The sequence below is a fragment of the Protomyctophum parallelum genome (genome assembly GCF_964188405.1).
Source record: "Protomyctophum parallelum genome assembly, chromosome: 4".
In the NCBI taxonomy this organism is placed as follows: Eukaryota; Metazoa; Chordata; class Actinopteri; order Myctophiformes; family Myctophidae; genus Protomyctophum; species Protomyctophum parallelum.
Window position 1 is genome coordinate 11,576,682 of NC_139700.1, and position 144,179 is coordinate 11,720,860.

The 144,179-nt window shown below is 43.2% G+C and overlaps 5 protein-coding genes across 10 annotated transcripts; 3 read left to right on the top strand and 2 right to left on the bottom strand.

Annotated features, from left to right (window-relative positions):
- Window positions 1-34,502: 34,502 nt before the first annotated feature.
- LOC310857349 (arg8-vasotocin receptor-like) lies at window positions 34,503-41,208 on the bottom strand. The gene is made up of 3 exons (XM_083762983.1): window positions 40,714-41,208; window positions 38,733-39,306; window positions 34,503-34,884 (listed from the first exon to the last, which is right to left on the bottom strand). Exons 1-3 carry the CDS (start codon window positions 41,134-41,136, stop codon window positions 34,583-34,585), a joined length of 1,299 nt encoding a protein of 432 aa, XP_083619109.1. The 5' UTR covers window positions 41,137-41,208; the 3' UTR covers window positions 34,503-34,582.
- Window positions 41,209-51,151: 9,943 nt separating this feature from the next.
- On the bottom strand, window positions 51,152-52,279 carry LOC310857062 (DNA-directed RNA polymerase III subunit RPC4-like; the record flags this gene model as incomplete). The annotated part of the gene is made up of 1 exon (XM_083762672.1): window positions 51,152-52,279. One exon carries the CDS (start codon window positions 52,277-52,279, stop codon window positions 51,152-51,154), a length of 1,128 nt encoding a protein of 375 aa, XP_083618798.1.
- A 3,163-nt stretch (window positions 52,280-55,442) lies between these two features.
- LOC310857813 (eukaryotic translation initiation factor 4 gamma 2-like) lies at window positions 55,443-83,554 on the top strand. The gene is made up of 20 exons (XM_083763731.1): window positions 55,443-55,458; window positions 57,927-58,036; window positions 63,698-63,841; window positions 65,172-65,274; window positions 65,496-65,627; window positions 65,891-65,957; window positions 67,384-67,535; window positions 67,871-67,981; window positions 68,415-68,597; window positions 69,356-69,497; window positions 70,090-70,253; window positions 70,457-70,570; window positions 71,314-71,439; window positions 72,155-72,259; window positions 72,848-73,063; window positions 73,364-73,622; window positions 75,851-76,055; window positions 77,769-77,977; window positions 80,486-80,607; window positions 81,400-83,554. The coding sequence occupies exons 7-20, from the start codon at window positions 67,452-67,454 to the stop codon at window positions 81,463-81,465; spliced, it is 2,106 nt and encodes a 701-aa protein (XP_083619857.1). The 5' UTR covers window positions 55,443-55,458; window positions 57,927-58,036; window positions 63,698-63,841; window positions 65,172-65,274; window positions 65,496-65,627; window positions 65,891-65,957; window positions 67,384-67,451; the 3' UTR covers window positions 81,466-83,554.
- Window positions 83,555-86,240: 2,686 nt separating this feature from the next.
- Window positions 86,241-103,951, top strand: nr2c1 (nuclear receptor subfamily 2, group C, member 1). 6 transcript variants are annotated; one of them, XM_083762989.1, is made up of 15 exons: window positions 86,241-86,582; window positions 88,288-88,415; window positions 89,692-89,931; window positions 90,289-90,364; window positions 90,471-90,650; window positions 91,100-91,250; window positions 92,869-92,965; window positions 93,756-93,940; window positions 94,697-94,850; window positions 97,140-97,261; window positions 98,032-98,174; window positions 101,388-101,525; window positions 102,277-102,382; window positions 102,683-102,892; window positions 102,936-103,951. In XM_083762989.1, the coding sequence occupies exons 2-14, from the start codon at window positions 88,338-88,340 to the stop codon at window positions 102,852-102,854; spliced, it is 1,842 nt and encodes a 613-aa protein (XP_083619115.1). In that variant the 5' UTR covers window positions 86,241-86,582; window positions 88,288-88,337; the 3' UTR covers window positions 102,855-102,892; window positions 102,936-103,951. The 6 variants fall into 6 exon arrangements, with proteins under 6 accessions (XP_083619115.1, XP_083619116.1, XP_083619118.1 ...); XM_083762990.1 differs by having other exon boundaries at window positions 102,943-103,951; XM_083762992.1 differs by having other exon boundaries at window positions 102,683-102,848; window positions 102,943-103,951.
- Window positions 103,952-108,388: 4,437 nt separating this feature from the next.
- Window positions 108,389-132,905, top strand: LOC310856855 (transmembrane and coiled-coil domain protein 3-like). Its single transcript, XM_083762359.1, has 6 exons — window positions 108,389-108,644; window positions 122,601-122,894; window positions 127,524-127,717; window positions 128,080-128,655; window positions 130,419-130,554; window positions 131,695-132,905. The coding sequence occupies exons 1-6, from the start codon at window positions 108,579-108,581 to the stop codon at window positions 131,995-131,997; spliced, it is 1,569 nt and encodes a 522-aa protein (XP_083618485.1). The 5' UTR covers window positions 108,389-108,578; the 3' UTR covers window positions 131,998-132,905.
- Window positions 132,906-144,179: the final 11,274 nt, after the last annotated feature.

A 144,179-nucleotide genomic window follows, 5' to 3' on the forward strand; every position in this document is an offset into this window, starting at 1 on the left:
TAGAAAAATAATCACCTGCACATCATTTCTGTCTACGGTGGATTTTTAGGAAACACACCCTTTGGATAATTCAAGCTTTCCCTACAGCTGCAATGTTGGTGAGTTTAACATTGTTTAACACAAGCAGATCAGAAATGCAATTTGGATCAATGGGATGTCAATTGAGGGTATTGCAACTCTAGATTAATCCCATTATTTAAACACAAAAAATGAAGTGTTGCAATGCAGCTACTGCACAAGCAACAGGATTCACATCTGAGGTACAAGAGGAAAGTGCATAGATTAGAGTAGCAGCTTTAAGGCTCTGTTCATTTAGTGTGTAGCACAACAACTACTGTACCAAGGACCCCAACATGTACAAATAGACCCATAAACCGAAATTAACATAAAGGGTCCATTTGTACAATCAAGAAGTGTTACACCCATGAAGGGTCCATTTGGAACCCCCTCAAAGAACCACCAGGGTACCTGGAGTGAGAAAACATGCACAATATCAGCACCCTGAGGCCTCATTCACACGTATCAAAAACCGATCAAATGTTTGGTCATTCTTTTAGGCCACCACAATGCTTTTCCAATGGGAGTCACATGGTTTGACCAGCATTGAGGTGGCCTAAAAAACAAACAAAATGACCAAACATCTGGGTCCACAGAACAGTCTGAGGTAGAGTCAAGTCTGCCATGTTTTGATGACATTTAAGTCGACCTGAGTGTTTTTAAATTTTGGTGAAACGAGCCAGACGTAATCGGCAAGCAGGGTGATCTTGCTTTTGGCAGGACAAAAGGTTTTGCCAGGACGAAAGCAAGTGCGAGATCACTTTGCTTTGCCAATTGCGTCCGACTCGTTTCACCAAAATTAAAAAAAACACTCGGGGTAATGGGAGAGGACAAGTGTATCTTGTTCACAAAAAAGTTTGGTTACTTGAAATGAATTAATCTCTGTGCAGGGAGGGAATTAGTCAAATGCACGTCAACCGACCTGGCTCTCCCCTACTGAACTTGCAAAGCGTGCAAAAACACAAAAGGGTCTGACCCCGCTCTCCCCTACCATGGTCCGGGCACATCTGGCAGCACGCTCCGTCGGGGATGATGGGGTCGGCGCAGTCGGACGGGTCCTCGCAGATCACCATGTCGCACGTAGCGTTTCCGCTGTCGCACACGCAGATCTGGCAGGGCACGGGTTTCCATACATCCCCGTCGTTGTACTGCTGTCCGTCTAACATACAGCTGCCGAATGTGCCTGGAAGGTGGAAGAGAGAGAGAGAGAGAGAGAGAGAGAGAGAGAGAATCAGTGAGATGATAATACAAAAACAAAACTTCAGTTTCACATTGAAAAAAAACGTCAATTATTGGGCTTCAACTTTGATTGACTGAATATTTAGACATAAATGTAAACAGCACCAGACATTTGGCACAAAATATACTAATATAGTCCTACTAGACGCCATCAAATTTACATCTGGCTACAAAAGATCACAGGATCTATTGCATGTGAAGGTGACAAACTGACATATTGAGCCTATGCCACACAGTATGGCATCCCCTTAGTATCCCCTTCACATTCTGCTTGTATATTAAACAACGTTAAACTCACCAACATTGCAGCTCTAGGCCAAGCTTGAATTATCCTCTTTCAATCTGCCAAGCTTTTGTGTCATAAAAATGCACCGTAGACATGTTATGAGATACTTTCTGTCAAGAAATTCTGTGCAGGTGATTTTTTCTAAGAGCTGGAGTTTGGAAGCACTCGTCGTAAGTCACTGAACGGCCCTGCGTACCACCTGTTCCGAATTTGCACATATGCAGGAGGCAGCAGTGCGCCCCATTAAAAGATATGAGCGCTTCCAAACTCCAACACATAAAAATAATCACCTGCACAGAATGTCTTGACAGAAAGTAACATGTCTATGGTGGATTTTTATGAGACAAAAGCTCAGATTGAAAGGATAATTCAAGCTTGGCCTAGAGCTGCAATGTTGGTGAGGTTGTAGTTTAATACAAGCAGATCGCAAACGCAAATTGGATGCATGGGGAGTCAATGGAGGGTATTACAACTCTAGATTCATCGCATTATAAAACAAATCTAGAGTTGCAAATTGCGGCCAACCTAAAACATGAACCTTGGTTGAAAGATATTCAGTAAAGTATTGAAAAATAGCAGATCTACAAGCTCATAGCTTGTAGGTCTGTAGGTCTGCTATTTTTTGAAAGATCGAAGAACGACCGACATAGAAACATAGCTTTTTCAGAAAACTGTCAGGATGTAGAAAACATTTTTAAAATCTGATCTCAGGTCAAAATGCACACTGGAAACAAACCAAAAAGCTCTTACCTGGGGCAAACCCAAGACCAAGAAGAACACCAAAAACAAGATTAAAAGTGCCTAACATCATGGCTGCCACTGTCTGAGGAAGAAGTGAGTGTCTGACTGGTCCTCAGCAGAGGTTTTGAAGAAGTGAGTGTCTGACTGGTCCTCAGCAGAGGTTTTGAAGAAGTGAGTGTCTGACTGGTCCTCAGCAGAGGTTTTGAAGAAGTGAGTGTCTGACTGGTCCTCAGCAGAGGTTTTGAAGAAGTGAGTGTCTGACTGGTCCTCAGCAGAGGTTTTGAGGCTTGCTGCTGGGCCCACACAGCTGTTCATGATCAGCATTAATGAGTGGAAGAGTTGCTCACCTCACACGACTGTCATTGGATCTAGGACAAATAAAGAGGATAGAGCACGGAGGTGTGGCCCGGTCTCCTGCGGGAGGTTTGCACATGCTCAGTGTAAACAGGAACTGCGATGATGGAGTGTTCCAGCAGAGGTGCTACATAGAAAGCTCATAACTTGTGATGTAAATAATGAGATCCAGAACAGTTGAGAGAATTAAACAGCAGCCACCCTTCCCTTTTCAAATGTTTTGTATCATCCACAGCACTTGAATGAACAGTATCCATGTTCCTTTGTCATTTCACAAAAATAAAAGTTTGACAAAGAACATGGAAAGGAAAACATACAAAAACATTTAGTAAATGTACGTGTCCTTTATCTTTCAGTCTGTTATACACAACATATTTTTCCACAGTTATGAAATTTATATACTTTTTAAAATAAAAACAAAATCAACTTTGTAGGTACTATTCTCTTTTTTGATATCATTTTTATTATTTCAGTTCAGGGTCAGCAATTCTCATGCACCTCTGGCACCTCTGCTGGAACACTCCATCATCACAGTTCCCGTTTACACTGAGCATGTGCAAACCATTGGATGGGGAAGTTGCGCGTGACATCATCGTACCTGGAAGTTATGCGGGAACGCCCACTCAGTGGCAAAATACTACTTAGTACTTTCTGGCCTTGACAGCCCCATCCATCCACACAGAAAAGTCCTGTCTGATTGCATTAAACAATGTTAAATTCACCAACATTGCATGCTGTATGAAAACATCTTTCTATCTGCAAAGTTTTTGTTTCATAAAAATCCACCATAGAAACGTTATGAGCTACTTTCTGTCAAGAAATGCCTTGCATTTGATTATTTTTCATCCATTGTTATCGGCTTCGTCCATGACCAACGTTTGAAACTGTGTGTTTGTTTTTGTCACTTTCGTTACAAATATAGAGGGTGTGCACATGACATCATCATCATACCCGGAAGTTATGCAGGAACCCCTACTGAGTGAAGTTATGCAGGAACCCCTACTGAGTGAAGTTATGCAGGAACCCCTACTGAGTGAAGTTATGCAGGAACCCCTACTGAGTGAAGTTATGCAGGAACCCCTACTGAGTGAAGTTATGGAGGAACCCCTACTGAGTGAAGTTATGCAGGAACCCCTACTGAGTGAAGTTATGCAGGAACCCCTACTGAGTGAAGTTATGCAGGAACCCCTACTGAGTGAAGTTATGCAGGAACCCCTACTGAGTGGAAAAATGACTACTTTCTGGCCTTGACAGCCCAGACATCCACACAGAAAAGTCTGATTGCATTAAACAACATTTTAAACTCACTTTGCCACGCACTTTATGCATGAGCATACACTGACACGAAACAAGACAGGAACGCCCAAAAACGTCACAGCCGGTTTTTTAACAAGACAGGAACGCCCAAAAACATCACATCCGGTGTTTTACCCCGGGCAGAATTTTCTATGGCTGCCAATGCAACTTTTTCCAATCCTTAATCACATACGGCAAACACCTATGCCGATAATATCTAACTTGCGGAGGTAACGTGCCTTGTCCGCGGGCAACAGATCTTTCAACGTATGGCATTGCAAATACGTTAGATAATCGCTACTCTGCGCAATATTGTTTTGAAAATGCCGCAAATTGCATTGCAGTGAACGAGAGCAAATCACAAATCTTACCCCGGGGGGTGGGCGGAGCCGCGGAGTCGCAGCTGACGCCCCTCCCTCCGCTCTGATGACGCGTTGTTATGTCAATGTATACCATAGTTCCACTTGGAATGGATTCAGAATCATGAAAACCCCCTAGTTTGACATGTCACATGCTACTTAAAGCAAACTTAGAAAATATTTGCCTTATATTAGATGGCTTTCCCCTCAGACAATTCCAGGCAACCTTCTGTCATTCAGGATATATATATTGAAGTTACAAAATCAGCTGAGTTTTGAGGTCAAATTAAATAATTAATGGACTAATGGCCTGCATCACATTTCTGCTACTCAGCATATAAAGATTAGCATTTTTGAGAAAACAGCCCCATCGACAAGGAGGGGGGGGGGGGGGGGGGGATACATAAAGTAGGCTATAGCGCTAACAATTTCACTAAGTATTGAGGGTCTAAGTGGTTAACAGTTTGTTTTAATATTTGTATTAAGCTTTTTCAAAATAGGACAGACAGATACACAATTAAAAAAAGACAAAGAAAGAAAAGAACAGGGCATGATTTCATTTTAAATGAGTCATTACATTACACTGCTAGAATGTGTAGAGTGGAGGACATACAACTAAATGCTGAGGTTCAATGTGACATTTGAACAAGGTGATCTAGAAATGGCTTTTAACATCAAACTTATTTGAGTTGTCCATCATGTCATAGCGAATTTTCTCCATATACGTGTATTCACTTAGTAAGAGACCACACCTTCGCTCAAGATGAACAGTTTATTGAAACAGAATGAGATGAATGCATGGAGTGGAGTGAGGAACCCAAGGTAGGGCGAGACTCAGGGTGGGGGCGTAGTCTCTGGAGCTGACGGTCATCTTTGCTCTATACTCGGAATGAGCGGCTGGTCGTCTCTGCTCCGTCACTGCCCCCCCTGGATACCTAGAGAATCGAGGCGGAAGGAGGAGGTTGGGGTGGAGGAGGATGGCGATTTTGAAGAGTAGTGAAAATAGCCGATCTACAAGTGCAGTACTCACAACCCATGTTTGGTCTGTCGTGGAGCAGAACAAACAACTTGGTTGAGAGATCGCAGGTGTATTTATGCTGTGGTGATTGCACCGGGGATTGGCTGGGTGATAATGAAAGGCAGGTGAGTTGATGAGGAGGGAGGAGTTGTTGATAATGAGGGAGGAGTGGTTAAGGTCAAGCGGAAGGAGGTCTCTTGTTGTATAAATACAACTTCCCTAATTGTTCATAAAACTCTGAAAAAGTGTCATTTATACGCTTCGTCTCAATAATCATTTCTCCAGATTTTGACTTGATTTTATGTATAGCTCTACTTGCTTGTAAACCTCTAAGGTATCGGGCCAATCATTTATGAGCCTTATCCCCCAGTTCAAAATGATTCTGGCTAATCTTATATAGTTGTTCAGTTATTCGAGTGGAAAGAAATATTGTATTCGTATTTTGACGTCAGAATATTTTGTAAAATAGACACATCAGCAGAGTCTCTGTAATTGATTTCCAACTGTGATAGTTCTATTTCAATTTCTGAGAAGCGTTTGCCTTTTCTTTCTTATAAATGATTCAAATGTAATAATGTGGCCTCTCATGATAGCTTTGAAGGTTTCCCACAAAGTGGAGTCTGTAACAGCTAGATTATCATTGATTTCCAAGATATTTGAGATCCTATCAGCCATATGCTGACAAAAAGATGTATCGGAGAGTAATGAGTGAAAACGCCAGGTAAATTGAGGTCAAGAACTAGGGAGACTGGAGAGTGGACAGAAATTAAAATGTAGTGGTATTTTGAAGAAATTACATTTGGTATCAATTTAGAGTCTAACAGAAAGAAATCAAGTCTAGACTAGAAAAAGTGCCCTACTGGGCACAGGTCTCCACCAGGATGAGCAGATGTGAAGAATTCCAGGCAAAGGTTTTTCCTTGGCCTCTAGGGAGTTGGCATAGAAAGTTATCCACAGATCCGTGCAGTTAGAGGTAAAAACACTTTTGGGCCAGTTATAGCGCCACCTTGAGGCTGAGTTGAAATTGTTCATGTGGCATTTCGTCCTCGGCCTAGTGGGAATGAAGGTGCACAATTTCACGGAAATCTCGCGATGTGTTCATGATTTGCAGCATTTTGTTTGAAACTGAGCACTCCTGTGAACTTTGGAAGCCAATCTTAACCAATCAGGATGGAGTCTGAGAAATCTGAAAGAGCGGTTTGGTTGAATGGCTCTAGAGAGACTGTGTACCAATTTGCGTGATGTTTGGACAAAATCTGTAGGTGTACTGTGCAAAAACTTGTTTTGCACAAAGCGGCCTCCTGGTGGCGCTATAACAGGCCGTTCTGGAAAGTTTGGGGCATTGGTTCATGGTTGGCATCCAGGGAGTGTGTGTGCAAAATTTGGCATCGACCGGGTTAACGGTGGCTGAGATTAGCTGGTCACGGACGGACACACGGACACACGGACACACGGACGGACGGACGGAGTGCAAAACATACTCTCCCCATGCCTTCGGCTGGTGGAGACAATGATGATACATGAACTAATTCCCCCCTCCCCCTGCAGAAACTATTATCTTGTCAAGAGGAATGAGTGAATGATTGAATGAAAGCATAGAAGACAAGCAACTAAAGAAAAAAATTAAATAGAAAATGTGTTCCATATCTCTCAGGTTATGCGATTTAGGCTGGTGCAATCATTTCAAGCACCTTGTATGATATTCCATTTTCTAAATTGATGTGTAAAGTCACCTCGTCTGGAAACAAGGTTTTGATAAAATGGAGTTTATGTTCCGTTTTATCTCTAAGATATTAAAAGAGCCCCGGGAGATCTATACACACACAGTGGGTTGGTTCAATGATCTTTATTAGATCACTTCTCTTGAAGACAGAGGACATTCATGATGTCACTGCTGTTTCGCTGCTTAATTCAGTTGCAAATGGTCTAAACAAGTCTAGTGTTATTTGTACATACGTCATACGTATACAACGTCAACATGATGTGCTAAGAGCATAGATAACTGGTATATACTATAAGCTGGTAAATCGGCTTTAGCCCCTCCGACGCACAGCTTTGTGTGTTTGGACCACGGAATGTGATGATTTGATTGACTGAGCACAGAATGTGATGATGTATGATGATAAGAGTGCCCCTCACTTCACACAAGTGTGATTCTTTGAGGGGCGCTAGCCCCTCCTGTAGCTATGTCCAGCTTTTGGTGTGTGCACAAACCACAAACAGTAAATCCCATTGACCATGAATGGACAATTTTGAGTGTTTGTGTAAACACTTGTGCGTAGCACAAACATTGAAGATGAAGGTGAGGACGCAAATTGTGATTGGCCGGAATGATGTATGATGATAAGAGCGCTCCTCACTTCACACTTTTACAATAAAAGTATAAAATAGCTGGTTATCTGGTTAAAATGATTGTGATGTTAAAATGTTATATTAACCTATTTTTCTGTGGAGCCCATGGAACCCCGTCAAGGACCCCTTAGGGTACCCAGACCCCACTTTGAGAACCACTGGGTGAAGCAAACAATAGTTTCAGAAGCATGGGGTCGTCAGTCAAGTTCCAAAGTCAATTACGGTGGATGTTTCAGTGGATTGGTGCAGAACATTGTTCGGACGACATGCCAGCTGTTACTGTCAAATGCTGCTCGCTGTCAAATGATTCGACTCATCGGCCATATGTACGTCTGTCTGTATCCTGCGTATACCGGTATCTGTGGTCTTTTAAGCCAGGCCGCTGCATGAGATCATCCATTAACTGTCTCAGTGTTCCCTTTCAAATCTCTTCTAAAAATTCACATCTATTGTTTTTTCTTAATGTATGAACCGTTGTACTTTACAAAGTGTTACAAAGTGCTTTACAATAACAACAGTAAATATAAAAAAGTCACACCAAGGTGACCATTGTGAAGTGAGGGGCGCTCTAATCATCGTACATCATCAACATTATCATCAATAATGTTGGTCCCTTATTGGCCAAGGGATCCCACCAATGTCGATTTGCTCATACACATTGTTAAAGTTGAGAATTGAACTTTGTTAAAGCTCCGGTCTTGACTGAAGCTAGCCGAATTAGATTGGACTTCGAAAGGATTTGGTAGGGCGACTTTAAAGAGCAACTTAAAGTATCACTGATATAACTAGAACTGCACTCTGTCGAGTGCCTACTTGCTTGTTGCACACAAGTTTACTGGTGCGCAAGCAGAGCGCGCAAGTACTCTCGACCGCTACAAACTGTCAAATCTCAGCTTCTCTGTGAAAGAAGAACATGAATTACATGAAGATAATTCTATTTAAGCATTTCAAATTCATTCTTTCGTTACGTAATTAACAACAATCAATTACGTAATGTTGTAATTAATTACACACACGTCACACACACAATATTTTGTTTAGGGGCACCGGGGCCTATCGCCAGGTCCTTTCGCCACTGTGTCCGCTTCAATATTTACCGTCCTTTATGACGCTCCACTAACAAACTAACACAGGATATGAATAACAGAGAGCTGGCATGGGTGCAACGCCAGAGAGGGGAATGGAACAACTCATAACAATACAAAGTGTGAAAAGGACAAGATGTGATTTAGTCCTGGAGTCATCGAGTCCATCTCATCTGGGAACCCATCCGCAAAAAAAGGAAAAACAGCACCCTCTGCTGCAGCGCAGAATCTGTTCTGACCCACATCCAGTTCACATCTTCATTAACACAATATTTCACTCAGACATAGTAAATTACTCAGATGAAGTCCATTTATATAATGCATTCAAACATTGACCGGCAGTCCACACGTCCCAGACTCTCCACACATCCACACTAAACCAATTTCTTTTCTTTTTTTTCTTTTTTTTAAAGTTTTGATCATTCTCACCCAAAATAGGTTAAATGCATGAATGGTCATGTCCTGGATGAATTCAGAAGGTATTGAAGTTGTAATGGAATCTGTGGACATATGCTCAAAAGACAAATCATAATAATGAATAATGAGACAACACAAGAATTCGGAGTTATAGAGTATAGAGATTTTACTCGAGTAAAGGAGACAAGACTTACATGAACCTGTATCATGCATTGGAAACCCTAGTCTGGCTCCCAGAGTGACAACAAACGACAGCCTTTTATAGCTCTTCTCCCACACAGACAACCCCCAACATACAGCCACAAGGCATTCACCACATGGGACAGTGACGTCATAAAACAACACAGCACAGGGCACAGCACCAAACTAATCTTGGAGTATTATTACATGTTTATCTCTAAATTTCCACGACAAAGTCAAAGACTTTTGTCTGAAGGCCGAGACTGAAGAGAATTAATACACTGAAGCCATTATGCAACATGTAATATCAACTCACTTTATGTGCATTATATTTCTGGAAACATCCTCATCTCACATGTTTTGGCTCCTGGGAGAAACTTTTGGTTCAGTGGTTCTCAAACTTCTTCATGTCAAGGACCCCCAAATTGACACTAATAAGCCTGCGGGCCCTCATTTGAAGAGATATGCCAGGGACCCCCATAAGAGAAGATTTGTGCAGTGATTCTCAACCCGTTTAATTCCAAGGACCCCCAGTTTGACATGCATTAATCTATGGACCCCCATTTAATGACATTTCTATCTGGGACCCCAAATTTATATTGTAAAATGATTTACAGTTAGAGTTAGTTTAACTCTGAGAGTGTACAAATGGACCCGTTAGGGTCCATTTTGTTCAACTTTTCAATAGTGACGAGGCAGCCAATCAGGACGATAGGTAGTCATTACAGCAGCCAATAAGAAAGATAGGTTTAGTGGGCGCTAAAGCCATGCAGAGAGAACATAGGCCAGCTGTGCTTACACAGCAGCTGGTAAAAACACGCAACAGTGTGATATGAGTCTGGCTTATTAGCCAGGCTACACAGAAAGAGTAGGCCTATCAGATCTGGAAATCATGGCAGTCGTTGGTACGGCCTTCCTAACAGGCATGGGATGAATTTACAGTTTTGGATTAGTTTTAATTGTATTTTTACTTTACTTTTGAGTATGTCCATATGTCAGTACTAAATGGGCGTCGCACGCATACTCCACAGCATCTCGGCATATCTGTTAAAAGTCTAAAACAGAAAAAAGCTTGAGAGCGTGATCTTTCCATTGTGGACTGAAGCATTCAGTCTTACTGTAGTGTACTGTACATCACGAGCAACCCAGAAGAAACACATGGGGATGTAGAGAGGAAACCCTCCAGGGAGATAAATAAATTAAGGAACTCTTCATGTCAGAATACTAAATCCACTTTAGCAGGATATTAAGTTCCACTGACAGACAGACTAAGCCTCATTCAATTAGACAAGTCAAAACTTAGAAACAAGTCGCACGTATCCTATGGCTTCTCATACTTGATGGCCTTATATAGATTGAATTATTAGCAAAGAGTCAAACACAAGTACATCTCCATGGGGTGGAGAATGGAGATCAACCCAGGCTCTGATTTAACAAAAACCCTACCTTATTTGAAATGTGGAATCAGTTTCAGTGAGCAAGGCACTTAACCCCTAACTGCTTCCCACTGAGTATCGGGAAGAAGCCATCTGCGGGTTTAAGTGTTTAAGATGATAAATATTATGTCTACAGAGGGGCGTTAGTGACCATCTGAGGGCAATAAAACAAAGACCATGCAGGCCTCTTTTACTGTGTGAACCAGAGCCAAGGGTCACTGTCAAGGGCAGTGTTGTTTTGGTTGTTAAAACCTTTTTTCACTGACGAAATCTGAATGGAAACTAAATGAAAACTATAAGCTATGATGACTAAAACTAAGACTAAATATATTGACAATTTCGTCAACAAATAAAAACTAGACTAAAATGTTAGGAAGACATCCTGTATAAGTCTTTTTACACTTGGTTGCATGTTGAAAATAGCAGATGTACAAGCTCACAACTCGCCATGCTGCACCGCGTTGTGAGCTTGTAGATCGACTATTTTCAGCAAGGGTGAATTCAGTCATTACGATGGCATCAAGGCCTGCCAAAATACATTTTAGTCGACTAAATCACCTGTAGATTTAGTCGACTAAAATCTTGTGATATTTAGTCGACTAAAACTAGAGTAACACTAAAACATTCCAGGTGAATGTACGGAAACTAAATGAAAACTATTCAAGAGACTATGACTAATACTAAAATAGAAATTTGCTGCCAAAACAACACTGGTCAAGGGCCAAAAAGTCATACAGGACACTTTATCTGCTTAGCTTTCATGTTTTGTTTAGAGTTGTTTTGTGTGTTTTCCATATACAGTATGTGCATCTATCGAGCCGATTCTACTCCGAGACATGGACACTTTAAAATAAATTATAGAAACGGCTGGATGGCACTTTTGCAACCGCCTTCTAGTAATGAGAGCGCAAAATCACTCTTGGAAGAACCACCCATCGACTTCTCTAATAGCTTCTTCTCTGGAATCCTGCCTCAAAGCAGACCAGAGGTATAAAACTGTTGTTCCCTGATGTCATCGCTAGGGACACATGCATCAGTAAGCAAGAACTGGGGATGGCGATGAAGAGATCGGGAAGTCTGGTGTGGCATTGTGAAATCCATTATCTCGACCGCAGTCGAAAAATGATGATGCCGATGTGCGTCTATTTATATATGGCACTCAATCTTTCCCTTCTACACCATATATTTTGGCCAAGAATAGCCGATTGTAGATCTGCTTTCGAATGTTTGCCAAATTGGGACGTATCCAGAATAGAGACACTATAGAGTTGAAGTGGTTAAGTTGAGATTGAGCACTCAGAGCGGACATGGCCTGTATTTTGCATTGGAGCCCTGCACATGAATAAGAGGAGTGCAGCAGAGATTACGTTATCATGGCCTAGGTCTAGGTAGGTGATGAATGTGTATTCAGGAGAGCATTTGGCCTAATTCTAAATTGCAAAATATACAATATGGCATCATGTGACTGAAAAACAAAACAAAAAAACATGAACTATACATGCTTGTTTTGTTAATGTGCTATTTGACAAATCGACATACTGTATGACGACGTATATACTGTAGTGTTTATTACAAAGTGAAACATGACCGCGTTTGGCCACATACTGCTGTTGTCAGACACAACAGAGACGAGAGAAACGCTTGCACTCGATTGTCCAAAAAAGGTATTCCAGTCAGGTGCATATAAGCCGAACAAAAGACCATTAAAGATGTCTGTTTTTACGTGTTTGTTCCTTCCATGAAAGCAGTGAACCACAGCAGCAGAACTCAATACTGTACAAGTCATACTGCATAGATACTAGTATCTATTCTAGTGTACCCAGCGGGGGTCTCAGTTGCGTGCCACACTCACTCAACGCCCCTCTCCACCCAAACGAAGACCTTCGACATTCCATTTGGTCATTCTGTCGAATACACACCCGCACCCAAGCAAATAAACATTAAGCCTGATTTCATTAAAGCCACATACGTCATTCTGTCCATGTTCCCTGCTGTCAACCGGTGCCTTCGGCCTGTGATGTAATCATAGACTGTAAAAAATATGGACAAAGCGTTCCCCGGGTCTAACATGAACGTAAAATGAAGCCTGCAATAATATGCTAATTCCTGATGTAAGTCGCCATCTTTGGTACCAGCTGGCCATTGGCTGGCTCCGTTTTGTATACCAGCTGGTCATTGGCTGCCCAGACAACGAGGCGGGACTTCCCCCCTTCTTCTCCGTTGGTTTTTATTTTGACTCGAGTGGGAGGGGAATCCCGATCATAGACTGTAACGGTAGCCACGCCCCTCAGAACATACGCGATGGTTTTTTTTCTTTATGGTCATTTTTTTAATTAATGGGACCATAATTTTCCAAAAAGAATATTATGACATTAGAAATGAGACTTTAAACTAGTGACTGGAAGAAGAAAGTATTCATGACCATGTTTATTAAGGTAATACAGTCTAGGTGAAGTTGGGCCAAAATACATGGGCCTCTATGGAGCTATGGGGCTTTTTGGGTCCGGTCCAGCGCCACAACAGGCCATTATATGAACTACCGATTTCAAATGAGGCTTCACGAAATATCTGGCTGACTGCCCCCCTGGATGTAATACAAATAGACTGGTGCATGTCTGGGGCTGCTTGGCTGATATAATGACAGATAAGCTACTGCAAACATCACTGCATGACCAGTGTGCAGGGTGGTTCAAAGGGTTCAAATGTTATTTAAAAATGTAAAGAAAAAAGTGGTTACTGTATGTTTTGTTATGTTAATAAACAAACCCTAGTAACTAGTAACTAAGCTTTTCAAATAATTGTAGTGGAGTAGAAGTACCACATTTGCCTTTGAGATGTAGTGGCATAGAAGTAAAAGTATAGGCCTATACTGAAAATTGGAAATACTCCAGTAAAGCAAAACTAGTAGCCTATACTTGAGTAAATGTACTTACACTGACCTGTTGACATTGTTTAAGATTGATGCATCGTGATCAATGAATGGACTCATCGAGGATCTGTAATTATGGGCAATCAGGGCACACTTACGCGTACAAAAAAACGGACACACTTGTTAGTGCTTCCTGGATGCAAAACAGAGTGGAGGCGCATGCTCTTATAAGGGATGTGTGTGTGTGTGTGTGTGTGTGTGTGTGTGTGTGTGTGTGTGTGTGTGTGTGTGTGTGTGTGCGTGTGTGTGTGTGTGTGTGTGTGTGTGTGTGTGTGTGTGCGTGTGTGTGTGTGTGTGTGTGTGTGTGCGCGCGCGCACACACGCGTGCGCAATGCGTGCGCCATGCGTGCGTATTATACAATATACCACAAAACAGATATGAACAGTGTAAGATATGTGTTCTTCCATCTGTATCGTGCAGATATTAGGGCTGGCAATGTAAACAGACTGCTTAACAGGAACATTCAGCGCTATAGGAGCAGTGATTTATGCATATGATGACAGAATATTTATATATAATTTGTCCAGGTGCCGAGGCCAAGTTCTGTTTTCCATATAATGTACAGAATATTTATATATAATTTGTCCAGGTGCCGAGGCCAAGTTCTGTTTTCAAAGGAAAACCTATAGCCTGGTCAGTGTCAGAACAATTTACTTAGGCATGCCATTATGGGCATAAATTTGGAGAAAGTGCCATGTACCCTTGACAACGTAGCGCAATTCGTTGGTTATTTAAATTATTGGTTCTCAGAGTGGATTCCAGGGTCCCCCAGGAGTCCTTTGGGGGTTCCAGGGACCCCTGCAGGGACCTTAGAGTATATATGAATAGAGAAGACACCCGAGTTCTCCTCCCATCCACTTGCATTAAGTTGCTCAAAAGCGCATGAGGCGATTTCACTCCTCCTTCCGTGTAGGAACAGAGTGCATTCTGGGATGGATTGGCCCCAAACACATGAACGCGCTGGCGGTGACTATCATTGTGCCGTTTGTGCGCGTTCACGTATGAAACATTCGTTCACGTGTCATGGCCCCAAACACATGAATGTGTGCCCGTCTCCGACCCTCTCATTTTCCGCAGCCGAAACACTCATCCACGCCTTCATCTCATCCCGCCTTGACTATTGCAACAGTATCCTCTACGGCAGGCGTAGGCAACCTTAGGCACGGGTGCCAACATTGGCACAGGGGAGGGTGATCACTGGCACACTGGCATATGGGTGAGAGAGAGAAAGTTTTTCTTTTAAAATTAAATATTCCAAAAAAGTGTAGTCAGTTAAATTAAGTCCATTCACATCTACAAATGACATGATAATTTACATCCTGCACATAATTGTACATTCATTCAGACTTCTAACTCATGACTGGGGAGGGATTAGGTGGGTTATTGCTCTGAGTTTAATGATCATTACATCCTGAAAATATTCCTAAGCCTGTTATATTTATACTATATGGACAGTCATAATTATATATGGCACACTGACTATCACACAAATGAAAACATGGCACTTCATGTAAAAAGGGTTGCAGACCCCTGCTCTACGGCACCACCTCCTCAATAAACTGCAATATGTCCAGAATTCAGCTGCCCGCCTGCTCACCAGTACCCGTTCCAGAGACCATATTACACCTGGCTACCGGTTAAACAAAGAATCCACTTCAAAACACTCCTGACCACCTACAAAGCACTAAATAACCTGGCTCCCCCATACCTCTGTGACCTCCTCAAACGCCATGCCCCCTCTCGCTCCGGGTCTCCCGCTCAGGTCTGGTGATGCAAACCTATATATATATATATATTAGGGATGTCCCGATACACTTTCTTCGTTTCCGATCTGATCCCGATACCACCATGTTTGTGTTAGCCGATAACGATACTGAATACCGATACCAGAGAATAATATTTATAATAACTGACTGGGAATAGTGTTTATAGCTATCTAGCTATGTATCTTGTGTTGTGTTTATATCAGACTCCTCACTCAAATGTGCACTTGCAGTTTGGGGAACTCGAAAGCAAACTCCACATGCCCCAATATTATATTTACCTGCAATAGTGTCAACCGCTTACCCCTGTGTCGGATCGGTGGTTAGACTGGCATATTTGGATACCGATATGACCTGATATGACCAAATAAGGGCTCATCCGATACTTTTCCGATACCGATACAGTATCGTGACATCTCTAATATGTTGGATTTCAAAAATAGCAGATCTACACACCCTGATCGCCCAGGACGAAATTCAACGTCCTTTCAATTAGTAACACCCAGCGCCCAGGACGAAGTTTTATCAAAAAGACGGAGGTTATTGATATCAAAACCGATCGCATCGCTCCACAGCCTGGGAACGCCTGTTGCGCAACATTCGATGTTGCCTAACAGTGGGACGTCATCGAAAATGTTCCCCCCATGTTTTGCCGACGAGACCGAAAATCTTAAAACTCTTGATCTAAATCATCCCGTCCAATTCTAAGAAAAGACCGTCTTAGACGGCCCACCGCGGTCCCGTCGCTAGTCGCGGTAGATTTAATCATACCTCCCGTTGTTGTCGATCGGCTCTAGAGTGTTTTGGCTGTATACATTTAGCTGCTACAGCCACATCCGGGATAACATCCGGTCCGTCGGTAAAAGTGCTCCGCTGCTATAAATCGCCGGGCGCTATGATTTAATGTATTAAATAACCCCGGGCAAGAGTGTTAATGGTATTTAGGTTAGGTTAGCTTCTAGGGGTCCCTGGCACACACACACACACACACACACACACACACATCACACACACACACACACACACACACACACACACTCAATTTCCACTAGCTAATTTATCTCATTATATAAATAGCTCTGCCTGGTTTCACAGTTTATGTTGGCGATAACGTTTCCCATCAGCTGCACGTATCAGATGATATGAAAACACCGGCTGTGTGATGCTTGTCAGCGCTGCCTGACAGAAACCCCTCCTCTGCCATTACCAGCGCGGTACCTGTAGCAGACAGAGCAACAAACATGAGGATCAGCCGCTATAATGAAACCATTTCCCCTCTTCGGGAAAAGCTTTGGTTTTCTTCCTCTTGGGCAGTGTATTAAAAAGTATTCTGTCAGGCAAAGACCAAACTTTGGTTTTCTTCCTGGGCACTCTATTAAAAATTGTTACTTTGGTACAAAAGTGTTGGAATCCGTATTGCCCAGTGGTTGAAACTTGAATTGTAGTGAATTGTGTTTAGATTTTTTTACTTAAAGGGCCACTTCACCCCTTTTGCAACCAGATCTTATTTTTAATTATGTTTTGAATGTGGGTAATACGTTTTTAGATCTTTTTAGAGATCCCAGGGCTCCCTCCCAAACAATTTACACTCTGGGGCAGAAGTGCGGCGGAAGTGTGGAAGGCACGCTATGCCATGCTGCCACTCAAGTGACTTTTCCGGGACGTGTCAGACCCAAACATCCACTCTGTGATGTTTCCGCTCTGCTTTGCAAGGAAACCGCCATTCGAACCCAAAACCTTGAATATGCTATGGCCATAGGCATTATAATGGCCCGCCACGGGGAGGTGATCAACAAATTGTTCCGCAGAGAAGCACTGTGTTGTTTCTAGCGAAAATGTAACTAATTCAGCAGCAGTAACAATGGCGTTTTCTCTCAGTCAGTTGATTCTTCATATCCATATGAGTGTAACGGACGGGATTACATGTTTATTTTTCAAACACATGTTATTATATGAGGCGATCTAAAATCCCCCTATGGGGATAACAATGCAAATTAAAAAGCACATGAACCCGTGGATTTGCGCCGATATTGACGTCAGACTCTGGTGCTCTGTTGTAGTGTATTGGTGGTGGGGCGGGGGACGTCGCGAGACCTGGGGAAAGCATTTCCGGGGATCCCCAGCCAAAATCGTTGAGAACCCCTGCTCTATTACACCATTTTACCGTACCATTTTCTTCAACAACGTTGTGAGCTTGAAGAACTTCTAGTTTCGCTCAATGTTTGCCCATTTTCCCTGAACGTTCACCTACAGTCTATTCTATTCATACCTGTTATGACATGCCCAGAAAAGGCACGCTATTTCTGTTCTCCCTAAAGCCTATTTTTAGATTATTACTTCATCAGAAGATTAATCTAAATTCCAAATGGGACCTACAGTACACTTCCTTTGTAGTAGGCTACTGTGCTTGACTCCAATATATTATTCAACACATCCAAGACTCTTAGCTGTAAGTTCAGTCATTTATGAAGGGAGGTATGCTGTGGAACATTTGAATATATGCCTAGTTGCCTACACCCTACAGTACAACAATTGTTGTGTTAAATTGTGTTATTATATCTATCAGTTCCAGCAGAAAGAAAGTTGTCAAACCTTTGCTAAAGGCTTTGGCTATGATTCTGCTAGTACACTTACACAGCAGCATAGTCAACGCAACACTGTTATCTGTTGATTCTATCATTGGGAACTGGTGGTGCTGTATTAGTCATGAGTCATTTATTCAGTCATTTATTTTCAAATCCAACACAATGTCACTTTCTATTTATTTGTCCCCGGACCCCACTCTGCAAACTACTGGCTACTAACAAAAATTAGGCTTTCTGACTTAGAAACGTATAATGGAAACATGAAAAGTTCCTGGTTCTTGGAACAAAAGGTCCCATTGCGTCCTATTCGAATGCCAAGGCATAGATTCTACATCTACAATACATCATGCACAATTTATACAACATTTGCTTTGGTCACCGTCTATTTGAGGTCAAACTAGTTAACAGTGAAACTGTGGGGTATTTGGAGTTCAACAGACTGTTCCATGTTTGTTATTTAATCTCTAGAAAGTTGTAAATATTATTCCACCGATTAAATAACAACAACTTGTTGGTTGGTTGTCTGTTTACACATGATCTTTCCAGCAAATGGTGCATTTATATAGCGCCTTTATCCAAGGCACTTTAGATAGATTGTGCATTACATTCATCCCACACACCGATGCAGGAGGAAACCATGCAAGACACCAACATCGGGAGCAATTAGGGGTTTAGAGTCTTGCTCAAGGACACTTCAACACTAATTCTGGGGGAGCCCGCGCCGGTTCGAACTGGGAGCCTTCCGGTTTCCTTCCGGTCACTCGACCCCTGATCCAGTGCCACCCACACAGTAATATGTAGGATTCATGTATGTGTATTTTCAGACACTAGACCTGTACGTGCCTGTCGGCCACCAGCCTACTTGAGAACGATGCAACTTGGGAACCTAATAATACCCGTTGTCAACTTGTCACAGCACCCGTTTTAACTATCTGTCTGTGTCCCTTTTGTGCTCATACTGTATATGAAGATATAGTATGCAATTCCTGTTGTCATAGTGCAGCCTCGGCCGGGAGGCGAACCCGGGTTCCAAAGGCACAGTACGTTACCAGTCGACTATAGAGCCATGGCCCGATAAGTAAGTAGTAACGCAGCACCGTATAGCATACAGTCATCCCCCCCACCTGGAAGCGCGTCCACACACGCCAGCCAGGAGCTAGGCTCGACTGACTGGGGGGACCTCCGCCCCAGGGAGACTGACGGAGCTGTCGACTATACAGTAGATTAAGGTCTGTGCCGCCCGGGAACATACTTGTAGAGGTTACCCATACACACCGCTTCCACCAATGTAGCCTCGGCCGGGAGGCGAACCAGGGTTCCCCATTCCAAAGGCACAGTACGTTACCAGTCGACTAAAGAGCCATGGCCCGATAAGCAAGTAGTAACGCAGCACCGTATAGCCTACATTAGCACCCATTTTAACTCTGTGTCCCACATGGAGATCTCTGTATCTGTCTGTCTGCCTGTGTCTGAATAGTGCTGCAAACTGACTGTGAAAAGTGGAGGGTGGAGGGTGGAGGGATCCGTGAAGTTCTCACTACGCTGTGAACCGTGAGGTTCGCTGCTGTTCGCCGTTCACAGATCCAAAAATAAAAATCGCTTTGTCTGTCGAAATCCGGTGACATACCATTCCGATATAATGGTGAACAATGATCAAATGAAAACTCCATGCTCAAGAAAATGGCTTGTCTAAGCTCTTTCTTCCAAGTGTCAAACAACAAGGTCAAAAAACATGTTTGTTCACAGAGGGGCAGATAATGTAAGACGTCACTGAATGATTAGTCTCTCAAGACAGACTGTTGCCTCAGGGGAGGCGCTGTTTTCCCGAATATTTGACGATGGGATTCTCAGATTGCTGAATGATAGATACAGGAGATATCTCACGGGGCAGATACAGTCATGATATGAATATCAGTTAGTGGAGACATCCCTGATATGAACATCAGGGCAGGGTGACCTAAGGCACATGAAAAATACAGGGGCATAGGGCAATTCATAATTATGCAGGACACCTGGAATATGAAGAATATTTCACGGGGAACATGTAAACTTCCATCTACAAAATAACAGATCTACCGAAATACCTATCAGATGTAACCACTTAATCCCTGAAGAATTATAATTAATAAGCGTGATCTTTGGCTCATGGAAACATGTCTGGTAGTGGTGCATAACATTGCTTCAAAACACAATTCAGAAATGTTTTTCTCTCTGATAATTTCCCCACATAAATACACAACTAGCCTATATAAATAGATGTTTTGAACAGCATTTATTTTGAACAATAAATGCTATTCCCAGAATAGGAATGCTATAGGTTGAATGTGACTCAAAAGCCAACACTGTCTACATAATATCAGCGCATTACTGTATTTAGAGTGCCGATTTCAACAAAAGACAATTTATTTGACTGTATAATAGCAATGCATGCAGTGAATGTATGTGGGGGGAAAAGGGCACAGTTGTTTTTGCTCTTTTCAGATGCCAACAAAGGTTTTATATATGTATGGTATTTTCTTTATTTTGTGTGCAGTAAAATATATCATACATGGCCGACGAAAGATAGTGTCTCTGACATGTAAAACCATTATTTCAAAACGGCAGTTGGAAGCCAGCAGCTGTTGAGCTAATTGGAAGCATATGGTGATTGTAAGAATAGAGTTATCTTTATTGGTCATCAGTGCAACACTGTCCTGGTCCATTCTCAGTCATATCCGATGCCCTGAAGAGGGACCAGGCCATGCAGGAAGTCAAGCCCCAAATATCCTGCTGAGGCTACTGGATGTAATTATAGGAGTTTTTCCTGTTTTTCCAGTACGTGTCATTAGATGCTATCAATCATGCTAGGTATTCCACCAGGCTGTGGTGAAAGAACTACTCAGATACCACCGTAAAGTTAGCCGGATGGTCAAGGCTCCAAATGACAGACAAGAGTCAGAGAATGCATGTGGGGTGTTACATTTTAGCGCAAATATCCCCTCCAAACAGTCCTGTGCAGCATACAATACAGTCTGGCTTTTCGTTTCACACTAAACCCAAGCAACGAGGCAGCCAATCAGAAGTACTCGGCAGTATGGTTGCCAGTGTTGCCAACTGTCGTGACAGAAATAAGCTAACCAGCCTCCAAAATCCAAACCAGGCAAGCAACTGTGAGGGCCAAATCAAGTTTGGCTGAAATATGCGGACTTGGCAACCCACTCAGCAGCAAGACGTGTCAGTCTCCCGGTCGCAAGTTTTACACCTAGACAGCCCTAAGTACGTGTATACACATCCAAAGCCACCTGCGGTTTGATTAGAAAGGACGTGTATACACGTCCAAGGCTTAATTAGTGTTAAGAGGGTGGCAGTGGCTAAGAGTTAGAGCGGTCGTCTGGGAACTGGATGGTTACCGGTTCAAGCCCTGGCTTCATGTCAAAGTGTCCCTGAGCAAGACATTTGACCCTTATTAACTGCTCCTGGTCCCGATGAGATGGTTGGTTGCCTCCATCGCCTGTGTGAGTTTGTGTGTGGTAGCTCTAGAAATGCAGACCATTTTCTGAAAGTGTTTGTTTGTGTTCATGTCTAAGAAAGAGAGCTCGACTGTGCGTGTGTGCGTGCACACGCACATTTGTGTGCATGTCATCTCTATTCTTTTAAATAGGGCTTAAAGAACGACTTCACCCATTTTATATCTTCATGTAATTGGTCCTCAGCATGCTCAATAATATGATATACATTTTTCTACTCTGCCTGTGTCTCAAAGGAGGGCTGTGGACAGTTCTAATGAGAGCGCAATATCTCTCTTGGAAGAGCCACCCATCGACTAATCTAATATACCTTCCCTGTGTTTCTTCACTAGTCCGATCCAGAATGTCACGGGCAACCCGTGCCCTATATACAAAGACACTTGAAACTGCTTTCTATAACATGCAAGGACTAATGTTTTAAACTTGTGAAAACTGTGTGTTCACTGATTGTTTGCTAATTGTCTCTCCTGCACTGCTGGTGGCATTGCCCTTGATTTAGGAAGGGGCCAAGTGCTATGCAGGGGAGGGGGGGTTACTTCTTATGCTAGTATTTGTCATTGAGTGTTCATGCTTATTTATATTTGTTTAAGGGTAACACATCTTTAGTATGTTTAGGTTACTTTTATACAAGGGATTATTTATGGCAGTATTTATTTATAAGTATTTATTGAGAAGAAAGGTTGCTAATTGCTCTGTGTCCTGTGGTAGGATCCACCCCTATTTAAGGGAGGCTGCAGGGACAAGTGGGTTAGTACTTAGGCCCAATCCCAATCCACTCCCTTGCTGACTCAATGAGCCCTCACTGACTTAGCTGCGCGTTCATGTGAAGTCTGCGAGGGCTTGAGGGATGTCCCATTTGAAATCGGTAAGTCAGTGAGGTCTCAGCCCCGCCCCTTTATGTGCCCTTTGCCAAAGTGAGCGTCGATGCTGACTTTGGGCTGACTTTAGCAAAGAAATTACCCACAGTTCATAGCGTTACCAGTGGAATGAGGGGGATCCTCCGAACGTCAATCATTTAATTATGCAAATTAGTTATGTATCGCGATTAGAATGTCAACAAACACAATAGTGCTTTCTCACTGTTCTCAAAAGGAGACGGAATGGAAGGATATAGGCTATATATTTAATAACAATAATAATAATAAGGGAAACATGATGAGAAATGACAAAAGTAGCAAAGTAAAATAATATGGAAATGAAATGTATAATGAATAGTATTATATATTAATATTACAACTCATATCACACAGGAAAGTGAATTTATTAAACTAATAATAAAACGATCATCTTAAATACTAAAATAAACATATATACATGTATAAATAGGCAAAGCATGTAGGTAGGCACTGGCTGTGAATAAGGACAGTCTTTATAAAGTGATGCAAAGTGTCATGAATGGCGGACTCATCTTCAAAGTGCTGTCCCATTTCTTTCACAACAATGTGGAGCCCTTACAGCCTCTCACCCTCAAGCACTTACAGCTGACGTCATTAAAGTCAATGAGGGTCCAGGGCTCAGGGCTTGAGGGAGGCAATTGGGATTGGGCCTTAGTTGGTTGTGGGCTTTAACACGGGTAACAGTCCTGAGGGAGAGCTACAGGTCCTTGTGTGATCAAGGTTTAACCTGAAGAGAGTTCTCATCCTATTTGGTCTTGTTCAATTGTGTTTGCCTAATTATTTGTTTTGTTGGTCTATTGTTGGCCAGTATTTAGTTTGTGTATGTGAATTGCACTGAAGAAAACTGTCTGGAGGTTGGTGGAGGAGTTTGGGGAAAATAAAAGCCCTTAATGAACATTTCTGACTGTTCTTGGAGCCTTGGCCGTTCGGGCAACTTCACACAGAAGAACACAGTTTGCTGGCCACTGATACAGAGATGATCATGAGGTTCTTCTTCTCTGGAATCCTGCCTCAAAGCAGACCAGTCGTTCCCTGATGTCATCGCGAGGGACACATGCATCCGTAAGCAGGAATTGGGGATGGCAATGAAGGACCGGGAAGTCTGGCGTGGCATTGTGCAATCCATGATCTCGACTGCGGTCGAAAAATTATGATGATGATGTGGACAGTTCAGAAACCAACCTACTAAGAGTAAAATCATCATTAGTCTTTTTTCATTTATTTTATTTGAACAAGATTATGTGTGAACAATGGCTTCCAATAATGGCATGCTAACTTTCCAGGATAGAAAGCCTGCAGTTTCTATCAGCTTGGATTCCCCATTAATGATGTCACTGGTAGGCGGGAACTGTGCACAGCCCTCCTCTGCGACACAGTAGACAAAAATTGTAGTATCATGAGCATCAGAGAGCTGAGGACCAATTACACAATATGAAGATAAGGGCTATAACGGTGAAGCCATCCTGTAAGTAGCTAAATTGTCTTCATCTTGCCAGGGACCCTCTATACAACTCCCTCAAGGACCGCTGGTGCTGTATGGGGGTCTTTGGACCCCACTTTGAGAACCAATAACCCTAGACCAGCGCAGTGTTGATTTTGTCGACTAATACTATGACAAAAAAGTTTCATCTAACTTTTTTCACTGACGAAAACTAAATGGAAACTAAATGAAAACTAAGCTATGGTGACTAAAACCAAGACTAAATATATTGACAATTGCATCAAGAAATAAAAACTAGACTAAGGTCGCATTCTCACCTAATACTTCGGTAGACTCAGATCCGTATGGGCGGGGACATGGAATTCTTCCATATTTAATTGGCTGCGGTTTGCCTTCACACTGTCATTCGCAGCAATTGGAAACGCAGCAGGGGGGACCTTTATCAATGTGTTCCATTCATAAACTATAGCCTACACAGTGAAATCTATGGTGATAAAATTACACTCATAACGTGCATGTTTCGTGCCGTCTGGGACCCCCCCCCTCTCTCTCTCTCTACGCACGCAGCCGCCACACACTGTTCTTTTGGGCATGGAGGCACAGCGCTGCATGAGCGCACTGATATAACTCCCCAGTCCCACACAGTGACAGCACTCCATGTTTACGGCACGCACAGACAGACAGACAGAATATTATGTAGGCTATAATACACTGCAGTGTTTTTATGTGTTTTCTTAAGCAATTGATTAATGTACACGTTCTCATTTCGATCAGGGCTTCAGTCTCCTTATTCGACCACGTCTATCCACAGTAACGGGACATCTTTGCGCTGCGTAAAATATTCCTTCTCCGTCTCCAACTGTGTTCAGCTCCTCACCCGCCACATTATGTTTGCTTCATTTCCTTTATTTACTGCGGATTGCATTCACACCTGCACCGAATCGTAGTCAAGTGCGATTCGAAGCGAAGCGAAACCCACGTTTTTGGGAGGAGTAAAATGCGGTTATTTGCTGCGCATTAGGATTCGAATGAGCCTTCACACCTGCCAAACGAAGCGCACTTTCTGACAATGCGCAGCAGGATTCGTTTTAATCGCAGCAAAGCTCTCTGGTATGAATGCGACCTAAGATGTTTGGAAGGGACTATAGTGGACAAGAGATCCAGTATAAGTGATTTTACACTTGGTTGCATGCTGAAAATAGCAATAGCATACAAACTCACAATGGCTCGTAATGGCTGATCAAAATCACAAAGCCCGCCAAAATACATTTTAGTTGACTAAATCAACTATAGATTTAGTCGACTAAAGTCTTATGATATTTAGTTGACTAAAACTAGACCAACACTAAAACATTCCAGGTGACTAAAATGTGACCACTAGTAGACCATGCACCTGGCGCCCCCAAAAAACACATTTTAAAATAGTGAAAATACCTCAAAAGCTCAGATCCGCTATATTCACTACCTAATTTCACGAGTTTTCGAATGTATTTCTGACATTGCATTACATGCAAGGTTTTGTGTGTGTTTCTGTACCAGACAGTGCTACCTGGGGGAATAAGTCTGTTATGGCTCCAGTAGCTATACTCACTCACTCTAAATAATTTCCCTGAACGTTACGTTTCCGCCATTAGTCAAACATCCCTGAAAGTTGTCCTTGGAACGTTTGATCTCTTTGCCTCTCTAAAAGGAAATGAGACTTATATTTTCTAGGAAATGTCTTCTCTCATGCAACTGCTTTTCATACTTGAGCAACTCAGAAGTCATTATTTTGCAACACATGCTCTTTGTCCTCTTCTGAACAGAGCTTGAAATGAATCATGTGTAGTAACAAAGTACATTTACTTGACTACGTAAATACTTATTAAGGTAGGGTATAAGTGATTTTTTCTTACAGTAAAAGGCTCATTGCGGTTTGTTCTCCTGTAAACTTCTTGTAATTAAATGAAGTACCATGACTTTATGCCCACTCCTCCGGCAATTTTTGACTCCATTTTCGTTCCTGTTGAGCACCTATGATCTCTCTTTCGCTAAACACTTTATATTAATGAGGACTAGCAATCAGAATATAGTTACTTATTTAAAAAAAATAATTAAACAAGGAATGATAAAAAGAATTCCCTACCTTAAGTATTTGTTTTTGTATAGTTTGCTTGAGTATTTGTATTCCACTACCTTTTGAAGACGAATATTGCACTTTTGACTTTTTGGTGTACATTTCTAAAGTTTGTTACACGTATTTAAAAATATATACAATGTAGAGAAAAGTGGAGAAAAGGTGGAGATACTAAGGGATAACCTACTGTCAGTGTGCACAGGATATTTGGAGCTGATCGTGATTGGTGGTTTGTGAGATTAACGCACGCACGCACACACACACACACACACACACACACACACAGAGGCCCACTTCAGAGAAATCCACACTGTTCTCAGCTTGACATCTAGGACCCCATGCTTATAAACAAGATTCATAGTGTCTCATTATGACAGCCTTGACCTCCCGTCCACAATGACTGTTTGGCAACAACAATAACTATAAAAGAAGGCTGCAGGCTGTCTAAATGATCAACCTGAGCACTCACTTCAAACTACCCTCCAGGCAGCGCTAGAACAAATACACATATTTGTTATTCAAGTAAAAGCAAACCAATACCGGTTTGCTTCGGCAAAATCAAACGTCCGTTAAAAGTCCATAGACTTGGCTGCCACATGACTGACGTCACAAGTTGGGGGTGCTGTTGATTTTTGGGAGCTTGCTGATTTCTGGGGGAACATGAGTAACACAAGCAAAGTCCACATAGCCTTGGCTGCCACATGACGTCATATCTGAAAGCCAGACGTTGGAAACGTACAGTACAGTACTGTACTCATGTGTATACTTACAGTGACTGTGTGTCCACTTTACTGCAAGTTTGAATAATGCAGGCTGATAATCCTCACCCGTCATTTTAGATACCCTAATTGAAAAACTTGTCAACGTTCAGGTAGAACACATAGGATCACGTGTTTTGATTGCCTGCGAGTTTGGTCTTTTCCGCTCCTGCAGGAAGTGGCTGTGGCCGTAAGCAAGCGCATAGTCTGCTTATGCCAGAGTCATAATCAAAGCAAAGGTTTGAAGTAATTGTAATATTTGAGATTTTAAGTTAAATTGCCCCAGCCCTAGGCTGTAAGATTAATTGGCTAATTGGCTGGATCATCTTTTGTCTGGCATGACTGGCTCTTTCTCAGGCTTTCCAAAACAAGCGCAATTCGTTTCTCATGGCGTTTATAATCTACTCACTGGAGTGAAAACATAGTAATTTCCTATTGTTTTCATTGTAAGTAAGTATATAGTATAGTGGTTCTCACAAGTGTTGATTCCGTCAACTAAAACTAAACCAAAAATGTTTGTCGACTACGTTTTTTTTCACTGACAAAAGCTAAAGGGAACTAAATGAAAGCTAAGCTATGATGACTAAAACTAAGACTAAATATATCGACAATTTCGTCAATAAATAAAAACTAGACTAGGGACTAGTGGACAAGAGATCCAGTATATGTCATTTTACACTTGGTTGCATGCTGAAAATAGCAGATCTACAAGGTCACAACGCGTCACGCTACTTACTTACTTAATCCTCTTCATTCCCGGTAGAACATAAGGCTGCGACTGTGAGCTTGTAGATCGGCTATTTTCAGCAATCGTAAAATCAGCCATTACGACGGCATCAAGGCCCACCAAAATACATTTTAGTCGACTATAAATCAACCGTAGATTTAGTCGACTAAAATCTCATTTAGTCGACTAAAACTAGACTAACACTAAAACATTCCGGGTGACTAAAATTTTACGAAAACTAAATTAAAACTATTAAAACAACACTTAAATTATTGTGGTGCTATAAACACATTTAGCTGGGGACCCCTTGGGAACCCCCTCAAAGACCCCTTTGTATACATGGCCAGAATATTGTTGGGTGTCGCCAGCCCACAAGGTTGAGAACCCCTGCTGACAGTATGTGCGTAAAACAGCCATCCTGCAGCCAGTTTCAGTGCAAATTGAAAGTCTGTCAATAGAGCGTCGCAGTCCCTCCCCCTTTCAGAACGACGAGTGGCCCAGGAGATGAATCGCAATGCATTTTGCCCATAGGCTTTTCTTAAAGTATTTATTTAAAGACGGTTACACCGCGGACAAAGCCAACTCGGATCGTGACAAATCATGACAATGAACACAATATTTTGGGCCGATCAAATCATTAGAAAGAAGAAAATAAAGGCAGGAGACAACACTATTTGTTTTGTTTTTCTTCTTATAAATTATTTGATCGGCCCAAAACATTGTGTTCATTGTCATGATTTGTCACGATCCGAGTTGGCTTTGTCCGCGGCGTAACCGTCTTTAAATAAATACTTTAAGAAAAGCCTATGGGCAAAATGCATTGACAATGAACACAATATTTTGGGCCGATCAAATCATTAGAAAGAAGAAAATAAAGGCAGGAGACAACACTATTTGTTTTGTTTTTCTTCTTATAAATTATTTGATCGGCCCAAAACATTGTGTTCATTGTCATGATTTGTCACGATCCGAGTTGGCTTTGTCCGTGGCGTAACCGTCTTTAAATAAATACTTTAAGAAATGCCTATGGGCAAAATGCATTGCGATTCATTTCCTGGGCCACTCGTCGTTCTGAAAGTGGGAGGGACTGCGACGCTCTATTGAGAGATCATACTAACAAACAGACCAAATGTATATGAGAAATGATGTCTGTTATTAGACTCTCAAATCTGTCAGCAACATGGCCGTTTAGCTGTGTAAGTGTATGTGTGCATGGATGTGGGAAACTAACTATATTGTACTGAAGTAACAGTAATAAAGAAAAGAAACATGCTGGCGTGGGGGGGGGGGGGATCGGGGAGAGAGAGAGAGAGACAGGGACATGCACACCTAGACATCAAAGGGGGCTTCAAAGCCCCTTCCCTTTTACCCGTCTGTAAAACAACTGCCTTTTCCATGCACGAATGTAGCATTTACTATAGGGTGAAAGATGTTGTAGTAGATGATCTGTGCTACTGTCCCCAACCAAAGAAGGATTACACCAACACCTTGATCTCCTGCACACATTCTCACAGGCGTGGTCTGCCTCTGACAGTAAATCTAACCAACACAAAAACAAACAAAAATACATATTATATTAAAAAAAAGACATACTGTAGCTACCAGAACCAACAATTCTCATGTGAACTGTTGTGAAATGTTGATAAGAGATGATTAGCCAATGGAATACAACCAGTTTAAGGACTATAGTCCCACTAACAATGATGTGTTTCCCGCTCACTAGACCTACTCTGTTTAGCTCTGTTATACAGTATAAACGGAGCTTCTGCATTTTTTTTTATAGTTTGGGGGGAAAATGCTGCTAATTGTACAAAAAGTAACTGAAAGATTGCTACTATTTGTTTCAAAAAGCTTAAAGCAAGCTACCTTTTCCAACATGTACTGTAAGTTTTCCAAGTGGCACTGTGCTATATCTGTTTACACAATGCTATCCAACTGTACTTTCCCCATGTCTTTTCTTAAATTGTTTTATTATGCTTTTGACACTTGCTTTGGCAATGAAAATGTATGCTTTCTCATGCCAATAAAGTTTATTTGAATTAAATTGAATATTCACTTTCTCTAACATTTGCTTGTCCAACACACCTAACGTACAGCACTTTAATCTTCAAACAGAAAAGGAAATCAAACATTGAGAACACACTGAACAATCCCAACACCTCAACTTGACAAAGCTCTGAGGTGCAATGACGTGAGAGAGAGTGGTGATAAACAACTGTCTCTGTTTATGCTGAAAGCATGTGTGACGTGCCAATTCTCGCTGGCACATGCACCCTTGAGAATGCGGCCGTTGCCCGGGCCAGATTTACATTACATTGATGAATGTCATTTACAATTTAGGCATTTGGCAGACAGACAAGAACAAAAAAACTACAAGAAATACATTAAAATAGTCACCACGAGTCATATACGTAAGTTAAGAACATAACAGTGTGATATCTATAATGAAGCTACACAATAGAATGCTATGACTGCATAAAATGCTATCTAAATTACATAAATTGAGCCTATGCATACCGGTATGCCTGTAAGGTCGTCGAGGCTAGGGCAAGTGCTACGTATGGCGAATGCTACGGGCTAAGATGGAATCTGAAGAGGTGGGTTTTCAGACTACTGCAGAAGATTTGGAGTGAGTCTGCAATTTAATGTAATGTAATGTAAAGATAAAGTATCTCACCCATTGGCTTTTAACTATCGTGTCTGTCTACACATATATACTACTTTAACAGGTCACACAACAATGGACCATTTATATGCATATATTGACACTCGGCAGCTTTGTAAAGCTTTGCAGGTGTGAACTGAAAGTGGTTGTAAATGTATTATTGTATACGCACAGTCAGTGCACAACTGCACATCCATGCATGTTATGGATTGCCAATCCAGGATAGATAGCAACACCAATTTGAGTTGGTGGAGACTAGGAACAGTCAATGAGAGAGACCTATAGAGAGGGTGTGAGGGTGCGAGGGAGAAAAATACAAATAGAAACCTTCTGGTTTTTAATTAATAGCGTTTCGGTGTCAAAGCTTTCCTCAGCATGAAGAAAGTGATCAGTCCTGTTGTGTACCAGGAGGACTTCAGTTGCTGAACAAAAAAATAGAGCATATATATATGTTATGCTTGACGTACAGCACTTTAATCTTCAAATAAAAGGAGAGATCAAACCTTGAGAACACACTGAACAATTCCAACACCTCAACTTGTGGTGATAAACAACTTGTCTCTGTTTATGTTGAAGCATTGGCGCCTATAAGGCATTTTTATTTTATTTCATTATGCTTAAATAGCATGATGTGACATGTCAAACTAGTGTTTTTTTCATGATTCTGCATCCATTCCAAGCATTCATTTTGCACGAAAAACACTCCTTGGGCTAAATGGACTATGGACGTTTTTAGCCCTGGGAGTGTTTTTCGTGCAAAACTAATCCTTGGAATAGATTCAGAATGTGACTGCATACGTACTCTAGTCTAGTATATAGCTAGACTCTAATGACGTTAGCCCCAATCAAGTTAAATGTAAACTCACGTACGGTTTCATAACCTTTCGTATACAGTACAGTACAACATGATTGGCATTATCTAGCCAAGACAGCGCTTTAGCTAGACAGAGCAGTCGCTAGATGAATAATTTGAGATGTCCATCAACGCCTACAGCTGTAATCAGAGTCCCAGAAGTATGTAATTGTAATATACCAACATATTCTCACTCCCAAATAGTATGGTATATATTCCTGTATATATATTATTTACAGTGAGGTCCCAATAAAAGTCACAATAAACCAATTTGCATACATAATTTATATTCACACATATACCCAACATCAAAAAGTGCCTTTTTATAGTACAGTACTTAGAATGTGTACTCATAAACTTATAAAGAAATAAGCATAAACAACATATCAACAATACTTTTTTCCTCCCACAATATCATTGTCTCCACCAGGCCGAAGGCCTAGGGGGAGAGTATGTTTTGCACTCCGTCCGTCCGTCCGTCCGTCCGTGTGTCCGTGTGTGTGTCCGTCCGTCCGTGTGTCCGTGAGCAGCTAATCTCGGCCACCGTTAACCCGGTCGATGCCAAATTTTGCACACACACTCCCTGGATGCCAACGATGAACCTCTGCCCAAAACTTTCCAGAACGGCCTGTTATAGCGCCACCAAGAGGCCGCTTTGTGCAAAACAAGTTTTTGCACAGTACACCTACAGATTTTGTCCAAACATCACGCAAATTCGTACACAGTCTCTCTAGAGCCATTCAACGAAACTGGTCTTTCAGATTTCCAGAACGGCCTGTTATAGCGCCACCAGGAGGCCGCTCCAGGAGGCCGCTTTGTGCAAAACAAGTTTTTGCACAGTACACCTACAGATTTTGTCCAAACATCACGCAAATTGGTACACAGTCTCTCTACAGCCATTCAACGAAACCAGTCTTTCAGATTTCCACAACGGCCTGTTATAGCGCCACCAGGAGGCCGCTTTGTGCAAAACAAGTTTTTGCACAGTACACCTACAGATTTTGTCCAAACATCACGCAAATTGGTACACAGTCTCTCTAGAGCCATTCAACGAAACCGGTCTTTCAGATTTCCAGAACGGCCTGTTATAGCGCCACCAGGAGGCCGCTTTGTGCAAAACAAGTTTTTGCACAGTACACCTACAGATTTTGTCCAAACATCACGCAAATTGGTACACAGTCTCTCTAGAGCCATTCAACGAAACCGGTCTTTCAGATTTCTCAGACTCCATCCTGATTGGTTAAGATTGGCTTCCAAAGTTCACAGGAGTGCTCAGTTTCAAACAAAATGCTGCAAATCATGAACACATCGCGTGATTTCCGTGAAATTGTGCACCCACATTCCCACTAGGCAGAGGACGAAATGCCACATGAACAATTTCAACTCAGCCTCAAGGTGGCGCTATAACTGGCCGAAAAGTGTTTTTACCTCTAACTGCACGGATCTGTGGATAACTTTGTATGCCAACTCCCTAGAGGCCAAGGAAAAACCTTTGCCTGGAATTCTTCACATCTGCTCATCCTGGTGGAGACCTGTGCCCAGTAGGGCACTTTTTCTAGTTATAATTCATTCATTTGTTGTGTTGTTTTCTTTGTATTTCTTTTCCATTTACAGTTGTTTAATTTGTTTTCCATTTACAGTTGCGTGTTGCTGCATAACATGTACATACTCATATATACATACAATACAACAGTCTCAATGTTTTTCAGTGTTGCAGATTCAACTTTCTCATATATTTCAGTTTCATACTTCATAGACCAGTGGTTCCCAAAGTGGGGTCCGGGACCCCCAGGGATCCTTGACGGAGTTCCAGGGGTTCCCCAGCTAATTGATAGTTTGGAACCAAATTGACCCTTATGGGTCTGTAACTATGCATGTTCTCCCCGTGTCCCCCTCACAAAAAACATGCAGTAATCCTGGTCTCTAAACTACCTCCCCCTGGCCAGCCTGATGGAGGGGAAATGAACTGGTCGGAATAACGTGTTCCTTCCATGTGCTACGTCCGGCCAGGGAAACTCTCCCCTGTCAGGTGAAAAGAAGCAGCTTGGACTCCTCATACACAGAAGGAGCATGAGGTCAGTCCGCTGCCCTCCCCAGGTTGGCAAAGGAAGTGTAGCGCCCAGGATTACATTAGATAATTGACTCTGGGTGTTAAAAATCATGAGATAAAAATGTAGAAAAACAAAAATGGCAAGCAAATGCATTAAACAGAATTGCTGTACTAAAATATTCATGTACACACTAGTATAGTATTACAAATTATATAATACAATTGCTGTTGGGCAGAAACCTGGTATCTCTAAATTTCAACTATTTATGATTTGTACGATGCGACAGATTGGGAGCTTGTAGATCTGCTATTTTTGCTACTTTCTGGAGAGTAACACACACACACACACACACACACACACACACACACTTCCCGTGCTTGCCGATTTATCTGAATTTTGTCTTTCAAATTATGGGCTGTTGAGAGTGATTTCAGCAATAAGAACTCCCAAATGAAAGCCCTTTGGCTTCAGCACTGGTTTCGGCTATTAGTCACTTAAACCCGAGCTCTAGTGAAACAGACCTGAGTTGCAACTGTAGTTTGAGGGGCTCCTAATCCCTCCTATAAACAGCTATAGTGTAGATTCTGTCTTAACACAAACATAAAATGCCATTGACAATCCATCCATCTTCAACCGCTTATCCGTAGTCGGGTCGCAGGGGCAACAGCTCCACCAGAGTGTTCCAGACGTCCCTCTCCAGAGCAACATTAGTGACTTCCTCCTGGGGGATCCCGTGACGTTCCAAGGCCAGTGAGTTGATGTGTTTCCTCCAACTGTGCCTTGGTCTGCCCCGGGGTCTCCTCCCAGTGGGACGTGCCTCGAGGACCTCCCTAGGGAGACGCCCGAGAGGCATCCTAACCAGATGCCATTGACAATGAATGGAGAATCTCCGTCATTACTGTATGTGTCCGAGCAAATCGGCTGTCTGTATGTCTGTGGGTATGTCGATGGAAACCCTTGGCCAATAAGGGACAACCATTCTTGGTGACGTAATGTTTCAAGGTTGGTATAAGGTCAATAATTAATTAGAGCGCCCTTCACTTCATACAGGGGTGATTGTGATTTTACTTTATTTCAGTCTACTCTAGTCTACATATCTCTTTGCCAAGAATAGCTGATCTACAAGCTCACAGTGTATAATGAGTCACGTTATATAAAAGATGAGTTGATGTCGTGAACTGCATTTACAAAAGTCAAATTCAGATAACAGTGACAATCTAGTCAATAGAGGAAATATACACATGTTTCTGTGGCACAGTATACAGTATGATGATGAACCATATTATAATTCCTCATAAAACATGTTCAGTGTTCACTGTTCACAAATGCTGTACTCAATTTGTGTAACATACCTCAGGGATGTGTAGAACTGTGCGTGCGTGTGTGTCGCATCTGAGTCCCTTTCAGTAGTGGCCATTATCAAAGCACCACGGTGCCAAATCCTCCTCAGATATACCAGTATATTCCAATTTCAACAGTTCACTTCCGCCTTTATGAACGGATGGGAGGACTTGGGAGAGTGATTGTCCAGCTCTCTCCAGGTGCCAGAGGAGCACGTAGGGCTCCGGTTAGTGGTCATTCTGGTCAACAGCATGGACCTCCTGAGGCTGCTGTCAGAGTCCTCTTTCTTGATGTTGATGCGACGACAACAGTGGAAGCAGTGAGTGAAGTCCTGCAGGAGGTGACCGCTGAAGCTCATGTAGATCCAGGGGTTGCAGCAGCTGTTGAGACCGGCCAGCAGCGCGGACAGTGTGACCGCTGTGTTCTCCGAGTCTGAGAGAGGAGAGAGAGAGCACAGATCAAATACACTGACCAGAGCTAGTAGAATCTATTAACCCATTTAGACCTGAGGCCGATTCGTGGAAAAAAAGGCTTCTAAATAAAAAACAGTTTTCTGAAAAACCCTATGTTTCTATGTCAGTGGTGCTCATGAGCTTGTAGATCTGCTATTTTTTAAATAGCTAAAGTATGAACAAGGAAAACAACCGCACAATGTCTTCAAATGCAGTGACCACTTTTATTTACAGGGAAATAGCAACGTTTCGGCCTATGCGGCCTTCATCAGGCTATCTTTATGAACACAAATGAGAAAGCATCCTTTTTGTAGGCTGTCTGGCCTAAAGGTAAGCCTATCAGAGCAAACGAAATGACATGACATCACTCAACTTAAGGTGACAGGTACTCATGTGGTTAAATGAGAACAAAAAAGTCATATAAACAACTCAATACACCCGTGCAAAGTAATAAGAAGAAAATCATAATAATCCATATTAATCATGACAGTATACAAATGGTAATATTATTAAATAAAGTATACAAAAATCATGATCAAGAAACATATTGCAGGTTGAAACTTCATGAAAAACTTTCCCTGTGAAAGAGAAAAGGGAACAGTTTACAAGAGGTTAAAACCAGGTACAAAATCAAATCATCAACAATACAATAAGTTAAAAACTATATGGAGCAAACTGAAGGATAAAAACAAAGATCACAGCATGACATTTAATAAAAGTTCATCATTAAGGCCTCTAGGTGCCAATGTTTGGAGTGTGAAGATCCAGAATGCTTCACGTCTTTTTAACAGCAAATCATGATCGCCACCTCTGTGTGGTGGATCAACTTGTTCAATGCCGCAGAAACGTAAAGAAGATATGTCATGCTTGTGATCATTGAAATGTACCGCCACTGGGTAGTCTCTATCATTTCTTCTAATAGAGCTTTTGTGCTCGCTTATCCTTAGCTTCAGTTTCCTAGTGGTTTTGCCCACATAGGCTAGACCACAAGGACAGCGCAGCATGTAAATGACGTGAGTGGAAGCGCAAGTAATGACACGGTTAATGGGAAACACTTTGCTAGAGTGCGGGTGGCCAAAATGATAAGTTTTATATGTATTGTTGCATTGGGCGCTAGAGCAGGGTCGGACGTCAGGACATGCCAGTGTTTATTAAAAACCGGCTTTATGACGCCCGAGTTGGGAGAGAATGTGGTAATGCAGGTGACCGAAAACCTTTTTTCTTTTCTCTCGCTCTTTTTGAGGAGGTCTGCCCGAGATTGTTTCAATGCCGTGTCATAGGCTTTTTGGATCCACTCAGCCGGGTAGCCTCTTTGTAGGAACCTAGCTGTCATATCATCCGCTTTTTTAATAAAATCTTCAGTAAGTGATTTATGTATTTTAGGCAGTGTATACATCACCGGGTGGACTGGGTGCTGACAATATAGGAAGCCATGTTCAGATTTTTTTTGGCATCCTCTAAAAAAACACTGAGTTCTTGTTGCACTAGTTCGTTGCAACAAGAACTCAGTGTTTTTTTAGAGGATGCCAAAAAGAATGGAGAGAAAATAAAGAAAGTTTTCGTTCACCTGCATTACCACATTCTCTCCCCACTTGGGCGTCATAAAGCCGGTTTTTAATAAACACTGGCATGTCCTGATGTCCGACCCTGCTCTAGCGCCTATATTCAAACACAAACTCCTGTTTGTAAACAAGCAAGGGCGCAATATAAAAGATATGCTTGTTCATGCAGACCAAAGGCATGCGCCTCTACCGGCCAGCCAGACACTGCTAGCCAACGGCAATTACCGCTGTGGCAGTTGCGCCCAACGCAACAATACATATAAAACTTATCATTTTGGCCACACACACTCTAGCAAAGTGTTTCCCATTAACCGTGTCATTACTTGCGCTTCCACTCACGTCATTTACATGCTGCGCTGTCCTTGTGGTCTAGCCTATGTGGGCAAAACCACTAGGAAACTGAAGCTAAGGATAAGCGAGCACAAAAGCTCTATTAGAAGAAATGATAGAGACTACCCAGTGGCGGTACATTTCAATGATCACAAGCATGACATATCTTCTTTACGTTTCTGCGGCATTTAATAAGTTGATCCGCCACACAGAGGTGGCGATCATGATTTGCTGTTAAAAAGACGTGAAGCATTCTGGATCTTCACACTCCAAACATTGGCACCTAGAGGCCTTAATGATGAACTTTTATTAAATGTCATGCTGTGATCTTTGTTTTTATCCTTCAGTTTGCTCCATATAGTTTTTAACTTATTGTATTGTTGATGATTTGATTTTGTACCTGGTTTTAACCTCTTGTAAACTGTTCCCTTTTCTCTATCACAGGGAAAGTTTTTCATGAAGTTTCAACCTGCAATATGTTTCTTGATCATGATTTTTGTATACTTTATTTAATAATATTACCATTTGTATACTGTCATGATTAATATGGATTATTATGATTTTTTTCTTATTACTTTGCACGGGTGTAATGAGTTGTTTATATGACTTTTTTGTTCTCATTTAACCACATGAGTACCTGTCACCTTAAGTTGAGTGATGTCATGTCATTTAGTTTGCTCTGATTTAGGCCAGACAGCTTACAAAAAGGATGCTTTCTCATTTGTGTTCATAAAGATAGCCTGATGAAGGCCACACAGGCCGAAACGTTGCTATTTCCCTGTAAATAAAAGTTGGTCACTGCATTTGAAGACAGTGTGCGGTTGTTTTCCTTGTTCATTTTTGGGGCACCGTCCCCTCTCCTACGCACCTGTCGCCTGTAGGTGTGCAAAAGCTTTGCTTTTCAGAAATAGCTAAAGCTAAAACACCAAAAGGGGTTCCCGTCCAGAATGGGTATTATTAACCATGCATATCATAGATCTTCAACAGGGGGTCCGTGACCCTTAAAGCCAAGGCCATGGTCGACCCCCAAATTGATATATACAGTATTTGGAGACCCCATCTGAAAATGGATAAAGTGGCTAAAGTGTGATGCTTGCTGTATTAACACACAGGGACCCCATGGAACTCCCCATGGACCCCCTGGGCCAATGCCTTACGGCTTACGCGGTCCTCAGAGTTACTTTCTTTAAATTAACCACTTGAACCCTAGCATCTGTTTTCTGCGCTGCGACACGTTCAAATTGCTTTTTTATTACTACCGTCCTGCTATTGCAATCTTGTTGGCAAAGAGATTTCGTCTTGATCTATAGGGGGGGGGAAAGCAATCCAGGTACAGACTACAGAGCCAACTCAGGTCCAGTTGTATTAAAGGGGAGTTTCGCACAAGCTGTTTTCTTACCGTATATATGAAGACACGTATCCATTTGTCATTGGAAAAAAAACATGCCGAGAGTTCCATAACGAATTAGCGGATTTACCGTCCATTTGGGTCAAACGCTAGAACTCCTATTCAATCGCGCAATTGGTTTTAGTTTCTGTTGTAGATGATATCACAGCAACACTCCATGCATTGTTGACACTGCACTCTTCCTGTTCTACGTCAAGGTTAATTAAATAAGGTTAGAAAGCGAAGACCGTACGGTGGACTCCATGTTGCTCCATGGAAGGAAAGAAACATGCGCAATGTGGCCTGGGCCGTGGCTCAGCGGTCCAGGCACCTTGGCCGGTAGCCCGAGTCTGGCAGTGTGCCGCCGGTTCAACTCCCGATCCCTACGGCCTTTACTGCATGTCACTCCCCCATCTCTCTCCCCCATTTCCTGTCAGCCTACTGTCTGTCCCTCTATTAAAATCACACCGTGTGAACTGAGTGGTGCAACTCCCCTCTCCCCGGGTTAGGAAGAAATTCCCCTTTAAGTCTATAGCTCAAACTACTCACCATCCCACTGGAAGTTGTCATCCCACACCGACCACATCTGCACGATAAAGAACGGCGCCCAGCACACGATGTACGCCAGAACGATCACAAAGGTCATCTTAACCGTCCTCAGCTTGGCCCTGGATATGCTGGTGACGCTGCTGACCGAATTGTTCCCGATCAGTCCCTTCTTGGCGGCGGCAGCAGCTCCCGCCCCCGCTGTGGGCGCTTTCCTGGTCTTGCACTTGACGTTCTTCCAGATGCTGTGGCAGATGAAGCCGTAGCACAGCATCAGGACGGCCACGGGCACCAGGAAGATGCCCACGGTGATCCAGGTGATGTAGGCCTTCAGCCCCCACGGCGCCACGAAGTGGCCCCAGCAGTCGTAGACCTCGGAGCCACGCTTGACCTCGCTGAGGGAGAAGATGAAGTACTGGGGCGTGCTGAGCGCCAGGCTGCACGCCCAGGTGGAGGCGATCATGACGTAGCAGCGGCGGTGGGACTGCCTCAGGGTCTTCAGGGGGTGGCAGATGGCCATGTAGCGGTCCAGCGTCATCATCACCATGATGTAGGCGGAGGCGAACATCCCCATCACCTGCAAGGGGTTCACAGTGGGATTGTTTTAGCTATACTTAAAGAAGCACATTTTCAGCCATATCTTCATATAATTGGTCCTGACTAATTATGCTCATTATAAAGATTTTGATTGAGAATTACTATTCTCATTGGTGGGCTATGGATAGTTCCTAGAAACCTGCCTGCCAGTGACATCACCGTTTGGACATTTCAAACAAGATTTCAACTTTTTTCCCCCTACAAGCTCACAACATGTTGTGTTTTGAGCTTGTAGATTAGTTAGATTAGCTATTAGTTGTTAAACGTTCCCCCTGAATAGGGATGATGGGTTTCAAGTGGATATTGTAAGAGCAATGTCTTCTTGCTTTCTTGCTGTTTTTCCTTTTTTTGCCAATGGGATCCCAGATTGGAATTGACCAAACCTGCCTCCTCTAAGGTCACATTCTCGCCAGAGAGCTTTGCTGCGATTAAAACGAATCCTGCTGCGCATTTTCAGAAAGTGCGCTTCGTTTGGCAGGTGTGAAGGCTCATTCGAATCCTAATGCGCAGCAAAGAACAGCATTTTACTCCGCCCAAAAACGGGGGTTTCGCTTCGCTTCCAATCGCACTTGACTACGATTCGGTGCAGGTGTGAATGCAATCCGCAGTAAATAAAGGAAATGAAGCAAACAATGTGGCGGGTGAGGAGATGAACACAGTTGGAGACGGAGAAGGCATATTTTACGCAGCGCAAAGATGTCCCGTTACTGTGGATAGACGTGGTCGAATGAGGAGACTGAAGCCCTGCTCGAAATGAGGACGTCGTGTACATTAATCAATTGCTTAAGAAAACACACACTGCAGTGTAGCCTATTATAGCCTACAGAATATTCTGTCTGTCTGTCTGTGCGTGCCGTAAACATGGAGTGCTGTCACTGTGTGGGGACTGGGGAGTTATATCAGTGTGCTCATGCATCGCTGTGCCTCCATGCCCAAAAGAACAGTGTGTGGCGGCTGCGTGCGTAGAGAGAGAAAGAGAGAGAGGGGGGGGGGGGTCCCAGACGGCACGACACAAATTGCACCGAGCCACCGAAGTATTAGGTGAGAATGTGACCTAAGATGATTAGACCCAAATGGTGGCATCAGTAATGAGCATTGCTGACTGAGGACCAATTATATGAAGATAGGCCTATAGAAAATAGGTGAAGTGGTCCTAATATGCCTCAATGCTCAATGTAGAAATAAACTGAAGTTTTACTTGAGTAAGAGTACAATCTGTATACAAAAGTAAAAGTTATACTTCATGCAGAATGTCCCATTTTTAATTTGTTGCTTTTTTAGTTGTTTTTAATTTCTCATCACATTCAATCTGTCAAATAATTGTATGAGTAGCAGGGTCTACAATATTTACACGCCACAGACAATGAGCCCTATACTGATTGTATACCTGCAGGTGTTTGACTATCCTGCAGAGGAAGTCTGGTCCATAGAAGCGGTAGGTGATCTCCCAGCACAGCTGGGGCAGAACCTGGAAGAAAGCCACCACCAGGTCGGCCAGGCTGAGGTGCTTGATGAACAGATGCATGCGGGAAGCCTTCTTCTTGGTGTGATGCATGGCCAGCAGCACGCTCACGTTCCCCAGAACGGCCGCCACGAAGCTCACGCTCAGCACGGTGATCTCCAGCTTGGCCACCTCTTCGTTCCTGGCGAAGGGATCCGTGGCGTTGTTGACCCGGAGGGTAGAATTATTGTCACTAGCCGGAGGAGTCCCCGTCGTCCTCAGCATGGTGACCGCCGTGGGACTGAACATCACGGACTGATTGAGTCCGTTTAGCCGCGCGTGGTTAGGAGGGCTGTGCTGCCTGTGCATGGCGCAATCCCCCCTAGCGCGCGCTCCAGCTGGGCGCGCTGTGGTGTGTGTGTGTGTGTGTGTGTGTGTGTGTGTGTGTGTGTGTGTGTGTGTGTGTGCGTGTGCGTGTGCGTGCGCGTGCATGTGTGTGTATCAACCGATGCACAGTTTCTGCCGTATAAAGTCTAAATAAGAAGAAGAAGACTCATGCACACACTCATGCACAGTAGGAGATCCAGCTCTCCTCAGAAATACTCTGGCTTCTGGCGGCTGTCACGGTCTTTTAAAGTCGAGTCAAATTTCACGGAGCGTGCTGCGTGTGCGTGATGTGGACACAGCCAAAGCCAGCCCTCTGTGCGCAAACACAGCCAGTGACCTAGCCATGAAGAAACTTCACCCTGTTTTTTGCGCTCGCTGCATTTACAAGATTTCCGTATATATAAACATTCAGATTTCAAATATAAAGTACTCACAATTTGTCCCACGGGTGTTAGTTAGTTGCAGCTCCAGCGATTAGAATTTCTGCATCCCGCGTTGTTTAATAAAAAGCATTTTTATCCGAGGTGTTATTTTGCCATTGGCTTTCAACTACGCGCCCCTATCGGTCGGGAGGAGGGTGGCACTCGGTGTGTTCGATATGTACGCTGACCGCCCTGCCAATACAGACTAATAGGCGAGTGCGCTCCCGGTGTGCAACTGTGGATTTCCCAAACGAACCCCGTTTGAAAAAAGTAGCCGGGGAGCTCGGACAAAAATGCTTTTTATTAAACAACGCGGGACGCAGCAATTCTAATCGCTGGCGCTGCTACTAACTAACACCCGTGGGACACTTTGTGAGTACTTTATATTTGAAATCTGAATGTTTATATATACGGAAATCTTGTAAATGCAGCGAGCGCAAAAAACAGGGCAAAGTTTCTGCATGACTGTCATGATAATCATCATGGCAGTCATGTTCCAGGGCTACAGTGACCGTGCTTGAAGCGGACACACATGATGACACAACCCAACATAACACGCCGTGACGCCGTCAACACAGTCAGTAAGTTCCCACCCCCTTTCAAATAGTTTCGATTCGTTAATATGACTAGAATATATATTAGAACAGAGGTTCTCAATTTCAATTCAAAGTGGGGTCCGGGTCCGGGATCCGGGAAGGATGTGTCCTCAGGCTATCAGGGGGTTTCTGCATGCGCAACGCGGCTGCGGGTCCCCAGCTAAATTAGAGTTCAACCACTTAACATCGTAGGCCTACTTGAAAATAGATCTACATGCTCATAATGCACCACCCTGTGAGCTTGTAGATCGGCTGTTTAAATGCGACATTGTAAAATAGGCCTAATGGCCTATATGTAAAATAGCCTATTTTGTGGGTCATTGGGCTATATAGTATTCGGTCATGGTGCCATTTAATTAAGCAAAAACACTGTCAGTGATTGTATTTCCTGACAATTGTGTTGGTTTTAGTCCCGAACAGTGTTGGGCAATATTCGCTATAATAGATTAGCTATACTTATAACTCGTATTATGTTACTTATTACTTATCCTTAGAAAAAGTAATAGGCCTAATATTACTTATTACTTTGAATCAATCAAGACTAATATATTACATATGATATAATATACATAATATTACTTTTGCGCCCGTCAAAGTCGCCCCAAAAAGTTTTAGTTTTGCATGAAAAACACACACTAGCTAAAAATGTCCATAACCGTCGTGATGACGTCTGCACATTTGGGCACGTTTTTAGCCCAAGGAGTGCCCAAACTAATGCTTGCAATGGATTCAGAACCATGAATAAACCATATAGTTTGACACGTTACATGCTACTTAAGACATTTTTGCCTTAATAATGGTAATGGTACCCAACTTTCAACCCCTGAATTTACCATGATCCAAAATGTATGTAATCTAGATCTAGACTCTAGAGTCTAGATCTAGAGCGGATCAGCAGTCTACGATTATAAATAAACACTCAAACCCACAGTTCCACCAAGGCTCGTGAAAATAGTAATAATATTACTTTTGGAAAAAAGTAAATGATTACTCGAAATGTGAAAGTAACTATGTACATATTACTATAACATAACATAACATATTACTGGAAAAAAGTTATAATATTACTGAAAGTAATATATTACTTAAGTTACTTGACAACACTGTTACCCAACACTACAAATGACATGTTAAGCGAACCAATTATGGTGAAAAAAAAAAGAAACGGTCATTTTTGATGAGGGAAAAAGAACATGAGGGGAAATCACAATTTTTGGGCACAACCTTCAGTAGTTCAGTCCATAGACTGTAAAGAAATATGGACAAAGCGTTCTCCGGGTCTGATATGGACGTAAGATGAAGCCTGTCAGTCCTTGAATTGTAAATCGACATCTTTCTAGATCCGTTGCAGTCCCGAAGGTCTTGTTAAAAGATGGAAGCTCTACTGATGGGTTTCCACACAGCTCAACCTTTTCCGGATCAGGGCCTGATCTCGAGTGTTTGCGGCCCACCCATCTGGCCACGGCAATTACTCAATTAGACTTTAATGTTTTGTGGATTTGGTGAAGGCATATGACCGGGTCCCCCGGGAGGTCCTGTGGGAGTATGGGGTGAAGGGGACCTTGTTGAGGGCCATTCAATCTCTGTATACACCATAGACTGTAAAAAATATGGACAAAGCGTTCGCCGGGTCTAACATGAACGTAAAATGAAGCCTGTAATAATATGCTAATTCCTGATGTAAGTCGCCATGTTTCTAGATCCGTTTGGTACCAGCTGGCCATTGGCTGGCTCCGTTTTGGACCAGCTGGTCATTGGCTGCCCAGACAACGAGGCGGGACTTCCCCCCTTCTTCTCCGTTGGTTTTTATTTTGACTCGAGTGGGAGGAGAAGACTCTTGAGTGGGAGGGGAATCCCGATCATAGACTGTAACGGTAGCCACGCCCCTCAGAACATACGCGACTTTATGGTCATTTTTTTAATTAATGGGACCATAATTTTCCAAAAAGAATATTATGACATTAGAAATGAGACTTTAAACTAGTGACTGGAAGAAGAAAGTATTCATGACCATGTTTATTAAGGTAATACAGTCTAGGTGAAGTTGGGCCAAAATACATGGGTCTCTATGGAGCTATGGGGCTTTTTGGGTCCAGTCCAGCGCCACAACAGGCCATTATATGATCTACCGATTTCAAATGAGGCTTCACGAAATATCTGGCTGACTGCCCCCCTGGTATACACCCAAAGCGAGAGCTGTGTCCGTGTGCTCGGGAGTAAGTCGGATTCGTTTCCGGTGGGGGATGGCCTTCGCCAGGGCTGCGCATTGTCACCTATACCTGTTTGTGATTGTCATGGACAGGATCTCCAGGCGAAGTCGTGGGTATTCGTGTGTGTGTCCATTTGTACACTCTCAGAGTTAAATTAACCCATTCTGAACGGGAACCCCTTTTGGTGTTTTAATTTAGCATTATGTTATACTTTAGCTATTGAAAGATAGCAGACAAATGGAACCAAATGGGTCTATTTGGTTCCATTTGTACACTCAAGTTACAGACCCATAAGGGTCCATCTGGTTCCAAACTATCATTTAGCTGGGGTCCCCGGACTCCACTTTGGGAACCACTGACCTAGAGGGGAAAGCAGGCCAACTTGGCAGACTCTGTTTGTTTGTTGTGATTAGCATTAATGGAGGAAATGCCACTCACTGTGGTCTTCGAAGGCTGCAGTGGCTGATTTATCACCCTGCCTTGCTCTTCCTGTCCTATTGTTGTATATGAATCATCCTCACAATAACATGTCAACATATTCAACATTATCACTTTTCATTCCTGCTCACAGTACAGTAGGTGGCATGAACAAACAGCCGGGAGATTAACAAGGACGAGATGTTGAGACGAATAACAGTCCACACTAATTATCCATAATGTATAAATTATAGACAAGGGTTCAGGACACATAGGCCTTTTCGAGGAAGGTCAGAAAAAAATATGGATTTATAGACTGTTATTTGTCTCAACCGCTTGTCTGCTTATTGTAGAAATCAGCATCAAAACTCATTGGGTCTGTCAGTACCTTCTGCACTAGTTATTGGCTATGTAGAAGGAAGCACAGGTTTGTATAGGTTCATAGTCTAAAAACAATCGGAAATCCGTAAAATAGTTTAAGCACTATACTGTGAGAGTAATAATTGCTGTATAGTGTTCAGTATACTGTAACTGTCTCTCCAGCTCATAACCTTTTCAGGTGGGTCGCCAATTTCAGTTCCAATTTTGTCTGCTCATTTATTTGTGCCATCATTTATAATGTAACTTTTTTTAGCCTGTATGGGTTCTCTCTCCTGATTGGATACAATTGGCATTGTAATTGGTATTGACCTGAAAAGCATTTTTGAGGCGCGCCAGTGCCTCCTACAGCTTTTGTCCCCACACTGTAGGCTGTCTCATATTTGCCATATATTGACAATGAAAGTAGAAATTAGGTAAAGTTTGTGGCAACACAAACAGTAAATGCCATTGACAATGAAGGGAAAATGTACGTCATATGTAGACGAGCAAATCGGCTAACCATCCTGTCCATCCATCTTCAACCGCTTATCCATAGTAGGTCGCGGGGGCAACAGCTCCACCAGAGAGCTCCAGACATTCCTCTCCAGAGCAACATTAGTAACTTCCTCCTGGGGGATCCCAAGGCCAGTGAGTCGATGTAATCCCTCCATCTGCGCCTTGGTCTGCCCGGAGGTCTCCTCCCAGTGGGACGTGCATCGAGGAACTCCCTAGGGAGACGCTCGAGAGGCATCCTATAACCAGATGCCCGAACCACCTAAGCTGGCTCCTTTCCAGGTGAAGATGCAGTGGCTCTACTCCGAGTCTCCCTCGCGTGACTGAACTTCTCACCCTATCTCTAAGGGAGATGCCAGCCACCCGTCGGAGAAAACTAATTTTGTCCGCTTGTATTCGTGACCTTATTCTTTCGGTCATGACCCACACTTCATGACCATAGCTGGTGAGAGTAGGAAAAAAAATTGCTCGGTAGACAGAGAGCTTTACCTGAACAGTGCAGTACAGCGACTGTAATACCACCCCTGCCGGTCCAATTCTCCGGCTGATCTCCTTCTCCGTCCTCCCCTCACTCATGAACAAGACCCCAAGATACTTAAACTCCTTCACCTGGGGTAATGCCTCATTCCCTACTTGGACTGCACAATCCACCGGTTTTCTGCTGAGAACCATGGCTAACCAATCACATAAATTCTGTTGTTCATGAGATGATGTATAATGATAAGAGTGCCCCTCACTTCACACGGGTGTGATTTTCTGTTTACTAAAGAGCTGGAGAGACAGCCTGGGTAAGTGAACAGACACTCTAGCAATGACTAGTCAGAATATAGAGCTATTTAACACTTATTCTAACAAAAACTAAAATCACTTACTGCACCTTTAAAATATGAGGCCCCTGAGGATATATGAAAACCTCCGCACAGAGATCTTTGTAGCTATTATCGTACTCTTGTTTACGGAAGGGGAGGGGGGGTCTGCTGAGCATGCATGCTTTTTTATGTTGTACACACACACATGGACATGTTTATTGTTATTCCAAATGCCACAACCGGCAGCATACTGTATTGTGTTTGAGTGGGCTGGGCTCATGATCACACCACGTTACATACATTATGGTTTCCATAGTAGAAACTATACGTCATGGTTCCTGGATAGCTGAACTTCTTGGAATTAAATGTTGAACTGCAATGACATACAGCTGCTGGAAGCAGACATGCCTGCTTCTAAATGAGTTGTAAGGCAGTGGTCTCTGTTAAGAACATGGCCTAGGCCCTAGGGGATGCCAAGGTACAAAAAACAGGGAGACGCAGTTTACCAAAATAAATTGAATTTATTAATTAAGCAAAAAGAAGGAATCCAGAAATAAATCATGAATAAACAAATTAAGTGTGGAAATCAGTAGTCAGTGGTGTGTGTGTGTATATGCATGAGTGAAGTGTGTGTGCGGGTGCGTGTTGCATGTATTACTTAAGCAATAAGCCATGAGAGGTCTCAGGTTATCGGGTATTTTACAATGGGTCTTCTACCCCCCAGCCATTCACACTCAAATGTGTGAATACAGGCCTTGTACTTTTAACATTGTATCGTAAGTGTCATTTCCAGTTGTATGTACTGGCGGCTTTATTTGTGCTCAAAAAGCCCACAAAGACAAACAATAATCAGTGATAAAAAATAGATGAAGGCATATAAACTAAATAAGGAAAATACACATGAACAACTGATTTACCTTATTGACTGCACATAACTCAAAAGGAATGAATGAATGTGATGGAACCCATTTGAACAACAACCAGGACAACAACCAGAAGTGGCAACACACTCCATGACAAAACAAATGCTCCGTCTGTTTGGCATGCAGACAGAAGCACAATGACTTGTGAGCCGTGAGGTGACTAACACCATATAAGGTCCTTGTGCCGGAAATGACGGCATCAATGAAATTGAACACAACCCTTTACCAAAATGATCAAAGTGTAATAACCAAATATAGAAATTAAACATATATACATAAATGTAGAAAACTAAATGGAGAAAATAACATTGGGGAAAATAATAGTTATGGCAGCCAAAGTAAGTAGGAAATGAGAAGCACTGGCTACATGTTGATAAATGAAGAGCGGCTGGTATTTCACAACCAACACCATACATTTATAGTGAGAACAGACTTCAAGGAAGCCATGCCGTTGATCACAGCTGGATCTGACAATTAGCTAATAACGCATGGTGGCTCAGGTCACGCTGAAAAGGTTTCATTAATCTTAAAAGGCCGCTTTGATGCGCCATGCATGCACGAGCATGTGTGTGTATGTGTGTGTGTGCGTGTGTGTGTGTGTGTGTGTGTGTGTGTGTGTGTGTGTGTGTGTGTGTGTGTGTGTCAAGCTAAATGAGGACAGTGACCTCTGTGCTGTACAGCTTCATGTCTGCAGCTGCTCCCGCGGAGGCATCCTCCCAGGACACCACACGCAGGATGTGGCATTGGCTTTAACTAAATGAACCAGACGGGCAAAGTGTGGCCTGGACAGTAAATATAATAGTAAAGCAGTAAGATAAGATAATAATAAAAGAGAGTTCTCTCTCCTGATATATGAAAACCTGAAAATTCCTTTTCTGTTTACTAAAGAGCTGGAGGGACAGTTAATGATATGATATGAACTTTATTTGTATAGCGCTTTTCAAAACATAGTTCCAAAGTGCTGCACAGAGAACAGCAAGGAACAATGGCACACAAAACAATAACAAGAATGTATGTACAAATGGCTATTAAAAAAAAAAAAAAGTAAAACACTCTGTGTAAAGGTGGGTTTTCAGACGTGACTTAAATAGGGGGACGGATGGTGCTACCCTTATGTGCACTGGCAGTGCGTTCCACAGTCTGGGTGCCCGAGCGGCAAAATCCTGGTCACCCCGGGTAACTATAGGTTCGTCCAAGGGACAACCAAGAGGGCCTTATCCGAGGATCTAAGGGTGCGCCCGGATTTAGGGAGGGAGGGACAGCATCTCACGGATGTAAATAGGGGCCAGCCCATTTAGGGCTTTGAACGTAATTAGTAGAATCTTAAAGTCACATCTGGCGCTCACCGGCAGCCAGTGAAGATCTGCAAGTATTGGTGTTATATGGTCCCGTTTCTTTGTATTAGTCAGTAGTCGAGCAGCAGAGTTCTGTATTAATTGTAGACGGGATGTAATTTTCTTCGGAAGGCCAGAGTAGATTTTTGCAGTAATCGAGACGTGATGATATGAGGGCGTGAATAACAGTTTCGAGGTCCGGGGCTGAGAGGAATGGCTTGATTTTAGCTATGTTTCTTAACTGGAAGTAACAGGATTGGACGACTGTTGTTACCTGATTGAAAGAGAGGTCTGAATCAAAAAGCACCCCCAGGCTACGGGCTGCAGGACAGGAGTAACATTAGTGGAGAGGGAACCATGGTGCAGTTCAGTAGTTCAGTTCAGCTGTAGCATGGAAACTTCCACGATTCGTGCTAAGAATAAATCAGGGATTTACTCCTGAGACACAGCAGGCTGTCCTGTGTCTCGGGAGTTTCACCACATCACAGCAGACAGAAGGGTTTGCGTCATGGCCATTAAGTGCTGGTCAGTGCAAGATCCCCTTGCGATATCCTCTGGACATCCCCAGCTTAACCTTGGATTCTGGGCAGATGGGAACGGAATCTTTTGCCGGTCACACTCAATAAATATCACCATTACACACAGTCACACATCAACACAGACGCTGCAACTGCTTTCAGGGAGTCAGGGAGTCAATTGAAAGAAGATGAGGGTCTAACTGATTGCTCCAATGCAGTTGTGGGAAGAAGTGCTGATGTCAGACCTAAGTAAAAGTAGAAATACAAGACTGTAAAAGTAATAAAAGTCCTGTATACTAAAAGTCAAAGTATTCATTATGCAGAATGCCCATTTCAGAATCATGTTATTGGACTATAATTACTGATCATTAGGCGCCCTATATTTTATAATTCGGCTATTACAAAAAAGTAGATCTATACAAGGTCACGACTCACGATGCCTTATAGTTTTACTTGTCTGTTGGACAAGTGACTCTTGGTTTCGCTTTTTCTGTGACGCTCATACCAGCAATATTGTCTGGCATTATTGGCTGGCTTTCCTAATCATCACCTTTCCAATATTGTTAATAGCCCTAGAATGTCTGTAATCTTACATACATTTCATGTATTCCAAATATCAAATACACAGCCATATATCAGTCCTATCAGAGCAGTTATCAGACTGACCACGTCAGCATGTAAACTTGTAGCACTGCGTGTATACTCACCCAGTAATTAATTCCTAAGACTTTGAGTCAGATATTGTCATCTATCTAGTTTCATATCCATGTGAAGGTTCTGGCAGAAAACATATGTTATGTAAAATATCGCCACTTTTACATGAGGAAAAGCTAGACTGAAAATATAAAAACTTCCTTTGGGAACAGTCGATGTTTGGGAAGCACAAACATTATGGTGCACATTATTGTAATTATTGATCACACAATGTGTGCCCCATACATTTGATTTGTGCTCCTTCAGTCCTGCACTCATTCCAGGTCCCTCGCCTTGACTAAATACACATTTTATGTCAGAACTTTCAAATTAATACTAGTCCCCAAAAGTCTTAGGAATTAATTATTGGGTGGGTGCACAGGCAGTGCTATAAGTTTAAATGCAGACGAGATCAGTCTGGTAACCGTGCGCGGATAGGACCAGGCACCCACATACACATACAGTACATGGCTGTGTATTTGGAATACATGAAATATATGTAAGATCATAGACATTCTAATCTAGGGTTATTAACTTACAAATTTAGAATATTCACCTAATATTCACCAATTAAAACCAGCTTTAGTTAACTAATAGTTAGTTGATTTAAAATGTAGGCCTATTTGTGTGACAAGTGACTTTTGTGCCCGGACAAGTTAATGTCAAGCCCTGCCAGGCTTTTTATTTCTCTTTGCCGATGAGTAAGGCTGGGACCGAGGCTACTGTCAATGTAGGCTATCTTTGTTGTTTTTCTTGTTTTTTCGCCGCGGTTTTTCAGAAGTTAGACTGGGCCAGCTCTAAATAGAATGGGCCACGGCCCGGGTAGCCTCGGAAACCCAGACATTTTTATTTCCAGGGAGAAAAGAAAAGTCTGGGACCCAGTCCACTTCAATTCGGCATAGAGTAGCGCAAATGTCGATCACTCTCTGCTGATTTCTGATCGTCTGCACCTTTGTTAAATTGACGCACACACGTACACACATTAGTCTCATGTCGCGCAGCTGTGTCTATGACATAGAAAGCTTAGGTGGACCCCAGGCTACAGGTGGCCCTTCATAGTCTAGCAGCATTGAATAGGCGTTCACGCTAAAATCCATGGTTCCAATCTACAAATGGAGCCAAAATGGCCCGCAAAGACCCATTTCCTTCCATTTGTACACTCAGAGTAGAAATTAACTGTGTTAAAATCCACTGGAACATTATCATGTTCTGTTCTCCAGGAGAGCCTCAAAGTCTGGCGAGCAAACCAGTTTCTGTTTGATGTGTCCCAACACGGTCATATCCCCTGTTCCTTCGTCCATCCCAATTGACACCAGGTCCTGAAGAAAAGAACATGGAGTGCCCAACGCCACGTCAAGTGTGACGTCTCCCAGGATGAGCTGAACGCGTCCAGACTTCCGCACCACCATCTTTCCCACCAGACCCTCCCTCAGGTCACGCAGGGTGCACCTATTCCCCTCTGGTCGCTCTCGCTGAGACTCCGTTTTCACAAGCAAAGACGGGCTGCCATGTTGCATCCTTGCCTCTGTCCTTAAGGGGTGGGACTCTTTGGCTCGGGGCAGGCCAGGCAGGGAATCAGGGAGCTGCATGAAGAGCAGCTCTTCCCCCGCGCTGAGACTCCATCTGCGCAGGAGGTCAGACAAAAGGTCAGGCTCAGGGAGAGGGGGAGGCTGGGACAAATTGTCCATCGGTTCCCTATTAATCGGGAGGACGCCATCGTCAGGCGGCTCTTGTTTCACTCTAATCACAGGTCCTTGATCTTGCTCGACCTTTTCGACTTTGAGAAGAGCTTCTGCAGCATATTCCTCCTTGAATGCCCATCCCGATACCGCGAGGGGGAGCTGGACAGGACAGCTTCTCTCTTCACTCCTCAAAGAAGGGTCATCTAAAATGTTGCCTCGTTCCAGGTCACTTAGGTTCTCCTTGGTTTCCTCCTCTGCCTCCCTCTTGATTTTGACGACAGGCGAGGGTGCCACGCTCTCGTAGGCGACTCTCCTCTTCACCGTCATCTCCGATGGTCGCTCTTCGAAGATAGAGTGGGACTGGATGAGCTCCGGTCGAGCCCTGTTTTTAGATAGTTTTCCTCCGTCCCTCCTCTCTCTCCTTGGTTCGCCTTCAGCTTTTGTGTCTTTGGTTCTTCGGGCAGCCAAGTTTGGGGTAAAAGTTGGCTTCTTCACCCCTCCCAAGGTGAGGTCTCTGGCTCGTATGGTGGGAAGGCGTCCAGGAGACAGGGTAACTGGCAGTCTGTATCCCTTCAGCGTCCCCCTGCCACTGCCACCTGGCGTGGGTGCACACTGACCGCTGGACTCAGTAGAGCCTGGTTCAGCCATCTTCAGTTAACTTGTTTCTCAGATCATCAGACAAATGGAAATAATCTCAATTATTTTTGCAACATTCATCAGCTAAGTTGATATCACTATATCCTATCAGTGATACTGTATGCCGACACTTATAGATTGGTCACCCGTGCCCAAATTTGGACAATCCACCGCCTCGTCACCATGACTCAGACATAACCATACATAGAGTTCCCACTGCAGCTAGACCCAAATATGGAATATGTCATGCTGACTGCGACAGCATGACATCAGACCCAAACAAACCGTGTCATCATGACATCAGACTCAACAAACCATAAGGATCTTGACTCGAGGGAGTGCGGTGCCCTCTGCCGAACCGTTCACTCAGATAGTTCTGTCCAGAACCTCCGATCTGACCATTATGTCCATATATGGGCAGGGAACCTATACACCATGGGAGCTAGCACTGAGTTTTGACACTCATTTGGAAATGAATAAAGGTTACTCTAGATTCAGAGAAGAATAATAAAGTGTTAGTGGTTCAGAGCTCAAAAAAGGTTGATAGCCAGTCACCCAAATTTTTAAACACTCCTTGGCCTAAATTCGGCCATATCCACTTGCCCAAATGTGCTCACATCACATCCCATTTGTGATGACGGCTATGGACGTTTTTAGGCCAAGGAGTGTTTTTCGTGCAAAACTAATGCTTGGAATGGATTCATCATGAAAACCCCCTAGTTTGACATGTCACATGCTACTTAAAGTATGATGACATTTTTCTTATATTGGTTATCTATGGTGTGGTATACAAAAATGTCCATAACTTTCTTCCGGCAGAGCAGACCTTAATGACCAAATGAATAGAAAGAAATCACACCCGTGTGAATTGAGGGGTGCCTAAGCTAATTCATGTTGATTAGGTGATGTAATGGTGATGTAAAACAAACGGTGCCAACACAAACATTAAACGCCATTAACAATAAAGAGACAATATGACGTAATGAGTTACATTATGATGTACATTTTCCCTTCATTGTCAATGGCGTACAAAACAGACATTGAACTAAAGACAAACATCCTATGTATAGGAGAGGCTAGCGCCCCTCAAAAACACAAATAAAAAGTATGTCATGACATCACAGGTTAATCTCTATTCCTTGAGCTTTGGGCCTGTGGCTCCCCGGCTATGATAAACAGTGTCTCAGAGAATGCCATCGCACAACCTTCAGCTTTTCACCAGAGGAGATTTTTTTTTCTTTCTTTTAATCCAAAATTTGTTAATAGCAGAGGGAAACTCTTCACATACTAGACAACTAGAGCATGTCTGAAATAAGTGTCAGAACTGAAATCGACATGTAAATAAAATACGACATAAATGCTTAAACAGCTAGATGTAATGTTAGTCCACAGAAGTAAACCTTTCAAGCCTGTTTTCTCAACTCTACATTGTTTTCTCTGCGAGACATTATATAGGCTAAGGGCCGATTCATACTCCTATTTTAGAGCAGAATAAAAGTCGGTTTGGCGCTGTAGAGCCTACAATTTGACGTCATTTGAGGTTCGGGGGGGGGGGGGGGGGGTATACCGTCCTAAAGTCGGCTCTTCGGTGCTACTGAAAATTTCTGACGAGCCGAAATCATTTCGGCACTACAGCGCCGAAACAGCGGTAAAATAGGAGTATGAATCGGCCCTAAGCCATATCTCTAAAACTGGTGGGACAAACTGAACAACCAATAGGCTATGTCAATTTGAAGCTATGATCCATATAGTTTGCTTGTACAAATAGTATAGCTGCTTACAGAGATATGAGGCTAAGTTTGCACAATCAGTAGGCCTACAAATATAATTACACTGGGCATTCTTCTGATGATTTAACCAGAGTGCTCAAGTCGACTATAACTTTGGAACCGGCTAAGTGCCCCCCAGTGCCTCCCCAGACAGTGCCCCCCCCAGTTGTCCCCCCTATTGTATGGTTAATTTTGGGGGTAGGTGTAAGAAATGGTTAAAAATAGCCTGTAAAACGCTGTTTAATGCTCTCAGACTACGAGGTTACACCAGGACATTCCTTCGGAAAGCTCACAATACCTTCTTAGATGTAAGAGATCAAGGCCCAAAATTGGCCCTGGTAACCAGTTATTCAACACAGAGCAGACTAGTCAACAACAGATTAAAAAGGAATTTTGAGATTTTTTTCGGCCTACAGAAAAAAACAAAAATCTTAAAGACTATCTGGTACACAGCAAGCTAAAAGGAATCAACACACTACTGCTGCACTGCTACTACTATTACCGCTAAATCTGGCCTACCTATTATTATTACAACAACAACAGAGCAGTACAACTTTTCTTCTTTCTGCTTCGTGTGGGCATAGGGAGGGGAGCCCGGAGCGGATGGCTGCTGCAACCATAGGCTGCAACCAGTAGGGGTCCGGGGAAGAGAGACAGAGGGCGCGTTCGGAAATGCGCCCTGAACGCACTGGTGTGCTCTCTTGTCGTTCGTTTATTCAGTGCACTCAGTGCGTTGTCGTTCGAAAATCCAGTGCGCTGCACACCGGGTGTGCCGAGTGCACGCACTGAGCAACCCTACCCTGAGGGTAGGGTTGCTCAGTGTGAATGGTGTGTTGTAACTGGTCGTTCGTAAATAAGGCACACTGAACGCACTCTGTGACGTCACCGCCCACCACACTCAACAAACTGACCACATTCCCGGTGCGCATAGCCGAACGCGCCCAGAGGGAAGAGGGCTGGTGTTCAGTGTTGCCATGCCCGCTTATTATAAGCCACTTTGGTCTTGTTTTTCTGTAAAGTTGCTCGTAAAATATGGTGGTCTTCGCGGTTGCGGGGGTTTGTTTCTGAGTGTAGTTATTTAAACAAATGTTTAATAAGGTTCATGTATGTGTCCGCGGATCCATATATTAAAATATTTTGAATATTTTCAAATAGCCGATGAATATTACGGTATAATTTTGAATTGCAAATGTTGTGGAGTGGCTTGTTTTCATGATAGACCCGTTCGCTTATTTCTTTCAAAAAACCTGGCAACACTGAGGTTAGGGTTGGCAATGGTTCATTATTTCGCTGCAGTGACATACAGGTCTCAAATTGGAAATAATCCCACACAAAAACAAGCTCGTTTTTCTTTTTCATCCGTTTCTTATTTCTTCTTTGGATGTCACGCAACATTACAAAGCTGAAGTTGTTTTCGTAAAGGTAAGGCATATATATTTATAAATATATATTTCCCCTTCCAAAATGGCTACTAGCCTAGGGTAGCAGCCAGCTAGCCAAGCAAGCTGTACAACACATAGGCTAGGGCTAGGCTAGCATTAGCCAGGGGGGGGGGCAGCTTTTAGTCTGCCTGCATGCCTCTCTACTTATTTGCAAAAAGAGAGTAGACAATGGCGTCGTTTAATACTTTTCCCCGGGCCCCGACTAGCTAATATTAACATAAAACGTTATATTGGGCTTAACATAAGATATCGGTGACAGTGATTACTGGTGTACGGTCGGTGGTATTTAACTGACACTGTGCGTCGCTTGTTGTGGTCAACCACAAGAAAGAACCCCTCGAGGGTGTGCTGACACACACCACACGGGCCTTTTGATAATCAAAAAATACACTTTATTATTCAGTTTTGTCGTCCTTAATTTGTCGAGCTTATTAAAAATAATACTCTAGCACAGTGGTTTTCAACCCTTTTCATATCAAGGCCCATTATTTATTTGGCATTTGCGCCACGGACCACCATTTGATGACATTTAGCATCTGAAAACACTAAACTAAAGATTTTTTCCACAGATATTTGTACCATTAGGAGAGATAACAGGAAAACGTTTTCTTCTACATTCTCTAATTGTGTAGACTTCTTGTAAATTAAGTAATGCAGATGTTTAACAATAATTTAACTTGATAATGTAATATGAAACTAATTTAGTTGCGCTCTCAACAGTTAAAGATCTACACAAGGATCCATTTGGTTACAAACCCTCCCTCCATCATTTATCTGGGGACCACCTGGAACAGCCTCAAGGAAACCCAGCACGGGTGGCCGGTGGCGTTAGCCCTGGTTAACAATTAGCCCTCCAAGCAGAACCCAAATGCTACTGAAGTTTCTGACATTTGTTCGACCCAGTGCATTGGGTCCTGTTCCACGTCGTCCATGCCACCTGATTAAAACATTTACTGGCTCATGTTTACATGTTAAAACGCCTCCCCGCGGCATGTGACGCCATTATTTTCCTTGAGTTATTCTGAATTCGGTAACTTTAAGTAGCTATACATCCCGGTGCGAATATCTCCTGTGGCGCGGAAGCCGTTAAGTATTTTTAATATATGTTTGCCCGATTTGGAAGCTTGGATTCTTCTTGTTTATTGACACCTCATTGTACCGCCTATCTGGCTAGCTAGTGGCGCTATAGCTATGACACAGCAGATCAGAGGCAGGGACGTAGCCTCACAAGCCAACCGCACACCGGGAGGCGGTACAATAAACGGTAAACAAACAAGAAGAAATAAAGCGACCAAATCGGTCAAACAAAGATTAAAAATACTTAACGGCTTCCGCGCCACAGGAGATATTCGCACCGGGATGTATAGCTACTTAAAGTTACCGAATTCAGAATAACTCAAGGAAAATAATGGCGTCACATGCCGCGGGTCCTATTTTAGAGAGAATCTCCACATCCGCATTTAGGAATTTCCATACGAAAATACACTAGCGAGCAGGGACCCAACGTAAAACTAAACAAAATATCAAAAAAGTTTTACGTAGGGTCCCGAAAGGGGCTAGTTAACAATAAAGCCTGAATTATGCTTCGCGTCGTGTTTGTCCCGCATAGATAAATAAATAGCCCCGATCTCCAAGTTCAGGATGCGTCGCAGCGCGACGTGTTGCGAGCTTGTAGATCTGCCATTTTTAAGGTCAGCGACAGATAACGCAAATAAAAAAGAACAATATGTAACAAGTAAAGTACAGTACATAATACAGTTGACAGCAATTTGGGTGGTCGAATGTATTCTATTAATAGTTTCTGGAATGTGATAAACTGCTTGTTTGTTGACTGCCTTGACTTTTGCCAACAGAGAACAGACATTAGCCTTTTAGCCAAGCGACCACTTGTGCTTTGTTGCAGACTGACACAGACAAATCACAGCCACCGCCCGGTGGCTGGATGTTCGAACCCGGGCTCCCCCAGGCCAGAGTTGGTGTCGAAGTGTCCTTGAGCAAGACACTGATCCCCTAATTGCTCCCGATGTGTTGGATGGTACCTTGCATGGTTTCCTCCACCGTCAGTGTATGAATGTGTGTGTGAATGGGTGAATGTAATGCACAATCGATGTAAAGCGCCTTGGATAAAGGCGCTATATAAATGCACCCTCCCATTAGTCCCATTATATGGTAAATTTGGTTGTGTTTTTGTATTGGGTTTACATTATATCAGCTAGTAAGATGCATGCCAAGCGGCTGGATCACACATTTTAAACATTTTAAATTGCTTAGTTTGATTACAAGGTTTGTTGATGTGTGTTGTTTATTTGACATCGGCCATGTCTTTGTTATTATGGAGTTGCTCACAAGCTATAACCTGATAAATTGCAACGGCATAATCCTCAGTTAAATAAAAAGTGACATGACATGTCACTTTAATCTTGTGTTTTGTTTTTTTTCTCTCCCCAGTACCGTTTTCCCCCACCCCTCCCTATTCTTCTTATTCTTTTAAAGATTCTTCATTATCAAGCCGCCAAAGTGGAGAGTGCGATTGCAGAAGGGGGTGCTTCTCGTTTCAGGTAATTACTAATTACCAAATGTTTAGAAATTGTGAAGTTGTCATGCAAGCCCAAGTGGGGAATTGTTGACCTGTCATATATAGGATTGGCCAGTAGTCACTTGAGTGGCAGCGAGAGACATGGAGGAGTCGCAGGAGTGACATCACTTGGGCAGCAATGCAGCGTGCGTGATTTCTTTCTATGTCCGAGCATAGACATTGTAACACCCCGCCTGCCTCTGATTGGCCTACCGACACTGCCCGTCTTGCCTGTCCGAGATGCAAGGGTGGTGGGAAATAATAAAGAACATAGTACAAGAGAATGGCAACACGCGACAGTAACACGCCTCGGTCCCATCCCATGCTTACTTATCTACAAAAAGAAAACCCCCATAGTGGCCCCCGGAAAATCCCCCACCCACCCACTTTTCCCCTCACCCCATGTTTTCTTTCCCTTTTTACCTCTATGACGATTTCCTGTTTTTGGCTATATAGAAGTGTATATTTGTACGTCTCTAAATGTTTTGATGAATTAAAAACGGTGGGCCCTATTGTAAACAAGTGTAATGCTTTTATGGTATCGTCCACACACACACACACAGTTAACAGTAATACTGTAATTCTGCAAACTGTTAATAAATACTTCAAGTCTTCAATCAAAACATCAAGCATATCAGATGACCATGGCAGGACCCCCCCATACAACAACCATAGTTCCATGACATTCCACCATTTTTTTTATGGCATGCTAGGACATTTGTCTCTCCACACAAACCTAAATGTTTAACTTTTTAGCAGTAATTCTATGTCCATTATATGTCACTATACTGGTGTCATGCAAGACCTTTACTTACCTTTACTTTATTTGTTTATTTGGACAGGACAATGCATATTAATGGACGTCACATGGATGTAAATACACCGGATATAGCACAGTTGCTAATTTTCATCCGCAGTCCTCACAGGAAACACAATACGGAAAAACAGACAGTCAAACAGTGGAATACATTTACATAACATTACATAGGGAACACATTTTGGCCGAATGTTGTTTGCCGGTGCGGTACTTCGCAGTGTCCTTGAGTGGTGGCTCTGGTACTGATTCCCCTATCGGGCTTTCGTTTAATGAATTCACTTAGGGGGGGTGGGCACAGACCATGTAGGGTCTTGTATACGACCCCAACCTGTTTAAAATGTTTAAGTTATCAAGGCCTCCGGAGGTTGTTACAATGATGATATTGTTCACCGTGGGGTGATGGGCAACTGACTAGCCAAAGACGTTGACTCTGATCTTCATACATTGGCCATATTAGATTTCTAACCTCGGGTGACTGTAGAATATTCTCAGCGTTGTTTTTTGCAACCGCAGTGCAGGTCTCATTTACTATGGAATCGTGCATTTCCCATCAGTGTGTGCAAGCCCCCCTATATACTCTCTTTTCCAATTTGGAACTGTGGATGTGTGCAACGGTATCTAGTTAAACAAGACTAAGTTAGTTTGTCTGGCTAACACAGTGGAATTAACAGTACAGATGGAGAGGTAACCGGGTCATTGGCCTTTGAGGCTGTCTACTTGAATGCAGAGTCAAGTCAGTGACGTGTCTCAAATGCGCTACAGATTCTGTGTTGGGAGCATATGAGCCACTACTTGGCACATTGTCAATGAGGTGAAGCTAACAGCTCCTCTTTAGGGACTGTAATGTAGCATAAATTATATACATTATACGCAATGTTCCATCCTCTCCACTGTGTTCTTGTTTGTGTCCAGTGCTTCTTCGGGGGGAGGAGGTGGTCGGGGTGCACCTCAGCACTATCCCAAGACTGTCGGAAACGGGTATGTGTATAGTACAAAAAACATTTACCAACAAGAACATACATTTATTTGATTAAATCATAGGGGTCTAGCTGCCATTCCTATCCAGGGAATGTATTTATACTTTAAGCAATTGTGAGTGTTCAGGGCGACTGTGGCTCAGGAGGTAGAGCAGGTCGTCCAATGATCCATGGGTCGGCGGTTCGAATCCCGGCTCCTCCTGTCTACATGTCGAAGTGTCGTTGGGCAAGACACTGAACACATTGCTCCCGATGTGCTGGTTGGTACCTTGCATGGCTTCCGCCGCAATCGGTGTATGAATGTGTGTGTGGATGGGTGAATGTAATGCACAATCTATGTCAAGTGCCTTGGATAAAGGCGCTATATAAATGCACCATTTACCATTCTGTTCAGTTATGCAGCCATTGAAGTGTGCAGTCTACTTTGTCTCAAGCAGGCAACACATGATGAGCAGTAATAAGCCTTGACATTCGTATTGACCGACAGCAAGCTGGCAGAAAATAACTTAAAAAAATGTTTATCGCAAGTATTCCAGCCGTCTGTCAGCTGTGGGCTGCTGTGGAGTGATGGACATGCACTCTGCAGACAGACTGATACATGGGGTGGGTTGGCTGGATAGGACGCTAAGGACGGTCACTGGATGCTCCGATCTTCACAGAGTGTGAAGAATAGTGGGTCTGAGTACACTTGATGTTGACATGATGTTACTGGCACTTAAAGAAAGAAAAGCAGGTGTGCTTCCTCTGAATAGTGGATACTGCCCTTGGTTAAAGGTGTAGTGAAATGAAAAAAAACACACTTTTAGACCATATCCGTGGTCATCATTAATTACTTCCTGAAAACGAAAACGTGCTGCGTGATGAAGTGTAGAGATACACATCGATAAAAGCCAATAAAAATGAATCTCACCATGTTTTATTCCCATGCTTCCTGATTCCTCCTCCACAGCTGGTTTTGATTAAAGAACTATTCGGTTTTTAATCCAATTCAAGATGACATCCAGACAGTGTATTACTTGTTTTAAACGTAATCATCACGCTAAAATATGTATATAATCTGCTGGCTCTTCCCCATGTCTCCCTGTCACTTTGTTTACAAACGAAATCCACGTGCAGGAAGTCAGACTTTGAGACCCCATAGCCTGGAGGGAACTGCTGCATAAAGCACAGTCAGTTCTCAACGCAACACGTCAGCAGCGCATTGAGAGCTTGTGGATCTGTCTTTTTCGATTCGCAACACGCTGTAAACTGTAATCACATTGCATGAATATATCGTCCATCAGCGATTTTGGGCCAGACGATGGGAGACAAGAAGATTTTGCTATATCGCCCAACCTGTGTGTGTGCGTGTGTGACGTGCGTCTGTGCGCTTGTGCGTCTGTGCGTGCGCGCACAGCCTAATATGATTATTGCATTTTGTTGTCTTTTATTGCTATAAGATGAATGGTACTAAAAACAATTTCTACATGCATTAAAAAAGTGGCCAGCGGTTACAATGAAAGTGGCAAATTTCAGTGGTGGAGTAAAAACAATAAGGTCACATGGCTTTGGAGAGTTTGGGCAGCAGATCTACAAGCTCTCAACATGTCATGCTGCAATGTGCTGTGGGCTTGTAGATCACCAAATTTGATAAACTAGAACAGTGCTCGTGGGACATCTACAGCGGTGCCCGTTGGGCACTGACTGGCCTACTTGGAACGATGCAAGTTGGAAATGCATGCCCCACCCAGATATTATGTGTTGGAGCCTCTACAGCGGTGCCTGTTGGGCACTGGCCTACTTGGAAATATATATATTATGTCTGTCTCCCTTTTATGCCCATAAAATTATGCCCATTTGTAAGGCATGCCCAAATATGGAGTATATGCAGCCAGCTTGTGGAGTTCTGTCAGGCATGCCCAAATATGGAGTATATGCAGCCAGCTTGTGGAGTTCTGTGTCAGGCATGCCCAAATATGGAGTGTTGTGAGTTCAGAACAGGCCAGCTCCATATATGGACGCTGTGCAGGGCCCCGGTCAAAAGGCCTTTTTGGGCCGGTTCTGGACAATTGCGCACACGCACACTGTGTGCGCACACGCACACACGATAAACACCGAAAGGGAAATTCTTGGCCAAAACCGAATACCGATTATAGGAAAGTTGGCCGAATACCGAATAGCCGAATACATCTTTGTTGTAAAGCTACCCGATTATGGCAAAAGACATGATTATGGCAAAACCTAACTTAAATAATAAACACTTATGGGTCCATTAAAAAAACATCTAATTAATTGGAGGCTTTGTGATGAATTAATCTCAATTAATCACATTTTAATCGCATATCAATAGGCCTATTTGACCTGAGCAGTGAGCTTTTTTTTTGAGTACCATAGTAATAATAGTGATGATAATATTATTTATATAATGCTTCTCCGAGTACTTAAAGACACTTTTCACATGAGGAAACAAATAAAAACAACTTTATTAGTTGGAGTCTATGGAATAAATTAAAGTGGAATGAGATAGCAATATTCCAGGTGGGTTTGAATTTATAGGTGGTGGCATGTCTCTGACTTTTGGGAAGTGCATAGTTTTGACGGGTCTGCCTGCTGTCGACAGTGAAACCCTGACCATTAAACACGGGCAGACGCAACGATACAGTCTATCATTCATTGTTAAAGCTCCAAATGATATTCCCATTCGTCTTTGTGTCTTCCCGTGTAAACGCAGCAGCGAGTGTGAGCCGGTGTTAGAACGGATGGAAAGTATAGAGTTATTAAAGAGGACTCCTAACTATATGGAACGTTAGCTCCCATGCTAGCTACTAGCTAGTAGCTTCCCTCGTCAGACAACAGAACACCACCACAGATCGGGTGGAAGCTGCTGATATCACTACTTGTGCCCGTGGATGGGAAATAAGATTTAAAAGGCTATGGAAGCGTGGATGATAGCACAGATGTGTGCAATAAAGTTGTGTCGGATGTGTCTGTGCATCCCGTCTGCTGCTCGTGTGTTGTGACTGTCGCAGCGTCGCGGGCTGCTGATGCATAGTTAAAGAGCGTCATAAGCATGCGCCCTTCCTGCGCTGGAAGTAGCAGATCTACAAGTTATCTACCCATCGCAATGCACAGCGCTTTGGGCTTGTACATCTGTGTTTCCCCCGCAGTTTAGTTTAATTATATCGATTCACAACTTTAGGACCACTACTACTATTCGGTGATATTCTTTTGGCCTATTTGAGCCGAAACCAAATAGGCCGAAAATAATTCTTTAGCCATTTTCGGCCGAATATGTTCGGTGGCCGAATTTTTGGTGCATCCCTACACACGCATACAGAGACTTGGTGCATGTATAGATAGATAGATATTGAAAAAATAAACTTATTTTTTATATTGTTTATTTTTATGTTTGAAGCCTGTGCCTGCACTTCATACAGCACTATGTTCCGTATGCTGCTACAGTACATGTTTGCACTTGAATTTAAAAAAAAGCTGCATTTGATGCATGGGGAAAGTGTTACAGAAACGATGTTGGTGCTTCTTGCACTTCCTTTTTATAAGCAAGAAATGTTCTCCAATGCATTTAATGGGGAAAAAAAAGTTTTAACTTAAATTAATATCGCCTCATATCGGTTATCGGGCTTTTAGATTCTCCACTAATCGGTAATCGGACATATCGGCCAAAAACCATATCGGTCGATCACTACAGTGTCCCCTTGTGATTTATTACAGGTCAAGCGTGATAGAAGTTGCTGTGATTTACAGGTGGTTGGTTCACAGTTCACACACACACACACACACCAGATGTCATGATCAGATCGTAAGTGACGTGATCGTAACTCCAAGTCTCCTTCCTGTGTTTTGGTTATAGCGAGTTCCTGGGGAAAACCCCAGGGCAAAGCCTTCTGAAATGGGTTCCTTCACGAAGCACTAGACGAGATGTCAACTCCAGCAGCTCCAGCAACTCAACCAACGAAAAAGAGCGACACGATGCAATCTTCAGGAAAGTGAGGGGGTAAGGTCAAAGGTCACTCACTGCTCTGTCCTAACACGTTGGCCAACAAGTACACTACTATGTATTGCAGTGTTGATTTCGTCGACTAAAACTATGACTGTGTAAAATCATCCATTACGATGACATCAAGGCCCGTCAAAGTACATTTTAGTCTACTAAATCAACTGTACATTTAGTCATGGTAGGGCTGGGTCAGTTTATTACATTGCACATGGTAATAGTGGGGCTGGGTCAGTTTATTACATTGCACATGGTAATAGTGGGGCTGGGTCAGTTTATTACATTGCACATGGTAATAGTAGGGCTGGGTCAGTTGTTTCATAATCATGCGATTGATTGTCAACGACACATACAAAAGGCTCTTAAAATCGTTCAATAGCCTATTCAAATATTTTTCCAAAATATGGCAAAAGTTTAGGGATGTGTCATGTAGGTACGGCAAGATGGGGCACCCTTGTGTCCTGTACAAGAGACTCCCTAATTTATCATAACATCCCTCTGATGGTAGAGCAGAGCAGTCACCCAAAAAAGAAGGAAAGACAAAAGTGGAATGAAATACCGGTATTTATTACTACAGGTAATTCTTCTGACCAAGAAATTGATTGAAATAGGCTCTCCAGCCGTGCTGAAATGAGCATGACAGCACACCTAGCAGTTAATAGAAGATTTGAGAACGGATTAATCACATTATGAATATCAGTTGTGCTGATTATTTAGGCAGTTTGGTCAGAGCAGCGGCGTAATAGAACAAAAAAATCACACCCGTGTGAACGGAGTGGTGCAACTCCGTGTCCCCGGTGGGTCCCCGGAACTTCCAGACCCACAGGAACACGCCCAGGTTGCCAGCCCGGTTCCGGCTAGCCGCCACACGTCCGAAACGGTCGAGAAATGACAGAGTTACTGTGTGGGGGAATTGGCATTTAGCAGACATCTCTGTCTCTGTCTCTCTCTCTGTAATTAGCAGGCAACAGTGCAACACTATCTCTCTCTCTCTCTCTCTCTCTCTCTCTGTTTCTAGCACAACTGCGCCACTTTTGCCTCTACTGGTACTCTAAACATTGTGACATAGGGACATGGGTTAGGACATAGGGAGGTTGCACCACTCCAAAAGAATCTGGGAATTTCCCTCCTGTGTTAACTATGCATATAGGATGGGGCAGGTCTACGCTCCTGTATTTTAACATGGCCAGTTATTATGGTGATACTTGGAGATCCAGATATTTTCTGAGGTGGTACTTGGTATAAAAATGTTGAACCACTGCTCTTCTAGACTAATCATGAAAATGCTTTTGCTTTCAACAATGACACTGACATCCCACTATTTCTCCAGCACACTCAACAAGCTCACGCCTGAGAAGTTTGACAAGCTATGCCTTGAGCTCCTGAACGCGGGCGTAGATTCAAAACTCGTCCTCAAAGGAATCATCTTGCTGGTGAGAGTGAATCTCCCTATAACCCCCTCTCGTTCTCTCCAGATTGTAGATTGAATCTCCCTATAACCCCCTCTCGTTCTCTCCAGATTGAATCTCCCTATAACCCCCTCTCGTTCTCTCCAGATTGTAGAGTGAATCTCCCTATAACCCCCTCTCGTTCTCTCCAGTTTATAACCCCCTCTCGCTCTCTCCAGTTTATAACCCCCTCTTGTTCTCTCCAGATTGTAGACAAAGCCCTAGAAGAGCCGAAGTATAGCTCGCTCTATGCTCAGCTATGTCTGCGTTTGGCAGAGGACGCACCAAACTTTGATGGCCCGCCAGGAGAGTTTCAAACAACCCAAAAGCAGAGCACAGTAAGTCTGGTTGAAAATGTATGTTTGCCATTTGCCGTTAACTCACTCCGTGTCACGTGACGCCTCCTGACGCCTTTCTTTAATGTACCCCATTACCACTGACGCCTTTTTAATATCAATTAATTTGGATGCTCACCTGTGTCTAGTTTCCCTGTGTAACACTCCGGTTTCGCTGCGGTTTTCATTTCCGGAAAAACGATTCATGTAAAAATCAATTACTGATTCTTTAGTCTTTACACCCCATCACATCTTTTTATTTGCAGACCTTCAGAAGACTTCTGATTTCCAAGCTTCAAGATGAATTTGAAAACCGTACCAGAAATGTTGAGAGTGAGTAATCCCTGTGTCACTCATCTCCAAAAGTCAATTTTCTCTTTATACTTCTTTAATGTAGGGTTTCCCAAACAATGGATGGGGACTTTGTGAGCTTGTATGTAGATTGTCTAATTGTCTCCACCAGGCCGAAGGCATGGAGGGAGAGTATGTTTTGCACTCCGTTCGTCCGTGTGTCCGTCCGTCCGTGTGTGTGTGTGTGTGTGTGTGTCCGTCCGTCCGTCCGTGAGCAGCTAATCTCGGCCACCGTTAACCCGGTCGATGCCAAATTTTGCACACACACTCCCTGGATGCCAACGATGAACCTCTGCCCCAAACTTTCCAGAACGGCCTGTTATAGCGCCACCAGGAGGCCGCTTTGTGCAAAACAAGTTTTTGCACAGCACACCTACAGATTTTGTCCAAACATCACGCAAATTGGTACACAGTCTCTCTAGAACCATTCAACCAAACCGGTCTTTCAGATTTCTCAGACTCCATCCTGATTGGTTAAGATTGGCTTCCAAAGTTCACAGGAGTGCTCAGTTTCAAACAAAATGCTGCAAATCATGAACACATTGCGTGATTTCCGTCAAATTGTGCACCCACATTCCCACTAGGCCGAGGACAAAATGCCACATGAACAATTTCAACTCAGCCTCAAGGTGGCGCTATAACTGGCCGAAAAGTGTTTTTACCTCTAACTGCACGGATCTGTGGATAACCTGGTGGAGACCTGTGCCCAGAAGGGCACTTTTTCTAGTTTCACTTATAAATAGGGCTTAATCGGAGCAGCAGGGGTGGTATTGCAGTCGCTGTACCGCACTGTTGTGACGAAATTAGAGCTGAGCCAGAAGGCAAAGCTCTCACCTATGATCAGGAAGTGTGGTTCATGACCAAAAGAATATGGTCGCAAATACAAGCGGCCAGGTGGCTGGCATCTCCCTTAGGGATAGGGTGAGAAGTTCAGTCGTGCGAGAGAGAGACTCGGAGTAGAGTCGCTGCTTCTTTGCCTGGAAAGGAGCCAGCTTAGGTGGTTCGGGTATCGGGTTAGGATGCCTCGAGCGTCTCCCTAGGGAGGTCCTCGATCCACATCCTCGATGTACATCCCACTGGCCACAGACCCCGGGGCAGACCAAGGTGCAGTTGGAGGAATCACATCGACTCATTGGCCTTGGAACACCTCGGGATCCCCCAGGAGGAAGTCTGGAGCTCTCTGGTGGAGCTGTTGCCCCCAAGACCCGACTATGGCTAATCGGTTGAAGATGGATGGATGGAATAGGGCTTAAGTAGTCAATTCATATGTTCATGTATTTTTGTGAGTTTGGGTTCAGGGATATGCCAAAATGTATCTTTTGGACCTTGAGCTAAAAAGTTTGAGATGAACTGCTCTAATGGATGTTCCCCATCTGTCTCTATTGTCTCTCGCTCTCTTTCTCTCTAGTCTATGACAAACATGACAACCCTCTTACTTCTGAGGAGGAGGAGCAGCGGGCCATTGCCAAGAGCAAGATGCTTGGCAACATTAAATTCATCAGTGAACTTGGCAAACTCGACCTCATCCATGAATCTATCCTTCATAAGTGCATCAAAACAGTATGTGATGCCCGTTTTTTATTGTGTATCAACTGTTTTCAATATTTCCTGGCTTACACATGATGGGAAAGAACATCTCTGATCTTATTCTTTAGCGTTCTGCTGATGATGACCTTTGCTTTTGTATTGTACCATATAAGTATGTTTACATTTATATACATGTATCAGTCATATTATTAAGCCAGTCTTAAAATAACATTTTATTTTGGCTTCTGACATAAGTAGCATGCAGTCCCAGTTTAACGAATCCTAACGTGTCTGTTAGGATTCATGGTATTTCCAATATTCCAAATGTTATATTGCATGTTAAAATTATAATATTCTCCTCTCTGAAGCTTCTGGAAAAGAAGAAGAGAGTCCAGCTCAAGGATATGGGGGAAGATCTGGAATGCCTCTGTCAGATAATGAGAACAGTGGGGCCGAGACTCGACCATGAGAAAGCCAAGGTACGTGTTCTGTAGCCTCACACACATTAAGGCAATCAAATGAAATGATGACTAAACAGCTGTTACAGGCTGGTGGCCAGACACCAGTGTCTGTGGCTGTGGTTGTAAATTGTTATTGGTCATCAAGTGAAACACTACGCACATTAACAGTCGTAGCTTTAGTTTCAATCCTGGTATGAACTCCACGGTAGCTTAAAATGTCGTGCGGAAGTGAGAGAGAAATGGGCGATGGAGAGAGAGAGAGAGATAGCCGCTGTCTTAACGTTACCAGCTCAGTGAAATGAAACGAATACATGCATGCTTGTCACAATAATATATTATTTTCTAACTTAATGTAACTTTTCTACTGGTATCATATTTTGTATTCATGGTTATAATGTATCAGAGTCTTATTATATTATGCGTTTAATGAACAACCTCTCTCCCCATGCAGTCTTTAATGGACCAGTACTTTGGCCGTATGCATTCCTTAAAGAACAACAAGGAGTTGCCTGCCAGGATCCGCTTCCTGCTGCAGGACACGGTGGAGCTGCGAAAGAACAACTGGATCCCCCGCAAGGCCTTCATCGACAACGGCCCGAAGACCATCATCCAGGTCCGCCAGGAGGCCGCAAAAGTGAGTCACAACGTTAACCCTCCTTCTACCATAAAATACACACAGAGAGACACTGTTGCTGTTTCACACCCCAGCAGAGGGTGATGGCGAGCTGCTACTAGAGGTCGCTAAAAGCAAAGCTGCTGAGCATTGTGGGAGGGAACCCGTCATTACAGCAGGAATACTGTGATTCAACTAAAATCACTGAGCATTGTGGCGTTTTCTGTCAAAGTCGGGAATCATTTGATTAGTTGATTTGACCCCCCCAATCCAACCCATTGATGCTGAGTGTCAAGCGTACACTGCAGCTCATAAGGAGTTAAAATAAATGTAGATATGGGCCGATGCTGACTATGCCTTTAAGGCCCAGCCTACACGTATGGCCTTTCAGCCACACGCAAAAGGCGTTTTCGTCCACTCAAACGGAGGTTTTTGTAAAAGGATAAATAAGTGAAGATTTCCGAAAATATCTTGGCAAAGATGTTCCTAGATGTTTTGTCATTGGTAAAAAAATAAAAATAAACCCGGTCGAAATGACTAACCAATCAGGAAGTAGACAGGCAAATCGACCAATGACAAAGCTTCTAGGAAAATCTTTTAATGCAGATTGCGGCTGCTAGATGTGTCACAGAGACTACATTTTTCTGGGAGCGTTTTAGCCATTGCTGGCTGTCTGAATAAAAAGGTAATTAAAATGTTGACACATTATTGCTCAGCAGCTTTAAGAGTAATACGTGTGCGATAAAACTGACCGTGCGCATGTGTGTGTGTGTGTGTAGGATTTGGGTGTTTTCATCCCAGCAACCATGTCTCAGGGGATGAAGATGGACTTCTTCCTTGAAGGCCCCTTCATGCAAAACCGGTTCAAACTGGACAGGGAGACTCTCGGGGGATTGGCTGATATGTTTGGACAGATGCCAGGTAATTTACGTCTATAAAACCCAACACTTGCCATTGTTGTATGGTCTTTATAGTATAGTATAAATAACCTATTTTATATTTACCGCATTGTAGCGTTCCACATCGCTGGGCAATACTTGGCTCGTTTTGTTTTACCTCACCAAGATGGCCGCTCCATAGACCCCTGTAATGGCGGCAATCATTAGCGCCGTTTTTTCCTGAATTGAGGCTCGGATGAGGTGAGGGACGATGTTAGGAGCTCAATAAAAATAGCACAAGGCTCTGGTTAGCATTAGCGTTTCTGACGCTAGAGAAGGGGACCGACGTTGTCTCGATGGGCCGATTCACAGGGTCTTCTTTTGCTGGTACTGGTGACCATAGCGCATGCAGTAAATGGTGCCATGCTGTGTTAATGTGTACGTGCCGTCTCCAGGTAGTGTCATTGGGACGGGCCCGGGGGTCATTCAGTAATGTGTTAACCTGTCCTGTCCAGGTAGTGGCATTGGGACGGGCCCGGGGGTCATTCAGTAATGTGTTAACCTGTCCTGTCCAGGTAGTGGCATTGGGACGGGCCCAGGGGTCATTCAGTAATGTGTTAACCTGTCCTGTCCAGGTAGTGGCATTGGGACGGGCCCGGGGGTCATTCAGGACAGATACTCTCCCACCATGGGACGCCATCGCACCAACCCGCTCTTCAACGGTCATGGTAACCACACGGCCCCTCCACCGCCCACCCAGTTTGATATGGCAGCCAAGCCTTTTGTCAAGACCAACCAGGTACTGATCCCTTTCTAGGTTTCATTTTTAGTCTATTTGTTGCATGATTCGCCATTCAAAAAGAATAATTTAAGGATTTCCAATATCCAATATAAACTTTTAAAATGGTTGGTCAATTCATATTTTAAATGGTTTTAAATCGGGATGCTTTCAAACGATGGCATTAACTTGTAATCTGTCGCTGTCGTTATGCTCCTCATCAGGTTCAGAACCAGCATTTCATCAGCCAGAGTCAGAACAACACCAGTCAGCAGCAGGTCCAGTCCAAGGACCTGCCTCCGCGCTTCATCAAGAAAGGACAGGTGAATGCAGATGAGGTAACTGCCGTGCTTTATTCCTGGCTCTTGTTACCTACCTAGTGCTGGGCAATATGATTGGAAGTAATCTAACACTATTATGACTACGTGCCTATTTGGATTTGTTTTCTTTTCCTAAACTTCTGACGTTGACACAATTCAACAATGATATGGCAAAATAATAGAAAAGACCAAAGTGCAACTAGATTATACATTTCTGATCTAATCCATTTTGGAATGTTTATATTCCAAATGTCGTAAAACATTCTCATTGGTGCAAATGATCTATTGCCCAGCACTACATGTCAGCCACCATCTACTTGTACTAGCACAGACTCCATGCCCAGTGATTATAAAAAGACGCGTTATTCTGAGGAGTACAACCTGCCAGTCTTTTACCTGCTCTCTGTCCCTCCACCTTTGGTCTCCTTCTCCATCTACTCTTCTGTTTTTCAACCTGGCATCTGGTCCACTGACTGCGATTATGAGATATGAGGGCATGTGTTGTGCACTGATCTATGTTGGAAGGAAATTATGACAAATAATGTCTTCTCTCGATGCAAGTAAATGATCATTTCAGCAGCACGCCTCCACTAAGATCGCGACTTGTCGGAGAGAGAAGCGTCCATTTTTCATAATTTAGCTTCTAGTTTTGTAATGGTTTTTAGATTTTGTACGATGTTTGTACATGAGATATGTGAAGTAAGTGTTACTGATAGACATTTGTCGTCGTGGGCCATGACACTCTGACCATGGTGGTATAGATCAGCCTGAGGCCCGCCCAGTTTCTCCTCAACAAGAACCAGGTGCCCAAGCTCCAGCCCCAGATTCCCACCATGATCCCTCCTAGTGCCCAGCCACCTCGCACCCAGACCCCTCCCCTGGGACAGGTAAGTCCGCAAACCGTAGATGGAGTGTGTGCCACTGTGTTTTTGAACCACCTGGCAGGTTAGACCCATCCATTTGTTAAATTGAGAACCCACACAGGGCAAGATAACCTGCTGTATTTATATTGTTTTATTACACAGCTTGGTTGAATGCTTGATTCTGATTGGTCAATCGCCAAATTCATCGGTCTGTTATTTATGGATAATGACCACTCCGCTCTATAACAGACCGATGCCTAATCAAACCCTCGGAGCACCTGCTGTGCTCTGCTGATTTACTGCTGTTTCCAACATGACAGCCATGTAAACACACACAGTGTTTACAGCTAAAAACATTTGAGCGAGAAATAGACGAAGCAGTACCCCGAAAATGGATTCTATTTGATCAACTCACTTCCTTGTTTTCCGAATGTGCTGCAGCTGGGCAGACGCAGCCTGACACTTATGGGAATACTTTCACTACCAAGCAAGGACATTCTTTTGTCAATTTATGTATTAAGTAGCCGTGTAATAAGTGGGATATTGTATGGCTGAGTGGTCATTGTTTATAGATAAATCAGCCTGTGTGATTTATCTATAAACAATGACCACTCGGCCATACATTATCCCTTACTTGATGTATTTATTTAAGCAAAATGCCGGACAATTGAGGATGCTGATCGATTGGTTGTATTTGCTTGATATTTCTAATTGATGACATGCCCTTTGACCCCTCAAGCCTCCACAGCTTGGACTGAAGACCAACCCACCACCCATCCAGGAGAAACCTCAGAAGACCAACAAGAAACCACCGCCTGCCAGGGAGGAGCTGCTGAAGATGACTGTAAGTAAACTTTATTTTAACATTAAAGGGATTGTGACATTAAAAAAATGGTTTTGGAATTGTTCTTTTTTTTTTTAGGTTTTCTAATCTCAATTGCACCCAAAAAACATGAACTTTTAACATTCAGTAGATTTTCTGTGATCTGGGGTTTTCTGGCTCAAACGGGTGCTCTGATTTGCCGGCAGTAAGTGACATCACTTACTGCAAATCCCATATATGTCAATGGGATTTGCCAGCAGATGTCACTGTTTCACTGTGTTGCCTGTTTTCATTGTAGCTCAAAAGGCCCAAAAAACCCCAAAGAAAACTTCAGACCACAGAAAATCCACTGAATGTTCAGGTTTTTTGGGTGTAATTGAGGTCATAAAACCTAAAAGAAAAAAGAAAAATAAATGAAAATGAATGTCATAAAACCTTTAACACTTTAAGGTCAAGGTTAGGTCAAAGAATAATACTGGCTGTTTCACAAATTACATATTAGGACTCGGCCTAGCAACATTTTTCAGTCGTGAGATTTTATTGTGCTTTAATCCATGAACACTGCGATTAGTTCGCTCCCCTGCTCAGTGCTCAATTTTTTTCTCTCAGGAGACCATTATGACGGAGTATCTGAACAGTAAGAACCTGGTGGAGGCAGTGAATGGCCTCAGAGACATGAAGGCTCCCAAGCATTTCCTGCCAGAGATGCTGAGTAAGATCATGGTGTGTTCCCTGGACCGCCCCGACGAGGACAAGGAGCATGCCAGCACCCTCATCCACACACTGCGCACCGAGGGCCTCATCACTGCAGAGAACTTCATGCAGGTATGGATGTCACTGTGCTTCATTTTATTAACTTCAACCCATTTAAGACCTGAGGCCAGATTCTACAAAATCATGATGTTTTTTTATGTGGTTCGCAAATGTTTTCATGTCACCGGCCTCCATCTGAAAATATGGAGTATTCTGGAATGTAGTAACGTTCAGCAACTACAGACTAAAGACAATAAATATTTCCATGGAAAACTTGAGAATCGTGATCTCATTCCTAGTGGAGGAAAATCGAGATTCACATTTGAGCAAGAATCGTGCAGCACTAATATGCCCCCCCCCCCCCCCCAATAGGCTTTCCTCAATGTGCTGGACCAGTGTCCTAAGATCGAGGTGGATGTGCCGCTGGTGAAGTCCTACCTGGCCCAGTTTGCGGCGCGGGCTATCATAGCAGAGCTGGTGAGCATCGCAGAGCTCGCCCACCCACTGGAGAACGGCATGCACTTCCCCCTGTTCCTGCTCTGCCTGCAGCAGACTGCCAAGCTCAAGGACCGTGAGTGGCTCACTGACCTCTTCCAGCAGAGCAAGGTCAACATGCAGAAGATGCTTCCCGGTATGTCCAGGTCACATCCAACTTGTCTGTATTTACAGGGTTCCCACAGTCATGAAATTCCTGCAAAAGTTTTGAAATTTAGAAAACTTTTTCCAGTACTGGAAAAGTTTGAAATGGATCAAAGTTATCTGGAATTTTATCAAGGGTCCAGGAAAACATATTTGACTATGCATTTCTTGGCTAATTATTTTGTAAATAAAAAACATTTCCAATATATTTTTACACGAAATATGTAACAAAATAGTTTCTTCTCCCAACGGGCTGCGTGATTGCAGAATAATGTATTTGGCGTGACAAAAAGAACAGATCTACAAGCTTCAGCGTGATGCTTACATTGCGTAGTTAGCAAATTGTGCTGACTGATTGTTATATAGTCCTGGAAATTGGGTTAAATATCCTGGAAAAGTTTTGAAATGTTATTGGAAAAAATGTGTCAGAACCCTGTATTTAGTTCATGAAAAACACGATAATGAAGTCGTGTATGAGTTAAAGGAGCATTAGGGCTGTCAGTTCACCTCTATAATCCAATTCGAATTTCATTGCTTCATTATTTGTAATTTTCGAAAATATTCGAATATTTACATTGTTTATTTTAGCTCATATTTAGCCTATAATAATACACAGAATATAATACGATGCACGTTCTGTCCACTAGAGGGCCCCCCCTTCCAAACGGCAAAGCCAGTAGCTCATCATGATGACGACGGTCATAGCATCGTGATTGTGTAGTTGTGACGACGACGTGACCGTGGCCCTGACAGGCGTTATGTCTGTCTGTCCTGCACGTGTCCCCGTCCCCCTGTACGTTGGGACCAGTGGACTAGTCCGCTCTGACAAGGCGTAGTTATGCATATCATGTCAATACTCTCGTGACTCGTCTCGGACGGGCGGCCAGCGTCCCTGGTTGTGGCTTGCGAGCAGGCCACCAGGGGAGCTTTAGCTCACTCTAAGCGCCGCCGCTCCTCCGGACATTTCGGAACTTTTCGGGGGTACCGCCTGGGTTCTGCGCGACGGGCTTGACCATGCAGAGTAGCCCTCGTCGGCCCGCTCAGCACCCACGGAACCGCGGGCTTGTCAGCGGCGGTACCGCGAGGCCACGGGGCCTAGAACGCACGAAAATCGAGCCTCCGAAAATATTTTCGAGACATTTCGACGTTTTTGACCGCGTGCTCAGCCTTTGCAATCGGGGCCCTTGTCACCTTCGTGTAGCTGGCTAGTCTCCGCTCATTTATCACCGGGCCACTAAGCCGTCTCTATTACGGTCGCGAGGCCACGGGGTCCGGAACCCGGCCCACATTCGCTCGAGACATGAACGTGCACGTTTTCACATGCAGTGGAAGCGGCCGGGGAGATTTCACAGCGGTAGATTCGTTACTCAATACATTTAGTGAGCGGATAAAATAACATAAAACAAAATAAAAATATTAAATAGAATTAATAAATAATAAAAGCTCCATTCGAATGGCAATTTTAGCTTTCGAATATATATATATTTTTTAATATTCAAATTTCTTTCATATTATGAAATTCGTTCTGACAGCCCTAAGGAGCATTCAGTGATTTGGGTGATTTGGAAAACCCTACGGTCCGCCCCGGTAACAAGATGTGCACATGCACGCGCTCTACAGTGGGGGGACACGCAACAGGCCAACGGCATGTGCAACAAGGAACGCCCCTGCTCGATCATGATTGGAGGAAGGCCCCTCTATCCTGATTGGATAAAGGCTGGCTAACCCTAGCCAAAAACGAAACCTATGTTTTTTTTTTACCCCAGGGAGGAACTCCTTATATGGTCAGCACACTCTATAGTAGATTATCACAACAAAAAAAAGTGATACCTCTTAAAGTGATCCAGATTAGAGTGTGACGTACCCTCACTGTGAATATGATGGGGCACCAAATGTGGTTTAACACTAGGGTTGTGTCTCAGGTCCTTAAATGTAATCCTCATTTCCTATACTTGCATCCTTTGCATTTTAGTCCCCCCACTGAGGAATCATGTAGGAACCTGAGACGCACCCCAGGAAAGGGGCAGTTGCAGTGTCCATAATACTTGGTGATTGACCAAGTAAATTTGTCAACAGCACAACAGGGTCTTTCTCTCGCTCTCTCACTCTGCTCACACACATTGTGCCTTGTAGAGTGCAGAGCCTACCCCCCCCCCCCCCACACACACACACACACACACACATATATAATGTGTGTGTATGTGACCTTCTTTCTATTAGAGATTGACCAAAACAAGGACCGTATGCTGGAGATCCTGGAGGGGAAGGGCTTGAGTTTCCTGTTTCCCCTGCTCAAGCTGGAGAAGGAGTTGTTGAAGCAGATCAAGGCAGACCCGTCTCCCCAGTTCATCTACAAGTGGATCAAGGACAACATCTCCTCCAAGCTTCACACTGACAAGGGATTTGTCAACATCCTCATGACCAGGTATGTGGTCAGGGCTAAAGATTGAGACCAGTTCAGTCACAAATGCTCCCAAAAGTGTATCTGTGTGACCTCAAAAATATAATTAGCCCTTCACTAAGTCCCTCCCCAACCCATCCTTGTCCAATAGGCACGTTTGCAGCTAACAAAGCTTGACCTGCATAGCAACCATTGCTAAACTATTTGGATTGGCACTGGACAATTGCTTTTTGGGGTGGGATTTAGTGAAGGGCTAATTGTGTGCATTATTCACCACTGCGCTCAGCCGGTGCAGTGGTGAAGAACCTGCCCACCACTGCAGAGTCTACTTAGGGTAGTGGTTCCCAAAGTGGGGTCTGGGGACCCCCAGGGGTCCCTGAGGGAGGTCCAGGGGTCCCCAACTAAATCATAGTTTGAGTTACAGACCGATAAGGGTCCATTTGGTTCCAGAGTGTACTCTCAGAGTTAAATTAACATTGATTTTACAGAAATTGGGTGTCCCAGAGATAGAAATGCCATTAAATGGGGGTATACTAATGCATATCAAACTGTGGGTCCTTGAAATTAAACAGTTTGAGAATCACTGCTAGAGCCATACAAAACAATCTGAATGGAATTGTGGACAAAATATTATCCAACGACAACAAGATATTCTTAAGTTTTTTGTTTTGAGTAGCTAAATATCATCAAATGGTGGTCCTTGGCTCAAGTCCTGTATAAATGATGGGCCTTGATATGAAACGGGTTGAAAACCACTGATATAGAGCATTGGCCAGTTTTCAGGGAGGGAAGCCGGGTGGAGTGGGTGATAGTTGTCACTGCACGCCACATACTCTTATATGTGCTGGGGCGGGACATAATGAATGCATTTTTATAGCGCTTTTCTATGCACTACGTGCCTACGCAAAGCGCTTTACAATGGTCCATTCATTCATACATTGGGGGGTGAAGTGGCGAACAGTCAACGCCAGCGTCCTCGCAACGACGGTTTTCAGGACGGCTCCGCTAGGCGGAAGTACGGCGGCTATGACACCATCGCCGTAGCTGTCAAAATCGTTAAGCAAACAGCCATCGGCGACATTGGTTCCCATGGTGACGCGTCTATGCAGTGTGTGTCAAACATAAACACTTTTTTTTAAACACCCCATCGCGCGTCAGCTAACTTGCCGATATTGCCTAATTCTTACATGCACTGGACATGATCAGCAGTGGAAAGAGGAAGGTGCTGGAGCAATCTGTGTTATTCTAAAACCGTTTTAATAAACATGGTATTAGTGTTATCTCTTCATTCAGAGCATGCCAACACATTATACAGCATTAGAGAGGTGATGGAGCAATCTGTGTAAATGTATGACAGCTATCATTTCAATAAACATGGTTATGACATGGCGTTGTAGACACTACGTGTTCTTCCGTAGTAGAAAGGGCTGCGACGGCAAGCAGGTTTATGTATCGAGCACTGATCCATTTCCGGTTGCCGGAGCCGACTGCCGGAGCCGTCGTTGCTTAAAGTCCCAATTCACACACCAATGGTAGCAACCACTGGAGGCAAGGTGGGGATCATTGGACGACCTGCTCTACCTCGTGAGCCACAGCCGCCCGTGTTGTGTGTTGGGGCGGGAGCCGTTTGACATACCCCTTCGATGAATTCTCTCTTCTTTTGATTATTTCCGTCCAGTTTCCTCCAGTACATTCTCCTGGAGCTGTGTTTGACCAAGAGTAATTATTTCCCTCCAGCTTCCTCCAGTACATTTCTCTGGAGCTGTGTTTGGGCGAGAGCGACGAGCAGCTGGCAGCACCCTCCAAGGAACAGCTGGAGCAGGAGAAGCAGCTGCTGCTGTCCTTCAAGCCGGTCATGCAGAAGTTCCTGCACGACCACACCCAGCTGCAGGTCAGCGCACTCTATGCGCTGCAGATGCACTGCAATGCCAGTGACTTCCCCAAAGGTAACACTCTATGCGCTGCAGATGCACTGCAATGCCAGTGACTTCCCCAAAGGTAACACTCTATGCGCTGCAGGTGCACTGCAATGCCAGTGACTTCCCCAAAGGTAACACTCTATGCGCTGCAGGTGCACTGCAATGCCAGTGACTTCCCCAAAGGTAACACTCTATGCGCTGCAGGTGCACTACAATGCCAGGGACTTCCCCAAAGGTAACACTATGCGCTGCAGGTGCACTGCAATGCCAGTGACTTCCCCAAAGGTAACACTATGTGCTGCAGGTGCACTGCAATGCCAGTGACTTCCCCAAAGGTAACACTCTATGCGCTGCAGGTGCACTGCAATGCCAGGGACTTCCCCAAAGGTAACACTATGCGCTGCAGGCGCACTGCAATGCCAGGGACTTCCCCAAAGGTAACACTATGTGCTGCAGGCGCACTGCAATGCCAGGGACTTCCCCAAAGGTAACACTATGTGCTGCAGGTGCACTGCAATGCCAGGGACTTCCCCAAAGGTAACACTATGTGCTGCAGGTGCACTGCAATGCCATGGACTTCCCCAAAGGTAACACTATGTGCTGCAGATGCACTGCAATGCCAGGGACTTCCCCAAAGGTAACACTCTATGCGCTGCAGGTGCACTGCAATGCCAGGGACTTCCCCAAAGGTAACACTATGCGCTGCAGGTGCACTGCAATGCCAGGGACTTCCCCAAAGGTAACACTATGTGCTGCAGGTGCACTGCAATGCCGGGGACTTCCCCAAAGGTAACACTATGCGCTGCAGGCGCACTGCAATACCAGTGACTTCCCCAAAGGTAACACTATGTGCTGCAGATGCACTGCAATGCCAGGGACTTCCCCAAAGGTAACACTCTATGCGCTGCAGGTGCACTGCAATGCCAGGGACTTCCCCAAAGGTAACACTATGCGCTGCAGGCGCACTGCAATGCCAGGGACTTCCCCAAAGGTAACACTATGTGCTGCAGGTGCACTGCAATGCCAGGGACTTCCCCAAAGGTAACACTATGTGCTGCAGGTGCACTGCAATGCCAGGGACTTCCCCAAAGGTAACACTATGTGCTGCAGATGCACTGCAATGCCAGGGACTTCCCCAAAGGTAACACTATGTGCTGCAGGTGCACTGCAATGCCAGGGACTTCCTCAAAGGTAAAACTATGTGCTGCAGGTGCACTGCAATGCCGGGGACTTCCCCAAAGGTAACACTCTATGCGCTGCAGGTGCACTGCAATGCCAGTGACTTCCCCAAAGGTAACACTATGTGCTGCAGGTGCACTGCAATGCCAGTGACTTCCCCAAAGGTAACACTCTATGCGCTGCAGGTGCACTGCAATGCCAGTGACTTCCCCAAAGGTAACACTCTATGCGCTGCAGGTGCACTACAATGCCAGGGACTTCCCCAAAGGTAACACTATGCGCTGCAGGTGCACTGCAATGCCAGTGACTTCCCCAAAGGTAACACTATGTGCTGCAGGTGCACTGCAATGCCAGTGACTTCCCCAAAGGTAACACTCTATGCGCTGCAGGTGCACTGCAATGCCAGGGACTTCCCCAAAGGTAACACTATGCGCTGCAGGCGCACTGCAATGCCAGTGACTTCCCCAAAGGTAACACTATGTGCTGCAGGTGCACTGCAATGCCAGTGACTTCCCCAAAGGTAACACTATGTGCTGCAGGTGCACTGCAATGCCAGTGACTTCCCCAAAGGTAACACTCTATGCGCTGCAGGTGCACTGCAATGCCAGGGACTTCCCCAAAGGTAACACTCTATGCGCTGCAGGTGCACTGCAATGCCAGTGACTTCCCCAAAGGTAACACTCTATGCGCTGCAGGTGCACTGCAATGCCAGTGACTTCCCCAAAGGTAACACTATGCGCTGCAGGTGCACTGCAATGCCAGTGACTTCCCCAAAGGTAACACTATGCGCTGCAGGTGCACTGCAATGCCAGTGACTTCCCCAAAGGTAACACTCTATGCGCTGCAGGTGCACTGCAATGCCAGTGACTTCCCCAAAGGTAACACTCTATGCGCTGCAGGTGCACTGCAATGCCAGTGACTTCCCCAAAGGTAACACTATGCGCTGCAGGTGCACTGCAATGCCAGTGACTTCCCCAAAGGTAACACTCTATGCGCTGCAGGTGCACTGCAATGCCAGGGACTTCCCCAAAGGTAACACTATGTGCTGCAGGGGCACCCTGCCCTTTTTTACTCTTACTAATTATTTGTTCGGACCAAAAAATTGTGTTTGTTGTCATTATTTGTCACGATCCGAGTTGGCTTTGTTCAAGGCTTACAGATCTTGAAATAAATACTTTTTAGAATGTCTATGGGGAGAAATGCAAGGAGAATTATTTCCTGCAGCACATAGAGTACAACAATCTTTTTGGTTTTTCTTCTTTATTTTTATTTTATTTTATTTGTATTTTTATGGAGGGACAAAATTGTGTCTTTGATATCCTTGAAGTGGAGTCTTAATTTGTGCCCATTTCTCAGGTATGCTCCTCCGCTACTATGTCAACTTCTACGACATGGAGATCATTGAAGAAGAAGCCTTCCTCGCATGGAAAGAAGACATAACCCAAGAATTCCCTGGAAAAGGAAAAGCTTTGTTCCAGGTAAAGTCCTTAGTTAAGTTATCTGTTATCTGGCAAATGTTGTTGGATGATGTAGTGATAAACTGTACAATGAATGTAGCAAACGATATAAATGCATGTTGTTGTTTTTTTGCTAGCTGGTCATATTGGAAGGCACATTTAAAAAAGGATTCCTGCCCCAGTTAAAGAACCAAACCAGTCACATAATTCTAGACCATGTTCCTAATTCACTGTCATTCATGTTGCAAAGCTCTCCGGTGGGGGCTCTTTACTGGCACCTGAGCTAGTAGTAGGGTACAACAGCAGTGGCAAGCTAATTACTTGGCACTCACTAAACAAAGAAAAAGAAGTGCAGCAGTTTCTGCTTTCCAGGTCCGACTGCGTAGGCACACAAACTAGCTGCAGCATTTCTTTAAAGGTTCACACAAATTCTGAGGTGTAACTTAAAATCCACAAAAACTAATATAATACGCACATCACTTAGTAGAGGTGCTGGGTTCAAAAGTTGCATCAAGAAAAGAGAAAAGAACCAGCACACTCATCTGCTCCAAGTTATACTTTATTGACGACGTTTCATGCCAAGGCTCTTCATCTGGTCAAAACGAAACGTTGTCAATAAAGTATAACTTTTGGAGCAGATGAGTATGCAGGTTATTTTCTTGTAACTTAAAATCCAACCTAAAAGTTTACATAAGGATCATGACCAAGCCTTGTTCAGGCATTGAATTTAGCTTGTGCCCAGATGTTAAAAATGTAATTAAAAGATAAATGCACAATATAAAATAAATGATATATTATTTTCTTGTCCATCAGGTGAACCAGTGGCTAACGTGGCTAGAAACAGCCGAGGAGGAGGAGTCTGAAGACGAGCAGGACTGAGAAATGGAGCAGGCAGAAACGGGCATTGTAGTGTGTATAATCCACCTCTTTACACTTGACCACCTAACTATTCCACATGCCCTTCCCTCAAAATGAAACATAGGCATAAGTTAACCACTAACCTCATCACACTTGTGTGTGTGCCTGTGTGTGTCTTGTATACATAAAACCACACGTTTAAGGTCTTGGTGTGTTTGCTTTGTTTTTACAGCAGCATTTACTTAAATTTAACTGAGTCTCTGTCCTGATTGGCACAATTATTCCAAGATTGGACTGGCTCAAACATATTTGGATTTCCTTTATTTTTTCTTGTTTTTTGTAACAATAGTTTTCATTGTTTGGCTTTTCTCTCCTAATTCAATAAGGATTTGGCCCTTGCTAATAGGAAGCTTTTTCTCTCTCTCAATAAGAAATTATTATAATCCTATTAAATGCCTGACAAGGCTGCTAACCAGTAGCATCAACGAGACATACACTTTCCTGGGGTTTTTATGTGGCTAATGTGTGTTTTTAGATATTTTAGGCTTTCAAAGTGTCCATGGGCTCCATGATGTCATGGACACTGGGCTCACTTACTTCCTGGACTACATCAAGGACTGTCTAAAGAGGACAGGACGTGAAGACCGTAAGGGCGCCGCCATGTTGCTCACATGGTGCTCCATGGAAGGAAAGAAACATGCTCAGTTGAGACCAAGGAAGCTGAAGGAGGAAGTGATGGCTGCATAAAGCCCATTGCGCATGTTTCTTTCCTTCCATGGAGCAACATGTGAGCAACATGGCGGCGCCCTTACGGTCTTCGCGTCCCGTCCTCTTTAGACAGTCCTTGGACTACATCAAGGATGTCATGTACAACTTCCTGGTCTCAACTGCGCATGTTTCTTTCCTTCCAGGGAGCAACATGTCCACCGTACGGTCTTCGCTTCCCGTCCTCTTTAAATAGTCCTTGGACTACATGTTGACTCAGTAAGACAGCCCTCCCCGTAGGAGGAGCAGTGGACCAAAGCATTATAGGACACTTTGTCCATGGACACTTTGAAATACTGAAATATCTAAACGCATATTATCCACATAAAAACCCCCAGGGAAGTGTTTCTTGTCTCCCAAACATTAAAATAAGAACTGGTTGCAAAAGGGTTGAAGTGTCCCTTTAACGTTTTGGATGCTTGGAAAGTTTTTCATCTGATTTACCATTATGTGTAGTACAAGTGCTGCTTCAACACAGCAGGAGAGAAATTAAACCACTGCCAGTGAAATTACTTCACAGGGGTTGTAGAAAGTAGGGTTTTGTACTTTTAGACAAATTTGATGGCAATATATTTTGGTGAATATTCTACAACTGCATCCAAATAAGTTTCACAGTGAGTTCAGGTGCGTTTTGAAAGGTCAACTTGTGCTTTATTAAAATGTATATCGTAATGAATAGTTTAAAGTGCTATTCATAGCATCATCTGTCTCGATGAGCATCTTCCATGTTTGTGGGACCCTCTCCTAAATTGTATTCCTAAACTGACCTCCCTTTCTAATGCTGAATGGTTAGAAATGTTATTGTTCTGCTGCCGTAACATTTTCTGGGCTTGTTTTTGTTTTCTTATGTTGGGATGTTACGGAATCTGAGATCCTAGAAGAGCCCAAGCAAATGGAAGCATGATTTAATCCTAGACCTACCCTGATTGCACAATATATATATCTATGTAGGCCATTTTCGAGATGAAGCTTCATGTGTTAAAGAACTAAAATGGCTTGTTTTAATTTGTCTGCTCTGTATCCTGTTTGTGTATCTAACTCCTTGGGGATGGGCTAATATTTGTGTTCAGTGGCAGACATAATGTGGCCTGTTTAGTTCAAGTAAAACAAACGTAATTTTAGCCTGCCTTTAGATTTGACAAATAGAAATAAAGTAATGATTGATGAATAATTTAGTTTTTGTGCACATTTGTGCATTTCATGAAAATTAACTTTGTCAAACTATTGATTTAGCCAGTGTGTTCAAAGTAAAAGGCAATGCATTTAAATTGTTGTAAGGTATTCATGAATATTGTACACAACTATTGCTTTAATGTCAATAAAGGCCAGTACATGAACACCAAAATGATGGTTTTGTCAGTCTGTGACATTGTGTTTGTTTTTGAGCAGTTATACTACACCCGATTTACAAGAAAAAAAGTTTTTGAATTGGGTGATCAATAAGTAGCATTCTCTGAACATCACCGTGTAGCACAAGCACACCCGTCCCATATGTGTCACAGTGATAAGAGTTTTGATAAATAGTCTACACGGGTACAGAACAAGTTACAACTATTGTTCTGCATGAAGTGTCTGGTGCAATGCACAGGTCCTGGACCTGGTGAGTGCAGGAGTGGACCTGATGAGACGTAGGAGAGGCCCGGATAGGAGTCGACCCACAGGGCCTCCACGCGCCAGATTGATCTACCTCCCAGTCCCGGCAGAGTAGTTCTGGAGCAACGGATTGTGTGGCCCTAGTCTTTCCCTAATGGGACTAATCGAAGGTAGCTACTGGGATGTAAGTCGGGGCGTGATCACCCCGGCTGGGTCACCTGAGTGAGGGGTCTGATTTTGCGAGCCCCGAGTCGACACCCCAATGACCTTGGGATACATAACTGAGGATACGTCCCCGGTGCATCCATGCAATTATTTATTTGACTAGTACAATGAAAAAGATTAGTTTTTCTCATTTAAACACTTAATTCCTGTTTAAGCAGGTCAAATGTGTGAAACTGGCCATGAATAAGGCTGACCTAGGAGAGGGTTGGTAATAGAGACAAAGAGAAGAACAAAAATACTGTTCTCATACTGATCTTAAGTTACGTTTATGTTAACCTACTGATCTGAAATTATATAACCAGCTGTAGACATTCCACACTTGAGCAGGATCTTAAGAAAAGACTAATCTTTATTGGCTCCCATAGGGAAATTCATATGACATAGCAGCGAATGCAGCAATGTTAAAATTCAGGAAAGGCACAGCAGTTAAAAGTAAAAGAAAATATATCTGCAATGGGTCTCTGAATTAATATAGCCACATAGTATATCAACAACAATGAATATATGAAATGATTTCAAATGAATATGTCTCAACAGTTTATGCAAATAGTTGAGTGCTTTGTTTCTCATTGGTCACCAGGGGTCGATAGCGCTGTATTTTCTATATTGTCATATAGAAACAGTGCTCTAAAATCTCCTGGATAGACAAAACACCAGCAGATGACAAAACTTTTACTTTTCTTTTACTACATATAGAGGAGTTTTGTGTGTACTCTCATACCACAAATAAAACTCTAACTCTCTAACTCTATAGGTTTAAATTATTATAGATGTTAGATATTGTAGTAGACTGTTTACTAGTCAGAGAGAAGTCTAAAAGCCGAAATTGATTACAGTAATTATTGAATAATAAGAGTAACACTAAACACTTCCTTGTATGTCCAAAGGAAGCCGGCTTGTTGTTCAACTGAATGAAATACAGCTACAGTAACAGTGCCATCCTGCACTGAGGAGAGCGAGAGGGAGAGACATTAACTAAACATGTAGCCCCAACAAGATGACACAAATACAGTGGCCTCATTTGAAAACTGATTACAGTACGTTAATGTTTATTATGTCAGTGGTGGAAACTGGAAGGTAACCACGGGTAACAGGATGAGTGGACACTGAGCAGTGAGCACTAAGGAAGAGTGAGCACCTCATTGTAAAATTGGCTAAGAGTCCTGACTATATGCACAATATAATCGGTAGCATATCAAAATCGATTATTTTCACAGATATTGATGACGCAATAATAATGTGACCGACCATCAATGATAAATAGTACTCTGTACTCACAGAGCAGCCAGTCTGACTGCTCAAGTAAGTACTGTAGGCTAAGGCTACTGTAAAATGTAGATTTTTCCTTTACTTCAGTATTTCCAATTTCCAATACTTTTGCTTCTACTCCACTACCTCTCTGATCCAAATAGGCTAGTATACTTTAATTACAGATTACTTTGTAGATTATGGTTATTAAAACATACATTAACCACTTCAGTATATACATTTTGTACTGAAGCAATTTGAAAGTAGCCAATCTACAAGCTATATTTGTGTCTCTAAATGTTGTGATGAATTAAAAATGGTGGATACTACAATTGTAAACAAGTGTAATGCTTTATGGTGTCGTCCACAGTTAAAGGGGAATACCACTCATTTTCAACATTTTACTATGTCGTTAATATACCTTAGAGTTGTATGGCGATAATAAAAAGTCCCCCCATTCTGTGTTGCCTAGAACTGGAAAAATCAGTAACATTATGAAGTACATCTCAGTGACATCACCAATAAGATGTACTTCATAATGTATTCCACACAACCACTCTAAAGTATATTAATGACAGAGTAACATGTTGAAAATTAGTGGAATTCCCCTTTAACAGTTTTCGTATTGAGTTGTGCTTGAAATGTACCTATTCTGCATACAGTTAATACATCTTTCAATCAATCAATCAATCAATCAATCAGGGACACAACATGGACTATTCTGCAACACAGAACCTTTATAAAACTCCAGACCAGTCGACTCCAATTCTGAAAGACCTTCATACCCATTTATTTATTTAGACAGCTTTAGCCCACGGGTTGGGGTGGGAGCCTCAGTCAGGGAACAGTTTCCAGTCCGTCTCAGTCTCACCCAGCCTGGCCACCACATTCGATAGGTCACACATGTCTGTGCAACACCTCACTAAATTGCTCCTCAAACTAGTACGCATGTGCACAATCATGTTTTGAGGAAGAAATATATTAGGGTCACGAACTCTGACCCTCCCAACCAACTGCAGCAAACTACTAAATACATATAGAAATAAATTAATACCCGAGCATTAGGCAACAGCAACACAACACGTAATTAAGAGACACTGGAGTGCCGGGCCCGGAGGAGACGAGGCTCTTGAGACTGACAGACGGACACTGAGGCAGGGAGGACAATGATGTGCAGTCAGTCTGGCTCTGCATCCATCAGGAAGCAGCCATTAGCCCAACACAGCAGCTTAGCTTAGCAACCTGCTAACAGCTAACCCGCCGAGCTGAAGCCTCGTTCAGAGCCACAACAACACCCGACAAGTAAGGTGATAAACGTTTGTTTTCCTCCTGTCTTTTACGATAATAGTTGTCCACGACTCCGCTCGGTCGCTGACTGTTCTGTAATTCCATTTTTATAAGAGGACATTATATAAAAACATCCGCGCTACCGCTAACTTAGCCGTGTCGGCTGGCTAGGCTAACCGCCGGGGCGAACTGCTAGGCTAGCGCCGCTCTGGTTACATACCACCGACCGACCAGCCCGGGTTTGTATTTTTTTAAACGCGTAGATGTACATGGATAAAAAAAAATGTTCTGGTGGGTTGGGTTTTGTGTGCCGTTAAAAGTACATGTCGCAGTTTGTTGTACAGTATGTGTTTTTTAGCTTGTTGTCCCGCCGCAGTCAGTCAGTCCGCTGCTCGCAGGCGGCATGATGACGGGCCTCCATGATGAACCCTAGCATGCTTTAACCCTTCAATGTTGACCTTTCACCCACAGGAAAAGAAAGGCTGCTATCTTCCGTATCGATTTAAAAAAAATGTCGTGAAACGGTGGGGTTGTGATGGTGCTTTTAAAATCACACGCCTGCTCGCTCGCTCGACTCCGCGGTGGTGTCCATTCCATACTTTGTTTTAAGATTGAAGGCCATCATCATCACCGATGCATATTCAAGCTAGCACTATACTAGCAGGCAGCTACACTGCCATATTATCTATATCTCATTTAACAGTCTACACAAATGTAACCAAATGGTCTATTTAGGGCAGTGGTTTTCAAAACTTTTCACATGAAGGTCCATTATTTATTCTGCATTTGAGCCAAGGAGCACCATTTGATGACATTTATTGATTGATTGAAGTATCTATTAATAGTTTGCAGAATTACAGTACATTTCAAGTACAACTCAATCCAATCCAATTGTATTGTTTTGGGTGGAGGGTCGTGTGTGGTTGCTGGGACTGCGCTTCAAAATATATTTTTATTCTATCGGATAATAACTGTTAGTGTTTGTCTGTTATTAATTTCTTAAGGGATAATGGTTATGGGTTGGCCATCTCTATAGTCCAAAGTTATATTCCGAATGAATGCTTGGGTCATGTAAACATTAAACAATTGAGGAATAGGAATACTTGTATTCAGGTTCCATGTAAACAGTTGGGTATGAATCTCTGTTCGGAATGAATTCATTCATTCTGAATACATTTTGTGCATGTAACTGAGGCCGCTGACATTAAGGAAGTATTTAGACAGGTACATGGGTATCTTGCCTCTCAGACCCAAAACTAAAGAATATCTTGTTGTCGTCGGATAAGATTTTGTCCATAATTCCATGCTGTATTGATGTTGGTATGGTATTGGTACCTGATGATTCTAATTTAACCGTTATGAGGAGAATATTTATACACCCATGCACACACATTTAAACTGGCGCCCGTAAATAAAAGCCTGAGGAAACCCACCCAACACACACGCCTTTCTCACCATACTGTACATGTTTTGTTTTTTGTTTGTTTTTTAACTTTTTTTTAACTGATGATTTCCTCTTTTTTTTTAGAAGTTTATATTTGTATGTCTAAATGTTCTGATGAATTGAAAATGGTGGACCCTGTTCTAAACAAGTGTAATGCTTAATCATGGTGTCGTCCACAAAGTAGCAGTTTTTGTACTGACTTGTGCTTTAATTTGAAATGGACCCATTCTACATACTGTGAAATAAAAAATTCAATCAATTTTCCTTTCCTTCCATCACAGTTGCATGTGCCTCATGGGGCATTGATGTGAAGTGCAGTGGAAAGTGATACATGATCAGGATGGATGGGCAAACTCAAAGGATTCAACTTGTATCATCAGATGGCGGCCTGACACACCACAGAATACAGGTGATTTAATAAGCTCTCTTTCCCAACACAAGTATGGAGTGAATTTGCCAATACAGGTGTTGACACTTAAGCCCTAACCACACCAAAGGGTCACCATGCAACTCCTTGGGTCCAAGCGGTTGCAAGGAGTTAACGCTAAAACCGTCTTGACCCTTTGGTGTGGTTGGGCCATTGAATTCCATGCGTTGAATCACTAGGGTCAACGTGCAACAAGACATATCGCACCGCAGGGACAACGCTAAAACCGTCTTGACCTTTGGTGTGTTTAGGGCTTAAGGGTTGCCCACTTGCCCCTGGCAGGTACATTAAACTTTTGGACAGGTGGAGTTTACTTTCAGGTTGCCCGACTGGGAAAGTGTTCGTTTGAGAAACGCAACATGAGATATCTGTCTAAAAACCTGAACATGGCCAGAGAGATCTGTCTTCTGGTCTGTGGAATATAAAATAAGCATACTGTTTACCTATAATGTGCTGTTTTCACTGTTGCTACACTTAGAGGTAAAGGATATTCTGGATTCGAGGGTTCCGCCTGATGACTACAAAACAATGACTACTACAACATGACATAATGATATCATCCACTCCTGAGTCCGGCCGGATCAGACGGCAATTTAGTAACACAGACCAGACTTTCCTCCGAGCGAGATGGAAAGCCTGGTGACGTGAGGTTAATGGATGCTAAAGGTTATTCCTTGCTGCTCATTGTCAGTCATTGATTGATTGTGAGCTCATCTTCCTCTGGTTGTCTTTAGGTACTTTAGCTCTGATCTATGCATGGAGTACAAGTTTATATTTAGTTCCATAACTACATGGAAAAATTACATTATTTGTATTTCTGTGTGTCCAGTGTCTATGCTCCACAGCTTATGAGTTGTATTCTGCAAATTTGTATTTTGAGATTTGTAAAAACAAGATTTGTGATGGGTAAAACATTATTTGTGTCTGTGTGTAGACAGTTTGAGATTTGAAAGTTGCAATTTGTAGCTTGAGATTTGTTAAACGGCTAACGGCTAAAAAAATGTGTGAATTTTGCAGAGCATTAAAACATGGTGCACCAATCACAAATGAGTCGTGTAACAAATAATAATGGGCACTAAATAGTTCATTCCATACCCCAAGCCCAAGGCTATTATTATTACACATGTCGGAATGTGTAACTGTGGATTGAATACATTGTTGATTGATGAGATTGATTGAGACCAATATTGTCTGCAGAGCGGTACATGATAATATCTTAATGATTTTTTTTTACTGATGGGCTTTCCTGCTCATATAGATAGTAACAGATCAGCAAACGGGACAGAAGATCCAGATTGTCACTGCCCTGGGCGTGGAACCATCGTCTCCAGGGAAGCAGCAGTTCATTCTAGCCAATGCAGACTATTCTCCAGGCGGAAAGGTAATCCTGGCCAAGCAGGAGGGCTCTCCCCACAAAGTGATCCTGGCCGCGCCAGACGGCTCTGGGGTCAACCAGTTGCTCTTCGCATCCCCTGAGCTGGCTGGGCAGCAGATCCAGGTACAGGCTGTGGACGCCTGAGACATCTCCCCCAACCAGTGTTGATTTTGACAGCAAATTTAGATTTTTAGTTTTAGTCATAGTCTCTTGAATTGTTTTCATTTAGTTTTAGTCATCATAGCTTAGTTTTCACTTAGTTTCCATTTAGGTTTCCGTCAGTGAAAAAAAAGGTAGTCGACGAACATTTTCCGTCATAGTATTAGTCGACTAAATCAACACTGCTCCCAACTCGTTTAGAATGATGAACCATTGACCGAAATGTCTCCTGACTCAGGCACTGGTATGTTGACTGTGTATACATTTTGCCTAGAACTACCTCTCTTAATATTTTTTGTTGTCTGATGTGTCTTTTTCCAGTTTGTGACCGAAGGTTCAGAGTCTGTTGTCAAGCCTGTTGTGGAATATTGTGTCGTGTGTGGTGACAAGGCATCAGGTAGGAATCGAACACAGTGGGCTATACAACTAATGCCATAATCCTTTTAATCGGTATCCATAGATATTTCAAACCCAACCGTGTTCGTCTCTCCCCTCTCTTTTAGGGCGTCATTACGGTGCCGTCAGCTGCGAGGGCTGCAAGGGCTTCTTCAAGCGCAGCATCAGGAAGAACTTGGTATACACGTGCAGGGGCTCAGGAGAGTGTGTGATCAACAAACACCACCGCAACCGCTGTCAGTACTGCCGGCTGCAGCGCTGCATGGCCCTGGGCATGAAACAGGACTGTGAGTTTCTACTCTGAACTTAGAGAACAGAAGCGTTGCTCACTGACTGCACCATTGATCAATGTGTATTTCTACAAGAGCATGATGTGGTTATGTTAGAGTGGTTTTCAACCAGTGGTCCTTGAGAGGGTTCCAGGTGGTCCCCAGCAATAATAATGAGAGTTGTTAACCAAATGGACCCATATAGATCTTCAACTCTTGAGAGCGTTCTCAATAGTTTTTATTGTTAAACATCTGCATTACTTAATTTACAAGAAGTCTACACAATTAGAGAATGTAGAATAATTGTGAAATTGCTTTTCCAACGATAACAAAATATTCTGTCTTGGGTCTGAGAGGCTAAATCTCATCAAATGGTTTTCCGTGGCTAAAATGCCAAATGCATAATGGGCCTTGATATAAAAAGGGTTGAAAACCACAGGTCTAATCTCTTTCATTATCTCTCTTAGCCGTGCAGTGTGAAAGGAAACCTGTTGAAGTAACGACTAGGGAGAAGGGTGTCAACTGTGCGGCCTCCACCGAGAAGATCTACATCCGTAAGAATCTGTGTAGTCCTCAGGCTGCAACACCCACATTTGTGTCGGACAAGGAAACTGCCAGGTAAAATAATAACAAGGAGCGTTATTTGTTTGTTGCATTTCATATACGTAATGTCGCTCTAGTCTAGATGATGCACAGTATTGAGAAATACATTTTCATTGACACAAAGTGGCATTGTTAGAGCTTTAGGGCAGTTTGCATACTCGAGTAGGCAGTGTTATCTGATGGATAGCCTGTTTAAGTCTGTGGTTACATAATCAGTGTGAGTTTAACACAATCGGCGCTGGGATTTCTTTCAAAATAGCAGCTTGGGGTGCCGCGTAGATATGGCAGCTTTTACTCTGAAAGCCCGCCCCCTTCTGTTCCGTACAAAAACCGGGAGGCATAATGTTGCTTGCTTACCTCGCTATGATTACGATAAAGTCGCTGGATAATCCCTCGCGATCATATTTTGAACGAGAGGCATGTTGAAGTCAGAAATAAAGAGCTTAGTTTGTCCATCTGAATACCAAGCACTTCTTTTGGAGGCGCTACCCACACGTTTAGCTGTGTTGCTCATTCCACGAACACCTGATCTTTACAATTTATACCTCGTAAAGGTGATATATATATAATAATAATTTTAATATATAAAATACAATACCAATTGGTATTATAAAAGTGGAGAAATAATGGACCAAAGTTATGTTTCCCAACTTTTGTTGCTGAGTTTATTACACACATAATCCCAGGAAAGTGTTTCTTGTCTCCCAAACATCATTAAAATAAGATCTGGTTGCAAAAGGTGTGAAGTGGCTGATTCAGTAACCACAGTAGAAGCTGGGTAATGGTTCAATAAGCCCCTGTCTGAGCACGTGTGTGTCTGTCCATCAGTGAGCAGCTTATCTCTGGCACTGTTGGACCGATCGGCTTGGAACTGTGCACGCACACTCCCTGGAGGCCAGAGCAGAACCTCTGCTCCAAATGCCACTAATCGCTACAAACCCTAACGCTACACTATCTATAGGCGTGAGATCAAGATGTATCCGTCAGATCTTTCATACTCCATCCCCATTGGCTTTCAAAGTTTGCAGGAGTGGCCCATTTTGTACAAAATGCCTCAAATCATGTCATACCATGAAACTTTGTATCCCCACTTGGCCTTATATTTTTAGAATCGGCCTCATGGTGCCCGCATATTCACGTTTTGGCCTATAACTGGACCGCACCGTCCCTAGAGGCCAAGGAAAAACACGCCCAATAGTGTTTTCAAATTGGTCAGTTATAGCGCCACCATCAGACGTATTTTTGCTAATCATATTTCTTTGTTACTACTACTTATTTTGTCCAAACTCCAAGCAAATCGATATACATTAGCTATGTAGTCATGTGATCAAGACGTATCTGTCACGTTTCTCGTATTCCATTCCGATTGGCTTCCAACGTCTATGGGGGTGGCCATTTTGCAGAAAATACCACAGCGCCCTATGGCTGACAAACGTTGCAGGCACATTACCACTTGGATCACATTCTCAAGTGGCTGTGGCCAAAGTTTGCGGGTCGTGGTAGGCAACCCGGCCTGGCGGAGACCTGTGCTCTGAGGAGCACACATTTCGTTTAGAAGCAAACCTTTCAGAGCATTCATTGTGTTGAATTCTCAAACGATGCTGTGTATAAGTGGTGACATCTGTGTTTGCAGATCAACAAGTCTGCTGGAGTCGAGCATGCTGTTGAATATCCAACAGCCTTTCCCCAAGATAGAAAACACCCTCTTGGTCCCAGCATCTCCTGACACGGTAAGGCAGATGATGTTAGCTAAATATTTAGTAAGTTAAAACCCCTCATATTATGTCATGGTCAGTAATTCTTTGATTTTAAATGATGTCCAGGGACATCATTTTCGGGGAATGTGATAATTACATAATTGGTATATTTTACAGATCTATTGGGGATGGGAATTATCGATTAATTCATAAGTTAATTTATACATTTTTGATAACTTATAATAATCAGAATCTTAATTTCTCTCAATGTCTAACATAACAATCTACCATTTGAGATACAGGTCCAGGCAAATGGCATCTTTGTGTGAGGATTAAAATGAAATGAAAAGTGCACTGTCTTGTCTGTCACATCACATGCAAAATCAGAGATGTTTCTGTGGCTACCAAGGTGGTGGTGGGGGACTTTAAAATAAAAAACTGACCACATGTGCGTTTCTCGGCCACGCGTGTGCGCAGACAGCATTACATTCACAGAAAACCACCCAATGATGGAACTGCAGAATTTACCATGAATAACTGTTAAGTTTAATTGAAGAATTTCTTAACAGCAATTAACATCCCTAATCTCTATTCATGATTTCCTTGTCCTTTATTCATCCATGTGTGCAAATGCCTAGTAAAAAGGCTTTACTGAGTGCAGAGTTCAGTGACCACCTCATATGACCAACCTTTTTCTATAATGTTTTTGTGCACGGAAATCACCTGATTAGGGATCATGACCACACAATGCATGGCTAATGCCAGTTCCCAATGTCACCAAATGTCCTGTTTTGGTCATGTTTGGCTGTCCTGTGTTCTCCAGGATGACCCGAGCCAGGGTGACCTGAGCACACTGGCTAATGTAGTGTCATCCCTGGCCCACCTCAACAAGGCCAGAGAGGTCAGCGATGGAGGCAATGACATGATGGGCGACGATACCCTCAGCAATGGAGACAGCTCAATGACTGACCTCCAAGGAGATGAACAAACGGCCACTGATATCACCCGGTAAGAATCTGGTCATATGGAACAAAGCAGTGGTTCTCAAAGTGGGGTCTGGGGACCCCCAGGGGTCCTTGAGGGAGTTCCAGGGGGTCGGTCCCCAGCTAAATAATAGTTAGGAACCAAATGAACCCTTATGGGACTGTAACTCAGAGTATACAAATAGAATCAAATGGACCCTAATGGGTCCATTTGTACACTTTCAGAGTTAAATTAACCTTGCCATTAAATGGTAGCCTATTGCAGGTCAAATCTTCTCTTATGGGGGTCCCTGGCATACCTTTTCAAATGGGGGTCTGCAGGACTAATGAGTGTCAATTTGTGGGTCCTTGACATGAAAACGTTTAAATGGAATAACGAGTCTTCGAAACGGACCAGTCGCTATTTCTAAATAAAACCTGATGTGTATTATTAGAGAACTATGTCTGCTATGTCAGAACTTCAATCAGAAAGGGAACTGGGGGGTTGTCTTTTCAGTACATCATAAAGCCCTAATACAATTTCTTCCAGGGCCATGTGGCTTCTAGCTCCACTCTTCCGGACCTAATTAAATTGGCCTATAGTCCATCAAATTTGACCATCTAAGAGTATTGTCAGTGATGACTGAGCTCTGTCCTGTATTTCCTGTTACATGAGCTAGCTACCCCTTTTGGGAAATGAAAGTCAGGATAATCACGGCCACCTAACACATCTGACCAAACCTTTATTTTTTATAAATGTATGTACATTAACAGTATGCAAACGAATGTGTGTTTTATGTAGAGCATTTGACACCCTTGCCAGAGCCCTAAACCCCACAGATGGCTCAGCGGGTGACTCCCTGGAGGCCACCATGCAGCTGATGTCGGGTGACCAGTCGGGTCCCATGGTGGAGCTGGAAGGACCGCTACTCTCTGACAGCCATGTCCCATTCAAGGTAAAACCACATAAACGTTCCCCTTCAAAGTATGAACAGGTTTAGTTTTTCTGAAGGCAAGTTTTCCGTTGCTCCTCTGGTGTACATTAGTGGAACCCGGTGACCATCTTACTGTTATTTATTTTATTTAAAAAAATATATAGTTTTCTTTTTTCATCCTAGTACCACAAATCATACACGAGGTAGATGCAAAATAGGTTTGTTTGAGGCGTGGTTTGTTAAAGAAAATAAGTAAAAAGAACCCATTAAACCATTAAAATAATTTCAATGTCTTTTATCCATAATAGACTTTTAAAACAAAACTCAGAAGCATTTTCGACATCGAGCCTTAGACAGGTAGTCAAACTGATCTCATGGAACACCTGGCTCCAGCATGCAACCTATTAAGTCGCATATGCTACATAATTTCAAGGTGCGAGTTACATTTTAACGAGGTCGCACTGGTGCTACTTATTGCTTTCACTCCCCGCCTCAACCATGAAGCACGGGCGATAATAAAATATTACTTCATTCTCGAGTCTCGCCTCTCTCTCGTTCGCTCCCTCTCTGCCTGCCCGAGTGCCTGTCTGTCTGCACCGGTCTGCAGTGCACGCGAGTCATGTACAGCGCAGTGGCGGCGCGCACACTGATCAATCCCGAAAAAACTAATAGATTTCAGCAACAATCAGCTGTGCACTTAAGTTTCCCTGGAAGCTCGCTCGTCACGCATTTTACAACTGGATGATGATGCTCGCGCTGAATCCACAGAGACAGCAGACACAGAACATATGGGGGACTGCCTCGTCCCCAAACACGGTAAACTTGTTGTTTGATTCACCATAGAGTGCCACAGAAAAATAGCTTGTAAACCATGAGCCAGTGGCTGATGTGGCCTCTAGCGGCGGTGACTCGCTATCATATCCTGGAGCCAGAGCTGCTTGTGACAGTCACATGAAGTGGAAGATGATTCTGCACAGCCTGGCACAAGTAGCAGCATCATCACATGGACCACTGTCACTTCTGCCTGTCCGCCAAACACCAAAAGACCGTGTGCATCCATCCTCCTGCCTATCACTCATCCTGGCTTAGGCTATCAACAAGGGTTCTTCAAACATTCCGGTCCTGAGCCAAGCTCTCCAGCCGTTCCCCAGGAGTGCTTTACTGGCCTTTTTTAAAGAAGCAAGCTGAAAACTATGAGGATTCAAGGCATTGCAAGCCAACACATTGTTTTTAGTTTGTTGGAAGTATTTGTTAGAAAACAATATGTTTTTAATTTATTTTGTTATAAAGCTTTTTTTTAAGTTCTGTTAATCAGTTTGTACTTTGTTATAGTCATACGTCTGACAGTAAGAAGAAGTTGAGTTATTAAGAGAAAAGACTCGCATAGTTTCTCTCCATACGTCCATGTTGGAAGGGACAAAGTCACAAGTGAGGAAAGTGTGAACTGTGGATTCAGATTCCGAGTCTTGGGATGCGCCTTAGTGTTGTGATCTAGAGAGGGTGTAGACACATACAAGCTCCAGCAGATGGCATCATTTTGGCTCCCAATATTCATAAAAGATTAATAATGCAACACAGTGACTGACTACAGTGGTTTGTTGGCCCACAATAGTCATTATGCTTGCATGTCTACACCCTCTCTAAACCACAGCACCATGTCCAAGTGGAGGATTACTATTGGTGGAATGCCAGTAGAAAAGAGACCAGGTGTCCAATCCTATTGTATTCACACTTCGACTGCATGTTGCTAACATGCAGTTAAGTGTCGAGTTGCTAATTACTCGTTCACAGTCATTCCTGTCACCTTTTTTGGTATCTTTTTGAGGTCCCAACAAGCTGAAAACACTACAGATTACTACTGATTGATCACAGAGAATCATCACTAGCATCATTGGCATCACGACAGACTCATTGAAGCTCCAGAATATGGTGAACACACTTTTAAAGGAGGGTTACTTCTGTGCTGCCTATGGAACTTGCCTATCGGCCCGTTCCTGCAGCAATGCAGCCGTGCCACTAATGACGGTAATGCACACCCTCTCATGTAATATTGCTTAAATCAAAACCCATAATGCATCACAGGCACAGTGGTGGTGAGTCGCCAACTGTCAGACTAAAAGACCTTAGGGTTTCACTTTATATCAATTTAACTTATTTTTTAGGGTACAGTATGATTAAAAATTACATGATTTCATGCATGTCATTCCATCTTGTGTGTTCCATCTTTTATATTTTCTGTGAAAAAAGTTCTATTTTATTTTTGTTGTTGTTAATAACATTCTTGCCGTGTTCTATGTTCTGTCCCTTCAGCTTATGATGCCTTTGCCCGTCCCAGAGTACCTCAATGTGAACTACATCTGTGAGTCGGCTTCCCGGCTACTGTTCCTCTCTATGCACTGGGCACGCTCCATACCTGCCTTTCAAGCCTTAGGGTGAGTCGAATTCTCTGCGCAGAAAGACTCTTTTCTTTTAACCCATTCTGACCTGAGATCAGATTCTAAAAATATCTATTACATCCTGACAGTTTCATTATTAACCCATTCTGACCTGAGATCAGATTCTAAAAATGTCTTCGGTTTTTCAAAAATAGCAGACCTAGATCTGCTATTTTTCAATAGCTAAAGCATAACGTAATGCTAACACCAACAGGGGTTCCCGCCGAAATGGGTTAAAACAGCCACTTACTGTACCATGTCAGTCACTCACCAGTTACTGAGTTGTGGTGATATTGCAGCCATGTGGCTTAATAATTGTATGCCAGTGATTCTCAACCAGTGTTCCGGGGGCTACCAGTGGTCCTTGAGGGGGTTCCAGGTGGTCCCCAGCTAAATGATGGAGAGTTGGTAACCAAATTAACCTTTATAGATCTTTAACTCTTGAGAGTGTAAAATGGACCAGTAAGGGTTAAAGATCTGCATTATTTCATTTACCAGAAGTCTACATAATTGGAGAATGCAAAATAATTGTTATTTTGATCATTTGCCTGTTACTGTATCTCTGCTATGGTACCACATATACAGCAAGGAATTGTGGACAAAATCTTATCAAACAATAAAAATAATCTTTAGTTTTGGGTCTACTGAGGCTAAATTTCATCAAATGGTGATCCATGGACTCAAATGTGAATAAATAATTGTCCTTGATATGAAAACCACTATTGTATGCTGTTTACAACTAAGCCTGCTCTATTTCTGTTTTCCAGTGGTCAAGATAATGACATTAATTTAATGAAGGCGTGCTGGAATGAGCTGTTTGCACTGGGCCTGGCGCAGTGCTCAAACGTCATGAATGTCGGCACAATCCTGGCTGCCATCATCAGCCACCTGCAGACGAGCTTACAGGAAGGTAATGATGATGGAAATTATTGAATTTCATCTGAAGCTTACATTTCATGAATGGAACTTGGCTCCATTCAGGAAGTTTACTAAGTTTCGACTCATGTTTTGGTCCGACGGTCATTAGACCGACAACCTACCTCTATCCCTAACCTAACCACAAGTAAGACGCACAAATGCGGGAAGCGAACGCAGCTTGTAAATTGTAAATACTTTTTTTTCTTTAAGTTTTCCTTTTTTTGTCTCTTTTTGTTTAAGTTTTCTACTGTGTGTGTGTTATGTGTGTGTGCATGCATGTTTATACACCCGCCCTCTGGTGGCGGGCGGGTGGTGTCACAGCGGGACAGACAGACACACAGACATGATCTGCAGGGTCTCATAGTTAGTGCTCATTGCGTTCGCAATAACCGCAAGCATGGGAGCAGCGCATATTCGAGCGGTAGTCCGACCGTTGTTCCCGCATTTCGTACTAATGCTCCGTCGGAATTGTGTCCGGATCACGTGACCAGAAAATAAACACTAGGTCTGCGTCCAAATTCATTCCCTATGCCCCATATAGTGCACTACTTTGGGGTTCTGCCATTTTGTTATAGTGTCCGAATATGTAGTAAGCATTTTTGCACCCTATCGTAGTGGACTGAAGTATCCCACAATGCACCGGGAATTGTAGGGACCATCCAATGGTCCATATTTATGGAAAGAAATCAAAGTTTATATGAGCAACAAGGTGTCGAAGCGGTGAAAACAGTCACTTGCGAGCCAGTTCTCTCCCAGTGGACTGGCACGGTGGCTGGGGAGAAGTGCCCCTGCAGTCAGTAGTCACCCCCCCCCCCCCGGTTCTCACCGCCGAAGCTATTAAAGCATGGACTGACCAGAACGCTATCCGTCGCTGACGCTGATTGTGGACTAAACACACACACACGGTTGATAAAATAGCAGATATAGATAGATAGACAAACAACTAAACAATATAGTTCAAACCGGTTGTTTTTTTGTGTCGGACCCGCTGCTCTTTCCCCGGGAAGAGGGGAGGAGCAGCGCGCTCTGTGGTCGTGTGTGTGTGTGCACATCCATCGTGTGTGTGTGTCGGTAGTGCTGCATGTATGTTGAAACTTGGGCACCGTCAATCATACCTTTACAAAATAATTAATAGCCTTTATATCAGTTGTATATACCCCTCTATTTATGCAATATGTTGCCCGTGTTTTGTGATTGGTTTGCTGCGTTCTGAATCGATAAACCAATCGCATAGATTATATTTTTTTGAGGGAATAATTTGTATTGGTTTATCGGCTCGCATTCATGTATTGATGAACCAATCGCATATAGATAAGATTTCTTTGAGGGAATCATTTCAATTGGTTTATTGCGTTCATGTAGGCCTATCGATGAACCTCATAGCAAAAGTTGAAAGACAGTAGATAGCCTATATTTATAGATAGATAGACCACAATCGCTGTGTGTGTGTGTGTGTGATATCGATTATTTATGAAGTAATAAAAGTATGCCTACTAGGCTACTATAGTGGCCAAAGTTTCACATCATCTGCTAAATAAAAAGCAAACATGCGCTAAACGGGGAGGGAGGGGTGGTGGAGCACCGTGGAGGAGCCCACGCAACGACATACAGGGAAGCCGAGGGTCTCCCTTCCCCGGGAGACTTGGGACTGAATGTGTCTCGTTCGGTTATTTACAAGCATGTTTACCAAGATTATATTATTTATTCATCCATAAATAGGTTATGATGTAACTAAATATATAATTATTTCTCCTCTACAGCCGCTATTTTACATTTTAGACTTTAAAATGCGCGTCTGCTCGGACAGCCCGTTTTCTTTCTCGTCTCACAGCTGAGTCCAGGCCACTTGACTGACAACTACCTTGTACACGCCCACTTTAAAAAAGAAAAAAAGCTGTGTCTACCGATATTGACGTCAGACTTCGGTGCTCCCCATATAGGAAGTACTGTCCGAAATCCTCACTATTATAGTCCACTGAGTCTGGATCCCCGTATGGAGAGTAGGGAGTAGGGAACAACCCTAGCAATTCGGATGCAGCCTAGGACAGTCGTGTACACTATTTTAAGGCACCCGTGCGTCGAATGGAACGACATACAACATTGGGTGACTCTTCAAAGTTTAGTGAAAAACACCTGCAGTCAAGGGGGAATTAAGATGAATTAATTACGCAGTCAAAGTGTTCATTCGAGGATATGAACAGCCAAAGTATGTAGAGAGTGTGTGTGTGTTATGTATTGTGCACAGTGATTGAAAGTATCTTTGTAGTCGGTACTTGGTAGCCTATCTGCAACAGTTCCAACACACACACGCACAATCCATCCCATCGCCATGACGCGAACACTCAAATTTACATTGTTTGAGCGAAGCCATGTGTGCTAATGACACAACCTGGATTAGACATGCGTGCGACCTGTTGGCGGATTAGACACACGCGGGCGGCATTGCAAAGAACACACCCGCTCCTAAACACTTCCAGCACGACACACGCGCGACCCATAGCCGCGTCGCAAACACACAAGCGACCTGTCACTATGCAGACCCTGTGGCTGGGGAGCCAAGACACACAGGGTGCGTTCTGCTCCATTTATTGGTGAGTAAACATGTTGCTAATGCTGAGCTATACTCCTGTAGCGATGTGTGTGTGTGTGTGTGTGTGTGTCCTGTTGGCACATCGCAAAGCCACAAAGAACACAGTCACCCACTCATACACGGTGCCAACACACACGCGACCCATCGCGAACACACACTCGCCAGAGTGCTATGTAAAATGATATCCATGGTGGCCCTCCGCTCATAAAAGGCTGTGTGTGGAGACACGGCTCCTAAATGAAAGTCATCGACTCCTTTACAACTTTGTAGCCATGAAGGAGATCTCCCCTCAGGCCGTGCCAGCGTAAACCCATACCCTGTGGGTACACTGTAACCAAGACAACACACAGCATATGAGCATAAGAGTGACAACGGATCCCATAGGCCGAGCTGGGGGATGGTAACCGTGAAAATGTTGACAATGACTAGTCTAAAGGGCCATTATATTTGAGGAATTACCAAGATGCATTTTTGCTGCATACCACACAACTTTTAAATGTCTTTTTGTAGTGTTTGAGCTTAAATGTTCTAAGTGGAACATGGCCCATATAAATGGTAACATGATACCTGTTCTGTAAAGTAGAAATATAACGTGCTTCTGTAAACCCTCTGTAGAGAAGCTGTCTCCAGAACGAGTCAAGGTGGTAATGGAGCACATCTGGAGGATGCAGGAGTTCTGCAACAGCCTGTCCAAGCTGTCTCCAGACTCTTACGAGTATGCCTACCTCAAAGCCATAGTCCTCTTCAGTCCTGGTGAGTTCATGGAAAAGCATATATATATATAATATATATATATATATATATATATATATATTAGTATTTATTTTAAAGTGCTCATCCGTCCATGTAAACCAGACATTAGCCCATTTAGACCTGAAACTTTATCTGTTGAAAAATAGCAGATCTACAAGCTCATATTATAGTGCGGCACCGAGTGCCACGCTACGAGCTTGTAGATCTGCTATATTTTTTTAAAATCTTGAAAATGTGTGCAAATCACTAAATAAATGTATTATTTCACGGGGAACGTTTTTAATTCAAATATTTGCTTCTGGGGGAGGGGGTGGTCCCTCGAACATATTTTCAGATGGAGGTCTGCGGCCAAATAATGTCCTTGACATTAAATAGTTTGAGCACCACTGACATAGAAACACAGGTTTTCAGAAAACTGTCAGCATTTAGAAGACATTTTGTAGAATCTGGTCTCGGGTCTAAATGGGTCAGGGAACCGATGAGCTGAAGCATTTCCAACAGCCGGACAAGTAAGAAATGCTCTCCAGTGACAAGCAAGGCATTTCCAGCTGATTCAGTGTCAATGAACTCTTGAAGCCTCTTGTGCTTTTTATTGCATGTACCGTAGTAGTTCCCTATCCTCCAACCCTGCCACCACTCTTCTGGTTGTCTAAACCAGGAACTGACATTGCTAACTCATGACTTCCAACACTTCTACTCACATCCTTTTTATCCCTCTACTTACTGCTTGTGTATGCTGTTTGTGTACCAGATCACCCAGGCATAGACAACACCCACCAGATAGAGAGGTTCCAGGAGAAGGCCTACATGGAATTGCAGGACTATGTTACCAGGACCTATCCAGAAGACTCTTATCGGTTAGTACACTGCTGCTAAAAAGTTATTTTCAGAATCGTCTATCCTCTTAAAGATATATTTTTTCCAGATTTCCATGTGTTTATGAGGTGACGTACTTCATTACACCCCTTGGTGTGGTTGTTATGTGCAATGATGTCTTCCCTTTGTATTTAGGGTTTCTTCCTGGAGGCTGAAACCTTGACAGTCAAACGTGCCAATGATAGATGTTTATAATCATGTACATGACATAAAAGTCATTCCTTCTTTCTATCCTCTGTTTCCTGTGTCCTCACTGTCCTATTGTTTTTTTTTGCTCCCAGGTTGTCCAAACTGTTACTTCGTCTTCCCGCCCTCAGGCTGATGAGCGCCGCTGTCACAGAGGAGCTGTTCTTCGCTGGCCTCATCGGCAATGTCCAGATCGACAGCATCATCCCCTACATCCTCAAGATGGAGTCCACAGACTACAACAGCCAGGTGGTCTCTGGTGTCTGATGCTCCATGGAGTCCACAGACTACAACAGCCAGGTGGTGTCTGATGCTCCATGGCGTCCACAGACAACAACAGCCACTCAGCCAGGTGGTCTGATGCTCCATGGAGTCCACAGACTACAACAGCCACTCTCCGCATGACTCCTCCTTCACTCACCACGGACCACCTTTTTTTGGAGTCTATCTATAGGCAAAGCAGACAATTGTAAGAGTGTTAAAACAGGACGGGTGAACCCAACACACTGCGTATGACCTTGTTTATGGCTTCTCTAGAAGTGAATGCCAAGCCCCCCCCCCACCCATCACTTGACCTGTTCCTACTGGAAACCAATGCCTTGCCAATAGACCAGTCCATTTCTTATTGGCCTAGTGAGCATGGCTCGCGCTCTGGCCCAGTGAGCATGGCTCACACAGAGGACAAGAGAAAATAAAATAAATGCATCCCAGTGACGAGACGAGCAAGCCTACAGTTTTCCGCTGATTCAGGAATGAACTCTTGGAAGCCTGCATAGTAGATTGTGCTTTTTATTGTACATACTAGTATTTTAGGTTTCTTGTCCGCCAACCAAGCCCTACATTTTGTGCAGTTTTTTTTGTTGCATTTCAAATGAGCGGGTGATGCATTTCTTCCAAAACGCTTTTTCCATTTGTTTTTTTTATTTCATAATGGTTTTTGAGCAAAACTTTTTGTTATAATGTGAATTAAATTGTCATGATCCATTGTTATTGTAAAGGTTATAACCTTTACATCTCATATGTTTGCCAATCCAAAGGATATGGGCAACATCATGAGTCAAATATTTCACAAGGCGTGGAAGTGAAGTAATTATGTATATAGATATACATGTATATAGAATGATGCTTTGTTTATACTTCATTGCCCGCCAGTGTTATGTGCCGAAAATGGCAGATCTACAAGCTCAAAAAGCAATATGTCGCTTTGTGAGATTGTAGATCAGCTATTCTCAGTGCATGATAATCATGCTTGAGAAAGAGATCATGGGCAATGGTTGCTTATTTACACACGCAAACTTTTGGACAAATGTAACGTAGTTGCTCAATGATTGTGGGTTCATTTGAAAATAAAACGATGCCTTTCATTTGCCTATTGGCACAATTGAGTTATTTTTCACAAATAGACTAGATTTGGATGAGTTGCTCTCTAATGTATGTATGTGCGTTATTATTAAGAAACAAACTTGACCATTAAACCAAATATGGTATTCACTTAATGTTAACAAACGGCTTAGAAGTGTCATTGTGTTTATGAATTAATAACACTAGAGCGAGGCCTGTTGGAACCTCTACAGCGGTGCCCGTTAAACACTGGCCTACTTGGAAGTTGCAAGTTGGAAATGCATGCCCCACCCAGATATGTCTCTGTCCTTTTTATGCCCATATATGTCAGGCATGCCCAAATATGGAGTCTAAGTATGTAGATGTCAGAACAGGCCAGCTCCATATATGGACACTGGGTTAGACCGACGGTTGTCAGTCTTTTTGGTTAGACCGACAACACCGGCCACTGCACCCCCTGTGGCCGTGTGGAACGCGCACACGCACAAACACACACACACATACACTTGGTGACTTGGTGCATGTACCGGTATTTATTTAGTTAGATTATTGGTCCCATTAGGCTGATCTCTATTTAATTTGTCTTGGGGAGAGCTGTCTATGAATTAGTGAAAAGCTAAATATTTTCATAAGCCTTGTGCCTATTTTTGGACTGGGTTAACTCGACCGTTTCAGACGCAGGGCGGCTCGCCGGAACCGGGCTGACACCCTGGGCTCGTTCCTCGGTCTGGAAGTTCCGGGGACCCCCACACGGAGTTGCACCACTCACTTCACATAGGTGTGATATTTCCTACAATTTCTGATTTTATTGCTTGCACAAGAGAAAAGGATAATTGGCACTCAAAAAAGATAAGTACTATAAGTAAATCCTTTTCCTTTTGAGGGTCAAAGTCCTTCTGAGACCATGACTAAGGGCTCTATTTTGTCCATGCTAAACCCCTTATCCCTAAACTTCTTTAAACATTCCCTAAACATTTTGTAATAGTTCAACTAGCCGATATACATCGACATGTTGTGATTTTGTAGTTGTGATTTTTTAACTATTCAAAAATGTTCAAAGAAGTTTAGGGATAAATTTAGCATGGACGAAAATGGAGCCCATAATCTCCTAATCTATAAACAAATTCCTTGGAGATTCTATGACTGTTCATGGTTGAACAAGTAACGTAATTTTGCTGGGTGAATACATTTGAGCTTCCAGCCTTTCACCTATTTAGGCCCCATTCAGGAACACCTCTGTCACTCATTTTAGTTCCATATTCTAACTTATCTTTTTGTAAATTAAAGCCTTTCTTGATCATACTGCAGCGTCACACAAAAGCATCAAAAGTAGTAGATCGACAAGCTTGAGTGTTGTGCTTGTAGATCTTATATTTGAATCTCTTGGATGTTTTTCAGAAAACGTAAGAATTAGAATCGGCCTCAGGTCTAAATGGGTTAACGTGCCGATACGTATAACATACGTATAATAATCTATAACAGTCATGTCAACTACCCCCAAATTGACACTAATTAGCCCGGCGACACCCATTTGAAGAGATATGCCAGGGATAGGAGAAGATGTGTTATGGCTCTAGCAGTGATTCTCAACCTGTTTAATTTCAAGGACCCCCATGAATTAGGCTCCATTTGTACACTCAGAGTTACAGACCCACAAGGGTCCATTTGGTTCATAAATATAATTTAGCTGGGGAGTGGGGACCCCCTGGAACTCCCTCAAGGACCCCTGAGGGTCCCCAGACGCCACTTTGAGAACCACTGACATTAAGCCTCCACACATAATGGTGAACGTTTATCTAATCGAAGTTGACCTCTCAAAATGAAGGTGACCAATAAGGTCTTGGAATGGAAAATGTTGACTGAGGGTTGTGTCCGTCTATGGCTCATTTGTATGTTCATGGCAAAATATAGAATTCTGACAAAAAAATATATATGACGATGTTTCAATGTATAACAAAATATGCAAAAAATTGAAAATATGAAAAAGTGGAAGGGTTATATATAAATTTACTTATATTGATCCTATAAACAATTTAATATAGGTATAGTTTTGCCTACTCAATTCATAATTAATGTTCCAATTGGAACTCTGGCTCATGGACTAAGAACCAAAAAGAACTGAACCGGTTCCTATTGGGAAAAAGGGTCCATATATGCTGTATACGTATCCGTATCCGTTTGCTGTAGTCGAAGCTACAGATTGTTGGCTGTTCCTTCTGAATTAATAATGCAAAATCTGTACTGTTCAGCACCGGCGTGGCCTCTTGTTGTGTCCGTGTCGGGTATCGTAGAACTAGAACGTAGGAGGTGTGGGTGGGAAGACGAACTGTGCAAGGGACTAGACTTACAGTTCTGGTTATTGGTGAATAAATGTTTCATCAGGTAAGTAGATGGGGCCACAGTAACTGAATGGCATCAGCTCATTTGCTGTAGTTACCTAATCACATCACAGTGTCCATCTAATTAAAAGGCAGCGATTACAGATGAGCATTAAAACTTGAATAACATTGGTTGTTGGTCGTTGCCATTTTTAGCATCCTTTGCGCAGGCTTATGCTGTATTCATTATCTGATTCTACACAGTGGCCTCACTGGCCTGACCCTGCTTTTGAATTACTGGAAACAATTATGCATGATGTGACTGTACGTCAGCCATCGAAAAAAGCAGATCTACAAATCCACCCCCTTAATGAATGATAATAGGATATTAACGAGAATTCATGATTAATTCATTATAAATTCATGGTGAATTGATGTTGACTCATTAATCATCATTAAAGTGTTACATGTAGGCCTATTAAATGCTGGCATAAGTTGTGTCCTAAACACTAGTCTGTTATTCAGCAACCCATGATGCAATGTTCTTTGTTTAAATTGTTTGGTGGCTTAGCCTGGCCAAAGCAATGATTATGAATGTATGCAAGGAGGCCGGGCCATGCAGTTGGACAATTCCCATGCATTCTCTTTGGGTTTAACCAATGCCGTTTCGAGGAATTCAGTGGAGCCCCTTTATCAGGCAAACAAGACAGGCTGAAAAAGAGGCTGAAAGAGGGAGATAGATCAAGCAATCGGTGGGTTAGCATTGGTTAACCCACTGAGTAATATACTTTTCACATTTGTTGGATCAAATATTATAAAGGTAGAGCAGTGGTTCTCAAAGTGGGGTCCGGGGACCCCCAGGGGTCCTTGAGGCAGTTCCAGGGGGTCCCCAGCTAAATGTAATAGTTTGGAACCAAATGGGCCCTTATGGGTCTGTAACTCTGAGAGTGTACAAATGGTACACTCTCAGCTCTCTATCAGGGAGCTTTAATTCATCACATCCAGACTCGACTACTGCAATAGCCTCCTGTACGACGTCACCACCAAGGTTCTCAAAAAACTACAGTATGTTCAAAACTCTGCCGCCCACCTGCTCACCAGAACCCGATCCAGGGACCACATCACACCTGTCCTCCGTGAACTGCACTGGCTCACAGTCAAATTCAGAATTGACTTCAAAATTCTCACCACCTCATCCAACGCCATGCCCCCACCCACTCCCTCAGGTCAAGCACTGCCAACCTACTGGAACCCCACAAGTCCAACAAGAGAACCTGGGGTGACAGGGCCTTCGCAGTGGCCGCCCCCTCATTGTGGAACTCACTCCCAGCCCACATCAGAGCTGCCCCCACCTTTGACATGTTCAAAAGCACACTCAAGTCAAAACCCACCTTTTCAGACTGGCTTTCCCTACCTATGCCCCCCTCCCACACACACACACACACACACACACACACACACACACACACACACACACACACACACACACACACACACACACACACACACACACACACACCCTTCCTGTTTGACCACTTTGATTTCTAGTTTTTAACCTTTTTTAAACTATTTTTCTAATAAAATTGATTTTACTTCTGTTCTGTAAAGCGACTTTGGGTACCCAGAAAAGCACTATATAAATTGTATAATAATAGGCTAATTATTATTATTATTAGAGTTCAATTAACATACAATATAAATTGGGGTCTCAGAGATAAAAAATGCCATTAAATGGTGGTCCGTAGCCTGCCTAATGCATGTCAAACTGAGGGTCCTTGAAATTAAAATGGTTGAGAATCCGTCTGCTATAGTATAGACTACTATAGAGCCAAGAATCTTCTCTTATGGGGGGGGGTCCCTGACTCCCAGGCATGTCTTTTGAAATAGGGGTCCGACCGGTATGATATTAAATGTCAATTTGGGGGTCCTTGACATGAAAAAGTTTGGGTTATTGGGTTATTCATTCAAAATACAAACATTATTATTATTAATAATAATATGTTGTTGGTCGCTGATAGATTTAACCCCACCTCCATCTGCTCAGCTCAGCTCATCAGAGCGAGATAGGCGGAGTTTAGTTTCGAGCACATTTTCCTGGTATTTTTCTGCTCCACTCCTTTCTTTCTGTATCAAACCGTTGGACACAGAGAGAGTGTGTTATGTTATGTTGTGAGGAGGGGTCGACAATGTACTGTCGGCTTCATATTCTGCAGTATGTGAGAGACCACCACCACCACTGAAGTGTAGTGAGATCTACTATACTCTGATCACAACAAGTTTTCAACTGTACTGTACTGTGGAATCCAGTCAATCCACCACCACAGGGATTATTATGCCCAGCGCCGACGTGTCTGTGCGAAGTTTATCCGAAGTAGAGAAATACCTCAACGGCCGAATGGTGAGTACTACTAACTAGCCTACAATTATTATTTTAATTTCGGATTAATTAATCTATATTTTTCGAAGGTTCGGTTTAGCTGTGCCAGCTGCGGTAAAAGTAACAGTCGCCTTTTCATCTATAGCCTATGATTTTATTAGACTCGTAGATGTATTTAATCGATTCTGACATTTTCAATGCTAAATGTATAGAGTAAATGTTATAGGCTAGCTAGTTCATCTCCATGTGGGACGAACAGAACAGCTGCTGGTGCGTCCTGCTTTATTATTTTGTGGCATATGGTAGGCTACGATTTCGAACCGGGGGATGATGATATATTTACTGCTAAACAATAGTAGCCTATTATCCCCCCATGCTGTGTTGTTTGAGTCAGGGCGAATGAATGTCTGCTCCCTCAACGGAGCCATGCAGTGGCTGTACTCTTTTATTAACGTTTAAATATTATAAACTAACTAACGTTAGTGAAGGCTTTGAGATGCCTGTCCTAGCCTAAGATTTAGACTCGTAGATGTATTTAATAGATTCTGACGTATTACTTATTATGTACAGGTACAGACAGTAAATTATAATAATTGGGGTAATAATTAATGATAATAGAAGTAGCCATGTGTGCTGCCACTGTAGCCTAAGATTTAGACTCTCGTAGATATATGTATTTTATTAAGATTCTGACATTTTCAATCTCAGAATCGATCATAAAATACATCTACGAGAGTCTAAATATGCTATGCTGCCATGCCACCACTATTGTTTCATGATATCATACACAAAACGTACGTGCTTGGTGCTTCTTCCCGCAAAACCTTTGTTTAAGGTTATTTAATCTATAGGGAAGAGAAGAGTGCAGCAGGCTACATGTTGGTAATAGGCTGTAGCCTATACTGTATGGTTATGTGTATGTGCTGCTGCTGCTGCTGCTGCTGCCCCAAAACAAAACACACTTCATGATGCAATTCCAGTCTGTGTGGACTGGACACATGCAGTGCCGTAGTGCAGTCTGTGTGGACTGGAGTCACTGGACACATGCAGTGCTGTAGTGCAGTCTGTGTGGACTGTGGACTGGACACATGCAATGCCGTAGTGCAGTGGACTGTGGACTGGACACATGCAGTGCTGTAGTGCAGTCTGTGTGGACTGGACACATGCAGTGCTGTAGTGCAGTCTGTGTGGACTGGACACATGCAGTGCTGTAGTGCAGTCTGTGTGGACTGGACACATGCAGTGCTGTAGTGCAGTGGACTGTGGACTGGACACATGCAGTGCTGTAGTGCAGTCTGTGTGGACTGTGGACTGGACACATGCAGTGCTGTAGTGCAGTCTGTGTGGACTGGACACATGCAGTGCTGCAGTGCAGTCTGTGTGGACTGGACACATGCAGTGCTGTAGTGCAGTCTGTGTGAACTGGACACATGCAGTGCTGTAGTGCAGTCTGTGTGGACACAGTGCCGTAGTGGACAGAGTGGAGTGGACACAGTGCCAGGCATCCATAGTGCAGTGGGTTTCAACCCTTTTCATATCAAGGTCCATTATTTATTTGGCAGTTGAGCCACGGACCACCATTTGATGACCTAAAATATGATGTTGTCATTGGATAAGATTTTGTCCACAATTCCATACTGTATTGATGTTGGTATACCATTAGGAGAGATAACAGGCAAACATTGATACAAATAACAATTCTTCTACATTCTCTAATTCGGTAGACTTCTTGTAAATTAAGTAATGCAGATGTTTAACACTAAATGAACTCTTGAGTGCGTAAAATTAAACTATTTACGCTAGAGTTCTATAACGGTCCATTTGGTTACCAACTCTCCATCATTTAGCTGGGGACCACCTGGGACCTTGAACCCCCTCAAGGACCACTGGTGGTCCCCGGACCACTGATTGAAAACTGCTGCCGTAGTACGTAGTTAGTTAGCCTAGCGAAGAAAACATTCATGGAAGCACCCAAGGGGCTATAATGATAAAATCTGTGAAGCTGTTGAAACTCCGGTATCTCTTACGAGGAGGCAGGCACCAGCTATAGGTGACACCACAGAGAGGAATGCTCCCTTGTGTGCGTGTGCGCGCACGCGCCTGCCTGTCAGTTTCACCTAATGAAGTGAAGAAGTTGATCCTGTTTTTCGCTTAAAGACGGCCACAAAAGAAAGGGCTTCATTCACTGTCATCAATCAAGCAGATATAACTCTGCCTGCCAGCATCTCTGCACCGCTCACCTCCAAAGGTGTCGTGTCCGTGTCTCCAAGCCCCCCCCCCCCCCCAATTTCTTAACAATGCAGTACAGCAGGCAGCACTGCAGCTGTCTTAGATCAGCACTATTCTGATTGTAAAATGTGACATGTAGAGCCAGATGTCTCTATCTGAACACCGCCTCACAGCGCTAGCACCGAGCATGCTTCAATGGAGGGTGGCATGTTGATATCCATCTGTCTGGAAAAAAAGAGAGAGAGAGAGCGAGAGAGGGAGACTGAATTGATTACTTGCTTTTTATTCATGTTTATCTTGTCATTTTGATTTTACATTCATCATCACATAATTATAGTAAATTGCATAGCCTATATTATGTCCGTGGTTCTTACCAGAAGCAATGCAGTCAAATCCCCTTCACATTTTGGTTCCACTAATGATCTGCAGCAATTTGCATACTGTGCAATGCAACCCTGCCTCCAAGTGTACTAGAGTGGCGAAGATGGGAATTAGACAATACATAAGAATAGAATTGTATTAAAGATTGGATAAACAACAACCTCCTCGGAGAAGGGAGCGTTGTATCACACAGTTTAATGCGACATAACGAAACAGAACAACACATCTGGGTGTCTCTGGCTGGGTTATTACCTCTCTGTGAGTGTCCTGCTCTCGCTGTGAATCAGTCCATTGACAAAACAGCTACCTGCTTATTTATCATACTTATAATTGAATCCCATTCGGTGCTTTCATAGTCCACAGGGGGCCACGCTGGGGTTGTTGGCTGTTAATGGCCTATTGATTTGGTCGTGGACCAGCTTTTCTTCTGGAAACAATAGACAGAAAAAAAAGGGGGAAAAAAGGTCTGACACAAGTTACGCAACCGTAGGTCACTGAGGAAAGTTCAGACATCAATCTCTGCGTCTGCTGGTTCCTTATTATGTCGACATACGGGACATTGTTTATTTGATTTAACTTCCAAACAAAGCAAGAGGTTCACAATCGAAGCTCGGCAGCACAGCGGGGACAGCTGGAATGGTTCGATGATTTTGACAGCATATTTTGATTTGAGTTTTAGTCATAGTCTCTTGAATAGTTTTCATTTAGTTTTAGTCACATTTTTGTCACCTGGAATGTTTTAGTGTTGGTTCAGTTTTAGTCGACTAAATCTACATTTGATTTAGTCGACTAAAATGTATTTTGGCGGGCCTTGATGCCGTCATAGTTTACACTTGCTGAAATGCTATTTTCAGCATGCAACCAAGTGTAAAATGACTTATACTGGATCTCTTGTCCACTAGTCCCTTCCTAACATTTTTGTCTAGTTTTTATTTGTTGACATTTTGTTTTTGTCATTTTTTGTCAATCATGACATATTGTCCCGAATATAAGACTAGTCTGATTATAGAGCGTAGCAGTCCAGCCCCCTTTCGTGACGACGTGAGACCCAGAAGTGAATTCCCTGTTCATTTTCTCCATAGGCTTTTCAAAAAGTATTTATTTAAAGACGTTTACGCCGCGGACAAAGCCAACTCGAGTTGTGACAAATCATGACAACAAACACAACATTTTGGGCCGAACAATAAATAATAAGAAAAACAACAACAAAAAGTGTTGTAACCTGCGGTTTTCTTCTTCTTTCTAATTATTTACCGAAAAATTGTGTTTGTTGTCATGATTTGTCACAACTCGAGTTGGCTTTGTATGAGACTTAAAAGGTCTTTAAATAAATACTTTTTGAAATGTCTTATGAGGAAAATGAACAGGGAATCATTTCCTGGGCCCTGGTAGGGGGCGGGACCACGACGCTCTATAAGACGACTGATTATAAGACAACCCCCATTTTTCAAGACTCATTTCTTCTGTGAAAAAAATAACGTTGGATCATGTCAAATTGTCTAGTCCCTGATTATAATACGACCCTGTTTCTTAGGATATTTCCATTGAAAAAAAGAAAAACAGTCTTATATTCGGGCCAATAGGGTATTAATCGCCAAAATCAACACTGCAGATGGCAATGAGGAGGGGGGTTGTGTTAATTCATGACAGTTGTGCGCTCTCACCGTCCTATCCTGTCTTGTCCTCACATATCTTTCTCTTTCTATGATCTTTTACTCGCCTCCCTCTTTATTCATCTGTCTCTGTGTCGGTGTGGGTCCTGAGATAGTCTGCATCCATGAGGGTCAGCTGGAGAGAATACAAATAAGCACTTCAGTCTGCAGGCCTCTTCTCTGTGTGGCACACTGCTCTCTGCTAAAGACATGATTTGTTCCATCTCAGTGAGCATGCCAGCAAACGTGTGTGTGTGTGTGTGCACATGTGCGTGGCTGCGTGCGCGCGTGCGTGTGTGACAGTGAGAGAGTCAGTCAGACAAACTCAGCCATGTGCTGCCCCAGATTGACGGAAGCCAATCCCACATTGTGTGCTTCTCAATGTGCTGTCCCAGTCGTCACAGATTACTACTAGGATCAATTACCTCCATGGTCCCATTCATGACTGGCATGGCTGGCACTGGAAAACGGAGAGATCTCATAGTTTAGACAAAAGCAGAAGTCGGAATCGGAGTGCTGAATTTAGCTGAACTGAAACCTAACGCCCCAGCCTCCCCGGTATACACCAGATTCTGATCAGCAATAGAGTGTCGCAGTCCCCCCCCCCACTTTCATGACGACGAGCGGCCCGAAAGAGAATTTTCCATTATGTTTTCCTCATAGACGTTTCAGAAAGTATTTATTTAAAGACTCTTGAGCCTCGGACAAAGCCAACTCGGATGGTGACAACTGACAACTCATGACAATAAACACAAGAAGAAAAAAGGGCACTGTACAACGCATTTTTTGTTGTTTTTCTTCTCTCTAATTATTTGTTCGGCCCAATAAATGTGTTTATTGTCATGATCCAAGTTGGCTATGTCTGAGGCTTTAAAGGTCTTTCAATAAATACTTTCTGCAACATCTATGGGAAAAATAAATGAGAAATTTTCTTCCGTGCCGCTCGGCGGGGGGGACTGTGACTCTAGTCTATAAGATACAAATAAATGTTTATTTATTATTTTTTAGATAGCATAAGCTATAGAGCCGTAAACCCCGTTCTGGACCAACCCACTTTTCCTGCTTTTAGGAGTGTGCCGGGTGGGGCGGGGTCAGGGTAGGGATTAATAACAAAGGCATTTTGTTAAGCAAACAGGAACGTTTGGTTTTGTCACAGGGAAGTAATGTTTGACAAGTGCATACATCAGCAACAGCTATTCTGGTCAAATATCACCACGGTTCGGGGAAAAAGACTCACGTGCGAGACAAGTGCGGGCCATGAACTTATGAAGTCATTCAGTTTCATTTCAGTGCATATCTTCATCAAGCTACCTAACTTTTTATACAACAAAGCCCAGCTTTGATGTTGATTGAGTATCTGTGTCTCAACCCCACTGTCCCCCTAAATAAATGGCTAAAAAGTTAGAAAAATGCAGTTGGATCTGAATGCTGCTGAGGTCAGGGCCTATTTAATGGGTCATGGCGTGAAGCAGGAGCATAGATTTTAAGTAGGGCAGCGTGGCGGGGGTCGGGGGGGTATAGAGGGGTGCACCGAGCTCTCAGCCATGAGGATCCCCCATACATCCATATCCTGGCACGTTGTTTGGATCCCACCAACGTTCTAGGATAGACCCGCCCTTACTGTGTCTGATTAGCGGATTAGGGTTATGGATGGCCTTGAATGTATGAAGGAGGATCTTATAGTCAATACGGTATTTGATGGGAAGTCCGTGGTGAGACAGGGGTGATGTGACTGACGACAGTGATTCTGGTGATGATACATGCTGCAGCGTTCTATTTTCCGTGTGTAGTGTAGTGCTTGAAGTGTTCTTTTTTTATCCACCACTACCTCTGTCCCTAATGATGATTAGGTGGGTTACTCTCCACTGTGTTGATTGGAAGCAATGATGATTGCTCATTAGATTCAGTACTTAACAACGTCTGGCTTCCTTGCCTATTCTTTTCTCTCTCCTTCTCTCTGTCTCTGGTGATACATACGTTATCATAACAGCCATCAAAGTGGGTTGGACAGCACAGCAGGCCTCCAAGTGTTGTTTGTGTGACTCATTGATGTAGTTAAGCTCACCTGAGGTGACCTCGTTCATTTCATACGCCATGGTTTTAGCGAGTTTAACATGAATCACTGAAACATTGACATGTGCACAAGGACGGCCATCTTTCTTTAACCTTTATTTATTCAGGGAAGTCCATTGAGAGCCAGCTCTCTTTTCCAATGACGCCCTGATTAAGTCTTTTAAATTGTTCAAGTGAAATCAAGTTATTCAGTTTTAGGTCGGAATTAACATTGGGGATTTCTAAAGAAAGGTAGGCATTTTTTTAAGTAAGGCTTTGTAGATAAAAAACAGTGCATTGCTGTTCTTGTCTCTTAGCCAATGAAGGCCAACCAACCGTTTCATACAGCCTACAGTGATGGGCGAGGAACCCATCTCCAGTTATAAACCGGAGGGCTGAGTGGTAGATTGTGTCGAGTGGTTTTAGTGACGACGGAGCTGCATGCATGTAGATAATATCGCCATAGTCAATAACTGATAAAAGTGTGCTTTGAATCAACTGCTTCCTACTGTTTGAATCAAAGCAAGCTTTGTTTCTATAGAGCAATGCTAGTTTAGGTTTTAGTGGTGAGTTCTGAAATGTGGGTTTTAGTTTGTCGTCTATCCATATGCCCACAGATATTTAATAGTTTGAGACTCTTTTCAATAGGATACAAAATATATGGCTCAAACAATCTGTAACATGACTAGTTGTCATGTCACCAGCGTAGGGTCCATTGGGCCACGCAGGCCGTGGCCCAGTCAGTCTAACTTTGTAGAGAGGGGGCAAAAAAACAAGAAAAACAACAAAAGATAGTCTACTTTGGCAGCCCTTGTGTTTAGTATCTGTTTCTGTTTAGTATAGCAAACCACAGCATACGAGCCGCCTTTGTTTTAAATGGTCCCCCAAACCGTTCACACTTCACACCTATCGGCCGGGGATGTGCTATCCCCCCCCCCCCCCCCCCCACACGATGCTAATTTGCCCAGTAAATCATTTGATCCACGCTACGCGCCTGTGTCATGTTTACAGGTAGTTTGAGCCCTTTGAGTTTGAGTGCACTTAAGCCTCTCCAGCTGATCCAAAATGCCGCAGCTCGCTTGGTCTTCAACCAGCCAAAATTCTCACATGTCTCCCCCCTGCTCCGCTCCCTCCACTGGCTCCCGGTCGCTGCCCGCACAGAATACAAAACTCTGATGCTGGCATTCAAAGCAACCAAAGGTATGTCTCCCCCATATCTTGCAAGTATGATTGAACCCTACAAACCCTCCCGCGCACTCAGATAAGCCAACACAGGGAAGCTGGAAGTACCCTCACTAAAAACACCGGGACAACGCTCCACACGTCCCAAACTCTTCTCCCTTCTGGCTCCAAAACTGTGGAATGCACTTCCCATTGCAGTCAGAACTGCAGCATCACTCCCAATCTTCCGCCGTAGTCTGAAAACCCACCTTTTCAGACTCCATCATGGCCCATAGCACTTACCCCACCCCCTTAGATAGCATTTCTGTAGACTTAGATAGCATTTGATACAGACGTATAGCATGTTATATGTAGACAGCACTATAATTGCATTGTATGTAGTCATAGCACGTCATAGTACATATGTATAGCATAGTAGTATAGATGTATAGTTTATATGTATAGCTTCATTATATAGATATTCCACTGTTACTTTCTTAGCTTACGCATGTTTCTTGATAAATGTTTTTATGTGATGTATTCCCATGCTTTTTTGTTCTTGCTTAATGTAAGTCGCTCTGGATTAAATTGTAAATTGTAGCCATATATTTTGGTCTGTTGAATTACGTGAAAATGTCCTGCTTTTTGTCCAAGGCATGAACAACAAAGTCATTTACCATCTTGTCTCACTCGCACTGCTGCCGACAGACCAGATGTTGATCATGGATAGTCACACAGTTAGGACAAATGCAACTTTGTGTGTGTGTGTGAATAAGCATGGTAGGGAGGGTCAACAACTCACTGAAATGATGTTTACAGTTTATGGTGGTTGCTAGATGCATGCACGATCCCATCTAGCCACTAGAAGCCATGGCTGCCACCTGTCTGTCCATAATGACATAATAATAATAATAATATGTCCATAATGACATAATAATAATAATAATAATGAATTGCATTTTATAGCGCTTTTCCAAGTGCTTTACAATGGTTAATTCATTCATACATTGGAAGGTGAAGCGGCGAACAACAGACGACACCAGCGTCCTCAGTCACTTCCCACATTCACACACCAATGGTGGCGAGCTCACACCGACCGACTCATTGGAGGCAACGTAGGGTTCAGTGTCTTGCCCAAGGACACTTCGACATGTGGACAGGAGGAGCCGGGATTCTAACCTCCGACCCAGGGATCATTGGATGACCTGCTCTACCTCCTGAGCCACAGCCGTCTTTTTGAGGGACATCAGCCTAACGAGTCACCGGTGCCTTACCCCTTATCCAGATTCCCTAAACCTCTCTGCCTTTTTTTTCTTTTTACTATTTTGAAAAACACTTTAAAATACTTCAAATAGCCACGTTATGACCTTGTAGATCAGCTTTTTTGTACTATTTAAAAAAGTTTCTAAAAATAGAAAAAAAAGGCAAAGAAGTTTAGGCACAAGCGAAAATAGGGCCCATATGGCTGTTAGCCCACCCACACAAGGTCTGCTCACATTTAGCAGTGTGATCAATATGTGCCATGTCTCTGCCAGGCGTGCCAGCCTTCCATTCCCACAGTCACATTTAGCAGTGTGATCAATATGTGCCATGTCTCTGCCAGCCTTCCATTCCCACAGTCATCTGAAAGTGTCGTTGGGAATCGGGCAGCATCCCCAAATGAGCCCACCTTAAACCTACTGCCTAAAATACAATCCTCCAGAGAACAATTATGTGTCTTCAGGACAAGTTGGAAGTGAAAAATAGGCCAGCGCTTAAACAATTGCCCTCATTTAAGCATAGCTACTTTCAGCCAGAGACGTTACTTTGCACTAGTGAGTTGCTGTTCGTAGCAAGCGATGCATTGGCATGGAAATGGCATGACAGTGCATGCATGTCAGCAAGTTTGTAACCGTATTGTGATGTAATTCTGGATCATGTGGGAGGGATCTGAATCTTCCCGCTTTCCTGTATATGAAACATCTGGATTGTGTTATTGTGTTATTTGAGCTGTAGCTCATGAATCAGGCCTCATACTGCCAAATGCCTTACATTTTATTTAACTAAAGTTTACTTTAAGTAAAATTAACTACAATGCTTCTTTTACCATGCAGTGTACGAAAAATATCTACAGTATACTATGAATGTTTTTTAATGTTTTAGCTGTGTGGTTATTTGCAATTCTTCTCTCAAGTTCTACCTTGTTGCAGGCAGCTGCACTTCACTATTTAATTAAGGCCATATTGTATTTTGCCCTAAAGAATCTCAAAATAGGATATGAGGGAATTCCATTGAAATCAGGGTTTGTCTTTCTCTTGATTTAGACCCATTCAGTCTTTTTGAGGGGCACTAGCCCCTCCTATGCCTACTGCCTAGCTTTATGGGTTTGTGTAAACTCAAACATTGAATACTAAAGGGTAGAAAAGTGAAGTGGTAAAAGTGAGGACGCAAATTGTGATTGGCCAGAATGAGATGTATGATGATGATGATGTATGATTATACATCATCATCAGGGCAAGAATTCTTGCCCTGATGATGACCTTGTTGGTCGAAAACTGTTGGCAGTTGCCTTTTTAATTCATGTCTTGATCCCATTTTTGATCCGTGTGAGCACCTTTTTTATCATTATCACGTTTTGCTATCTCCGTTGAGCACCTGGTTAGTTCCTCTTTTTCTCTATTAAAGAGATTTTAATGTTTGTTTTGTCACCGTTTGTTTTACATCACCATTACATCACCTAATCAACATGAGTTAGACTTTAATATATTAGCACCCCTCACTTCACACGGGTGTGAAGTCACTTCTATCTTAGTTACCAATTTCAACCTAATAAGCTATCGTAACGCTCAGTCTTCAGTCTTGACAGCAGTTTCTTCACAAGAGATACACTGCTACAATCTGGTACTGTGTGACTGTGCTTTCCACCACCACCACAGTACAATACCCCTGGACGTCACCATGCCCCCTCAGTGGCGCTTCGAGCTGCAGAATTAAATCCTAAACATTTCGGAGCAGAGGCCATGGCGGGGGGGACTAACTATCCCGAACTAGTTCCAGCCCTGCCAAGACTGTAATGCTGCAGCATAGCATGTCGTCCCGGCTGCGACTGCGCTGCCAAACAAACAGCCTTTTGTGTTTGTGATTCTGAACTCTAATAGACTTGGTAATCTGAGCAGCCTACACACACCAGCCTCTTCTATGCTTACTCTTTGAGGAAGAAGACATTTAACTCCTGTAGTGGTCCTTTGACAAACGGGTTTGACGAAAAGGTTTATTTTTTTTAAATTCCCATTGTTTTGTCAGGTAGCTAAGCTCTCACAGCTCGCCGCCTGAATGCAAATTTTGGAGATGGAGTCCCTCAGGCTAACAAGTACATCAGGCCATTGAATCCATAGGCAGGAGTTTCGTCATCGCAGCATAGTTCCAGCCAGTGTAGAGAGGCAGTGTGAGTTGTTTTCTCTGCACAGAAAGAGTCTTGTGTTCAAGAAGGACATAACACCAAAGAAGGGGGAGAGGGACAACTGGGAAGGGAGGAGAGAGAGGGAGAAAGAGACATGCTATTCTCTGGTCATACAACGAACGTGTGTTAGAATAAATAAGGATTATTTGTGAATGGATAAGTATGCATACTCGGCATAAGTCAAGTAAATAAAGGCGCAGAGAGAAGTCAGCCTTTTTATAATGCCTTCCAAACGATACGTTTATGAAGGGCTTTACAGTAATAAAACAGCAGAAAGCCCCATTGAGAGAACATAGGGTTGAAAACAAAGAGCCACAAGTGTCTTTGTATGCATTTAAAATGGTGACATACAGTATACACTAGTATAAATAAATACCATTGGGGGTGCTTTCCGGTGAACCACATTACCAAGAAATATTATTATCACAAATATCACACTCTTATATCAGTGTGACTCGCTGACTAATGGAAGTGACTGTGTATGTGAGGCAATATCTAATTCTGTGTGTGTGTGTGTGTGTGTGTGTGTGTGTGTGTGTGTGCGTGTGTGCGTGTGTGTGTGTGTGTGTGTGTGTGTGTGTGTGTGTGTGTATTATATATATATATGTGTGTGTGTGTGTGTGTGTGTGTGTGTGTGTGTGTGTATATATATATATATATATACATATAAATATATATATAGGACCCACTTTGCTGAGTGTAGTGTACTTTTAATCCTCTTTTTTTCTTCTCTACTTAATGTTAGTCAGCATCCTGTCTCTTGATCATCCTGTTTGTGCACTCCGACCGTCACGTCACCCCCCCCCCCCCCCCCCCACACACACACACACACACAAACCCCATCACCTGGGTCCACCTGACTGACTGTCATGTGACAAGGGGCGTATACTGTATATGGAGGAATCTAATCTACTGTATGTAATAGTCAACACTCGTAAAAAACGTAACCACCTCTCACCTCTAGAAATGCTGAGGATTTGCTGATGGCAAAGTAAGCCTTTACTGAGTGTTTTTTTAACTCTGACAATGTGCACATGGAATATTTGTTGTTACACTGTCAGAGTTACAAATAAAAATAACACTGTAACACTACACCTTTTTAACTGGCTTTATGCTGTAGTGAGGACTTTAGAGAGGAGTTGTATTTCCAGATAGAGGCTTAATAGTTCATACTAATTACATTCAAGTAAGTATTGCTGTGATATTGAGCCTTGCCCCTTCACTAAAGCAGTGGTTCAACTCTCCATTTAGCTGGGACCACCTGGAGCCCCCTCAAGGACCACTGGTTGAAAACCACTGCTCTGCTCTGAATCACTCCCAATCTTCCGCCGTAGCCTGAAAACCCACCTTTTCAGACTCCATCATGGCCCATAGCACTTACCCTAACCCCTTAGATAGCATTTCTGTTGGCTTAGATAGCATTTGACACAGACTTATAGCATGTTATGTAGACAGCACTTTAATTGTATTGTATATAGTCATAGCACGCCATAGTACATATGTATAGCATAGTAGTAAATATGTATAGTTTATATGTATAGTGTATGTATAGTTTCATTATATAGATATTCCACTGTTACTTTCTTAGCTTACGCATGTTTCATGATAAATGCTTTTATGTGATGTATTCCCATGCTTTTGTTCTTGCTTAAATGTAAGTCGCTCTGGATTAAGAGCGTCTGCTAAATGCCTAAATTGTAAATTGTAAATTGCTCTAAAGCAGTGGTTCAACTCTCCATTTAGCTGGGGACCACCTGGAACCCCCTCAAGGACCACTGGCTGAAAACCACTGCTCTGAAGCAGTGGTTCCCACTCTGAAGCAGTGGTTCCCAAACGTTTTAGCCTGTGACCCAAAAAGAGAGATTAGACAGGACCCAAACTAGTGAAAATGGCAGATCTACAAGCTCACGCTCACACCGCGATGCTTCGCGCCACGTTGTGAGCTTGTAGATCGGCTATTGTCACTACTTCTTAATTATTATTATTTTTTATTCATGGAATGTTTAGATTTGTTTGTTCGGTTGTTTTAAAGTGTACAAAATCCTTTAAAAATAATATATTTTAAAAACAAAATCTCTTATTTTTTCAACTGTAGGTAAAATAAAATTGGATTGTTACTGGAGTTGTGACCCATACAAATTGGTCAGTGACCCACATATGGGGCCCCAAAAAAACCCTACCGTACAGTACACACCCAGCTGGTCATGCTCAAGCGATTGTGGACTAGTGAGGAGGAGCCAGTGTAATGTGAAGTACAGAGATAAGCTCATATACAGTAGTATCAGCAGTATCACATATACAGACATGTGAAACAGAGAAGGCTTAGCTTTCCATTTGCTCTCAGAATGTGTGCAAAATGCTTTGAAGACCGTGCTGTCTGTGTGTCGTTGCTTTAGTGGGCCAGAGAAACTCTCTTGACATAGTTCAACATTAAACATGCTTATTACACGGCTTGGTTTGAATGCTTGATTCTGATTGGTCAATCGCTGAATTCAGCGGTGTGTTATTCCTTGATAACAGATCTCTCCGCTCTATAACAGGCCGCTGTCTAATCAAAGGCTCTCAGAGCTCCTGCTACGCTGCTTGGATTGTATGCTGTGTCCAACATGATAGCCATGTAAACACACACACACACACACACACACACACACACACACACACACACACACAATGTCATTTACAACTAAACGTTGCTCTCAAGAATGTTTTTGAAAACATTTTTTAAGCTAGAAGTAGACGATGCAGTGCCCGAAAATGTATTCCATTTGATCAATGCTCACTTCCTTGTTTTACGAGGCGACTTGTGTTGCGCTCTGCAGGGGCACCTTGGAATACTTTCATTCCCGTAAGCAAGGAAATACTTCATTTTGTTGTCACTTTTGGGTAATTTCTTTTATTTATGTTGTTCGAGCCAAGTGGGATAATGAATTAATGATGAATGGTAAATGGGTGCATTTATGGTAACCTTGCGGTTCTGATCAATGGCTATAGGAGGTGGTAGTTTTATTATGTAGCATTTCTGATCTGTGTGTCTCCGCCTGTATTTGTCCCTCCCTACCGTAGGTGGACCGTAGCAGCGATGCCAGCGTCCTGAGCGGCCCCGCGGCGGCTTCGGCGATGCGTCGGGGTTCCTCCGAGAACAACTTGGACCTGAGCTTCCTGACGGACGCCGCCGGCGGTCCCAGTCCCGGGGCCGGGCCACCCGGCCTGCTGGATGTGCACCGCAGCCGCTCGGGCATGGACGGCCTCCAGCAGAAGATCCTGAAGGTGACGGAGCAGCTGAAGATCGAGCAGACGGCGCGCGACGACAACGTGGCCGAGTACCTGAAGCTGATGAGCAGCGCCGACAAGCAGCAGGTGTTGTTGATTTTGTCGACTAAAGCAGTGGTTCCCAAACGTTTTCACGTCAAGTACCCCCATATTTACAGTAATTGGCCCGCAAAGATATACCAGGGACCCCCATAAGAGAACATTTTTACAGCTCTAGCAGTGATTCTCTGCAATTTTAATTTCAACGACCCTCAGTTTGATATGCAATAGGCGTACAGAGTAGAGTACAGTGATGAGTCCTATAAGGGGAATTGGTTATAAACCTCAATGCAGCATGAAACAGGGGCGCAAGTTTGCTCAGAGTTGAGGAACTAGCAAAGCGGTAGACAGTATCGCCATAATCAAGCTGCGACATGAAGAGGCCTGTAACCAGCTTTTTGTGAGAAGCATTAGAAAAGCAGGACTTCATTCTGTAGAAGAAACTCAGCATGAACTTAAGCTTTTTTGCCAAGGCGTCAATGTGGTGTTTGAAGTTTAACTTGTTGTCCAACCAAATCCCAAGATATTTATACAACTCAACCCATTCGATGGATACTCCATCCAGAGTGGTGATATTTGAGGGGACATTGACTAGGCTATTTGGAGAAAATAGCATGGCCTTGGTTTTGTGGCCATTTAGTAGCAGTTTGCTGTTTAGCAGTTCATGCTGCAATGAGATAAAGTCAGAGGCCAAGTTTGACACTGCCACATCAAGTGAGGGGGCACAGGAATACAGAATTGTAGAATGGAACCTTGAGGGACTCCTTTCTCTAGGGTGATAGAGTCAGACAGTGTGTCACCAAATTTAACACACTGTGTGCGGCCAAATAAGTAGCTTTTGAACCAGCCTAGCACATTGTGGCGAAAACCAGTATCCGAGAGTACATTTAGCAAGACATGGTGGTCCACGGTGTCAAATGCCTTGCTAAGATCAATGAATAAGGCTGCACAGAAATCCAATATGGCCACCACAATATTAGCCCCCATTAGCCTATAATGCGGGTGAATAGGGCAACATTTTTAACTGAGGGATATTTCCACGAAACTTCACAGGTTGATCAATGATATGAATACCATAATTGTTTGTATTGGAAGTTTCCATGATATCCAATATGGCCACCCAGAAAATAGGTTTGGCTCTAAATTCTGAACCAGATGAGCTAGAAATACAAACTCATGGTTTCTAACCACGAGAGATATATAAATATTTTAGCCATAATTTCCCTCTATTAAGTATATTATTGTTCTGGGGTGTTTCTTCGCAGAAAGACATCCCTCTGGCTGTATTTTGGTTTTGTTCTACTGTTTCTGTTGGCTTTTCCTCTGTTTATGTTGACAATCATCCCTGGCAGGGACGTGCATCGCCAAGCCGGACATCCCTTCACTGAGTATGGATGGTCTCTCAGCGATGGGAATGCAGTCCCCTGTGGTTTGTTGGAGTGCTTTCACTGTCTCTGCACTGTTTTAGGGGATCAGCCAGATCAGCTTTGATTGGCAGCTGGGGTATCGTGGCAATATCCTCTTTGAGGACTCTCTGTTTAAGACCTCACTCTTCCCAGTGTGCTAGGATGTCAGGACACTTGTCAGAGGAGCGGACTGGAGTTGAGCTAGTGGTTTTGGGCCCATAAAGAGCACACAGAATGATGATGCATCTGAGACATTTCCAGTCAGGAATGGAGTGAAGCTCCTGCTGCATCTTGTCTCCAGTCCCTGGCACATGAACAGATTCTCTGGCAGCCTTTGATACAGCTACATGATTGTCTTGTTCATTGACATAGGCCAGGCTGGGTCTGTAGATGTACAGGGGACTGCATTCCCGTCACTGAGAGACCATCCAGACTCAGTGAGGGAAGGGATGTCCGGCTTGGCGATGCACGTCCCTGCCTGGGATGATTGTCAACATAAACAGAGGAAATGCCAACAAACAGTAGAAAAAACCCCAAAATACAGCCAGAGGGATGTCTTTCTGCAAAGAAACACCCCAGAACAATAATATATTTCATGGTTAGAAACCATGAGTTTGTATTTCTAGCTCATCTGGTTCAGAATTTAGAGCCAAACCTATTTTCTGGGTGCTAGTATTGTGGTGGCCATATTGGATATCATGGAAACTTCCAATACAAAAAATATGGTATTCATATCATTGATCAACCTGTGAAGTTTTGTGGAAATATCCCTCAGTTAAAAATGTTGCCCTATTCACCCGCATTATAGGCTAATGGGGGCTAATATTGTAGTGGCCATATTGGATTTCCAGCAAAGAAATTGACTGGTGTGTCCATATAGGTTGTGATTCTATTGGGTCATAGATATTTCTGGTGGACAACCTTTGATGTTATGGTAAATGCAGGTATCCAAAAAAGGAGTGGTTTTCCCCCCATGGGTAATAGGATCTGACAGGAAATGTAATGTCTATTCTTTTTCATGTTTGCAGCCATTTTGACAATATGCAAGCTCAAGAAAATATGTTCCTTCTGTGCCATGAATCTTAGCCAATGGATTAATATTGCTTGTGTTTGCCTAAACAGTCAACAATCATGGTAGAAATCATGGTAAAGCCCTATTTCGGGTAGCCACCATCTTGTAAATATGCACAATAAGGGTCCAGACACACCCAATAATGAAAATAGGTATTCCATTGAGTCCATGGTCAGAAACCATGAAATAGACACAACGTTTGGATTTCTAGCGTATCTGGTTCAGAAGTTAGAGCCAAAACCTATTTTTTGTGCTAATATTGTGGCGGCCATATTGGATTTCATGGAAACTTGCAATACATTTTATTTTTCGTATTTTGATCATTCATCATTGATCAACCTGAGAAGTGTCATGGAAATACCTCTCAGTTTAAAATTTGGCCCTATTCACCCCCCAATATATAATATATAGTATTCTGTTGTAAAGCTCTCTCATTGTCTCTTTTCCTGCAAGATGTGTTTTTTAGCCTGATAAAATAACTTGAGGAATATCCCCTAGGGCCGGCTACAGTACCAACTACCAAGTCGACCTATACCACCCATGACAAAAATGTAAAACAAAATGTGAGACGCCAGAGGGGTTTAATAATAAAATGATAGGCAATATTAAGGCCTATGGTCGAATATGACATCAAGGCATTTAATAGCAATTTAGGTACCGTAATACATTGCTAACCCCAGTCCCACTTGTCCCACACAAGCATTGATTGATTGAAGTACTTAACAGTTTGCAGAATTACAGTACATTTCAAGCACAACTACATAGAAAAACTGTTAACTGTGGACACCATAAAGCATTACACTTGTTTACAATAGGATCCACCATTTTCAATTCATCAGAACATTTAGAGACGTACAAATATACACTTCTATATAGCCAAAAACAGGAAATAATAAAAACGGGAGGTAAAAAGGAGGAACAAAAACATATTCAGATTTTATCGGGGCCAGTTTCAAATTGCAGCCGTCCGTAGGTTCCCTTTGAGAGCGGTTTTGAAGGAGTCAAGGGATTTGCGTGTCTTTTTTTTTTTAATACTGTTTTTATTAGGCATTTTTTGTATATGACAACTTCAGAATATCCTTGACAATGATAATGAGTTATTCAGTTATATAAAATGAAAGATAATGACAGGTAATGTAAATTCCACATACAATACATAATAAAAAAGATATATAAATGTGATAAACACGAAAAAACAAAAAACAGTTAAACAATGACAAATGTGAACAGACAAACAAAACAGGACAGACACTCTTGCTCTCAAACTTTCCCAACACGTTGTTGTAAATTAACTGAATTACAGACATTTCCTTTTAAATGAAAAATAATAAAATAAAGAAAAAAATACTTTTTTTTTTTCTAATATGTTATCTATTGTGTAGGAGGGGTTAGCGTGCACCTATTGCAATGGTCAATGAAGGGTTGCCATGTCTGGTAAAATCTATCTTCACTCCCTCTCAATTCAAACTTTATCTTTTCCAATTGCAAGTAGTGCATAACATCTTTCATAATATATGATGTTAGTTTAGTGCAGTGCCAGAACATATGAGCTAGAGTGGCCGGCGACTGGCCACATCTGTCGCAGGCTGGATTCACATTTGGAAACATTCTGTTGAGTTTTTCCTTTGACAAATGTAACCTGTGTAATATTTTAAACCGTATAAGACCGTGCCTGGCACATGCTGAAGAAGAGTGCACAAACATTTGAGATGTAGACCATTGCTCGTCAGTGATAGATATTCCTAAGTCGTTTTCCCAAGCAGTTTTTAAATACTCCAAGGAGGCATTATTATCTAAACATGAGAGAGAATTATAAATAATAGAAACACCTCCTTTGAGCAATGGGTCAGGTAGAAATATAGATTCCATTGATGAGTTGGGAGGTATGTTTGGAAATGAAGCAGTGTGTTGTGTTAAAAAAATTATCTGTAGAAATCTAAAGAAATGTGATTGGGGTAAATTGAATTTGCGTCGTATTTGTTCAAAGGTCGGAAATAACCCATCAATATAAAGATCTTTGAAGGAGTGAATACCATTTCTATGCCACACTTTAAACAATGAGTCAGAAAGGGACGGTAAAAAAGCATGGTTAGCGACCAGAGGTGGTTAGCGACCAGAGGTGGGATTTGCATGTCTTAATGACATGATGGCGATACCTCTGTCCCTCAAATGAACAGTTTGGATCTGGTCACCCTATAGGTGGGGCGCATCAAGCACGTGTTCGAGAAGAAGAACCAGAAGACGGCTCAGAACATCGCCCAGATGCAGAAGAAGCTGGAGCAGTACCACCGCAAGATGAAGGACAGCGACGGCTTCATCCAGAGCCCCACTCCCTCCTCCTCCTCGGCCTACTCTCGCTACAACTCGTCCATCAAGCACAGCACCATGCCCCGGTTAGAACAGTTTGGGATTTTTCATTATTTAGTTTACTTTGAGTTAGTTTTGACTTTTTTTTTTTTTTTCAAATTCAGTTGGTTTGCTGGTTTAGTAGTACACTTATAAATAAATGAACAAAAACTATGGACATTTTAGTTCGTTTTGTAAATGCACAATACAGTTCCAGTTAGTTATCGTTATTCTTTTCCTTTTCTAGTTTTTATTTAGTTCAGTTTTTTTTTAGTTTTTTTATTTAAACTTTTATCCCACGATTTTGTAACCCAGTTTTCTTTTCACCCAGTGCCAATTATCTAATGTAATCCTGGGCGCTACACTTATTTAGTTCAGTTTACTATAATATCCTTCCATCCATGCCCAGGGAGTCTCCCAATGTGCTGACGGGCAGCGGCTCGGGCAGCGGCCGGCACCCGACCCTGGACAAGATCAAGACCATCGGGCCCGGCGTCTCGCTCTCGCCGCCCTTCTTCTTCAGCAAGCCGCGTGAGTTCGCCAACCTCATCCGGAACAAGTTTGGCAGCGCCGACAACATCGCCCATCTCAAGACCAGCCTGGACAACAGCACCTGTTCCTTCCCGCCCGACGTTGGTGGCTGTGCCGCGGCGGGGAAGGGGCTCAGCAACAGCACCACCCTGGTGGCCAAGCCCGTTAAGTATCCCAGTGACGACGAGTGCTCCTCCGAGAGCGCCTCCATGTCGGCTGAGAGCAACGGGAACCTCCCCGGCATGGCCGGAGGCGCGGAGCAGCCGAGCCAGGGGGGCCAGGGCAGGCACGACGCTGGGGGAGACGGTCACAGCAAACTAACCCTGGGCCTGGAGGAGGTGCGGGAGATCCGCGAGGCCCAGGGCCAGCTGGAGGAGGACCTGCAGGACCTGAAGAGCCAGTTCAAGAGGGACTACAGCATCCTGAACCAGACGCTGCAGGAGGAGCGATACAGGTCTGATTTCTAATATTTCTATCCGGTTGTTTTAACCCCTTTTAAGACCTGATGCCGATTCTACAAAGGTCTTCTAAATCAGTAGTTCTCACACTTTGTCAAAAAAGTTCACAAATAGCAGATGTACAAGCTCGCAGCGTGACTGACTTGTATATCTGCTATTGTTGAATGGCCAAAGCAAAAGTCTAAATTCACGTTTTGATTCCGTCAACTAAAACTATGATGAAAAATGTTCGTCGACTAGGCCTACCTTTTTTCACTGTCGAAAATGAACTAAAAACTAAACTATGATGACTAAAACTATGACTAAATATACTGGCAATTTCGTAAATACTGCCAATTTAATAAATACTAGACAAAATAATTATGGGAGCGACTAGAGGAGAAGAGATCCAGTAGAATTAAAAGAGAAGTCATTTTATGTTCGTTTGCTTTCTGCTGTTGCTCTGTGAAAAGAGCAGATCTACACAAGCTCACAAGTCACAACGCGTCGTGCTATGGCACGTTGTGAGCTTGTAGATCGGCTCTTTTCAGAGCCGATCTACAAGATCATGTAAGATCAGTCATTACTTTCCTGAAAGTCTATATAAAAATCTATATGGCACAGCAGCAGATTTAAAGTGTCATGTTATGTATATAGTTATGCTATGAAACTAAACCAGAAGTGAAAAACGAGTATGCCACCTTCAGGAAACCAAGGACTACAGTTATACAATGAGCCTATTACACTTTAATGTAGTACTGGAAACAACCAGTAGAGGGCAGTAGATGATAGAGACATACAATAATTTAATGCAACCCAAGTATTTCTACATGATATCTAATACAGTACAACTAGGCCCCCAGGATTATGATTATGATCTAAAAAATAAACCCAAATTCAACCAGTATACACACACACACACACATTTCGACAAGGAAACAAATATAATGGGGTTGACAGTTCATGTTCACTTAAGGATACACATGGCACCTCCTTCCCCACACAGACAAACTGCCTATAACAGCCGAAACACACACACACACACACACACACAGTCACACACACACACACACACACACACACATGTTTTATAAAACATTGAAGTTGACCAATCTGGAGTCATGCTTTTTGGCCAGTGACATCAAACACCTTTGCTTAACGAGCTGTGTGTTCTTCTTGGCAATTCACATGATGAAATGAAATCCATCATTTTACCATCAATTGAAGCTATTACTAAATGAATACATTACTGTTACTACAACACTAATGCATTTTTGTTGATGAAATTATTACGCAATAGTTAGTGACCTCACTGACAACTGAAAACAGCCATTCCTTGATGTATTTGGCCTCATCCCAGAGTTAAAAGCCACTGTGAAAATTCTCAAATGATGCTGCATTATCCTAGAGGGATTTTGTCACAAGTCTAGCTGATCTTATATGGATATAAAGACTTTAATTTACCAAAAGAACCACCCAGTGGGAAAATAAATAGAATTTTACCCCTCCCACGGTCCCACCCGCTCCGAAAGAGCCACAACCCTGGTATCTCGTACCATTAACAAAAGATACAATTTAAAATAAAAGATAAATACACACATATTCACAGTGAAGCATATAAACAGTTCAAAAAAGGTTAAGAATACACTGTTTTTAATGAATCATTCTGCCCTATAGCATGACAACTAGAATATGACTGAATGAGATGAAATGTGATGATCTTTATCGACCTCTTTGCAAAAGGAGATAAAACAAAAGTCCCTCTATATCGCTCACTAAGGTGTGAACGTCTAGAGGACCAGCTCAACGACCTGACAGAGCTTCACCAGCACGAGACGGCTAACCTGAAGCAGGAGTTGTCCAGCATCGAAGAGCGGGTGGCCTACCAGGCCCACGAACGAGCCAGAGACATCCAGGTACATTGTGTACTGGTACATTGTGCTGCGACGCGTTGTGAGCTTGAAAATCTGCTATTTTCACTAGTTTAAGTCCTGGGCGAATATCTAATTTCTGTTTTGGGTCACAGACTAAAAGGTTTGGGAACCACTGCTGTAGAGCATCATTTCCCAAACAGTGGGTTGCGGACACATTTCTACGGGTAGCTTTTTTGTTTACTACATTTTGTGATATTCAGTAATATTCTGTAGCCGGCCCTAGATCTATTTTCACTAGTTTAGTTTGGGTCCCGGGGAGACATAAAACTTAAAAAGTTTTGGAACCACAATATGTAGTGGGGTTCCATGCGTCATCTCTGTCTCTGCCAAGGGATCCTTGGCCTGAAAAACTTTGAAGACCCTTGGTGTCTGTAGAATAATCTCACTATTCAAATTATATTGTGTCCCATCAAGAGACATAAAGCATGATGTTGATTGCCATCTCTCTCTGCATGGATTCAAGTTCTCAGTCCCCATGACTGAATTTGGGATTTGTCTATTCCACAGCAGCCAGTATGTCTTCCATAGAAGAATCTCTCTAGTCTACACATTCACAACATGTCACGGCGTGAAAGAGTATCTGATTCTGGTCAAACTAGAAATGGAAAACATGTTCAGAAGTATCTTCCATAAAACCGTAATGCTCTCGAATACATCATAAAATTTAAGTCTCAATCTAAAAAAAATAGAATGATTGCATCTAAACATCACAGTCCTACATTTGTTCATTGTTTAGGAAACTTTCATGCCGTTTCACAAATCACAGATTCGGACTGACACAAATCAAATCGCAAATCCCAAAACAGATGGGTGTGGCTTTGACTCTGGTCGTCTGGTCGTCCAATGATCCGTGGGCCGGCTGTTCGTATCCCGGCTCCTCCTGTCAGTCCACATGTTGAACATGTCCTTGGGCAAGACACTGAACCCTACCCACATTGCCTCCAATGAGTCAGTCGGTGCCAGCTTGCCACCATTGGTGTTGTGAATGTGGGAAGTGAGGACGACGGTGTCGACTGTTCGCCGCTTCACCTCCAAATGAAGCACTTGGAAAAGCACTATAAAAATGCAATCCATTATTATTTGGCTTTATTCCATGTTTACTCCATTTACTCTGTCTCGTAGGAAGCGCTGGAGTCGTGCCAGACGCGCGTGTCCAAGCTGGAGCTGCAGCAGCAGCAGCAGCAGACGGTGCAGCTGGAGAGCCGCGATGCGCGCGTCCTGCTGGGGAAGAGCATCAACATCATGCTGGCCATCGCCACGGTCATCCTGGTGTGCGTCTCCACGGCGGCCAAGTTCGCGGCGCCGCTCATGCGCAGTCGCCACCACGTCGTGGCCACCTTCCTGGGCGTGTGCTTCTTGGCCATCTTCTGGAGGAACTGGGAGCATTTGCAGTGCACCGTGGACAGGATGCTCGTGCCGGCCTGATGGTGGTGGTGGGGGGGCGCCGCCGAGACGGGAGTCCACACTCTCTCTGAGGCAGAGTTTAATTGTCAGTTGTCTTTATTATAGAAGGTTCGTCTTTGAAAGGATTGGTTGTACAATCGCCAGAAGACTTCAGGAGGACATCGATGGGGTTTTTAAAAGTCAAACCGTTAATCAACACCTTTTAATTTTAATCACCGTTTCTCTTGTCTAGAGCGAGGACATGTTTTCACATGTTCATTTTACGATTTGTATTAATTGAATACTTATATAAAATATAACATTTTAGCATGTTCTACATGTGTGCCCTCCAAAAATATCCTACTTGATTAGTAATGTAAAGAAGTCCGGGATGTGAACGGCAATGCACTCATGGCTGTTGATAGTCATACAATACTGTATAATCGTAAGACTACATCAGTGACAATTGAAGAAAGTTATTCCACAACTGCAGTGTCAGTGATGAGCAGCAGGGGGATTTACTTGAGCTATGAGCTACGTATATCACCTACGTATATCACCCTTAAAAAATGTAGGTCTGACTTTGACATTGATCGAATTTCCACAAGCATGCAAGTGCACAAAAAAACCTCAAGCTCAACCTCTGGGCTGGTCGTGTTGATGATTGAGGATATTGGAGAGACTAGAGCATTATGTAGAAAGGCGAGGGACATTTTGTAGCCTAGATGTTGTGTTTGTATCGTCTCACAATGTTAACCTTATTCCTTTATTGCCTTGTGACTGTCCGATAGGGACAGTCATCTCGCAAACGTTTGTCTGTTTACCTTGTAAGTGCAATATATGATTTATTTATACAGAGTATATATATTGTATATATACTGTGTGTATAGTACACACACTGTATATATAAATATATATATATATATATATTCCTGAGACCACTACTTTTTTTTAAATGTATGATTTAGTTGGGAATGTTTTGTAAATTTTCCAGGGGAGTGACAGGTGTTGCCACAGACTGGTGAAGGAATGACATTAGTGTGGGTGTGAGAAATCCCTAATAATAATAATAATAACCACTGAGACCACTGTAAGGCTAAAGGGCCCAAAATTCTGCATTTGTTATTTTTGCAAATAGTATATTGCCAATTTGCATGTGCAAAATAAGACGCACACAGACACACCTACGCAGTACGCACGCGCATGTACGTGCTCAGAGATGCACACATTCTCAGACACATGGACATATACAACTAATGCATGTAAGCAGGGTTCGAGTTATCTGGGAGCCAGAGGGGTCTGAGCTCCCATAAGGAGTGGTCTGATCTCCCATGAAAGCATACTGTGCAATAGTGGGGATCATTACATCTGGCAAACAAACTAAGTATTAAAACATGAATATCATTTACCTTTACTTCCAAAATAACTACAAACACCATAATTCTCTCATGAACGACAACATGGGCTGTACAAATCAGTCCTTTAGAAATGTCTATGTTGAACACGAGTGTGGGTGTTGAATTTGGATGGATTTTGATTGGACCTTGGCGTGTCACAACAAGTATTACATAATTGTCTAATCGCAATTATTTGAGATAATCGCATGTCTTTCCATGTTGAAAACATATTTATACATTTTATAAATTATTAAATGTCACTAATTTCTTTGTATATTTAAGTTATTTGTAATATCTGCCCTTTACAAGTTGTGATTCTGAAGCCTAAAAACCAAACAGAAAATTTGTATTCTAATGTTCCGATGTTCAATGCCAAAAGCAATTACATTTTTAATGGCAATTATTTTGTGTGACAATTAATCGTCAACTTAAATTTGTAATCATGACAGCCCTAATTGGACCAGCTGGTGCTGCGCTACTGGCCAAAATTTGCATCTTCCTCCCGAAGCCTAATATTCTCACTCTCAAATCATCTCACTCTCAGGTTGTTGTTAAAACACTTTCTGTCTCTCAGAAAGTGTACCTGTTAGGATACTCATCCCCCCCCTAACTCGAACCCTATGCACAAATATACACTGTCACAAATGCACATACAGTAAGTGCACACAAACATGCATGCATGCATACATTACATAAGCACCAACATGCACTCATTGCAGACATTCATTTACATACATTGCAATTATTAGTCACTTTCCTTAGTTAATTCTGTGTGTCTAGTCCGATAGTCTTATTTGTTAAGAAAATACTGTGATTGAGAGGAGAATTGTTACACTGTGATAGGAGCGCTCGTTTTCTGTTTTTGTTTGTTCGTTTCCCATTCCTATTGGTGAATCAGTCATGAGAAGACTCAGGGCAGATTCACACTATGGTCCCAGGTGCACACTCAGGACCACTTGGCAGATGTTGTGGTTAGTGTGAATGCGGATCACCCAACCGTTCCCGGGACCGCATGGAGGTAGTCTCGGGATCAATTGAAGTGTACTCGGATACGGATCGCTGCAATGTGAAGGCATTGAATACAGTTGAATGAAGTGTACTCGGGTGCAGAAGAATCAAGACCAATGTGAATCATGGCCAGCGGGGACCAGGCAATCGTATTCGGGAACCGTTCCGAATCAGACTCAGTGTGAATCTGCCCTCAGACTGCATCAGAGGACAGAGGTGGTGCTTTAGATAGATGAGGAGGTGTACCTTTGGGACTGGCCAAATTAATCGCTCATGTGTGTCTGATGGACATTGGCTTTTGACGGCGGTTCTCGACTCCTGTCCTGAAGAAATCTAGACCACTGCTGGTTTTCTGTTCTACCAGGAAATTAACTATACTCACCTAGTATCCTAGGTACAACCAAGTCCATTGTGACAACATCAGTACTCTTAGAGCACCTCATATGAAATATGAACCATGTTTTAACATTGTGTCTGCCATAACCCTGCAGCTTACTTTAGACACTTGCCATTGTCTTTTTCTGTGGCTGTTTTAAAGCTGTTTTAAGACCGTTTGTTCCTGGTTTGGCACCTCTGATGAAAAGGATGTCCACACAACACCATAGGTCTGATTTACATGCAGCACTCATTCAACTCCACTGGACAGTGATTGGTTAATTATTTTACCATGCATCATGTGCCTTTGTCTGAGAATTCTGTTTAAATTAAAACTAAACCTTTTTAATCAACTTGCTCACGTTTTGAATTGACATCTGACATATTATGTGTTATTGCTTTATTTACCAATGTTTGAGTAGAGCGAGCTAAACTGGTACCCAAAAGGAATTTGGTGATTATACCAGCCACTGAAATTTCGCAGATATAGTCAAAATAGAATGTATTTGTATTTTTTATTTATCCAGTAAAAACACATTGAGACTGAGTCTCTTTTACAGGTGGGAACTGGCCAAGGGGCAGAAATATAAAATTACACTTCAATGCTTGTATCGTACATGTCAAATTACAGAACAGAAAATAATCCATCCATGATACACCTCTAAGTAAAGTTGTAAAGTGTAAAATATATACAACAAATCACCAAAGTGCTATACATTTAGCAACAGGCTTAGTACACAATGTACAAATATAAACAGAAATAATACATATAGGCCTGAACAAAGGCTATAGTACATATCCAAACATGTGCAGGTGTTGGACTGTACATCTAAAAGTAAGTAATTCATAGAAGGGTTAATATAAATAAAGTATGCAAGTTTCAGCAACAAGCTCTAAATGTCAACTCTAAAATACTAACATGTAGATTTTAAAATGTCAGAACGGAGAATTAAAAGTGCAATGGCTGTACTAGAGCAAAAATACTTGCTGCAGAGTTTAAGTTACACATACCACTCTGTCGCCGTGCTGCGCTAGACATGGTGATCACCATCTCATCCATCTGATCCCTCACTACAGGCAGAGGCAGAGATAAAAAATCTCCAAACATGTAGTGCGGAGTTACAGAGTATGGTCCAGTGACGCATTTGAGCGACTCCATGGAGTCTGGAGAGCACTGGCTGTGACCAGGACTTCGTCGAGTGGGGGGGGCTGAGGCTGGAAACAACCTGGATGAATACACTGACACTGTGAGACATCATTCATCAGCCTCGGTGAGGAGGTCTGTGTCCCACTCCGCTCCACAAAGGCCTCCAACAATGACAAGCCCTGGTCTCAGCCCAACTCAGGGGGTTACGGTCGGAGAAGGAGGTGGCCAGGCGCAGCGAGAGACGTGGCTCTATTCATGCAAGCGAAGTACAGGTTTGCCAAAGCGGTGAAGGAGGCGAAACATCGCTTCTCAGAGAAACTGCGGCAGCAGCTCTCTGAGGGGAATTCCTCCTCCGTCTGGAAAGGCCTCAAGACCATCACCAACTACAAGCCGAAGTCCCCACAGGCAACTGACAACCTCCCCCTTGCGAACGAGCTCAATGAGCTCAATGAGTTCTACTGTAGATTTGAGAAAGAGAGGTTCCCCCCCACCCTCTTCCACAACCAATTCAATTCAATTCAAAGGGCTTTATTGGCATGAGAAAACATACGTTTACATTGCCAAAGCAGAAAGAACAATACAACAATACAGCAATACAATCAAAACAAAAATTATGTACACAACCACTATCCCCGCACCTGCAGCCAGCCCGGATTCTGTCTCCCCCTCCGTCCTGAAGCACTGCACCGACCAGCTCGCCCCAGTGTTCACCCCGGTGTTCACCAACATCTTTAATGCCTCGCTGGAGCTGTGTCATGTCCCAGCGTGCTTCAAGGCCTCGACCATCATCCCCGAGGGCCAAGGTCACGGGCGTAAATTACTACAGACCCGTCGCCCTGACCTCTGTGGTCCTGAAGATCCTGGAGCACCTTGTCTTGGCTCACCTGAAGACAACACAGATCCTGTGCTGGACCCACTGCAGTTCGCATACAGAGCCAACAGATCCACGGAGGACGCAGTCAAGCTCCTGAAGTTTGCGGATGACACCACCCTGGTGGGCCTCATCTCCAAGGGAGATTGAGCGGCTGCGGAGTTGGTGCAGCAACAACAATTTAGAGCTTAATGCTAAAGACAGAGGAGATGGTGGTGGACTACAGGAGGAACGCTGCCCCACCCCCTCCCATCATGCTGGGAGGCAACCAGGTGATCCCAGTGGAGTCATGTCGGTTCCTGGGCATGATCCTCTCTTGAGACCTGAAGTGGGAACTTAACATCATGGCCCTCCAGTCCTGAAGAAGGCCCAGAAGAGGGTGTACTTCCTCAGGCAGCTGAGGAAGAGTCCATGATGGCTCAGTTTTACACAGCCATCATTGAGTCCATCACATGGAGTCCGTCCATGAGTCTCACACACTCCATCATCACCGGTGCAGCTGCAAAAGATCTCGTCAAGTTGCAGCGGGTGAGAAGGTTGCGGCTGCCGAAAGCTACAAAATATCGCCACAGACTAAGCTTTTTCCCCTCAGCCATCAGGCTGCTAAATGACTCTGGCTTCCCTCCCAGCTCCCACCTCCGCCCCCCTAGGGAGTGTCACCGGCACTATGACACCGGACAATGTTTGCACTATGATCCATAACTCTGCACTTTATATTTATACTTCTTGCACAGTGTTGTATTTGTGTTGTTCGTATTTATTTGTTATATGTGAAAAAAGGAAAATGGAATGCACACACGCAAATGCTAAAGCAAATTCCTATGTGTTTTAGGAGAGGAGAGGAGGCCGGAGTTAATCAAGTCTTCTTCATGACTGACTTTTGACCTCTGACCATTAGATCTCCCACCATTTTGAATTATATGAAAAACAGGAAAACGTTGATCAAATTAACAATTCTTCTACATTCTGTCATTGTGTAGACTTCTTTTAAAGTAAGTAATGCAGATATTTAACAATGAAACCAAATGGACCCTTGGACCCGTTTAATTTTACACTTTCAAGAGTTCAAGATCTATAAGGGACCATTTCGTTACAACTCTCATCATTTAGCTGGTCCCCAAGACCCCAACTCCCCGCCTCCCGGACCACTGGTTGAAAACCACTGCAATAGAATAACATCACTGTGGTGAAGTAGCGCTCTCTGCTGTTCTGGAAATAGAATATCTCAAGGGCAATATATCAAAGACTGTCCACAGATCCAGGAGTTACCCTACCCTGCTGGACTGGACTGGTTGGCATCGTGCCTGGCTTGCATGCAGTGTGTCACGTGTGGGTGTGATGATGGTCCTGTCTGGGGAAGTGTTAACTTCTGTAGCTCAGGCAGGCAGGCAGGCAGAGGCTGTCTGCTGCTGGGTTGAATATTAGGCATCTTTTTCTAGGCTATTGGGCATTGGATAAGAAGAGATGTGTTTGGCTGCACTGTACACATGCAGACATACGGGCATGCATGTGTATGCCTTACTGCATGTGTACGCCTTATTTTACTGCATGGCATGTGTGCCCCCCCCCCCCACCTCCCCCACACACACAAACAGGTTCTATTCACACACAGGAGACACATATTTGCATACTCACGCATGTAACACATGTAAACAACACATATAACATATAGCAGCAAAGCAAATGTAACACAGATCATGCAAAGCTTACAGCAGTGGTTCTCAACAGTGGTCCTTGAGAGGGTTCCACCAGGGTGGCTCGTATCAATGGGCAAGGGGGGCTCAGCGGCTCAGCCCTCCCTACCCTATCTTATGGCGTAAAGATGAGAAATTATTATTAAAATGTTTTAGAATAGATACTTTTATATTCTGGTATAATCTAAAGCAGCAACAGCATCAAATAGTTGGTTACAAGAAAAACACAAAATAGGTCAAAATGGGCTGATTTTTTACAGCCCAAAAGGCTTCCATTGGCTTTCATTGCGTTGAATGATTGACAGCTGCCAAGATACGCCTGCTTGGTTTACTTACCATTGGGGCTAAATATGAGCCCCAGAGCCAATAGAGGGCTGTGCTCAGCCCTAATGCCCGCCTCAGACCGTGAGGTCATTGGCTAATGACCAATCACATCACCTGTGTGGTTGTTTATGATGTGAAAGAATGGCGGGTGCCGGCCGGGTGGAAGTATTTTAAATGAAATAATTATTATTTATTTTATAATTGTTTACTTTATAAACGTTTTGTCCCGTGTCCGTGGAGGGGAAAATGAAGTTAAGAGACTGGGAGCATATAGTCCATTTGGGATATAATAAAAGGAAAGGAGACAAAATACGTTTTGTGAGTTTTAAATTCTTGCTTGGGGCAGACAGCTGACCGCACACCGGAGTCCGGACCCTCAGAAAGGTATTGTGGTCTGTCTGCTTCATTCATTCATGATTCAGCTCACAAAGTTAAGAAACATAATCGCTGGTTTAATCACATTGAAAGTGGCTCGAGCCTCGAGCTCACATTGAGTTGGGAAGAGAGAGAGAGAGAGGCTGTGTGCGTGTGTTAGTGTTGTTTCGGTGCCGTGCGTGCATGTGCATGTGTGCCTTGCAAGTTGCTTGCATCTTTATTCCATTTTGGTCGGTGCCGTTTGCGCCAGTTGCGCGTGTGAGTGTGTGTTTGTTTGATTCGTCTCGGCGCTTGTGTGTGTACTGTGTGTGTGTGTGTGTGTGTGTGTGTGTGTGTGTGTGTGTGTGTGTGTGTGCGTGTGCGTGCATGCATGCATACTGTCATTATTAATGACAGTATAAGAGCAGATATCTACTGTCTACATACAAATACAAACAATGTTCAGTGGAGTGTTTGTTGTGGGCATGCACTTCTGTTGTTGTGGAGCACTTGCTGTAACAAAGCATAGGCCTGTAGTAGTGTCATTGCTGTACTTTGATATCTGGAATGATGATGCTATTGCTGCAGGTTAAACTAGTAGCATAATAGTATAATGGCCCCCCCTTCCCCCCCACCCAAAATCACTGCCAGCCGCCCTGGAACTTCCAGGTGGTCCCCAGCTAAATGATGGAGAGTTTGTAACCAACGCGTACGGGTCCATTTGGTTTCATTTTATGCTCTCAAGAGTTAAATTGTTAAACATCTGCATTATACTTAATGTACAAGAAGTCTACACAATTTGAGAATGTAGAAGAATTGTTACTTTGATCAACGCTTGTTATCTCTCCTAATGGTACCAACATCAATACAGCATAGAATTGTGAACAAAATCTCATCCAAAAACAACAAAATATTTTGGGTCTGAGTCAGGCTAAATCTCATCAAATGGTGGTCCGTCCATGGCTCAAATGCCAAAGAAATAATGGACCTTGTCCTTGATGTCAAAAATCAGACCTTACTGTACTGTACTGTACTGTACTGTACTGTACTGTACTGTACTGTACTGTACTGTACTGTACTGTACTGTACTGTACTGTACTGTACTGTACTGTACTGTACTGTACTGTACTGTACAAGCCCTCCTCCCTGGCCTGTGGCTGTATGTTAGGCTGTGCAACAGTGAACAGTGAACAAACGCTATTTTCGTGCTCGGACAGACCCAGGGACCCAGGGACACACATAGCTGTCTATAGGAGTGGTTGCACCACTCAAAAACCACTGCTGTCATCCAGGACTGCTGAGGACAATATGGGTCAGCTAGCTAGCACACTGCGGCTATATAGTTCCTGGGTTATTATAGTGCATGACTGCAGGGGGCCTGCCTGCATAACAAGCCTTCTGACAGAAACACACTAGAATGTGGATGAGAGAAAGACAGCTTAATACTGGGGATCTATCATAGATCCCCAGTATTATTAAAGCTGTCTTTCTCTCATAGATCATCTATGGCTCCCACGTAATGTTCCTGACTGTGCTGTGATATAAGAGCTCAAGGTGTGTGCGTGTGTGTGTGTGTGTGCGTGTGTGTGTGTGTGTGTGTGTGTGTGTGTGTGTGTGTGTGCGCGCGTGCGTGTGCGTGCGTGCGTGGGAGTACTACCTACGTATTTCATGTGTTTGTAGAGCACTAAAGGGAGTAAAAGGCCTTAAGGGGAAAATGTACAAGTACTCTCCAATATTTATGACTCAATCTGACTCACGCACGCAGCCACGCATGCACACGCCAGCTACACACACACACACACACACACACACACACACACACACACACACACACACACACACACACACACACACACACACACACACACACACACACACACACACACACAGGAGTTTAGAGGATTAGGACTATATAGGAGCAATATTTGTGGGTAAATGAATGCTGAGCCACATTTTCTCGCCCTCTCAGTCTTTTTGTCTCCCTGTTCCCCATGCAGATGTCCCCTGGCTGGTGTGTATTATATGTGTGTTCCATAAAAGTGAGTGTGGCCGCCTCGCTCTCTCTCTTTGATGTGAGGTCTCTCATCTGGTCGCTGTGTTTTCCATTCATCTCTCCTGGCAGTGAATGTCTCCTGGAGCCCAGAGAGACCTATTCAACAGGCTCTATAATGAGCTGGCTAATTATCCCAGGGCTCTTCACTTCTCCCATGTTGGCCTCCCTCCTCCTCAACAAGCTTCACGGTTGCCATGGCGACAATAGGTGAGTGGACCTGGAATATGCACCGGTTTCACTCTGTCTCCCTCCCTGTTATTATTACGGGGTGCATCCATGCGATGTTTTTTGTTATAGTTCTTCTATTTATAGTGACTCATAGGAATAGGAATGTGACAACCAGGTATAGTCTGGTGAACACTGGAGAGACGGGTGACAGCCGGAATGTAGACGGCACCCAGGTGAGCAGTATGGGTTAGCGCCCCAGCCTGTGTCCTTCGTGAGGAGGAAGCCCAACAAACCCTCGTGAGGCCTTTAGGAGGGCCATTTAAGCAGCAAGCGGAGCCCGCAGCAACACCTTCTCGCTCGGGTGGAGTCTGCGGAACCATTGCCCACCACTCCTGAATGAAGTGTCTGCAGGTGCTGGGACTCTGGTGCAACGCACAGGTCCTGGGCCTGGTGAGAGCAGGAGTGGCCAGGACAGGAGTCAACCCACAGAGCCTAGTCCTTCCATGCGCCAGAAGTGTACCTCTCAGTCCTGGCAGAGTAGTTCTGGAATAGTTCCAACGGATTGTGTGGCCCTGGTTTTCCCCTATAGTCGGACTGATTAAGGGTAGCTACTGGGACGTAAGTCGGGACTTGGTCGCCTGAGTGAGGGGTATGATGTTCATGAGACCCAAAACCCAGATGACCTTGGGATACATCACTGAGGATATGTCCCAGGTGCATCCATGCAATGTTTTTTGTTATTAACACATTTAGACCTGAGAAGTTTCTATGTCAGTGCAGTGGTTCTCAAACATTTTCATGTCAAGGACCTCAAAAATATATGTAATAGGTCTGAACCCCATCTGAAAATATGTTGTTCCAGGGACCCCCCAGAAGCAAAGATTTGAGTTAAAAACGTTTGCTCTGAATCAGCTATTTTTGCTATATTTATAGATTTTTTTTTTTAAGTGAAAGTGGTTAAATGTGTCTAGGTTTTATAAATATTTAACCAAAAAACTACATTGAATCCATTGGAACACAGGTTATCTTTTCCATTTCCTGAAAAGTAACAGTTTTGGACATATATAACAAACACTACACCGATAATTGTGTTCCCTACTAGGGTCCAGTATTTTGAAACGGTGTGAACCATATACCTTTTATTAGTGGCCTCCTATGCACTAATACTTTCTCTGCAACAACACGTGCGTGCGTGCGTGCGTGCGTGCGTGCGTGTGTGACTGCGTGTGTGCATGAACGTGAGTGTTTACGTCATTCAACATGGGAAGGTTGTGACCTCTTCAGTAACTCCCATGCATATTTAGAATCCTCTGGCAGCACCAACTAAACCAGGCCCTTCCTATTTCCTGTCAATGCTGTCATGGCAACAGTCCACGTTGCATTTGCCTATCACATGCACACAAGCACACACACTCACCACTCACGTAGACACGTACATGCACGCACACTCACACAGACATTTCAGAATCGTTTTGGACAGAATTTTTTTATTTTAGTTTTAGAACACCTGGAATGTTTTAGCGTTAGTCTAGTTTTAGTCGACTAAATGTCATACGATTTTAGTTGACTAAATCTACAAGCTCACAACGTGTCACGATGCGTTGTGAGCTTGTAGATCTGCTATTTTCAGCATGCAACCAAGTGTAAAACGACTTATAGGCCTTCCTAACGTTTTTGTTTTTATTTGTTGATGAAATTGTTAATATATTTAGACTTAGTTTTAGTCATCAGCTTAGTTTTCATTTAGTTTCCATTTAGTTTTCGTCAGTGGAAAAAGGTAGTCGATGAAAATGTTTCGTCATAGTAGGCTAATAGGCTATTAGTCAACGAAATCAATACTGCACAAAGTTACACAGCCGTTCAGCCACAGACAGTCACCTTCTGTCATTTTTGCCAAGCCAAGAGTGACTCTGTGTCACTGTGTGCGTGCGTGCGTGCGTGCGTGTGTTTGCGAGCGTTTGCTGAGCCACAGCCGCCCCTGAAGTTCGCTTGAGTCGACTGAGCGCCGTCTGAGTTATGGTCCGATGGGGACAGAATCATAAATCCTCGTCCCCCATACGCTCTGTACCTTCGACATGTCTACAACCATTGGCCGACGGCCCACCTCTGCCAATCACAAGCCGCCTCTCCCGTCTTGTCTCCTACGGAAACAATACTTGCATACTGTACTCACTCAAATAACAAGTCAACTTCCTTTACATCCCTTGTACAAGTTCCTTGTTCCATTTGCACTGAAACAAACAAACAAAAATCAAACGTGTCTGTGTCTGTGTGTGTGTGTGTGTGTGTGTGTGTGTGACTGTGTGTGTGTTTGTGTGTGTGTGTGTGTGTGTGGTTTAAATTTCTCAACAAAATCCAGCTCTGGGAAACATTCATCATTCATTATGCTTCTGGTCTTCATATAGCAACTCGTTAACCCCAATTCAAAGGCACCTCCAATTTCCTTTAGTTGCTAAGCAACCATGTAGCGTGAAGGCGAGGCAGACAGCCCAGTGGCTGGAAAGTGAATTCACCCTTTGTCAAGTCCCGCCCGTGGTTGTGCCCCTCTTCGCAGCCATTTGCCGTTTCGTGGTTGGACAAAAATCCTGTCTCTCCATCCACTACCATTGAAATAACGTGTTTTTCAGTTGCTTCGTATTGATATTCTGTGCATTCAATTCTTATTTTAAACTTGGTGTCAGTGTCGTATAATTCCTTATAAAATGAACCAATATTATTGTCATTATTTGTAAGTAAAATGTTTTACTCATCATATAGAACTCAGGCCAGGAATGTTTTTACACTTCACACCTGAATCCGAAGCTATTGTTCTCACTTTGTTTGAAGCTCACTC

What these genes read in the sequence shown, in the direction of transcription:
- LOC310856855 (XM_083762359.1), top strand. Translation starts at nt 108,579, where the DNA reads ATGCCCAGCGCCGACGTGTCTGTGCGAAGTTTATCCGAAGTAGAGAAA. An exon ending in AAGCACAGCACCATGCCCCG is followed by an intron (nt 127,718 to 128,079) that starts GTTAGAACAGTT and finishes ATCCATGCCCAG; the next exon opens with GGAGTCTCCCAATGTGCTGA. An exon ending in CTGCAGGAGGAGCGATACAG is followed by an intron (nt 128,656 to 130,418) that starts GTCTGATTTCTA and finishes TCGCTCACTAAG; the next exon opens with GTGTGAACGTCTAGAGGACC.
- LOC310857349 (XM_083762983.1), bottom strand. Translation starts at nt 41,136, where the DNA reads ATGCACAGGCAGCACAGCCCTCCTAACCACGCGCGGCTAAACGGACTC. An exon ending in GGATAGTCAAACACCTGCAG is followed by an intron (nt 39,307 to 40,713) that starts GTATACAATCAG and finishes AACCCCTTGCAG; the next exon opens with GTGATGGGGATGTTCGCCTC. An exon ending in TGACAACTTCCAGTGGGATG is followed by an intron (nt 34,885 to 38,732) that starts GTGAGTAGTTTG and finishes CTCCTCTCTCAG; the next exon opens with ACTCGGAGAACACAGCGGTC.
- nr2c1 (XM_083762989.1), top strand. Translation starts at nt 88,338, where the DNA reads ATGATCAGGATGGATGGGCAAACTCAAAGGATTCAACTTGTATCATCA. An exon ending in CCTGGGCATGAAACAGGACT is followed by an intron (nt 90,651 to 91,099) that starts GTGAGTTTCTAC and finishes TATCTCTCTTAG; the next exon opens with CCGTGCAGTGTGAAAGGAAA. An exon ending in TATCCAGAAGACTCTTATCG is followed by an intron (nt 102,383 to 102,682) that starts GTTAGTACACTG and finishes TTTTGCTCCCAG; the next exon opens with GTTGTCCAAACTGTTACTTC.
- LOC310857813 (XM_083763731.1), top strand. Translation starts at nt 67,452, where the DNA reads ATGCTTGGCAACATTAAATTCATCAGTGAACTTGGCAAACTCGACCTC. An exon ending in TATGTTTGGACAGATGCCAG is followed by an intron (nt 69,498 to 70,089) that starts GTAATTTACGTC and finishes TGTCCTGTCCAG; the next exon opens with GTAGTGGCATTGGGACGGGC. An exon ending in AAGGAAAAGCTTTGTTCCAG is followed by an intron (nt 80,608 to 81,399) that starts GTAAAGTCCTTA and finishes CTTGTCCATCAG; the next exon opens with GTGAACCAGTGGCTAACGTG.